The sequence below is a fragment of the Cordyceps militaris genome (genome assembly GCF_000225605.1).
Source record: "Cordyceps militaris CM01 unplaced genomic scaffold CCM_S00001, whole genome shotgun sequence".
In the NCBI taxonomy this organism is placed as follows: domain Eukaryota; kingdom Fungi; phylum Ascomycota; class Sordariomycetes; order Hypocreales; family Cordycipitaceae; genus Cordyceps; species Cordyceps militaris.
This window is the reverse complement of record NW_006271969.1, coordinates 5,505,278-5,617,789: the sequence shown is the minus strand read 5'-3', so window position 1 is coordinate 5,617,789 and position 112,512 is coordinate 5,505,278. Positions and strand designations below refer to the sequence as shown.

Genomic DNA, 112,512 nt, shown 5'->3' with positions numbered 1-112,512 from the left:
TAAAATAGTAATAAGCTATAAGGGGAGCCTTAGTAGCTATAAGACTTATAGAGCTTTATAACTTATAGCTATAAAAGGCTTACTATAATACCTTTAAAGGGTAATACCCTAAAGGCTTAGTATTAATTAGCCTATAATAGTCTTAAAAGTAAAAAGATAGTAGTAAATAGAAAGCTTACTAGCCTTTAAAAGGTAATACCCTAAAGGCTAGTACTAATAAGTATATTAATAGAGAGCTAGCTAGCTTTTAGTAGGTAATACCTTAAAGGCTAGTATTAATAAAGGTATTAATAAAGAGCTAACTAGCTTATAATAGGTAATACCTTAGAGGCTAGTACTAATAGTATTAATAAAGAGCCTACTATAATACCTATAGAGGGTAATACCTTAGAGGTATAGAACTAATTAACTATAATACTTATAGAATAACTCTAGTAGGTAATACCTTAAAGACTAGAGGCCTTAGAAGTATAATACTTCTAGAATAGACCCCTAGAAAATTATAGCTTAGAAGGTACTTAGTATAGTCCTAGATAATACCTATACTTATAAAAGGCTAGCTTTAATAATAGTTTAGTTATAATATTAATAATATTTTTAGTATTTAGAATTTAACTAAAGCTTAATTAATATAGTATATTTTTATTATATAACTAATAGTATTAAATATCTATATACTTTATATAAGGGTATTCTTAGATATTAAAAGCTTAGGTAATAGTATTAGAGTTATTAGCCTAGATAGTAATCTTAGTATAGGTAGGCTTTTCTTTAAGGGTTTTTATAATAATATAATAAAGCTATTAAATCTAGATAGCTTCCTAGGCTATATTATACTAAAAGATATACTTTACTTTAGTAGTTAAGTATATAATAATATTCTATAGCTTTAAGTACTAGAATATAATACTACTCTTTAAGGTAATAATAAAGCTATTAATAGATTTATATATTTATTAATAACTAATATAATTAATATTATAATAAACTTAAGGTTCTTTATTAGGTTTTATAAAAATAAGTTTATAGTTAATAGTATTTTTAATATATTATAAAAGCTATTTTAGGCTAGTAATATATTCTACTAATAAGGTAGCTATAAATTTATAGTAATAGCTAATAGTAAAGTAAATAATAAGCTTAAAGTAGTTAGAAAAATAAATTAGGCCTTTATAGGTCTTAGTATACTAGCTATTTTTAATAGTTAGCTATTATTTAATACTTTTAGTAGTAGGACTTATTAATAGGTTATAAGGTTTATAGTTAAAAAGACTAGCTTTTTTTAAAAAGGCTTTAATATATTTACTTTAAAAAAGTATAAAGGTTCTTATATATTAGTCTTAGTAAATATTAATACTAAGATAGTAGTTAATAAGGCCTATATCTATTATCTTATAAGTATTTAATAAGGCTTTCTTAATCTTTATAATAGTAACCTTATTCTTATTAATAATAAGAAGATTATTAATATAAACTATAATAATTAGGCTATCTTTATAAATAAATAGGGAATAATTAAGCTATATAGGCTTAAAGCTAAAACTTTAAAGTATTTTATAAAAGGTTATATACTAGATCTATAGGGCTTATTTTAGCCTATATAAGGATTTTAGTAGCTTCTATACTTTCCTAAAGTATTCTTCTTAATATCCTTTAAGTATTTTAATATAGACTTTAGTATTTATAAGACTATAAAGAAAAGTAGTCTTAATATCTATTTACTTAACCTTAAGGTCTAAGGTAGCTATAATTACTAGTAATAAGTATAATATTAAAATTTTTAGTATACTTATAAATATTTTATAGTAATTAAGTCTTTTATATTAATTAAAACCTTTTACTATATACTAGGATTTCTAGTAAATAACCTTATTATTAGTACCTCTTTTAAGTTTATATACTTACTTACTTAAGAAGATAATCTTATTTTTAAGCCTATTAACTATAATTATAATATAGTTCTTTACTAGAGAGTTATACTTATTTACTATTAAGCCTTTTTACTTTTATAAGTTAAGGTAGAGAATAGCTTACTTATATATTATAGGTTCTTTATTATAGATAAGGTTATTAAATATAGTAAGGTTTATTATATTATTAAGATTAAAGTAAAATATATATTAATAGTTTTAAGATATTAAGACTAATCTAATTAGAATTTTAATCTATATTATAGGTCTTTCTTCTTACTTAATAATACTACTTAAAGTTAAGGATAAGGGTATTTTAAAGAGGTTAAATAATATCTTATTAATATTAATAGTAAAGATAGAATATAAGGTTAATTAAATATCTAATAGTATTAATTTAAATTTATTATTACTTAATATATATAGATAGCTAATAAAGTTATTATTATTAGCTAGGTTATAAATATTATTATCTTTATTAGTAATTCCTAGTATAACTAATATAGAGGATATAGAAGGTATTATTTACTTAGGCCTTATAGTTAAGGTAGTAGGTATACTATAGTACTTTACTATAGAGCTCCTACTAGTAGGTAAGTTATAAGTAATTAGAGTAATTTCTATATACTCTTATTTCCTATTAATTACCTATTAACCTAAAGAGTAGTATATAGTTTTACTCTTATAGCTTAAGGTAAGGTTATTTTACTAAAGAAGGTTATATTTAAAATCTTTAAATAGCTAGTTAGGCTATTTTTAAAAGATAATATTATTAATAACTATTAGTTTATTAAGTTTATTAGTATTTAAGATAATATAGTTAGTTTAGCCTTTATATCTAATTAAAATATATAGAATAGTTTTAAGAACTATTCTTAAAATATAATAAAAGGTCTTTTACTACTTATAACTATTTATAATTTATAAATAACTAAGGTTAGGTTTATCTCTAAACTATAGTTTATAAGGAGTTATTAGTTTATTATTCTTTATTATAAAGGTATACTATTAAAGAGTAATATAGGCCTATACTATAATTAGCTAAAATTTAATTAGTACTTTTAATTAATATATAGTAAGAAAAAGCTTATCTTATAGTATTCTATTCCTAACCTTAGTAATACTATTTTATTAATACTAATTAGTAGTAAAATACTATAGGTATATACTTAAAGAAATATAAGAGTTCTTAAACTAGGTTATAATATTCTCCCCTCCCTAATCTAGTTAAATAAAGTAGTATTTATATTCTAGATATTCTTATATCTTTAGGAAATTTAGTATTATATTAGGTAGTTAAGATTTCTTTTTAATAAGGAATAACTAGTATATTCTAATATAATTATTAATAATAATAACCTAATATTAATCCTTCTTTTAGAAAGTAGGTAGGGTACTAATAATATTAGTATAAAGACTCTTAAGAGGATATATTCCTTTCTAGAATAGATAAATATAAGGACTTTCTTTTTATCTTCTTATAAAATAGCTAATATAATATTTATACTAACTAATAGGCTTTATACTAGTAGAAATAAAGATAAGTTTAGTAATATTCTATTCCCCTAGATATTTAAGTTAATTATATTATAGCTTATACCTTAGGTTATTTATTATATAAGCTAATATACTAATACTTAGAGTAATATAGTTAATTATATAGACTTTAATAGTCTATTAGGTAGTAAAAATAACCTCTTAATTCTTTATTATAACTACTTTTTCTTTATTAAAGACTACTATAATATTCTTTACTACTAAGTAGCTAATAGAGAGTAGGCTTATTAGGGTACCTTTTTATAGAATACTATTATATAATTCTAAGGTAGTCTTAAGGCTTTTTATAATAATAATAGTTATTTTATAAGTAGTAGGTTTTAAGATAATACTAGTAAGACCTTAAATACTAAGGCCTAAGTAGGGGGATAGGTCCCTTATAAGTTCTTTATAGCCTAAGATATAGCTAGATATACTAGAATTAAGTAATATTAGTTTCTAATATAATAATATAGAAAGACTAAAATCTTATCTAGGTTTAATATCTATAAAAATACTATTTACTTTAAGTTAATTAAAGTATTATAGGCTTTAAAAGATAATAAAAGTAAGTTAAGCTAGCTTAAAGTCTATAAAAGGACTTATATACTATTTAAAGCTAACCTTCTTATATTTATATTTATTATTATATTTTTTAGTTAGGTATTAGTACTTTTTATTTTATTAAAATAAAGAAAGTAGGTTTACTAGATAGAGTTTAGAGTATAGCTTTTAGTATTACTTATTAAAGTAACCTAGAAGCTTATAAGAAGAATAAAAGTACCTAATAGTATTAGGTTTTATTATATTATAAAGAGGATACTTTTTAATAGCTATTATAGTAATTAAAGTAGCTTACTATTTAAACTTTTTATTATTCTATTATTTAAACTTAATAAGGTTAGTTATAACTATAACTACCTATATAAGTATAGTTATAAAAACTATAATAATATTATTAGTTTACTTTAGAATAAGATAAAGGGCTATCTTAATAATATAGGAGTTAAACTCTTTATTAAGACTATTAATAAAAAGATATACTATTAAAGCCTTAAAGACTTTAAAGTCTTTATTAAGAGATTACTACTTAGCCTATATATTAATAAGTACTATAGTAAGTTTCTTAATAAATCTATATTAAGTAAGGGTTAATATTAAAAGATAGTTAGCTATAGTTTAAAAGATAATAATACCTTTTAGTTTAAAGTATTTCTTAAAAGCTATAATTATATTTAATATTATAACCTTATTTTTAATAAGGTTATAAATATATTCTTTAAGGCTTATATTAATAAGAGTAATAGTATAAACCTAGTTCTATATTTATTTCTAAATAAGATCTTTTATAGTTTTACTATTATAAGTCTTAGTTAGGATAGAGCTATTTCTTTAGCCTTCTAATAGTAATCTATTAAGATTATTAAGTCCTAGTATATTAATTATTTTTAGCTTCTATTTAACCTAGCTATTTTTAGATTTAAGCTTTAAGATATTTAGTACCTCTTTTAATATTAAAGATATAGTATTAAATAATAAAGTAAGTAATAAGGCTATAAAAAGATCTTAGTTTATATATAAAAGTTAAGTTACTAATAGTACTACCTACTAAGAGAGTAGAACTCTAAGATAATAAAAAGGATAATAGGCTAAGTATATAGTCTCTCTTTTTAAACTAAATACCTTATATTTATTTAAAGGTAAAAAGTATTTAAATAAATAATAAGGAATTCTTCTTACTAAGTAAATAGTTATTATATACCTTTTATAGTAGTTAAGACTATAGATTATAATAAGTAATCTAGTAAGTATATTTAGGACTATAGATTATAGTAAGTAATCTAATAAGTATATTTATTTAAAGGCTATAACTATATTAAGTAAATTTATATTATAATATATATAAAATAAGTATATAAAGTTTATATATAAATTACTAAGTAGGGTATAATAGTAGAATTTCTTTTTCTTTATATAGAATTTTTATAGTAAATAGACTTATTAAATATACTCTAGATTAGCTAGAGTTTAAAGTCTTTCCTCTTTCTATATATAAGGAGTTATAAATTTCTTAAGTTTTATAGTAAATATTAGCTTATATAAATAGTAAGTAAATTTAGTAAGAAATTAATACTTTCCTTTATTTTATTAATAGCTTTTATAATATAAGCACTACTAGGCTTATAACCTATTATAACTAATAGGGTATATATAAGGTAAGAGGTAAAGTTATTATATTATATAACTTCTATCTAGTTATATAGTATAGGTAAGTACTAGATATACTAGGTAATAGGAGATTGTTCTTCTGGCTTTAGAGCTACCTATTATTAAATACTAGTATATACCTAGTTTATTCTTATCTTACTATATACCTATATTATTACTATACTATACCTAACCTAACCTTAGTTTAATACTAACCTAGGTAAGGTTTAGATATATATTAGTTAACCCTATAAATATAACTACTTAATAATAGTTACTAAATCCCTTAAGTAGTTTAATACTAATAGTATATTCTACCTATCTTAAAGCTACCCCTTTAGTAGCCTAGGCTTAGTTTAATATACTATATAACTTAGTAGAATATAGTAAATATTTTCTAGCCTTTCTTTATAATAGTATAGGCCTAACTTATAACTAGGAATATATTATTTATAAAGGAAGGTATTAAGCCTAATCTTTTCTATATATATCTATATAATAATAGAACTAATATACCTAGGTATAAATAGGAATAAAACTACCTAGGTAAGGTACTAGAGTTATAATAGCTTATAGGTAGGGTAGATTATAACCTATCTAGTATAGTATTATTTAGCTAACTTATCTACCTCTTACCTTACTACTAATCTATTTTATAACTACTTATTAAGTATCTTCTAGTCCTACTTTAAGGCCCCCTTAGACTTACCTAAAAGGCCTTTATATAGATTAGCTAATAATAGTCTTATTTATTATTATAGTTATTACTACCTATATTATTACTATTACCTTAGCCTTTTTATTACTACTAGGACTACTCTAGTTATCTAAGTAGATATATACTAGAGCTAGACTATTACCTTACTTACCTCCTACCTTATTAGTATTTAGTACTTCTTAGTTATTAAGTAAAGGTTAATTAAAGGGACTTTTAAAGCTTCTTTAATATAATAAGTTAAGGTAGCTTTAAATACCCTTATAACTAGTTATAAGTATTATACTTAAAGGTTATATAAGGTCTAAGCTAGGCTTACTACTTTATCCTTCTTTAGTATATACTAGCTAATTAGACTAAATATTATAATAAGCCTAATATCTTAAAGGTATAGCTCTTATATATTCTTAACCTTAAGCCTTTAGGCTTTCTTAATAGTTATACTTAAGGCCTAGGCTATTCTTACTACTTAGTTCTTAACTACTTAAAGTTATTTCTTCTACCTTAGGCCTAGTATTAGTTAGACTTTAAAGAGTTAGGTTTCTTATTTTAAATAAACTAATATATTATTAAACTAGATTAGGCCTAGGTCTAGGCCTTAGCTATACTAAAAGTATATAAAACTAAACTTTAGTATAAAGAACTATAAGTTATTAACTTTTAACTACTCTCTATATATTTCCTATCCCTATTCTAACTATAAGATTACTATATTTATATTTAGTCTAATACTAAGTAGGTTAGTATTATTTATAAACCTAACTATTATTAGGCTTAATACTATTTTAAAGGTAATATATAGTAAACTAATAAAAAGAATAAAAAGAATTAGTAAGAGTAGTAATTCTTAAGGTACCCCTTAAGGAACTAACCTAGCCTATATTAGGTTATTATTAAGCCTTAACTAGGCTAACTTATTAGCTAAAAAAAACTATATTAAGCCTAATACCTTAGCTAGAAAACCCTATTATTAAAGTATTTAGATAAGGAGGTTATAATTAATATTATTAAAGGTACTAGTAATATCTAGCTATAGTAATAATATAGTACTACCTTAGGCCTATACTAATCTAACTATTTTTAAAATTATAATAATAATAATCTTAATTAACCTTCTTTACTTATTCCTTATTTAGCTATTAGGTAGGAATTAGTTTAACTTTATTATAATTATAATCTTATTTATTATAATCTTCTTAAGAAGTTTACTTATAATATTAAGAAAGATAATAGGTTACTATCCCCTAGCTATATAAAGGTCCTTTAGTTATTTATCTAGCTTTTATAAAACTATAATAATACTAGCTTTATATTAGGATAGAAAGTAACTAGCTTTAAGTAAGGTATTATAAAGTAAAGCTAAGACTTAATAAAGTAGTAGTCTTAAGGCCTATAAGAACCTATAAAGAACCCTATCTAGCCTTAAGGTATTCTAGGTTATATACCCCCTAAGTATTATTATAACCTCTTCTTTAATAATTAGCTTAAGGATCTTAGTTATATCCTAGCTTACCTTTTATAGCTTTACCTTAAACCTAGGCTATTTTTAATTAGATAGTATAATATTTAAAAAGAACTTCTAACTAAGTATATTAGCTTTCTCTTCTTATATAATAGTTATCTTACTATCTAGTCTAGTTAAGACTAATATTATATTAAAAGTATATTTAGCTATATATCTTTTTACTTAGTAAAAGTACCTTTAAAGCCTAGATATATCCTCTAGGGAATCTAAGTACTCTCTTTAGCTTTATAGCCTAGCCCTATATAAGGTCCTTACCTAAGCTATCTTTATCTTAATTATATATCCCTAATCTACTAATACTCTTATATACTATATTATTTACTATATCTTCTTTATATTATTAATAGTATTTATTACCTTTTAATTTTATTATAATAATTATTATAACTAGGCTAAAGCTATAATAGAAATAGCTAGTTAGACTATATTTTAAATAGTTATTATTAACTATTTATATACTATTTTAATTTTAAAGGGGTTATAAAGTATTACCCTATTTAAAAGCTAAAGCTAGGCTACTATCTTAGTAGTAGCTATATTCTTATCTATCTTCTTCTAATTTCTAGTTTATAGGGGTTTTACTCCCTTATATATATTTAATATTAATAGTTAGGAGATATAGTTAAACCTAGCTAGGCTTTATAATATAATACTATATTACCTTTTTAAGAAGGGAGAAGCCTAAAGTAAGTTAATTATACTTAAATACTTATCCTTTTTATACTATATACTTATCTTAAAAAGTATAACTAGCCTAGTCTTAAGCTTATTTATATACTTTATTATAGGTTTAGTAGTATTAAACTCTTATTTATAGAAGTCTTATATTAAATAGTAAATATTAAAGTCTCTTACTATAGCTTTTAGTATAGGCTTACCTATTTTTACTCTAAGTAAGAAAGTAACTAGGTTTAACCTAGGTTTAATATAGATATTTATAATAACTAATAGTAAAAAGAGGAATTAAATATAATAAATATCTTTTAATAAAGTAATATTCTAAAGATCTTTTAATAATCTTTTATATATATAAGTTATAATATAACCTCTTTTTTAAAGCCTTTAGTATAATATTAAGGCTAAGGTAAAGGGGGGCTAGCCTAGTATTACTTCTTAAAAGGCTAGAATATCTAGACTATTAAGAAGGTATAAAGCTACCTAGATATTATTATTATTTTTATAAATATTCTATAAAAGGATCTTTATTCTATTATCTAGGCTAGGCTAGTTTAAGAGTAGTTAGTATTAAGATTAGTATTATTATTATTATTATTATAGGTTATTTAGTTAAGGTTTATAGTAATAAAGGGGGGGGTAATATACTATTACCCTTAGTTAGGGGAAACTATATTATATTTAACTATAATATATTTAGTCTCTTTACTAAGCTTTACCTAGTCTTAAAGGGTCTTCTTTATAACTATAAGCTATTAATAACTTATTTAAGTAATAAAGAGGCTTTTAAGCTTTAAAGCCTATACTTAGTTAGTTAATAGGTTTTAAACTAAATAGGCTAAAAGCAATAAGCTTCCTAAGCCTAGATCTAGTACTCCTACTATATAGAGTAGTTTCTAAATTATACTAGGTATTTTCTTTTATAGTTAGTATATAATTCCTTTAATATATTAATAATAACTAAGTATACCTTTATATTAATATAGGCTTAGCCTATATACTAGCTATACCTATCTATCTTTACTATATAGAACTATATAATATATTTAAACCTATAATATTTATAGTATTAAGTAGTTTAGACTAATTCTATATAAGGTTTATATTTAAATACCTATAAATTAAAATAAATACCTTATTAATATAGTTAATTAGTTATAATTATATTATAAATACTAATAATTAATAATATTTTTATACTAGATTTAACCTAGAGGTAGTATACCTTAGCTATAATTATATTAGCCTTATTAAATATTATTAGTATAATAATAAAATTAATAGTATTATTTAGTATTTTAGCTAAAGGTATACCTTTTATTATTATTAAGTATATATAGTAAAATAGCTATACTTTTAGCCTAAATATATTCTTAACCTAGTATATATTATTTATAAATACCTTTATATCTTAATAGAATAAAAGTACTATATCTCTAGATAGGAGCTAGTAGGTAGCTACTATAATATCCTTCTAAAGGGATTAGTTTACTACTATAACTACCTTTACTAGCTTTATAACCTATACCTTAGCCTAGTAGTCCTTAGTATTAATAATTAGTTCTTTATTATACTAAGCTAGGATTAGCTTTACTTAGATATCTCCTTAGGTTCCTTCTTATACTATATCTATATAGGTCCCCTTTAATATAAGGCCTAGCTATATAATTATCTTCTTTATAATATTCTAGATTACTTTAGTAATTATAAATAGTCTTAGCTTAAGGTTAATATATATTTATAACTATTTTAAAAGGGCTTTTATCTAAGGCTTATTATCTTTATTTATTAAGAAGAGGAGCTTTTTTATAATAATTAACTAGGTTTTAGGTTTCTTCTAGGTAGGTATTACCTTAGGTTTAGTTAGTTAAGTCTTATTAGTCTTAATATATTTAGATATATCTTTAGTAGTCTTTTTACTACTATTTACCTTAACTATAGTATAGCTTTTATTTAGTATTATTTCTAAGCTAGGCCTAATATTATTTTACTTTTTACTTACTTTTTATTAATTTTATTAATATTATAGGCTTATTATAAGTATATACTAATTCTAGGTGTATAATAATAATATTATTAAATAGTACCTTAAAGTATTATTTTATATATTAAAAAGAAGGCTATTAATTAATAAACTATATTAAAAAGGAATAGAAAGGTATTTATAATATTTAAGATATTTATAAGATTTACTAAAAGCCTTTAAATAATAAAAAGTACTAGGCTTTCTTAGTAGTCTTTAAGGAAACCTTAAAAAAGATATTATTAGTTTAGAATAAGGTTAATACCTATATTACTACCTTATTCTTTAATAAAGATAACTTTTTAGTAAATAAATAAGAAGATATATAAGTATTCTTCTTAAAAGCTATTAAAGTATTTATTATAATAAAGAACTAATCTCCTAAAAAGATTATATATTTTTTTATTAATACCTTTATTAAATATATTATTTATATTAAAGATTTATTTTAAAGTATTTTTAATATCTTTAGCTATAAAGAATAGTATATAAAGAATATTTTTAAAGGAATCTTTCTTAATATAAGTATTATTAATACTTTTAATATTAGTATAATATAAATAAAGGTACTAATAAAACTAATTCTAAGCCTTTAAGTTATAAAATTAGCTTTTATTATAATAGTATACTTTAATATTAACTTTATAATCTTTATTAATAAGATTATAATACTTATAATACTTAAGGTAATTATATTCTAGATATTACTAATTACTATATTATTCTTACTTTCTATTAAGAATATAAATACTTTAAGGATTTAGCTAAATAATATTAATAATATACTTTATTAAGAATAGCTAAAGGTCCTTATTATAAGATATTAAGGATACTCTTAGTAAATACTATATACTACTAAAGTTACTACTTTCTATTTAATAAAAAGAAAGCTTTAGTACTTATATTACTACTTTAAGTACTTTTTAATAGCCTACCTTAGCTAGATATTAGAATATATAGAAAAGGAATTTAATAAAGAAGTATTAAACTATTTAATAGCTACTTATAAATAGTACTAGTTATATACTAAGTCCCTTAGAAGATTCTAATTTACTTTAAAGAATAAGTATAAATTTAACTATAAAACACTAGTTAATATAATATATCTTAATAATTAATAACCTATTCTATATATATTAAATATTATTACCTTCTTCTAAATAGCTTAATTCCTTTATAGAAGTATAAAAAACCTTTTAAAAAATACTAAAAGCCTTTAAGATATACTTTAGTACTACTAGATTAATATATACCTTAAACCCCCTAAATAGATTATTTATAATACTAAAAGTAATTTTTTATCTACTAAATTCTATAAATATACTAAAAAGCTAGATATTTAAGTATATTTAGTACTTATAAAAGCCTATAATATAATTAATAAACTAGAATACTACTATACCCCTTTTTAATATACTTATAATATTATTTATAAAGAGTTATAAAGTACTTTAAGTATTAATAAATACTTATAACTTATTATTAAGACTATAAATAACTTTACTAGCCTTAATAGCCTAATACCTACCTTATTAGTCTTTAATACCTACTTTTATCTCTTAGAAAGCTTCTTATTATACCTTTTAGTAGCTTAATATATTAAAACCCTTTAAAAAATAACTAATACTATCTAGAAAGCCCTCTCCTTATAATAGGTATATAAGGTATTAGCTATATATAATAGCCTTAATATAAGCCCTTTATACTACTTACTATTATAATTAAATATCTATATTTAGTATAAAGATAGTAGCTAGACTAGCCTTTATAAGCTAATAGGTATAGATATTAGAAAATATACTATAAAAATATTATTTAGCCTTATTAGCTTTTATATATTTACTATATACTTATTCTTTATTAAGAAGGACTTAAATATAGACTTAGAAATACTATAAGCCTTTAAAAATAATACTAATAGTAAATATAACTCTAATAATAACCTAGATTATAATTATTAAGCCTTTAGGATTACTAAAGCCTTTTTAAAGCTTATTAAGATTACTTTAGAACTTATTAAAACTATTTTAAAGCCTTTTAAGGCTACTTTAAAGCCTATTAAATAGATTTAAGTTATTATCCCTTATAAGCCTAGGTATTTATAAGTAATTCTTAGTATAAAGATAAAATATTAGCCTATAAAGTATTAAATTCTATTAAAAGTAATTAAAAATAAAATATTCCTTTTTATTAAAAAGAAGAATAATATAAAATACTATTTAAAGTTTTAAAAGAATAATATACTTTTTAATAATAAGCCTTTATTTTTTACTTTTATTAAAAAAGAATTATAAAGTTTTTTAAAATATTAAGTTTTTTAATTTATTAAATTTAACTTTACTATTTACTATAAATACCTATTTAAATTCTAAATAGTTAATAAGATTAAGTTTAATACTACTAAAAAGCCTATAAAGAAAATATATATAATTCTATATAGTTATTAAGATTATAATAAAAATATACTATTTACTTAATTATTAACTATCTAGAGAATAAGCTAATATTTAATTTTAAGCCTTATATTAACTTAAATCTAATAAGGATAGCTATTATAGCTTTAGGATATTACCTAGGCTTATATATAGGTTAGAACCTATTTTTAATAGTATATTTTTACCTAAATTCCCTTAAAACTCTACTATCTTTATTTTAAGAGTACTATTATTTAGGTTATTCTATTACTATATAGTATTTCTAAGTTTAATACTTATTAATAAGTAATATACTTTACTTACTATTTTAAAAAGCTTAGAATATTACTATTTACTTATAATTAGTACTTTTTACTAGCTTTAAGCCTTAATCTAGGTATTATTAGTATATAGATTAATAATATAATTAGCTTTAATATTATTATTTTTAGTAAATAAAAAGTTAATACCTTTATTATTACTAGATTCTAGGCTAAGCTAAAGAAGATACTTATAATAAAAAACCTATTAATATTTAATAAATACTATATCTCTTTAAGTATTAATAGTACTATTTTAATAGTTTTAAAAGAATAATTAAAGAAGCTTTAGCTACTAACTAACCTAAAAGGATATATTAAATAATAAGCTTAAAGTACCTACCTAGTCTTAATTTACTAATTAAAAGCTATATTTAACCTATTTATTATTATATAATTTAAAAAGCCTAAAAAAGATAATTTTAAATATCTAAATACCTATATTTAGTAATAAATTAAGAATACTACTTAAGGCCTTTAGTATTTCTTAATTTAATTAAGAATAACTAAGCTATTTATTTTTATTAATAGTTTCTTTATTAATATATAATACTCTAAGTATATAATTTAAATTAAAGCTAATTTAGTATCTATAAAAATAAAGAGTTTAAATACTTAGAAAGCTATATATAGTATACTATAAGTACTAGATATATAGTAGCTAAAGATTTATAATAAGTATAAATTATATAGAATAACTAATTTATTATAAGGTAGAAAGGGCTAGAGTTACTTTAAAAAAGAATTAGTTATAAAATTAGTAAGACTTATAAATAAGTTAAGTCTAAATTAAGACCTTAAGTAAACCTATAGGAATAGGATTAGTTTATATAAGTTTTAATTAGTATTTAAATAGTATTTAAACTCTAATTAAAAAAATAGGTTATCTTCCTTTTAGTTATTATAAAATAAAAGGGATATTTCTTAAAAAGAAAAAGGGGATAAGCTTTAGTCTTAATAAGTAATATAACCTACCTTTTACCTTCCTATCTTTCTACCTAATCTTATCTTACTATTATAATTTTAAAGCTTTTAAAAAAAGGATTATTTAGAAAGAAAATAAAAGACTTTATTAAAAATAAAACTAAATTATAAAAAGAAAGAGGTATTTTAACTTCTTTATCTTTTTAACCTTTTTTAAAATATCCTTTTATTATATTAATAAAGAATAATATAATTTAAGAAATTAATAATTTTCTTAAAAAGGCTAAAAATAATATATCCCTTTTATTAAATAAAGAAGAAAAAGAGATTTAATAATAGATTTATAAAGTTAAATAAAAAAGTACTTTAAAAGAAAAGCTTTAACTTCTAAAGACTAAGTTAAATAAAGAAAGCTATTTATTATAAAAAGAAAATAATAAAAATAGTTACCTTTCTTAAGGTATTTAGATTTAAAATATTATTAAACTACTAAATTAATATAACTTTTAAGTTTATAATTAATAAAAAAGGGATTTATAAAAAGCCTTTATAGTTAATTTAAAGAAATTTTATAAAGAATCTTTAAAAATTATCTATACTTAAGAATATATAGACTTAGCTTACTAAGCTAGATAGAATTAATACCTAAATAAACTATTATTAAGTAAATAAAAAAAATATAGTAAAGATTAAGATTATTTTATAAAATAGAATAAAGTCTTACTAAAAAACTTTATTAACTTAAAAATAAATATAGCTATTACCTTTAAGTTTATTAGATAAAGGCTAAGCTAGTATCTTATAGATTTCTATCTTTACCTAGATTTACTAAAAAAAAAGATACTAATACTTTTAAAAATTAAAAGAGTTTAATAATACCTTATAAAACTATAAAAGTAGCTATAAAAAAAGATTATTAACTATATAAATAAGAACCTAAAAATAAAAGAAAAGGTAATCTTAATTATAACTTAATATTAAGAAAGTAATACTTTAAAATAAAAACCTTTAGACTAAAGATTATAAAAAGGTATAAATAAGAAGTATAAACTAAACTATAAGAATAACTATTAAGATTAAGATAAATTAAAACTAGATTATTAAAGAAAATTATATATACTTTATTAAAAAAATAAATATTCTTTATTTTAAAGAAAGAAAAAAATTATTTACTATAAATATAATAAACCTAGGTATATTATACTAAAATATCCTAAGAATAAAAATACTAATAAGCTAGACTTAGGAAAAGGAAACTAGATAATATAATTAGTTTCTTTATTATTCTAGTTTATACTAATTTTTTAAAACTAAAAATATAAAGTTTAGAAAATAAGCCTTAATTAAAGCCTAAAATAGGCTTAATATAAAAAGAACCTATATAAAAAGGAATAATAACTAAACCTTTTTATATAATAGGTATTTTAATTAATTAGATAAATACTATTTAAGTTATTTTAAATATAGAGGTAGCTATAAATCTAATTAATATTAAGTTAGTTTTATAACTTAATATTTAAAAATTAAAAAAGAAACTATTAAGAATTAAGATAATAAAAGGGGCTTAACTCTAAGTAAGTAATCTTTATAAAGTACTAATTACTTTAATAGATTTTAAAAATAATATAAAAACTATTATAATTTAATATTCTTTATCTTAAGATTTAGATTAAAGAAATTACTAACTTTTAATTAGAATATTAGGTTTAAAAAACTATAATATTTTTATTAATCTAGACTAATAACTATAGTTCTTTAAAACCTAAAGTATATAAATTATATTAAATAAGCCTTAATAGTTTAAGAAATAACTATAGATTATAATAGTAGTTTTTATAGTAATTAACTTATTAGAATTATTATTACTTTTAAAAAATAAAAAAGAATTAAAGCTAATATTTTATATAATTCCTTTTAAACTATAAGATTATTTTAATATATTTAATAACTTTAAAGCTAGAATTATCCTTAAGTTTAAAAATTCTAACTATACTATTAATATAGTAAAGGGATAAATACTATTTTATAATCTTATTTACTTTCTCTTTTTAAAAGAACTTAAGACCTTATAGGAGTTTATTAATAAGGCTTTAAAGAAAAAGTAGATTTACCTTTTAGTAAGCCTTATTAGATCTTTTATACTATTTATTTTTAAAAAAATAAAAGTTTTTAATTTTATATTAATTATTAAGATTTAAATAAGGTTATTTAAAAGAATTAATACTTATTACTTTTAATTACTAAGATTCTAGATTAAATCTTTAAAGCTAAATACTTCTTAAAAATTAATATAAAAGATATATACTATTAAATCTATATTAAAAAAGATAATAAATAGAAAATAGTATTTAATAGTTATTATAAGTATTATAAGTTCTTAATAATACTATTTAGTTTAATTAATATACTAGTAATATTCTAAAGCTATATTTATTAAGTAGTAAGTAAACTATTAGACTATATTTATATTATTTACTTTAATAATATCTTAATTTTTTTATAAATTAAAAAAGAATATATTAAATATTTAAAATTAGTTTTAAAAAAACTATATACTATAAAACTATATATTAAACTTTTAAAATATAAGTTTTATTAATTAGAAGTTAAGTTCTTAAGATTCTTACTCTTAGAATAAGGAATCTAAATAGATCCTATAAAAGTAAAGATAATATAAAAATAGCTTAAAATAAAGATATTTTAAGAAATTTAAGTATTTTTAAGATTTTATAATTTCTATTAATAATTTATTAACTAATACTTAGCTATAATTCTCCTACTTATAAGTTACCTAAAGAGTATAATAAATAAGAAAAAGCCTAAAAAAGTAAATATAAATAAAGTTAATTAGAAGGTATTTTAATAACTTAAAAAAGTATTTTAAAGTATATTATTATTAAAGAATTATAAGGTTAAAAAACTAGTTTAACTTAAGATTAATATATTTAAAGATATAATATTAAGAATAATATTTTAAATAAATAAAAAAGGGAAATACTATTCTTTTACTTTCTAGTTTTAAAAACTAATAAATATAGAATAAAATTATACTATTAAAGACTAAAAAATACTAGTAATTATAAAGAGTTTTAAGTATTAATAATAATATCTTAATAAGACTAATATATTAATAAAAGTCTTAATAAACTATTTAAATCTTTAAATATTTATAAATACTTTATAACTTAATAGTAAATAAGCTAAATAGTATATATTTTTAATACTATTTAGTTTTATAGTAAAATATTATATAGAGAAAGGTAATCTAGCTAATACCTTAAGTTACTAACTTAACTATATTTTAAAAAATAGCTTAAATATAGGTCTAATAAATAATCTTAAAAAGAAAATAATATTTATTATTATAATTAATATTTAAACTATAAAAAGCTAAATAAAACTAGTCTAACTTAAAAGTAAAGAGAATATAAAAGACCTAGGTAGTATATTAATACTAGGTAATATACCTATAGGTTAAATATAGAGTATAACCTTATAAGACTTAAACCTAACTTAATAGAAATTTAGTAGGCTAGGTATAGAAGTATTTACTATAGTTATAGATATATATTACTATAAAATAGAGAAAATAGATTTAAAGATATCTATTCTTAAAGCCTAAAAAGTAAACTAAATATATTAATAATATTTTTAAGAGACTTAGTAAGTAAAAGGCTAGTAAGTTAAGATAGATTTATTATTATACTATAAAGGTAGAATCTATATTCTTAAAAATATAGAGCTTATTAATAGGCTTTTATAATTATATTATAATAATTTATTTATAGGATATTTTAGTATAAATAGAATAAGTAATATTCTTTAATAAAACTTTTTTTAAAAGTATATAAATTATAGTATAGGAGAATATATTATTATATATACTACTTATTAGCTAGTAGTAATAAAGTAATATAAGCTATATAGTATATTTATATTATTATTAATACTAAGTTAATTATAAATAAAGCTAAATATAGATTTTATTACTAATTTACTATTAGTCTATTTTAAGAATAAAGAAAAGGACTTTATTTTTATTATTATTAACTATTATATAAAGTATTTACTCTTTTTTATAATCTTTTATATAATAAAGGCTACTAACCTAGTAGATTTATTTTATATATAAGTAGGGTTAATATTTAGTACTCTAAATAGTATTATTTTAAATTATAGTATACTATTTACTAGTAATTTCTAGGTAGAACTATACTATATAATATATATTTATTAATAATTATTTACTGCTTTCTACCTTTAAATAGATAAATAAATAGAATAAATAAATTAAATATTAAAATACTATTTATACTACTTCTTAATAAAGATATAATATAATTAGTTAAGGCTATTATATATAGTTTAATATATATATAATAATATTATAAATATTATAATTAAGAATAGCCTAGCTTTTTTACTTATAGGTTTTTATTTTAAAATATATATATAAGTTAAGGTTAATTTACTTAAAAAAGAACTACTAGAACTTAAAACCTAGGTCTAGAAACTATAAGAAGTATAAAATAAAATAACTTAATATTAAAAAGTAATAATAATATACTAGAACTAATATTATAATATAAAGTACTAGCTACTAGAACTTAAAAAAAGAAATTTAATTATACTTTCTATAAAGAACTTTTAAGTTAAGGTAACCTAAAGAAAGCTAGCTTTATACTAAATTAAACTACTATATATATTAAATAAGATAGGTTTATAAACTTACTAGCTTATAATACTTAAATAATATAAATATCTATATAATATATTCTATATTAGCTTATTAAAGCCTTAGAAAGAAGGTAATATTAAATTATTATTAATATTAAACTTTAAAGATTTTAAAGATAAGTAAAAAGTAAAGAATATTATAAATAACTATAAGTAAAGAAAGATCTAATTATTCCTAATTAAGTAGAAAGACTAGCCTACTAAATATAATAAATAGGTATAAAAAGAAAATATAGTTAATATATAGGTAAGTATTAAAGAATATAAGACTTAAAATAGTCTTAAGAATATACCTAAAAGGAGAGAATATTTAAAGAAAAGGTTATATTAATAACTATTAAAGGGATAAAGAATTCTTATAAAATAATACTAATTATATAATAAAATAGAAAAATAAAAAATAAATAAAGGTTTTAAATTATATCTTATTTATTATAAAGGAATATTATAAATACTAGGTATATTCTTCTTAAACTCCTAGGCTTACTTAGGAAAAGAGAGTAATAAAATATATAAGTAATAACTTTAAAAAATAATCTTTATACTTAATTAAAGGTTATAACTATTATTAGTTAAGATTAACCTTAATAAAAAGAGTTTATTATTAACTTAAATTATAACTATATTATATATATTTATTAAATTATTATACTTAATATAGGAATCCTACTAATAAAAAGGATAATTAGCTATAAGCCTAAAAAGGTTATAAAAGAAAGTATATACTTATAAAAACTTCTTTATTATTATTAAATTATATAAGTTATATTAATTTTTAACTATATTAAAAGTATATACTAAATTAAAACTAAGCTAAGCTAAAGCCTAATATATTTTAAGGGATAAAAGATATTTATTATTATTATTTACTACTTTATACTAATATTAGTCTAGGTTTAAGAAATAGATAAACTAGGTATAATCTACTAGTATCTTATAGGGATTCTAAGAAAAAGAAAAGATATTAGTATTAAAATAGATTTAAATACTAAACTACTAATATATAAGTTAATAACTAATATATATAATACTATAGTATATATATTAAGATATTTTAGCTATAAACTAGTAGTATCTTATAATAGTTTAAAATAAGCTTATATTAATACTTTATTAAAGAATAAGGAATATAATATATATAGAAAGTATTAGTTATATAAGTATTAAGTATAATATTAATTATTTTATTAAGTAAATTAAGTATACCTTTTTTATTATCTATATTATCTACTTATTCTTTTTTAAAAAATTAATTATAAGTATTAATATAGTCTATATTATTATTATTATTATTACTAATAGTATTTTTAATATTTATATCTAATTTATTAAGATTAATAATAAAGATAGTTAAAGTAATTAGTTAAAAGAGTTATAAATAAAGTATAAAGTTATAATTATTAAGAAAGATATAATATAACTTTATAACTATAAGGTTTATTACTTTAAATAATATAATAAAATAAGTTAAAAAAGATATAAGTATAAGAGTTTATAGAATATAGCTAAGAGTAAAAGCTTAAGGAATAATACTAAGGGTAATATAGCTAAAGCCTTAACTATAAGTTAAAACTAAACCTTAAATAAACTAAATATAATATTCTTTTTAAATATTAAAGTATAGAATATAGCCTATTCTAAGAGTATATATAGGAAAAATAGAAAAGTTAGTATTATTACTTTATTTTATAATATATATAGCCTTATTATAAAGCTAAAATACCTTCCTATTTTATTTAAGTTAGTAAGCTACTACCTAAGCTATACTTACTTTAAAAGCTAGACTTAGGGTAGGTAGTACTAATTAAAAGCTTAGAAAATCTTTTATAAAATAAACTTATAGTATAGTCTTAAAGTTTTTAGGCTAAAAAAAAAAAGATAGGTTAATAATATTTATTAAGATAAGAAAATAAATAAAGATTAAACTATTATAGTAATATAAAGCTATACCTATATACTTTAATATATAGTATTATTCTAAGCTATATAGTTTATAAGGTTTTTAAATTAACTAAATAATAAACTTAATTAAAGTAGGATTAAGAATATTTAGTTTAATAAAGTAACTACTATATTAACTTAACTTAATAGTAATAAAAATATTAACTAATATACTATCTAAGCTAAAGTAGTTAGCTTAACTATAGTAACTTATTATAGGCTTTATAATACTTAATAAAGGCTTACTAATAATTTAAAAGAAATAAAAGACTAGTATTATTATTTAATTATAACTATAGGAGATATTATATAGTTTAAGAATACCTTATTCTATATATATTTATTTTAAAAAGAAAATATAATAAGTTAAGAGGAATATATAAATAAAGATAATATAAGTAAAAAATATAGAAAATAATAAGAAAAGAACTTATTTTAAAAATAACTTAAGGAATATTTATATTATTCTATTAATTATTTATTAGCTAGTAATTACTAGCTAATAACTATAATACCTATATAAATTAAATATATTATATTTATAAAATAAATCTATTACTAGGATATAAATATAATTTATAATAAATAAGAAAATAATATAAAGGTTAAAGAAAATAGTATCTAGAGAAGTACCTTTTAGAAGGAAAGGTAATTATAATACTCTAAGTATATAATTTAAATTAAAGCTAATTTAGTATCTATAAAGGTAAAAAGTCTAAATACTTAAAAAGCTATATATAGTATATTATAAGTACTAAATATATAGTAACTAAGGATTTATAGTAAGTATAAATTATATAGGATAACTAATCTACTATTAGGTAAGAGGGGCTAGAGTTACTTTAAAGAAGAATTAGTTATAAGATTAGTAAGACCTATAGGTAAGTTAAGCCTAAATTAAGACTCTAAGTAGACTTATAAGAATAGGATTAGTTTATATAAGTTTTAACTAGTATTTAAATAGTATTTAAACTCTAATTAAAAGGATAGGTTATCTTCCTTTTAATTATTATAAAATAAGGGGGATATTTCCTAGAAGGAAAAAGGGGATAAGCTTTAGTCTTAATAAGTAATATAACCTACCTTTTACCTTCCTATCTTTCTACCTAATCCTACCCTACTATTATATAATAATAAAGATTTAAGTTCTTAACTAAGATATATAATTATTCTAAATAATAAAGAACCTATTAACTATACTAAAATTACTATTTAAGGTAATATTATTACCTAGAGCTTAATAAAAAGTAAGTATATTATTTAAAGTATATTAATATTAAAGCTATATAATATAATTCTAAATACTAATATAGGCTATACTTTTTTTATTATTTTAAATAAAATTATAGAGTTAATAGGCTTAATAATAGTTCTAATAATAGTTTATATAGATTTATTTTTATTATATAAATACCTAATAAAGCTTAGAATTACTAAAAAAAAGTACCTAATAATTAATATTATAATACTATACTAGTCTTATAAGTATTATAAACTTATTAAGGTTTACTAGATTAATAATAATAATAACCTTATAAATATACTAATAAAAGCTACTTTAAATAAAGTATTATAAAAGCTAGTTAATAACTAATTAATATTATATATTTAAAACTAAGCTAACTATACTATAAAAGTTATAAAAAAGCCTAAAAGCTATATAACTTAACTAAAAGAAAAAACTATTAGTATTATATTAATAAGTACTATAATAAATATAGTTAGCTAAGTATAGTAAATATTTAATAAGATATATTATATATAAAGGTATATAGTAAATAGATTTATATTATATATAATTATATATAATAACTAGTTATATTATATAATATATATATATAGTAATTATATTATATAATAATATATAAAAAAAGTCTTAATACTTATAGCCTTAATATAAAATATTATAAAGATTATTATAATAAATAATTAAACTAATAAAGCTAGACTATTATAAAAATATTATTACTTTTTATAAATAAATAAAGTAACTACCTATAAGTTATTAACTACTAATATATATAATTATTAATTATTCTTTTATTCCTATAATTTCCTAGTAGTACCTAAGGTACTACCTATTTATATATTTAACTATAGCCTTTCCCTTCTATAGTTTATTTTATTAGTTAATTAAGAATTATTATTATATAACTATTCCTATAGAGCACCTCTATAGGCACTCCGTGCCTGTGATCTTATAACTGTTACCTGCTTGGGATAGCGATCCCAACATTTTGCTCGCCGGCAAGCGTGGCCAGAGTCCCAACCATGCCGGACCCGTGGATGCCGGGCCTCCGCCCGGCGCTAACTAGACCGCGGCCTCCGAAGAGGGCCCCCTTGATAAATATTTACTCCGGCTCGGGTCCACCCACATGGCGCTTGGCAACATACTTTGGAAAAGGATTTATCCCATGAATGACTCGACATCTCGATAGCATTTGGCGCATAATTTTTTATGCTCCGATAGCATGGGATGAATGCGAGGGGAAACTTAGAAAGAAAGAAAAAACCCCAGCCCTACCAGCCAATGGCTAAATACGCGTATTTCTTCGGCAACGGGGTGGTGGTCCTTGACGTCGTTTCATGGGTGCTTCACGGCACTTTTTTTACCCACCTATGGCTCATCAATCGCCAGGGATGGCAATTCTACTAAGCCCTACTTAATTAATACGGCGTATGAATACGAGCAGCTGAGGCGATCTGCGCCCGGCCCCGGGTTGCAAGTCGCTAGTTGCCAAACTGTCTTTTTTCGTGCTCCGTTGTAAACAACAAGAGTTGCGCGGTTCGTATATGCAGTCTCGGCACTGGAGAGTAATATTGTTTTTCGAAATGAGCCAAGAGAAGAGGAATTATCGCACATCTGTATATCGCAGACCGCTATACCTGCATTGCGTTGGAAGTAATCAAGGCCCAACATTCCCCCGCGTCTTTGAGATGTGATTTGCCACGATGCAGCAGCGATTCGTGCGACGTCGCATGTAACTCTAAATCGATTCAGAAGAAACAGACAAAAGACAGATGCGTATTCGAATCAAATGTCTCAGTTCCCCAGTACCACCAGTAGCGGGTACAGACGGCTGTGCCCGAGACGGTTTGACATGCGAGCTGGCTTGGAAGCGGGGCCTTTGACGCTAGGTCATATTCTGTTGAAGGGTGGTGGAGTCAAATACGCGATGAGTGGAGTGGATGTGGTGCCCGAAGCACCAAGAACACGAGCCCTAATAGGGTACCTAAATTCCCACATAAATTGCACTATAAAAGAGGTACCCCTGCAGGGCAGAGTTTTCCCTCCTTTCCAGTTAGAACATGCAGAATATCAAGTTGCCTTTCCTCCAACCTCTTCCGGCTGTGATCAACTGCGCACACGTGCAACGCCTCTACAAATCGTAAGCACAGACAACACTATAACGTGACATATTCCCTCCTAATTTACTACGGATAATATCAAGTCATTCATTGTGACTGCCTAGTAATGAAGTCAATTGCCTGATAAAGCTGTCACATTTTTTCCCTCTTTTTTTTCTGACACGTCGGGAATTGACACGTCTTTTTTTTTCCTTGTAAAGCCCGAGATGCACGAGCAGCTTCTCCTGGCCCACGTCCCGATTGACCCTACTTGCACGAGCTGCAGCATCTCTGCGGCAAGGCCCCTTTCCGAGAGTCATGTTTCCTCAGATCCTGCGGCGACAGATGGCGGATCCCCGTTGCGAGCACAAGTCTTGGCCAGGCCTCCTACAGTGGTTAGCGTCACCGCAAACGTCTCTACCGAGTACTCGATGCTGCGTCTCCTCCTGCAGACGCTGGGTTCCCGCGGCGCCTCGCCGTGCACCATCCATATATATAGATATATCCTTGCCTTGGGACCGCTTGTATTGGAGCCTGCGAGGCAAGACTGCCAAGTTGTTTCCTAACGCACCGACATCCCGAGGCCCGTCCAGGTCCTTCATGTTCCACGCTACGCTGGTCGCCGACCAACTCGACCTGCGTCTTGGTCCTTCTCGATATGCCAAATCTATTCAAACTTGTCCATGTGACCTCTCCACCGCGGCTGAATCGCTCTACACAGGTAAGAAACACGGCCGACACAGCGCCGTCTCTAATCTCAGTCTACTCTCAGGCACGTCTCGTGCAGTGCAGTGCATGACAAGAGAGAGAGAGTAACCTTGTCATCAGGAGCCAAGGGCTCCAAGATGCTTCGCCAACAGATGAGTTGGCTCGGCCCCAGAGGGTCTCGGCTCAGCAGACCCTGCGCCGGATAATGCGGCAAGTCGCGCGCTATCTGCAGGTAGCTTGAATGCCTATCCGACGTATTCTGTGTCATGGTTCGTCTTCATCTTTGCATTGTTCACGTAATCGTCAACTTGCACACCTGGTAGCGTGAGGCGGGACTTGCGCGAGTCGTTGCCCAAGTCACAAGACGGCTCGATAATAAGGGAATGCTGACTGGTCTGAAACATGAGGCATGAAAGACGAGTACTCTACCCGAATCTGGAAATAGTACAGAATCTTCGTTATTTCCTCGACGGCGGGGATATCATTTTCTGACAATGGCATAGAATTTTCCATTCTTATTTTTTACCTTGTTGACCTGCATTGTCATCATACAAACGCTGTACAATCTTCTATTTGTTTTACCAGGGCCAGCATTGACATCATTCTCGGAGAGCGGTGTAGAATATTGTATTTGTTTTAACCTTGGCTAGCATGTCTATCACTTCTATGACTGGAATACCTTGCTGATGTGTGCTTCACAAGCAGCGAGGCTCTCGCTGACAAAAGCAATGTACATATCCGGTCTCACCACAACGTAGAAAGCATCGTCTGCCGCTACCCAGTCCCCGGTAAATGTCTTATCCGAGCGTGCATCTACGGTTGCGCCCTCTGCAAGAATAGAGTACTTGGTGACGGGATGCCCTGACTCCTTGGCAGCCTCGGTCTTGCCAATCGATAGCAGCAGATACTTTCCATAGCGCACATCCGAGTACAGCCGTCTCGTCTCCCCTCCCGAAAGAGGCTTGATCACCATGTCAGGGCATCTAAAACCGGCCTTCCAGATGCCATGCTCAGACGGCTGGATCAGGGGCGAGCCGCAGGCTTCGTATGAGACGCCCATGCCGGTGATGTAGCCCGCATTCTTCTCAATCGTACCCACGTACGTCTTGGCCTCACGCACCGTGTCACGCACAAGCGCAGCGGCCACGTCAATCACACCCTGCGCCGTGCTGCGCCTTTCCGTGTCGTAGCTGACCAATAGCGTGCGGGCCGCCTCTTTGCCCAGGCTTGGCTCGTTGATGACCATGGCGAGTCGCCATGCAAGGTTGAAGGCGTCCGCGATGCCCGTGTTCAGCCCTTGGCCACCGTTGACCGAGTGCACGTGCGCCGCATCGCCGCCTAGGAAGATGCGACCAGCGCCGTCCTTGGACTGAAACGTCGAGGCGATTCTTTCCTTGACTATCCAGGGAGAGTGCATTGTGTTAGTCAATGATGTAAGGACCCGGGGCAAGCTTTGTAGGCAAAACACATACCATCAAACGTGCTGTACCACACTGTTTCGGTAAACTCAACCTTGTGGGGAGCCATGTGGTCCTTGATAGACTGCTGTGCCAGCTCACACGACACCTGGCCCTCGAGCAGCACGTAGAAGCGGCACAGGCCGCGCTCCCGCGGGATCCACGAGACGCGAGACTGGCCGTCGAGCTGAAACGTGATAATCTCTGGGCATCTCGGGAAGTCGGTGTCAATGTACGTGTCCAGGACCGCCCACAGCATCTCGGGCTTGGTGCCGGAAAAGGTGGCGCCGATGGCCTTGCGTACCATGGAGCGCGCTCCGTCGGCGCCGAGCGCGTACTTGCTGCGCACCTGGCGACCGGTGCTCGTCACGATGCTGACACCGCTCTCATCCTCGCTGATGGACGCAACCTGCTCGCCGTAGTGGACGTCGCTGCCCAGCTTGTCGGCCAGCATCTTCTCCACGACGGGCTGGCCGAGCATGAGAAAATTCTTGTTCAGCGTGTGCTCGAGGCTCACCCACCACTGGTTCTGCCGCGAGATGAACTCGCCATTGCCAAATGTCGAGCTCGCTGGTCCAAGGGGAGGCCTCATGTTAGCTTTCTTGTGCAGTCTTTGCCTCTCGAGGCTGGCTTGTATGTGTGCGGTAGTACCCACTGTTGCATGTAATGCCTTGGGGAATCAATTCGCCGAGGAGATCGGCAAGCTCTAGGTACTGCTGGGTTCTCGCATTCAGGGCGTCTGCACGGCCGAGCTCGAGACTGGCAGGCTTGGCGTCTGAAGTCTTGTTAGCCAACCCTCCTTTTCAGACTCGGCGTTTTCCCAGTCACGGCAACATACCAATGACACAGACCGAGACTCCCAGCCTCTTCATGAGCAATGCGGTTGCAAGGCCAGTTGGTCCACCTGATTCAAGTTAGATGGGGGTCACTAAACAGAGATTCAAATAGAGCATACCGCCGCAGATGGCAACGTCGACGACTGTAGAAGAGCGTTCCTCGGTGACAGAGGGCATTGTGAAGAGATGTGTATGTAGAATTGTGCGTACTGTTGTTGTAGTGTTGTTGAAGGTTGTTGAAAGTTGTTGAAAGTTGCTGAAGTTGTTGAAAGTTGTTACAAGTTGTTAGAGGTTTGTTAATCAACTTGGTCGAATGGAACGAGCAAGTATAAATGTGAATGGCACAGGAGTTGGCGAGAGTCATGCCAAGTGTCATGAAAACTGTTCTCTCGACACTGTATAAGCCGACTCTCCAGTCCTAAACAGCGTCGCAATAGCAATTTCGAAGGCAGTGTCCACTCCCCGCTGGGTTTTGTCATGCAACTCAAAGCTTGGCTGGCCTCTTGACACTGCCTACGGCCATCCCACCATATTAGTGCCAGGCATCGAGAAACTGGGGCAGCGAGCAAGTCAGTTCACCACATGCACATGCAGGGATTGACCAAAGATCCTTGATCTGCACCCACAATGGCCCCGGAAATTAAACATGGCATGTTATTGGTGGCACCTGGTACGTTTTCGCCCCGTCGCTGGCAGACTCAGAAAAGAAGCTTACACGCAATCGGGCGCATCGAATGCCGTGCATTATTCATGCCCCCTGGCCAGATCAGAGTCCCAAGACATGAGGCATGCCAGCGCAGCCTCGCCGACAGGTCATTGTAAACAGGACCCGCGTGCATGAGGGACTGACCTCGACCGATCCGACCTGGCCTGTCAGGAGACGGAACCAGGAGGCAAGGCAAGCCTTATTTGTTCGCTGTATTCCGTAGCCCGGGAAATTCAGACTAGTAGGGCAAGTAGCTCAGTCTTTGTTTCTCATGTTCAAGGGGGGTCCAGTTTTGCCGGCGAATCTAGAGACCGCGCATCGTTGCGACCAAGTACACTCAAGTCGTAGTCTCTCGTCCAAGGCTTTAGCGCATAGAGACGACGCAGAATCAGGGCAGAAACGTGCTAAAACGATGGCGCCGACGACCAAATCCTTCTAGTCCGTCCTTCTCCCACGTAGATGTCGTCAACCCGACTACGAATTGTCCACTCGACTGATGTCTGAAACGACGAGTGGCTCCCGCGTTGGGCGTGTAACTGGTCGAGGCCATTCCGGAAAAAAATAACTGAGGAGCTATAATCCCATCCTTTCCGATACAAGACTCGAACATCGGCTGTTGATGAGAAATCCAACGCTTTTCTCGCTCGGCAACGCGAGTCGAGTTGCTGGCCAAGAGGCGTAACCGTGTGGATAGTTGGCATACCGTCTGCTCCTTCTTGACATGACCCAGTTCCAATCCCACACCACGCGGAGTGGCATCCACCAAGATTTATCAGTCAGGAAACGTTTGTCCATCTAGTTATACTCAAGGATCAATAGCCAGATGCGTCAGCTCGGGGCTTGGTGCTGCTTCCGCGTGGGGACATACCCGCCAGACTGTCCCCTGCGGCCATCCCGCCTGCCTATTCTGAACAGTGGAATGTCTTCTGAGGCACACAGCTGACTCTGCCGTTGACCAGTCCTGCGTCCTTCACAGAGCCCGTACCGTTGCAGTTTTTCTTCAGGGTCTCTTGACGACACCTCAACGAAGCCATATATATGTCTGCTGGTCCCGAGCTAGCCTGTTGCCGCTTGGATCGTTGTTGAACAAGCAGTCAAGTGTTTCAGTCTTCAAATCTTACCATAAACTTTCTTCCAAATGGCATCACTTATTAGCCCCTCGGACGCAGCTTTCCACGTCCCAAGCTCTCCTCCCCAGACCCCCCCCCAAGATGCCCATGGACGACAACGGAGTGACGCCGCTGGCGGCCAAGTTCTCCGTCTTTTCCTCGGCCTCGCCCATCAGCGCAGAACTTGATGTGGCCTCGCTCGAGATTGCGGCAAAGGTTCTTGGAATCATTGATCGCTATCGCTTGCGCAGAGCCTCTGATGCCACTACCAAGGCCGACGAAGGCGCGCTCAAGTTCCTCGCCCTCATTTACACCCACGTCAAGGCCAGAGAGGTGATTCCCATGTGCCTTCCGGCCTTTCCCTTCAAATCCCCCAACTCAGTCTCCAAAGTTCTTGGAAAACTACCCGACCGTGCCGAGGATCTAGCACTGTCCCACCTGAACGGCCTTTGCTCTTCTATTGAGCGAGTTTATGCTCCTGGTGCGAAGCTCACAATCATCTCAGACGGCCTGGTATATAATGGTATGTATATCCAGAACCTGTACCTGTACCGGAGTCGTAAATACTAACCGTATACTCAGACTTGTTGGGAGTGGCGGACAAAGATGTCTGGGCATACGGAGAGGGCTTGCGCCAACTCGCTCTGAGCCAGGAGTACACCAACATTACGTTTTGTCGGTTGCGTGATCTCGTTTCTCTCGATCTCCCAGATGAGCTTGATGAAATCACCTACGTGTCAAACGCCACCAACTTCCGTCGCGCGTTGCTAAACAGATTCAGTCGCCCTGACTGGAACTGGAAAGAGGTCAGCCAGAGTGAGGACGTTTGCCTGACATATCGAGGGTACATCAAGTTCCTCGAAACCGATTTGGCACACGTTTATCCTGTTGGCGAGTCCCGCTCCAAGACCAAGTTCAAGCGTGGTATCGAGACCATCGCTCGGGAGATGATGGCTCGTGGCGAGGTAAGTAATCTTGGAAGACGAGAATCAACAGCGTACTAACATACCTCAGGCCTTCGCCAATGCGGTTCGCAAACGGTACAGCGATTATGTCCGCCTGTCTATTCACCCCTCCACCGGCGCTACCAAGCTCTCCATCAGCCTTCTGCCGACGACCTCCATGTACACCACGCCCTGGCATTGCAGTGTTGCGTACAAGATTGACGGAACTATCGAGACCGGAATGCGCTCCGAGTTGGAAAAGGACGACAAGCTTGAATTGGTATACGAGGATGGCCGACCAAGCTATTTCAGAGAAAAGTCGCCTCTCTTTTCTTGGGGAGAGGACAAGGGCGGGATTGACTGCAAGCCCATATATCCTTCGGGCTGGTTGATCACGCCCAAGAAAGGGAAAAAGGCGCTCACCATCCGTGATGTCGACGCCAGCAAGGTTCGATCACTTGCCGAGCACAACTCGCCAATCGTCATTCGAGGCTTCGCACAGACCATCGACCGCGAAAGATATGTTGAAAAGGCCCATGAGTTCGGCACACCGCTCCCGTGGAAGTTTGGGTTGATCCTCGAGGTCAAGGACCAGGGCACCAACACGGCTGGCCTGAACAACGTTTTGTCGGCCGAGTGGATGCCCTTCCACTACGACGGACTCTTCAAGACTGTCAAGCAGACCAACGAGCAGGGCGAGGAGGTGCTGGTTTCGACTCCGCCAAAGTTCCAGTTCTTCATCGGCGCAAGCGCTTCGCCGAAAGATACTGGATTCACACTCTTCTCCTCGTCTACCCAGTTCTTCAAGTACCTACCCTCGTGGGTCGATGTCGAGGACCTGAAGAAGAGGACCTGGTCCGTGTCGACGTCGTCCTTTGATCAGACCATCATGAAGGGAATCCCGTTGATTACCTCACATCCCTCGACAGGCAAGCCATGCTTGCGATACCACGAGCCGTGGCCCGAGACCAAGACCAAGTTTGACGCGACCAGCGTGACCATTGAGGGTATGACTGCGGAGGAAAGCGCAAAGCTGTGCGAGGCGATTGACGAGACTCTGCATGACCGCCGCGTTGCCCTATATCACTCGTGGGAGAAGGGCGACATGGTCATCAGCGACAACATCTTGATGATGCACACTCGCAGTGACTTTACGGCTGGCTGCGATCGTGAATTGTGGCGCATCCACTTTGACTAGGAGAAGGGAATGCCTGCGGATATTCAGGGGCGGAGATTTGCAGTGTGTAGAAACCAATATGCATGTTATATAGAAAGCCATTGATTGAATATTGAATTGTGTATCCGCAGAGTTCACAATAATCACACGTTGTGTTTGTCAAGCAAGTGGGGGTAACGGGGCACTTGCTTGCACCAGCTGCCAAGCTGCCAAGCTCATCTAATGAACCTAGCTTCTCCATCTTCGACACCAAACGGGCAAGTCATGATGATTTCCATTACCAATTACATCCAAATGAGGCGCTGAATTCTACCACCTCCCATTATTCTTATCGTACATGGACCCGAACCATGTCCACGTTTGGGGGCATCGTGTCCGAATTCCCAGAAATTCGAAGTGAGCCCGTTCAAAGGTCCCTGATTGCTCCCCAGCGCGCCCGTTGACACTGCTTGTCAAGTTGATTTTTTTCGCCGCGTCGAGGGGTATTTGCCCCCTCTGGCATGCTTCCTCAGTCACGTCCATAGCGATCATCTCGCTGGCCTAGACACGCTGCGCTCACCATTGTAAGGAGCCGTTCTAGCGAACTTCGCCGTGAAGCTAATGGTGTCTAGCGTCTACTGTTCTGCCGCGACGCGCGAGATATTGCTGCGGCTGGAGCGATACCCATGTCGCCTCAACTATGCCAAAGGGCTGTTGGAAGCGAGGCAGCAAACATACAAGCACTTGAGCAGCCTGCTGGTGGGTTGTCTGCGCCCAGGTCAAAACACATCTAATCATCGTGGCAGAAGCCGATACCGTTGGAAACGCCTACGACGCTGGAGTTGGCACCTAATCTTGAATTGCAAGTGACCCTGTTCGATGCGAATCACTGCCCTGGGGCAGTCATGTTCTGTGAGTAGATGCCAACCTACAAAGTATGCTATTTTGCTTCGAGAATCTGACCCGTCTCTACATGGTAGTGATTGAGCGCAATGACACGGCAATCCTGTATACCGGCGACATACGAAGTGAGCCTTGGTTTGTTAATTCGATTTCCAGGCATCCAGTTTTGATTGAGTATACTTCGGGCATCCGTACACTGGACAAAATCTACCTCGACACGTCCTTTACAAAAGATGTCCCGTTTCAGACCAAGAGCCAGGGCATCTCCGAGTTGCTGCGAAAAGTAGCATTGTATCCGGCGGATACGGTATTCTATTTCCAAGCCTGGACCTATGGCTACGAGGAAGTTTGGCTCGCCCTCTCCAAGGCCTTGAAATCGCCAGTTGTTTTCACACTTTGCCCCCACTTTGTTACCACCAAAGCTAATTAGTGTACAGATCCACGTGGACGAGTATAAAATGAGAATATATGCGTCCCTTTCAAGCAAAATTGGTGATCACCGCTTCGCGTCACTGGCCGGTTACATGTGCGGAAACGCACGGCACCCGGGCTGCCTGACAGTGCACGAGAGTGTGCGCCTGCACAGCTGCGAAAAGGGCAATCTGTGCTCCGTCGCGGACCAACCAAACGTTGTCAAGATACAACCGATTGTGGCGCATCTGGTGGATGGAACTGATATTGCTGAGGTTGGCATAGGTGGAGGAGGAAATGATTTTCAGCGGGATGCTGAGCTGGGGGCCTTGTCACCCAAAGATATCCAGACGCTCCAGGAACTGTATGACTCTATACTCCCCCATCACATCATGCAAGTATGCACTCGCTAATTCAGTTTTCTTAGGATGAAGAAAACTGGTCAAGTCGACGATAGTTTCTTCAAGTCTCTGCTTCAGAGCATGACACCAGGACGCGATATGCCACTAGGATTAACCATGGACCTGTTCGGAGACCAGCTCACTACGAGCATAAACAAGCTGAATAGTATGCTGGCACACAAGCGCAGCTCCAGCTCTGGGGTCACAACCCCGACAGCCACGAGACTGCCGCGCGTGATTCACTTCCCATATGCCCGCCACTCCTCGTACGAGGAGCTTTGCCACCTTGTCGACGCATTCAAGCCACGCGATGTGTGGCCATGCACAGAAAACGCCGAGCACTGGTGGCGCAAAGGTAGGACCCAACAAGAAACCCGTCATGTGACGCTCAAATGTTGATTACGGCAGGCTATTCCATTGCCTCGTATTTTGGGGACTTTTGTTCCGGGGCCGATTTCACCTACGACAAGATGGTGCAGGCGACGTATCCAGACCCCCCACCGCAGGACAAAGAAGATAGGCCCGATACGCAGACGTCTGTGCAGGTCTCCGAAGACGCTGAAGAGCCACCCTCGTTGTCGCCTGCACACAGATTACTCACCGAGAGCAGCGGCCCGAAGGACCGCGGCGACGAGCTGCCAGGTCCGCCTTCAAAAAGGGCGCGGGGCGAGGCCGACGATCAGGACGAGTCACAACGGAGTTTGGCTTCACACATCACGGACACGGACTCTGCGATCCGCTGGGGGGTATATAATCGCACTGTCGACAGGCTCTACGAGGGCGACTGGGGCTCCTTGCCTTTGCTTTCGACCACCGACCATCATAGCAACACAGAACAAGAACTGTAGGTGGTTCTCGGATTCCCTTGCAGGACGCAAAACAACTGCTCTAGTTGGCGTGAATATATATATACATCTAGAAGTACCTTGTATATTCCCCCTAGTATCACATCTACAACTTTATGCCAAACCCCAGCCCAAACGAGTCGTCGCCGCCCAGGAAAAGCCCGCCCACCGTCACCTTTTCCTTTTCCTTGAGCAGCTTGGCCATGTCCACACGGCCACCCGCAATGTAGCGCTCACTCACGCCCAGGTTGACGCGGCGGGCCAGGTCTTCGCGCAGCTGCGCGCGCAGCGCGCCCATCTCGGCCTTGCTCATGCCCGCGGCCAATTTGTCCTTGCGCTTGCGGCCACCGCCGCGGCCGCCGCGAAAGCCGGCGGTCGCCGTCGTCTCAAACTCTTCCGAGTCGTACTCGACGCCGAGCTCGTCGGCCGCGCCGCGCAGCCACGTGTCCTCGCTGTGCGCCTTTTCCTTGGCCAGCACCGCGTCCGCGAGCTTCTTGGCCATGTCGGCGCGCGGCTTGAGGCGCGCGGCGACTTTTTTATCCAGCGGTAGCGTCTCGATCATGTGCTCCCGCTTGCTGCTGCTCCCACCACCGTAGCGAGCGTCGCGCCGGGCGTGCACTTTGCTCGCGAGGCGTCGCGTGGGCAGCACCTCGTCGGGGGCGCAGAGCATGACGCTGACGCCGACGCGCGTGCCGCGCGCGGTACGCCCGGAGCGGTGCACGTAGGCGTCGGCGGTGCGCGGCACGTGGTAGTGCACGACGAGGTCGACCTCGTTGATGTCGAGGCCGCGGGCGGCGACGTCGGTGGCGACGAGGACGGAGTTGCGGGTGGCGGTGAAGCGCTCGAGGGAGCGCAGGCGCGCCTTTTGCGCCATTTGCGAGTGCAGCGGCTGCGCGGTGATGTTGAGGTTTTGCAGAAACGGCGCGACGCGGCGGACGGCGGCAATGGAGTTTGCAAAGACGAGTGTTCGTCGGCCAGGATTCAGGAGCAGCACAGAGTAGAGGTATAGATCCTGCAGAAGTGTTAGTATAGATGATGATGCGATTGGTGCACAATTTTGGCTTGGGCTCACCTTTTCCATCGCACCGCACTCAATAAGACCCTCCCGTAGGCCCTCGGCCATCTGACTAACAGGATTGACGTCGATAAACGTGGGCTGCCCGCGGAATTTCAAGCACCTCATCAGATCCGCCATCTTTTCCTCGTCTGTCCCCTGCGCACTCGGCCGTTTCTTGCCTGCCAGCTTCATCTGCAAGTCCTTGTCAAACGTGGCTGAAAAGACGAGCGTCTGCCTCGACCAGCTCCCCTCGTCTCCCTCGTCCACCTCCTCCTCGTCCTCCTCATCATCACTCTCCGACCCCCCCGCTCGTCGGTCCAGCGCGCCGATAATCAGCTCCGCCTCCTTGAACTGGCCGACCTTGAAGAGCCGGTCCGCCTCGTCGACGACGAGGAAGCGCAGACGGCTGCGGAACGCGGCCTGCAGCGCGGCGTCGCCGTCGAGCACCTCCCACAGACGTCCCGGCGTGCCCACCACCACGTCGGCCGTGCGCAGCTGGCGCTGCTGCTTGTGCACGCTCAGCCCACCCGTCACCACGCAGACGCGCGGCGACGCCGCCGGCAAGCCCGCGCACAGCGCCCGGAGGTGGTCTCCAATCTGCTTAGCCAGCTCGCGCGTCGGGCTCAGGATGACGGCGGTGGGACCTTTGCGGCTGCTGGCCCCGTCCTGCTCTGCTTCTTCTTCGTCGCCGTCTTCGTCGTCGGTGCCGTCCTTGTCGGCGTGCAGCTCCAGCCAGCGCTCGACAATCGGGATGCCAAAGGCCAGCGTCTTTCCGGAACCGGTCTGCGCCTTGCCAATGACGTCGGCGCCAGCGTTGATGGGCGGGATCGACTCCGCCTGGATCGCGGTCGGGCTGGTGAAGCCGAGCTTGCCAATGGCCGAGACAATGGCCGGCGAGAGGTTCAGAGCGACCCAGTCCTCGAGATTCGCCTCGTTCTCGTCGTCCTGAGCGTCCATCAGCACGTCAAAGGGATTGACCTGTGCACCACCCTTTTGCTTCTTGATTGTGTCTGCTGCTGCTGCCTCTAGCTTGCGATCATGCGCATTCGGCGGCACCGTCTTTTTGGTCTTCTTTTCCTTCTTTTTCTTCCCCTCCTGTGTTTTTAATGTCGTTTTTGTGGTATTTGCCTCGCTTGTCTCGGTATTGGGTTCGTTCTCATCGTCGTCGTCGCCAAAGCCTTCGAAAACATCACCGTCGTCGGCGCCGCCGTCCTCTTGGTCCTTGGTCACCGCAGCCTTGCCCGCCAAGGGTGGGTTCGCTACCATAAAGGACACGCGGTCGCCGTCCCTGATGACCTCGACGCCTTCAATGACTTCCAGACCGCCAAACTCCTCGCCAAGAGTCTGCCATGCGAGTGAGCCGGTGTCTTCGACACAGTGCCTGGGAGGCCTGATAATCTTGCCGCGCTTCGCAGCAGGCCCGGCGGCCGACTGTTGCTTGCGCTTTTTGTTCAGCGGAGCCATGCCTTTGTATGTTGAAATTAAAGCACCAGACCAGCTGCAATATGTGTATCGTGCCGCGCGCGGTTGTTGTGCGCCCAAGTCCTTTCTGTTGGCTTTTTTGGTCGTCTGGACACAGGCAAAAAGTTCGTTGAAGGCGGGCCACATTTTTTTTTTACAGAGCTGTCGGCGCCACTGACGCCGATCCACCGATATTTATACGAATCACGACAAGAGCCAAACTAACTAACGCGGAAAAATTGACGTCAGCTCAATTCAGCGACTCAAGTATCTGATCTGCTACGTATTATCAAACGATGTCATCGCAATCACCAAGTGTGAAGATGGAGTACCAACAAAGAAAATTAAAGTGTAAATTTCACATCTGAATTGTACAAATATGCCGCGCCTTTCAGGTTTCAAAGCAACCAAGCAATTTTCCCCAGGCAAGAATACATCAACAAAATACAAATTTCCAGCTACATCCGTTATTCCCCTTATCTAATTCCTCCCAAATCCGGTTACACCTAGCGAGAGGCGAGCTCTCTTCTAATGGGGGCCGCCGCCTCTGGCTCTCTTGGCACCAGCGCCGGCTTCGGAATCCCCTCTTGGTCGCTTCATCCCAGGCTGGAAGTCTGAGACGCCGGGATTCAGATGACCTCGCCCACCGCGAGCACCACCGCGCCCGCGACCTCCCGCTGCGCCACCCTCTTGGTTACCGCTAGCATTACGCTGGCCGGGATGCACATATGGTCCTCCGCGTCCACGACCACCGCCACGCGCCATGGGGATACCAGACCGTTGAGGTCCCTGGTTCGGCAGTGGCTGTGGAAGGCCGCTAGGAGCGGTGGCGTAGGCTGTGGCAGCTGGTGCGGCCGTTGTGGCTGCTGCGGGAGGAGCTGCAGGGGGCGCCGCAGGAGCTGCCTTGTCACTCTCCGTCTTAACAGCGAATGGGTTAGCTGCTGGTGGTGCTGCTGCATTGCTGGTGGTGGATGCTGCAAACGGGTTGGCGGCAGGTGCTGGTGCATTTCCCGTGGGAGTCGATGGCGTCGCCTCCGGCTTCGCCGCCGCCGGAGGTTTCGCGGGGGTGCCCTTTGGCGTTGCAACATTCGCCGCCGGTGGCGGGGGAGGTAGTGTAGTCTTAGCAATTTCCCAAACTTGGATGACCGGCTTCTGAGGAGTTTCTTTTGCAGCTGCCTCGACCACCCCGAGCTTGGCATTTGCACTGCGAAGCTTATTTTCAGCCATGTTGATGCGCAAGGTCGATTTTTTCGACTCCATGAGCTGAGCTTGCTCACGTGCAGCGGCGATCTTCCCTTCAACCTCGTTCTTCATCTTGCTCTCAAATTCCGATTTGAGCTTGACGTTCTCGTTGTCAACGCGCTTTCGGATGTTCATCGCAATGATGTTCTTAGCCGTAGCATTGGTGGACAGGAACTGGCGGATGCCTGCATCGTCGAGTTGTGAAAGATCCGAAGAGTTGCCATTCGCGCTTGGAGTGGCAGGTACAGAGGAAACCACGGCCTTGGCGGGGGTCGCAGGTGGTTCCGCAGTAGTGCTGGAGTCGCCGGCTGGCTTGCTATTCTCGGCCTGCCAAATGAGTTTCTCCTGCTCAAAGCGAAGGCGAAGGTCTTCGTCCTTTTTCTTATACTCTGCCTCCATCTGAGCGCGAGAATCCTTCAGCTTGGTGTTGAGGGTGTTCTTCATCCTATCGCTGCGTTCGCGGATAGTCTGCTGTATTGTTGCCTCAACCTCATTGGCCTTGGCTTCAAATTCCGAAGCCTTGGTCTCCGCAGCCGTGATCTTGGCCTGCAAAGTCTTTCTCTCCTCGTCTGATAAGCCCCTCGCGGCAGCCGCTGGATCCACAGAGCCTCCAGTGGCTTCCTCGGCCTCTTCTGGCTTCTTGCGGGCGTCTCTTTCCGTAATAGCAGCCTGAAGCTCAGAACGTAGCTCGCTCAATTGTTGCTCAGCACTGAGCTTCTGAGCGTTGACAGACTCTAACTCCTTTCGAACGTCAGCGAGGCTTTGCTCAAGCTTTGCAACCACTTCTGCGGAAGCTGCAGCATCGCCACCGAGCTCAACTGAGGCAGTTCCTCCCTGACTGCCATCAGCTTGTGACCTTTGGCGCAATTGCTCCAGTTGTTGTTGTGAGTCCTCGAGTTGCTTCTCGAGCGCGGTCCGCTGTGATTTGCTCTCCTCCGCCTGATTCTTAGCAGCTTCCAGATCCGCAGTGGCAGAGCTAAGTTCCTCCTGAAGACTTATCGCTCGCTGAACAGCTTCATTCTTCTCGCCGGTAATTCTCTTAGATCTATCTTTGAACTGCTCGGCGATCTTAGAGCGCGTAGTTTGCCAATTACTTCGTTCGGCTTCAAGAGCAGCCTCCAAGTCGACGACCTTGGCCTCCAGGGGCTGTGTGCCTTCCTTCAGAGTATTGCACTCGGTCTGCAGATCGGATATTGTGCTCTTCAGCTGTTCCATTTCTGCCGGGTCGACGCGGCCATACTTGGTCAAGATGCCCTCAGTGCGCTTCTGCCATCTATCGCGGTCTTCGTGGATCTGCTTGATCTCGTCCTCGAGGAAAGACTTCTGAGTGTTGAGATTGTCGATTTCAGCTTCAAGAGGTTGGACCTTTGTTTCCATCATTTGAATCTTGGCGTTGCGTTCAGAAATCTGATCCTTGAGGTGACTATTCTCGCTTCGAAGGGCCATGCTGCTCTCGCGGTAGAGGTTCAACTCATTGAGTTTCTCCATTAGGCTTTGGTGGGTCATGGAGGTCCGGTCGCTCTGAGTAGCCTGCGAACGCTCTTGATCGAGCCTCAAGCGCGTTTCATCGAGTTGGCTCTGCGTGTACTCAACCTGCTGGTGCAGACGCTTTGATTCCTGCGTCTTCAAATCGTATTGTACCTCGAGAATCTCCTTTTCACGACGAAGGTAGCTGTTCAATTCTCTGAGGCCCTCCATAGCATCCGTTGTGCTGGATACACCAGCGTCGTCATCAATTCCACTTCCTCCACGACTCTGCTGCAAAGCGTTAACCTGTGTAGTCAGACCCTCCAGTTGCTGATGCAGGAGTTTGTTCTGCGCATTGACATCTTCGCGTCTGGTCTTGAGCTCAGCCATCTCCTGCTCGAGTTGGAGTCGTCTATCCTCCCAAGACGACTCACTCTGCGCGAGGGTAACCTTTGCTGAATCGGCTTCAGCGCGCAATGTTGCTGACTCGCTCTTGAGCTCGTGGTAATCGCTACGCAGCTGCTGGACAAGCTTGGCAGCATCGGCATGTTTGACCAGTTCTTGCTCATAGTCCTGCTGGGCGCGCGTCGCAATGTCAGCTTGGGCACGAAGATCCTGTTGATGAAAGCGCGCGGCTTCGAGGTGTCTAGCGCTATCCTCCTTGAGGCGAGAAATCTCTTCTTCAAGAATTGCCTTCTCATCCTCAAACTTCCGGGCTACTTCGCCCTGTGAGTCGCGCAAGGACGAGAGCTCGGTATTCGATCGCGACAGCTCACTAGACATGTCGTCAACGCGTTGTCCGAGCTCTTTGATTCTGGTTTCCTTCTCCCCGATCAGTAGCTCCATCTCCAGTCTGTACTGATCTTGGGAGGCCCTCAAATCTTCCAGAGCATCTTCATTGCTCTGGCTCAATTCCCGATACTGTTCAGCCAGAACTTTAGCATTCTCAAGCTGAGTATTAGCCAGGGCCAGATCACGACGCAGTTCCGCAATATCGTTTGTGAGCGTTTGAACCTGCGTTTCGAGCTCTTGTTGATATTCTGACGATTCAGGAACACCAGGTCGGGGAGTTGGGCGAGGCGCTAGGCGGCCGCCACGCTCCTCCGCGTTACGGAGTTCCACTGTGAGCTCGTTCACACGAGCCTGCAGGTGGTCCTTCGTAGTCTTCACACTAATATGCTCTTCGCGAATCTGGCTGAGACTGGTCATGAGCTCATCGATGCGCTTTTGAGCCTCACGGGATTCGTATTCTTTGCGCTGCTGGAGACTTTTACTCTCTTCCGCAGCCTGGGAAAGCTTGCGCTGAACATCGCTGAGCTCTTGCTCCTGCCGCTCAATCTTGGCCTGCGCTTTTCTACGCGACTCTGATTCTGAGATGTTGCGTTCGTTCTCAAGGGACTGCTGAGTTGCGAGCAAATTTCCAAGGCGATTCTTCTCCTCGATCAGGATCTCATTGTCTTTGCTCATGCGATCTTGGATATCCTTCCAGAGCTTCTTCTCGGCCTTCAAGTTGGCAGTTTCGTTGCGGACGCTATCAAGAAGGCCCTTAGCATCGATTAGCTCCTCCGCAACCTGCTGTGTCCGGATATCCTGCTTGGCTGCTGTTTCGGAAAGAATTCGGCTACGCTTTTGTAGTTCTTGGTTTTCGGTCTGGAGGGCCGCATAGTTGCCCTGGAGCATCTCGCGACGCTCAGACTCTAGGCGAGCCTCACCTTGCAATTTGATCCGCTCAGACTGTAGGCCGTTGCGTTCAGCGGAGAGAGCCTCAATTTGGTTGCGAAGGTCCTTGCGTACACTGTCATGGGCCTCGCGGAAGCTATCATACTCGGCTTGGAGCTTTCGCAGGGCCTCGCTGAGTGTCTCAGTCTGCTCCCCAGACTCAATACTAGCGAGTGGCAGGCGGCCATCCAAGGAGCTGCGCATCACCGAGGCATCATCTGCGCCGGAGGATCTCTGTTGAAGCAAGCGACGGAACATGTCTCGCTCAGCCTTGTAGCTCTCCAGAGTCGTCTTTATCGACTTGGATTCCTCTGTCATATGAGTGAGCTCGTGTTCCAGCTTCTCAACCTTGTCATGGTCATCCTTTGCTTGGTGCTTCGCAGCCAGTGCCTCCTCACTCTCGATCTGCTCAGCCAATTCGCGAGTGATGCGAAGCAAATCTTCGTTCTTGGCTTGTAGAGATTGGATGTCCTTGAAAACAACCAGCTTCTGTGTGATGAATTGGTGGGTATCAGACAAGTCGGTCAAAGCTTCCTGGGTTACTTCGCCCTTCTCCAGCTGCTTCAGCCTGAAAACCTCATCATCATTGAGCTGATCCACACCATTCTCAAGAGCATAGATATTGAAAACCAACATTTGGATCTGCGTGCCGAGGTCACGAAGCTGTGTACGGAGGATCTTGTTTTCTGACAGAGTAGTATTCAACGAACTATCTGCCTTTCTCGCAGCCTTTCTGGCCGCATCGCGCTCTTCAAAGCTCTGCTGCGAGAGCTCGGACATGCGAGCGATCTCAGAGCGCAGCATGTCAGACTCAGATTGCAGCTCCTGAATTTCGGGAGCCTTGGCCTCAAGAGCTGCGAGCATGCCATCAAGCTCCTCAGTCAGTTGGTGAGTCCGGCGGCGTTCACCAGCAAGTTGGCCCTTGACATGAAACAGCTGTTCAATAGCTTGCGTGGCGGTGATGGTGCCCTTGTTGCGAATTGATCCTGGTGTTGCAAACGGCGATGCTGCGCGAGCGAACGCACCGCCATTGGCGCGGGGTGTCTGAGGAGCAGATCCAGGAGGAGGTGCATGCTCCAGACGGACTTGGGTTTCGTCAAGCTCGCCTTCAAGTTGGCGAATACGGTCTTCCAAATCAGCGCCAGCCTGCTTTTCTTGCTCAAGTTCGGTGCGTACGCGGCGCAATTCGTTCTCGTAATTGTCTTTGAGGCGTTCCTTCTCGGCATCGAGTTCACGTACACGATTCTGATGCTTTTGGCTGAGTTGTTCAGACATGTCGACTAGGCGGCGTTGATCCTCCAGCTCGGACTTGTAGCTGCCGACCGTCGCTGCAAAGGATTCTTCCTGCTTCTGAATCCTGACCAACGTATCATCAAGCTTGGTTTGCAAGTTGGTGAGGCGGTCTCGAAGCTGCTTTTCAGTGCGCTTGAGAGAATCAACCTGAGACAGTGCATCGTCGCCCTGGCGTTGGAGCTCGGCGATGCGAGCGCCCTTTTCCTTGCGGTACTTGAGGGCTTCCTCGCTCTTGGTCTTGAGTTCATTCTCTAGCCATTCGCTAGTGCTCCGAGCATGCTTAATCTGCTGTTGGAGCGATTCTTCGCGGTACTTGGCACTGCTGAGCTGGCCTTTTGCATTTTGCTCCGATTGCTGCAATGAGGTGATTTCCCGCGAGAGTTCGACGTTCCGCTGATGTTGGTTCGTGAGCTCTTCCGTCAATGTCGTATCTCGCTTGTTGTTGGCCTCGATAATAGCGAGGTTGGCACGATTGGATGACTGGAGCGTTTCAATCTTGTCGTTGAGTGCCTTGATGTCCGCGTCGTGATCAGAATTTTTGGATTTCAAGACTTGGAGCTCGTTCTCGGCGGCTTGTCGCTTCGTCTCTGAGAAAAAAAATTGGTAAGCCGATGATGCATAGTAAAGAAGATGCTTCCATATTCAAGCTTACCCTCTTCTTGGACCTTCTGTCTGGCTTGTTGCACATCCTTCAAAGCCTGTTCCGCGGTAGATTTCGACGCTTGTGATCTCGATTCGGCGCTTCGAACCGCGTTTTCGAGCTCGATGTCGGTCTGCAGCTTGTCGGCGTAGAGATTATCATATTCCTGTGCCTTCTTCGTCACCGCCTGCAGTAGAATCGCGATGAGATCCACGGTCGGCTCAGTCGTCAAAGTTGTGAGGACAGGTTGATCGATGCCGAGATGACCGGCGAGATAGCCGACATCAACAGCGGCGGCCGCCATGTCGTCGTCCCTTGATGGTGAACTAGGCGGAGCTGTTCATCACCGGGCAGGTATGCAGTGTTTGCTAGCTACAAACAAGGTGGAGGAGGCTCGCACAGTCGGTTGAAAAAGTCAACAGTGCAATAAAAACGAGTGTATGCGACTGCGATGAAGGGGTGCTCGAGCGTTACAAAGCAAATGCGGCGCAACAGTTTGGTGAGCAAGTGAAAAGGACGGATTTATAGCAGAAGTCGAGCCTGGCCGCGCCTTGGGGAGCTTGTTACAATAACTATGAGATGGTGCTCCACCAAGAAACACAACACCACAAACAATTGGGGGCACAGGAACAGCAGCGCACGGACCAGCTTCATGGTGTGGCCGAGGATTAGCCGATGCGGCCGCCGTGAATGGTGCTGCTAACACGCATTTGCTCACAAGCACAACAAGGCGTTTACTGAATTGACGAAGTAATACATGTGTAATCCAATAACGGTGAAAATCGCGAAATATTGTTTTGATGGTCACAGAATACGGTAGGAACGAGATAGTGGAGCATAAGGAATCATGTGACTCCGCTCTTGATTAGGAATATAGATGTTGGCGCAAGATGTTCTGGCCTTTCCGGTGCCTTTTCTGCGTACAGGGGGGTATAAAACAAATCCGATAACTGCTTGAGCACTTCAAGCTTCTTGAAACAATAATGACGCTTCGCTATGCTACCAATTCAGTGAGCGCCTCGCATAAATATCAGCAGCCAACCGAGTGCCGGCAAAAATGAAACAAAGAAATGCATCCAAGACGACAAAAGGAAATGCAATAATGACGATGATATGATGATGATGATATCGTTAGATCGTGAAAGAACGGCGACTCATGTAGAGCCGCGTAGTTGTGCGGGCGACTTCTCATAGAAGGCACCAAAGGTCTTCTTGACAGCCGAGACGCAGCTTTGTGAGATGACGCGGGGGATCGTGGCCGAAAGAGAGTCGTTGCGCTTGCGAGTCTGGCTTGTAGCAGTCATGAAGCTTTTGTCGCAAGGTGAGCTGCTGAGTGAAGAGAATGCGGTGTAATCGCGGTCGAAGGAGAATGGGCTGGCGGTGACAGAGCCGCGTGAGGCGAGACTGGAGTGAGAGGTTTCTTGAGAGCCACGGCGAAAAGAGTGGTCGAGGGGCACATGCCACCAGATATCGGTAGCGTCGATCGAAGTTTGCTCAATCGTGATGGGTACTGCGCCATCTAGAGGTTGCCTTTGTTGGGCGGCAGCCTTGAGAGTCTGCCAGAGCAGATGGCCGACTTCGTCCCATACTACAACAGCCTTGAAGAGACGGCGGCAGTTGCGAGTGCCTTCTTTTTCGTCGAGCTCGCCATAAGAGTCAAGTTCCTCCATGGAGGGGACGGAGTCCCAAACGATGGTGATTTGGTCGAGCTGGTCGGTCCAAGGAGAGCTGTGGAGGAAGGTGGAGAGGTAGTTGCAGGCGCGGGCTCTGGATTCCATCTCCAGCTCGCGGGCGGCTCTATCGCGCTCTTCTTGCTGCAAAATATGGCTATTTATTCGGCGGCGTCTCCATTTCTTGTGTGGTAGTTCGAAAAAGCCGGGGCATTGCCGCGGCGATAGAGGTTGGGCCAACATGGCCATGACGGCAGTGAGCTGGCGTAGAGAGGTAGGTATGTCGGTGTACCAGTATCGTCTTTGTGTTGTTTGTACCAGTAAACGTCGGTATGCGGTGGTTGAAGTTGGAGGTTGAGAGTCAACCGGCGTATCAAGGATGGTAACTAGGTAGTTTGGGATGCGGGCTGGAGACGGGGCGAGGACACGGGCGGCGTTGGGATCTTATATGTAGCAGCAATAATAAGGCGGACAACAAGATCTGAGTCTGGGTTGGTGGCGTCGGACCCGTATCCGACACCCCTGCCCTTTGACCAGAGTTGTTAGGTGAGTCGAACTAGTAGAGACGGTGAGATGGGCTGGGGGGTGTGATGAGGCGTGTGGATGAATGAGCTGGAGTGGGTGTGGGAGTAAGCTACTCCGTAGTGATTGACCGAGAGGAACCCGGGCTTATTTGCCAGTTTGTGTCTGGTTGTCTGGTTGTCGAGTTACCGAGCCGCCGTCAGACTCACAGCTGAGGCGTAATATTCTCGCGAGTACTGTCAGCGCTCAGAGGTCTCTTGAAGCGAGTATTACGGAACATCGCCGCGATTGCATTATCCCGAACATGTGTCTTTCTGCCGAAGCTCGCTCGAAGAGCTTCCTCTGGTAACTGACTACCCACACATATGTCTATTCTCTGCCCCGAGGTAGTGTCCCATACTTTTGAGTAGTGCAACGCATCAGCTCTCTCGCCTCGCGGAGGGCGGCCGACGACGGAACACTGGGGCAGGACCCAGGTGTCACGCTGGACACTTGCTGGATCTAGGCAACGACGACGAAAGGGTAGGGTGGTAGGAGGAAACCGGAGCAAAGAACGGGCGATGAGGCAAAAGAAAAAAATACACCGCCAACAGGCACGGGAGATAGACGGCAAGACGGGAGGACGGCGCCCAATCGGTGCCCGTTGAGGATTTTGACATAGGAGCGTGACCTGGGCATGTTGGCAGAGGAGGCGGAGCGGGATAATAATTGGCGCTGGTGTTCAGAGTGGCTGGTGGATGACCAAGTTGATGACCTGGCAATGATAAGCTGGCAGTGGGGGATCACCGGGGGGGGTTACAGCGGGGTTTATGCCTGAGCCTGTGGCAAATGTACCTCATACAGCGGTCTGCAGACACGCGTAAACGCTGTATTAGCTGGCTGTTCTGGGCATCCACTGTACGCCGCGGCAGCCTGCTGAACGCCGTACGTGCGACCCCCGTAAAACGTGGTATACCGCCTGTATTCCAGGCAGGCTGAGTGTCCTGCAAGTCGGTGTCAGCAGACGAGTTCCTGTGCTCCACCGCCAGACAGCAGCTATCATGAAACCGCAGCGCTATTTGTCAACCAGGCAGGCAGGCAGGCAGGCAGGCAATCAGATTCACATTTCAGTCAAATACTATTTGCGATGCCGAATCGTCATGGCATGGTCATCAGCTGTTCGATGCAGACGAGCAAACATCTACTCCGGACATTGCACCGTATATGTACTTGCTGTCTGCACCGACAAGGGCACGAGTGTCAGGTACCTCTCCATTATTAATAAGTATTCTGCACGGATACTCCCCCATCTTTCCCCAGACTCCGACATAATTTTAATCGACAAACACCCATCATCACGCTCCCCCACGCCAGCCTACATCATAAGCTTGCCACCGCTCTTCGTTTAGCCCATCCGTCGGCGCATGTAACAAAAGCTGGCCGAGAAGGCTCAGCGGCCTTGCAGTCCCTTGCGGAATGGACGGTTACATCCAATCATCAGTCGCCTCCGGAAGCCTCCATCACACCACAGCCCCCTGTCGCCAGCTACCTCCGACTCTCGTCGGGTCCTATTTTGCGCCTGAAGACATATATTTCTTCGTGTGACTGATTCACCTTGCTGGCCTTGGCGGGAAAGTCTTGCCGGGTCGGCTAGCTGCCTAATGTGATAGTCCTCGGCACGACCACTGACGGACGCCACGGAGGTAACAGGGCAGCAGCAGCAACAACCTGGCTCGTGATTACGATCGCCTTCTGACATCGCCGGCGATATGCCCTACCGACGCCAACGCAAATCAACGGGTGGTCTTTGCGCTGACGCCATGCCGGCCGCCCTGTGCGCTGCATCACCCGCATTCTGACCACGATACGGATATACTTTGCCTGTATCCGTAATCCAGCGACACCCGCGCCTAATAAAAGCACTCAAAAGATGACTCGAGTTTCATGATGAACAGTTTGCCAAATTTCGTTTACTCTCCAAGGACTAGTGCGTATCTTGACACACACCATCACCACACGACCAGCACCTATGTATTCTTCCGTGCGAGGGAAAAATCCCGCGACAACACATCCATCACATTACACACCCACACCGCATGTCTCTCGATTGGACACCGACAAATGTGCAACTTGCACTGCGTTGGTACACGTAACAACAAGTCGACCCAGCGCCTCAGCGATGCCCAACACATGGCACTGCCACGGCTATCATCACAATCACAATCACACTTGATTCGCTCTTATTTCCTTTATGCGGCGTCTCACAAATATCCATCATCCCGCCAATGGCAGTATAGGACTAGCCGATGACTGCGCTTTGCCTCTTGCTGCAACCTGGCGAACCAACATTCGCCAGCGTCATCTTTCAATCACGGCCGCCAAACGCTTCGCTTGGGCGTACATAAAACACCGTCCAACGTTGCAAACAAGTCAAAGCCGGCTGCAAACAGAAAAACGTTGTAGACAGACAGGGGTTGGCCCCGTCATGTGGAATGGCCTGTCTGCCCAACAATGGTGATGGCCTAGTGAAGAGTTGAAAGCAGCACAAATGTGCTCTATTTTTACTTTGCTAAGCTTTCATGTTGCTTGTTCCAGGCCCGTCAGGTGCTCTCGGATGGCAACTCCTTGATCAGTAACTCATATGGACACAAACTACTAACTACGCCCGCAGTAATATGATGTATCGATGCGTTGTCCGCCCCATGTCGTATTCGTCGCAAGCGATAGCCGGCCAATTTGTACCGAAAAACACACGCCCTCAATCCTCGGTTTTCCCCATCATACTGGCGGTAAAAGGAGAGCGTGGAACAAAAGCAAAACATGGAGCAAAAAAGGGGTTCACTATTTTCTTATTTGTGTAATAAGAGTTGTTGCCAACTTCCTTTTTGAAAAGACCACTCGGCGGATACCAGTAAGTGAGGTCTCGGCTCGATGGCTTAACGTTACCTTCATACTGGTAATCAGAATGACCAACCAGACAAAATATGAATAGGAAGGACACTGCTAATTTTGACCAGTTACAAATAGACAACAAATCCTAACCAGCTGGTAGCCCCATCCCATGTTGTGGAGGAGGGGAAGCCAAGAAAAAAAACTCTGTCCTTATTAACTTAATTTTACAGGGAATCCCGGACCCTCCTCACCGACGATGGAGTATGCAAGGCCGATGCCGTTTCAAATCTCCCGCACGCGATAAACAGACCTCTGGTTGGCCATCGCGCCGTCGTCGCCTCGGCCTCACTAGTTAGGTAGTTAGTGGGCAAACCATTAGTTACTTGACCTTGTTCAGGCAGGCTCATGCCGAATGGTTCCCAACCAACCCTTGGCGGCGGCAGCGTGGCTTGGCCCCGAACGCGATCAATTTTCGTCCATCAAGTTGCACTCCCAACTAGAATGTTAGCTGATGAAAACGGGACAATAGAAGCGGCGGCAACGATGCATCCAACTACTCAACTACTGGTACTGCTACCGAGCTACCAACAAGAGGCATCTAAAACGGCATGCCGAGCCCTCGGGAACTAACTAATAACTCAGCTCAAGATTGCGACGGCTTGATGGCTGGGGGGCCCGTTTGTGTGCCGCCCTTGAGCCTTTACCGCGGTGCGCCCGCACCATTCCGAAAATATCAACAACAATGTCTCGCAGGGGTGGGCATTCGTCGCCACAGAAATTACTGGTATTTTTCTAATAATATGCTCCCTGGCGGCGAATAATGTCTTGTTTCAAAAAGGACACTTTTTGATTTGCGCACCGAGGAGATTGACGTACAAATCTCGACAATTCTTTTGCAAATCCGCCATTCGATAACATTGTTAGTTGCTTGTGCTTGTCGTGGCCAAGACGCTTCCATCACCGACCCCCTACCATTCCCCGTCCTTTTCCGATCCGAGGGGGCCGAAGTACGGAGTACGGATGGCCTACCTATGTAGCTCTGGCAGGCGAAAATCCTCGCGCTCCCTGTAAGCCTCGTCTTTCATCAGCTAGGGGGAGGGGTGTGGGGAAACGAGGGGTTTTGAACTAACGCCATGAACTGACGGTATGTTCCCTTGTTGTAGCAAGCGCGGCAACATCCCTTGGCGGAGTAACATTCAAAGTACGTTCAATATTTTCATCTCTCTTATTAACACTGTTTCGGCCCTACTTGGGCGCTTCATTGGATGCACAAAAGTGCCCAGCTGGCAACGGCGCACGGCAACGTCACGGAGCGCAAGAATGGCTCCGAGCAAAACTCGTCACCGGAGGAGAAGCCACCCGAGCCGGTGCAGCTGCGTGCCTTTTGTCCGCAGCCTCTCTCTCTCTCTCGTTTCTGTATAAACGCGCCGCCCACGTCCCCGTAAAGTCCGTACTTTTGTCATGATCCGACCTGCTGCGCGAGTGAGCTGCGGCCGATGACAAGGCTTATGCAGCAACGATGCAACACACACACACACACCACCACCACCAAGCTTTTCCTGTCTGAGGCTTGTCCAACCCTTCCCGCGCAGCCTTGTTTTATTTATTTTTTTTCCAAGAAAAATTCGCTCGTGGCCGGCTCGGCGAGCAACTGGAGCCCGGCCGTTTTCGATAAACGAGCCCCCTAGCTAAAAATAAAAGATTGAGCCCGGCGCCTAAAAGAGGGTGCGGCGAGACAAGAGGACGGCACAGACGGCAGATCGTCAGTTTGGGGGCTGAAGCTGGTGGATGCTCAGCTGCTTTCTCCTGTAAGGTGACAAAGGAAGACGGGCATGAATGCGGGATTGTTTTGTTTTCTTGTGTTGTATTTGTATGGCATGTCGCAAAGACGGTTGGGCAGCAAAAGATGCACCGCTTTGTAAGATACGTTTTGGTAAAGGCAAAGGCAAATCCGTATAGGGTAAGAGGCCAAACGTTGTGAATCAGTCATTCTTTTGCCAGGTTGTTCACATTCACTAGCTGGTTTGTTGCATTGCTCTTCTTTTCAAAGAAACCTTGCACATCTCAACGCTCGCTATCGAAAGCTTCATCGTGATAAATTGGTGCCAATGTCCTGGACATCTACGTTTAGGAGCAGTACTATCCAACTCAACCCTCAAAAGATCGCCTCGCTAACAAGTCAACCCCCAACCCCTCAGGCAAACGAGCCGTCATGATGCCCATCAGAATATCCTTCACGCTCAGCTCCCTCCCCGCCGCCAGTGCCATCATCGCTGCAGCCGCCCAGCTCCCTTGTGTGACGGCCTTTAGCGCCCGCTCCCTACCTCGGAGCCCGTCCCCCGACGACCGGCACTCGCGGCCACGCGTGTCCAACGAGATGCGCGCGGCGCGGAGCAGGAACCGGGCCCTTCGTGCACAGCTGCGAGAGGCTAGGGCTGAGGTTCAATCGCTGCGCCAGAGACTGGTGGCGTCGGACGACGTCGCCGAGGCCAAGCTGCGGTCAGCCGTCGCGGCCAAGGACCTGGAGCTCAGAGGCACGCGCAATGCTCTTCAAGGGCTGCGTGAGGCACATGTCGAACTGATTAGGGTGATGATGGACTATGGAAGTAAGAGGGGCCCAATTGCTTCTTGATATTGGTAGCCAGAAAAGGCCTATAGACGTAATTTTTTTCTTTCTGACGAATGAGCTTGTTCAAAGTAGCCGTTGGACAGGCACGCCGAATGGTAGGTAGCCCTTTTGTTCCTATCAAAGTACCTGAATACGAGCCGGTTTTCAAATCGCACATCGTCTGTGTAGTTCGCACACGCCATACCCGGCAACCAAACCTGTCTTCGGCGTTTTGTGTAGCGAGGTACATATACGCCACGGCTGCTAAAATGGGCGCAAATCAACGAATGGCTTGAAGTTCCGGGCTCTCGCTATCTTTGGCTTGATTGCACCTTTGTGCTTCGTCCTTTTGTTGCTGAATTCTTTGTCGTTGTTCCTTTGTTGGTGGCTTGTCGGGTGGCTGATACTAGCGCAATGAGGTGACGTTACCGATTCCCACTTGCCCAACAACGCCCCTCACTTTGTTGCGAGGGGCCGAAGACGCGCAAAGTCGGATGAGGTGGCCGAGAATAGAAGCCAGCGGTACCAACAGGGTTGGCTCATTTCAGAAGACTACACTTGCACCCTAATTGCCATGCTACGAACTGCTTTTTCTGCGATAGGGACGACAGGTTGTAGGGAACTCTAAGCGACGGATGCCAAGCGGGGAGCTCTCCCATCGGTTTAATGAGGGGTAGCTAGAAACTACTGAAAACAGCTCATGGGAGCAACAAAGAGTCGCTGTATATTTTTCCTCTCGAAACTTGCAATACTTTCGTTTGCATTTAATCTGAATTCTCAAAGATGTTGGTCAATCAAGACCCGGCTACTGTTGGCCTTGATCCTCTAGCACTCTCCAGAGGCGGCGACGACGATCTTCTTGGAGGTCTTTCCAGATTCGCTTCCGTACGTCTCAACCTTCTGGACGACATCCATGCCCTCGACAACCTTGCCGAAGACAACGTGCTTTCCGTCCAACCAGCCGGTGGTAGCGGTGCACAGGAAGAACTGGGAGCCGTTGCTGGTGACAAGAGTTAGCGGCCATCATGTAACGTAGTCGGGGCGAGACGAACGTGTTGGGACCAGCGTTGGCCATGGAAAGGATACCAGGTCCGGTGTGCTTCAGAGTGAAGTTTTCGTCGGCAAAAGTCTCGCCGTAGATGGACTTGCCGCCAGTGCCCTGTTGACGAGTCAGTATAGAGCGAGAGCTTCGTTGGGGTGCACATCTAGACTTGCGTTGCCCTTGGTGAAATCACCGCCCTGGCACATGAAGCCGGGGATGACGCGGTGGAAGCTAGAGCCCTGGAATCCGAATCCCTTTTCGCCGGTGCAGAGCGCGCGGAAGTTCTCGGCCGTTTTGGGGGCAGCGTCCTTGCGCAGCTCCATGACGATCTTGCCGAGGGGGTCTGGAAAAGTACAAGTCAGCAATTTGGTGCCATTGAGAATGAGAAACAGAGCGTTAACGTACTGCCGTCGGCAGTGATATCGAAGAAGACCTTGGGGTTCGACATTGTGATTGAAGTTGAAGAGTAATTGACAGTGCGGGGTAATGTGTTGCAGGTGGGATGAGCTGGTGTAGCTACGAGATTGCATGGGGTGCGCGAGCTTGGCCTTTTATTCGTTGCAAAACTCTGTTTTGCTTCTGGCTCCAGAAAGAGCGACCAGCTTCGCGGCGCTAGCCAATAGCTGTCCGTAATAATAGAATAACAAGAGGGACAGCTCTCCAGTACTTATTATTACCAAGCTGTCATCGGCCAGTGAACGGTCCTCGAGTTACTCCGTACCTTACCAACCTTTGAGCCAGTTCGTTTGCAGATCAACAAGGTCAAGGAAGCTTGCTACATCCCCTGCATAGGCACCTTTTTGCAAAGCATCTCGTCATGACACATTTCCTGCTCGTTCATCGCTTTGTTTTGATATCATCTTACATCATAGACTGACTGTTGGCAAGCCTGCAGCGCATCCGTCGTCGTGACCACGCAGTCTGTGCAGGCTGTGCAGGCTGTGCAGGCTGTGCTGGCAAGCCGGCCAAGTCCCTTTTATTCATTCCAGTACTTTTTACTCTGTTCTATTTTCAGGACTCGGGTCCTCCTTGTGGATGGCAAAGAGAATTATGTGTAGCACAGCCACTGGAAATGTGTGCCACAGTTCTGACCTCATACCCTGATGAAGAAGTGGGAATATGGCGGCTGGAGACAGCAGCGGGGTCACTAGCAGGGTCACTCACTAGCAGGGTCAGAATAGCGGCACCTCGGGCCTTGGTCCTAAAATCAACCAGGAAGTACTTCTGCATTTCGACATGTTACAATGTTACAATGTCGCAAAAAGAGCTGCCAGGCGAGCATTCTCACAACGGCGGTGTGGGCGTTGTCTTGCCCCCTCCTCTCTGCAACTCGTCACGAGTCAAAACAGTTTTTACCGCCCGCCCAGCTTCACTTGCTATCTCTGGCAAGAGGCGGTCGGTGGACTAAGTGGGAGCGATCAACGATTTTTTTTCATGGCACCAGTCATCAATCAAAGTGACCCGCATGCTGTCTTGCATAGGTACGAATAGAGAGACCGAGACGGACATGTCTACCGCCTCATCCAGCAGCTTGAGTGCGTTGGCGGACGGGGACAGAGGCATGTAATAAATAATAAATCTAGACGATCCCCAGCCTCCGGAGCGCGCGGTAAAATAAGGCCTATCAGTCCTTTGATAATCAGCCCTTGTCTCGTAGCATCAGCCAATGTCTACCCCCGCACCGTCATTGGCACGCCCGGCAAATGATGGAAAATTTTCTAACGGGTGATCGTGGAGGGTCCGGAGAACAGGCGGGGAGGGTCGGGCGGCAGAGTCCAGCCTTGGAAGAGGGTTTACTACCTAGGGGTAGGTAGGTAGGTACCTACCAACTGGTCAATGATAGTTACTGTTCTTGAGATTTACGGCTATTTATGAAATTCCATTGGGTGGGACTTGTTCATATTATCGTATCCTCTGAATCGTTGTTGTTTTTCACATTGGCTTCTCTTTACAGCAGATTTATAGTAAACCCAGCCTACCTACTAACATATCTAGGTACCTAGTTAGTAGGTTAGTAGGAGGTAGGGATAAGTACTTTTACTACCGTCGCTAGGCGGCCGGGCGGCCAGAAATACTGTCCGTCGCATGACGAAACCTTGACGGATTACCACCAAACACCTGGTAATAAGGAGTACGGCAGCCCACTAACAAGGCCGGGTCCGTTATATAAGACTGGGCAGCGTAACAGCAGTGGAAGAACCCGGCAGACCGAAAGGCACAAGATTGAAGATAGCGACCAAAGACATACCGAAACCAGAACTGACCTGGTAGGACCGCGTAGCCAAAGAAACGAGCCGTGGCAATTGCCTACAAAGTCGAGACTTTCCATCTTGACTTGTCAGTTAGTAGCTGGAGGAGTGGCCGACTCTCGCCGCCTGCCGCCTCCTCGCCATGAAATGATCAATGGAACCCTTGGCTATTCAAGTTCAGCTCGGCCCCGGAGCCATGACGCAGTGTGTTTCCACACCACGGAAAGAGGCGTCCTGCCTGAGACGAACAGAGGTATGGCCGACGCTCAATACGCGCGCCTGCCAAGCTAAAACAAATCAAAAACCGAGCAGACAAATGTCGGTGCCTAGACGAACTGCACACCAACTTCCCCCGCTAATGTAGTTTTTTCGCTTTGCGCCCAGACGTGAGTGCCCGAGGGGTGTCGCCGAATTCCCTACCAGTACAAACATCCATACAACGGTCAGCCTCAGTTGGAACCACCACCTCTTGATTTATGCAAGCCACACCGGCCAGTGACGGCGCCGAAAACAACGCGACAACCACACCCCCCGGACCGACTTTGTTATTTGAGCTTTTCCCATCCATGACTATTTTATGACTGTTCAATCAAAAAAGTCCAACCCTCTCTCGCCTTCACCGTGTCGTATTTCTTTGCGGCTTGTCTTCTCCGTTGCTGCGTTTCTGTTCACAAGCTCACTTAGACGATCGATATCCCTAGTGCCTAGCCAAAGATCACCGCCGCCTACCAAAGACGCTGAAGTTATTCCTTGATTTTAGCAGACGTTGGAGCAGTGAAGCCTTGCTTTTCTTTCTCGCCGTTTCGACAGTTGCCTGCCGCTGCAGTACGCTCCAGTGACGTGCAGCTTTGGACGAACTGCACCCCCTGTCCAGACGAGGTTCTAGTTAGTTTGGGTTATCAATCCGTATTGCGATTGCGACGCACTCCTTCCGGAGTATCCAACCAACAAAATACATTCTTCAATCACCATACTCGGCCTCGCCCATGAAAAACGGTACACAATGACAACGGACTCGCAGCGGAATCCCCTCCGCAAGTTCGTGGGCCGGCTGCGTGCTGGCAGCATGAGTCTCATCTCCCCACGATCTTCTTCCCACAGCAGCCACGACTCTGGCCACAACAGTCACAGCTTCTCACCGCGGCGAAGGACAAACTCTCCACGCAACTCCCTGTCTAGTCTCGCGGCCGCAGCGGCCCGCGAAGCTGGCCTCTCCCTCGACCTCTGGAACGCGGCGTACGACAGTCTCCGCGACGGGCCGTCCACCTCGGGACTTGTCCTGACGTACGAGTCCATCGTATCGCAGGAGCTGCCGAGTCACATGAAGACTGGCGGAATGACGATGAATTTTCGCGGGCGTTCCGACGAGGACCGTCTACGGCTTTTACAGGAGATTATGGGCGCTGGTCTCGGAAAGAGGAGGGGCTCGCGGACAAACCAGGGCGAGTCGCAGGCGCGTACGACGATTGATGCTGCTAAAGCAGCTATTGACGCTGTGGTACCGTTATATATGTCGTCGGCAGTTGCGTGGGCCGGAATATGCACTATGACACCGGTGAGCATAACTCTTGGCCTTTATTCCTTGCATACCGTTCGGCCGTACAGTATGCTAATCACATGAGGTCTTTTTATCGATGTAGCTCCTCTTGGATCCTATTTTACGACTTGATTACATGTACGCTGGGTTTTCTCATGTACTCGGTCGCATAGACTTTTACATGACACTCGCATCCCTGCTAGTCCCGGGGAGTTGGCGCGACGAAGCCAAGTTTCGATCGCAGCAAGACGCCGTACGCGACCAGATATCACGACAATATCGGAAAATCCTGGAATTTGAGATGAATTGCGTGTGTGCGGCCGGTAGCGCTTGGAACCCGGCGGCAAAGAACGTGGTGGACTGGAACGGCCTGGCGGAGATGATCAAGCGAATCGAGGAAGCCGACGAAGAACTCGTGGATCGAATCAAAGTTAACACGACAGCTGTGGCGAGGCACAGGCTACTAAAGAGTTACAAAGATTTGGAGCCACTGGCGATGTCGGCAGACTCGATGAACCATCATCACATGGCCGCCATTGCGACGGCGGTGGCTGCTTGAGTGATGGTTTGGTGGCCCGCAAGGGCTTCAATTTTGAATGTTCGGACTTGGACACAAAAGCTTTGCACGATATCACGACTATTTCAGGAAGTGTTTCTTTTTCTGAGGATTATTCGTTCGCAGCGGCGCTTGGAGCCTTTTGGTTATGCATGGATGGTTGATTTGGTGGCGCAGAGAATATGGCATTCCATTGAGGACTTGAAAATTTACAGGAAAAAAATATGCCCAAGAATATATTACGTTTTGGCTAGACTTTCGCTGCTAATGCTTGAGTTTGTATATGGTTAACTCATGGGCTTGCTCTAGAAGCATACCTCGCCACTTAGCGACCAGATAAATTCGTCTCTAAATCACGATTTTGTGCGATCAAGGAATACGAAAGAACAGTTAAAGGACACATTATTACAGCATTGCCTCTCTAGCCTTATCATCTCTTGCAACCTTGAGGATAAGTTCACTGCTAAATCGGGACAGCACGCGCATCAAGGTTAATCCGCTTTCTTGACAGTTAGCTGCCGGGGTCTAATGAGCTCGCCGCAGCCACAAAAGCAGACACGCTGGAAGGGCAGTCTAACGCGCCCGCGCGTCGCCAGACCAGCACCAGGAGACGAACCAACCAAGCTCAAACAAATCCCCCCCCCTTCAACACCATCAATCTTCTCGCCCTTTCGCCATCGAACAAAAAAAGACCACGCATCATAGCTCATGCGGGAACACCCCTGTTAGCATGCTCCTCATTAAGCCGTCATGGCTGAGCCACAGCGGCGAGCAAAAGGACTTTGAAGTCTACAGCTGCCATGTCTCGCCCGATGGCAAGCGTCTCGCGACGGCTGGCGGCGACGGCCACGTCCGCATCTGGTCCACCGAGGCCATCTACAACTCGCGCGACCCGTCGTACACGAAGCCGCGACAGCTCTGCCATATGAGCCACCACCTCGGCACCATCCATTCAGTGCGCTTCAGCCCCAACGGCAAGTACCTAGCCAGCGGTGCCGACGATAAGCTCATCTGCGTCTACCACCTCGACAAGGGCCCACCGCCTGCGACCTTTGGCTCCGATGAGGCGCCCCCTGTCGAGAACTGGAAGACGTACAAGCGATTGATTGGCCACGAGAATGATGTTCAGGACCTGGCTTGGTCGTACGACTCGTCCATTCTCGTCTCCGTGGGCCTGGATTCCAAAGTCGTCGTCTGGTCGGGCTACACCTTTGAAAAGCTCAAATCGCTGCCTGCGCATCAGTCGCACGTCAAGGGAATCACATTCGATCCCGCCAACAAGTTCTTTGCGACCGCCAGCGACGATCGAACTATCAAGATTTTCCGCTTCACATCCCCTGGCCCCAATTCGACCCAGCACGACATGATTAACAATTTTGTCCTCGAAACTACAATTAGCTCCCCCTTCAAGAGCTCGCCGCTTACAACCTACTTCCGACGTTGCTCCTGGTCACCGGACGGAAACCATATCGCGGCTGCTAACGCCGTCAATGGACCTGTTAGCTCTGTCGCAATCATCGAGCGTACGCGATGGGATAGCGAAATCAACTTAATCGGCCACGAAGCACCGACGGAAGTGTGTCTGTTTTCTCCCCGACTGTTTCATACTGTGAAGCCCGGCGACGACGACGCCAATGGAGATCAGCCTCCGCAGCTCGTTACGGTCATTGCATCCGCCGGACAAGATAAAACGCTCAGCATTTGGAATACAAATACATCCCGTCCTGTTGTCATCCTGCAAGATCTCGCTGGAAAATCTATTTCAGACTTGGCGTGGACACCTGACGGTGAGACCCTATATGCTGCGAGCTTGGATGGAAGCATCGTCATAGTCCGATTTGAAGATGGTGAGCTCGGCTGGGTTGCCAGAGAGGAAGAAAATGACCGCGCGCTGCAAAAATATGGCGTCTCGCGAAAGGGTATGGGAATCTCAGAGGATATCGACAGCCTGATGCTAGAGGACCAGAGCAGGGCTGGCGAATCAAAGGCGTTGCAATCACGAATGGGCGCATTGATGGGAGATGCCCCTGGAAGCAAGCCATCTGCTGCTACTAATGGCACCGATACTGGCGCCTCTACACCCAAACCCGCAGCCAATGGCAGTGACTCGACTGAAAAACCTGAGGAAGACAAGATTGCAGAACGAGTCAAAGAGCTCAAGTCTAGAGTAACTGTCGGCAAGGACGGCAAAAAACGTGTGGCGCCTCTGTTGGTATCCTCATCTGGTACCGGCCAATCCTCGTTGCCTCAATCGCAGTTGATCGGTTCTACGTCGGCGAGAGCATCACAGCAGGATGCGCCGCTGACAGTTCTAGATCTCAGCAAACCTTTTGACGGACTTCCAAAGGGGGGCATCGCATCCATGCTACTGGGCAACAAGCGCAAAAGTGTGGTCGCCGAGGGAGATGAAGAGGAACATCTCGCCAAGCGACCGACCGGCGGCCCAACGACCATCATGACCAACGGCGCAGATGGTATTGAACCGGCAGTGCTCACAAACATTGAAAATGGCGTCCTTCCTACGCCAGAGTATTTGCGACCCGCCGTCCTGAACCCAGCCATATCTGTTGCGGCGGTGAGGCTTGCAGTGCCCCGCGTGCGAGCGCATATCCTGCGACCCCTCCAGCATGGAATTCTTGGTGCTGAAGAGTCGGCAGCTAAGACGTCCGAAGCTATTCTGCTCGAAGCCAAGAATGACGTCAACCCTCGTGATCCGTCTCAAGTCATCGTTTCGAAACGGGGCGTTGTCGTCTGGCACGAATTCTTGCCCCGCGCCATTATATTAGTCACTGCAAACAGGAACTTCTGGGTCGTTGCCTGTGAAGATGGCTCTATTCACATATGGTCGCCTGCAGGACGTCGACTTCTGAACCCCATAATCCTTGAATCACAACCCGTCATTCTCGAGTGCCGCGACCATTGGTTACTGTGCATTACGGCGGTGGGAATGGTCCATGTATGGGACATTAGTATGCAGTCTTCACCACACCCGCCCGTGTCACTTGGACCAATTCTTGACATTGCGACGTCATCATTCGACCAACACACCGCCTCCCCTGGCCCAGGTGTTACGTCAGCTCATCTCAATTCGACCGGGCATGTTGTTGTTACTTTGACGAACGGCGATGGATTTTATTACGCTCGCGAGATGTACACGTGGCAGCGGTTAAGCGAGGCCTGGTGGGCTGTTGGATCTCAATACTGGAACTCGAATGATTCATCTATTTCTGCTTTACAATCTACTGCAGTGGGACCAAAGTCAAAGACGAGGTCGAGCAGGAGAAGGAGCAGGAGAAAACAAGAGGAGGAAGAACGGGAGGAGCCAGCGGTGGACGTTTCGTCTGGCATCATCCCATTCTTGGAGCGTCATACCACCAACGAGTTTCTGCTCAAAGGCCGAGCATACGCGCTGCAACGCATCATCAAGACACTTATTCAACGCAAGGAAGCGGAAGACTTGGAGAGCGTGGTCAGCATCGCGCATCTCGAGAATCGCATCGCTGGAGCAATGCAGCTTGGAGCTCGCGACGAGTTTCGATTGTATCTGTTTATGTATGCAAAGCGGTTGGGAGCCGAAGGTGCACACGGGAAAGTCGAAGAATTGTTGAACACCCTTATCGGCGGTATTCTCCAGGGCGGTGAAGTGGATGCAGAGGGTGGAAAGGGCTGGTTCAGCAAGTCAGATGAATTGTGTGGTTGGGATCGAAAGGAGTTATTAAAGGGCGTAGTACTGATTCTCGGTAAGCAAAGACATCGCAAGCGATGTTTCCAAACACAATGCTAACCATGTTGCAGGAAAGTTCCGTGAACTGCAGCGACTTACCGGCCAGTACGCCCGACTGTTGGACCTCGATCTGGGTAGTAGTGGAAGGGATGTCGATTCCATGGAAATTGAAAATTAGCTCCTCGCGGCTGATATGTGAAATAGGCTGGAATGCCTTGTATTATCAAGTTAGAAGGAGTTGTTCGAGCGTGTTTTGCGGTGGTCATGGTTGCTATGAAACTCGGGCGTTTGACGGCGTTTGTAGCTTGGTACTGCCACGTTTGCTTGAAGATGGCTAGGTAGAGAGCCGCCGACTTGGCTGCAATAATGACTTTTTTGTTCTCTTTAGCTGCCGGCTCGACCTGTAGCCGTAGCATTCACTAGAGGCCATTCAGTGGCCTGAAAGTTGGTTGTTCACATGCAAACCGCCCGAGGGAGGCGTGCCCAGGCAGGCAGCTGTCAACGTGCCGGACCGGCAACTGCCAACAGTCAGACGAGGGCCAGATGTTTTGGGAATTTTTCTCGTAGTTCGCCACTCGCACGCTCTTCTTGATTCTTCTCTTTGCATTGTACTTTTTGTCCCGTCCTTTGGTTCCTGCTTCCACCTCTTGGTTCACGTCAGCAGACTTGCCCCCTGCCGAGCTCTGTTTAACTCCGTTCCTGTTTTTCTTCACAGGATATCCTTGATGGGTTCTTGCTCTCCTGCACCAACTTACGCTCATTTCCGATCTTGACTCTCCCCAGCGACGGACCGACAACCAACCAAGCCAACACGGGACGGGTATCACCTTTCGTGGCTGAACATGGAGCTCTTGATCCCACCTGTCCGAGGCCTCAGGGACGGCGCAGAGTTCTGGAAGCTGGTCTTTGCATTCCTTGCACTTATTCCAGCGTGGAAATGGCTCGTAAGCGAAAACTCGGCTGAACCGACTCAAAACTGCGGGCAAGTTCAAACATCTTGTGGCTACTGTCACGATATCTGGTCTAGCAATAAAATCACGTCCCAGGGTGCTGCTGCAGGCGATGTATACGTGCCAGAGTCATATCTTCAGCATGTTACCTTGATGATGCCGAATGCCAGCTGCCCTTGGCCGGTTCTCTACACCGACTCGATGCAACAATACCCTGTCGAAGCGAAGTCGACTGAGTATCAACAAGGTGCTGCTATCGCTTTCGTCAAATGCACTGAGCTTGCCAGGGGCGCAGGTTCACTGCCGTCGCACACCAAAGAGGCAGAAATCTTCGATTCTGTGGTTGGTGTGTGTGAGATAGAGGTTGCTGATGCGAGTGTAAGTTTGAAAGCTCACCCAAGCTCGTTCGTGCCGAGACTGATGTATCAACCACAGACCCAGAAACGCCGCAAGTATCTCGTTGAATTACCTGAAGATTTCATCCACCGGCAACAGACCCCGAGCAGACATCCGATTGTTAATGCCACCTGCCCAGGCTTTGCGGAATGCTGTGAGGGATTTGCGAATAGCTCTGTGAGACTTCCACGACTGCACCAACCCATCTCCGCAAGCAGTGCGTATTTACTTTCTCTATTCGAAGTTGATTTGCAACAGGAAACGTGTGCTTCCGTTCAGAAATTTGCAGCTCTTACGACCAATTTTTTGGAAATCAGCCTCGATGCTATGTGGCGTCTGATCCAAACCGTTGACACGATGATGGGTCTCCGGCTCTATTACCAACGAGGTTTTCTCGACCATCTCAACAACCTTGGGAACTTCTGTCGTCTGACAACTCGATCTATTTCGGTTCCAACAACAAGCGCCAACAAGCTTCTGCCGCAGAGGAGGGTTTGGAGCTTCCGAAGGCGGGCGGCGACTTCCGACACAGCCAGCCCGGCTGAATACACACCGAAACCGGCGGTGAATCTCTTGCAAGGATCTCGTCAAGCATTAGACTAGCATTCTCTAGATGCTTCCGGGAACCAGGAAGATAGTTCAGCCAGCATGTTTTGGCAGCTGAAGCTTTGGGAGCATCTCGCCCAGGACATTGGTCAGCAAAGTACAATGCCCGGTCTTCGGTCAGGAAACACGGTTATTGATGAGCGCAACTTTGCCTTGGGAAGAGGCTGGTAACGGTGCCACATGGTTGGCTTTGTTGCCTGATCTGAACACTAACGAATTTGCTAGATTGACAATGAGATTGAGGAAGTGTACGGTAGGCATCTACCCATCTATAGACTGAGATAGCTTTTAGCAATATCATGTTTTTGAACACGAGTTAAATTTTAGCTGACATGACCTCCTGATATGACGTGCGTCGCCACTCTCGCGCCAAGATGGATAGTTGCTGGCATTACATTAACTTGTGACAACTCGCTGCACGGGGGGGGGGGGGGTTGGAAGGCGCGGAGAGTTTAGGCAAAGGAAGCGAAAGTGAATGACTGCCAAAGACACACTCGAGCCTGCATGTTGTCGATCGGGTGGCGTGGCGGTTACTGAGAGCGCGGCGCAGGAGTAAGACCCAACCACGATTTAAAAAAGGGCTGAAATTTGAGGCATGGAATGTATTCGACTGAGGGTTATGCGCAAAACTCCCATTGAGGATTTGTAGTAAAGCCGTTGCATTTTTGCCTAGTCATGGTTGTAAGCCATGATGATGCCAACGGGGTCTGCATGCCTACCTACTAGGTACCTAGGTAGGTATTTAGTATGACGAAGACTACTACAGCGTTGTATGACTCTACTTGGGCTACATAGTGTCCGCTTCTTTTCAAACATCGTTTTAAAGCGACATCGTTTTAAAGCGACAGCGTTTTTAGCATCTTTCCGATACAGCTTGAGACATCCCTGACGCGGCTCCGGTGTGGTTCCAGGCCCACCAGCACTGGATGGCCCTGTAGATGGAGCTAGGGGTGTAGATCGACGGCCAGGACTTGGCGAGTTGCGAGCTGGCCACGGGCCTTTTCCTCAGTACGGAGTAGTCCTTGTTCATAAAAGAAGGGTGGATGAATAAGAAAACGGAACAAGAATGAATCAAAACTAAAACTAGCTAGAAAGAGACTGATGATGTGACATTAATGGCCGAAGAATTCAATCATGTCGGCGGTCAAGAGTCGGTGCCTGACCGCTGCAGGCGCGCCTGGTCGCAGATTTCAGCGGGGCCTGCGCTGCTGGCATGCAGGCTGCAGGTAGCTTCATGCACCCCATTTGCCTGTCACTGACTGGTGGCTGCAGAGACTCGGCAAGCTGGACAAGGGGAGAAACCTTGCTCCGGCAGCTCAATGGATCATGGATGACGACGCTGGACATTCAAAAAGCCCTTCGCCCCCATTCCACGGCTATGTAGATGTTGCTCGAAATCCCATTCTATCTTGCTTCCTTTCGAGTTTCTTCTCTGCGTAGCTATTTGTCCCTCGCACCGACCCTCCTCCTCGTCGCCCGACTACCCACTAGGTACAAGTCAAGTCACAGGTACTGTACGTGCACCCAGCACGCGACACCTGCATTGGCGATTGATTGGGCGACGCAGCCTCCTTTCACGCCTCCCGCCTCGTCCCCACTGGCCCTGCGTCTGTCCCTCGCGACAGGCCTGCCTTAGGAGAGCTTCACAACTTTCTTTTCTTGCGCTTTCTCCTTTCTGCATATCAAGCCTCCCAATAGCTGCCGACTAGTCGACTCGACCCAAAGATTTCACTTAATCCTCCTATTTTCTTCACTCCTTTACTACTAGCCTTGTTCGGCTTGAACTCTTGTTCTGGTATAGCTCCGACGCTTTGGTCACGGTTTGACATTCCACTCCTTTCTTCCCAGCAGCTGGCCGACTACGACTACAAGCTCATCTACATCCTGTTCGCCTGTCTGTCTACTTCAATACCGCGACACAGTCGTGCTGTTCGAATCCCAATTCCTTTCCCGACGAGCCATCGATTTGCCGACTGGAAACCAACGAGCCCAGCAACAGCCGCGACTGGCTAGGCGAGGTCGCACCAATTCTGCGCTTTGAACGCCTTGGACTTCGGAGCCATTGCGTCATACATCTCTCCAGCAGCTGTTAAGCGCTTTCCTACCCGACATCCTACAACAACTGAAATCCGCCGCTTTGCCAAAGAGCTCCAAGCATGGGATTTCTAGCACGAGGTGGCACTGCTGCCACCAAGCCGGGATCGATCCCTATGCACATCTCCCTCATCACGGTACGCTTGGCACGCTTAGCTGTCGCGAGACGTATCGCAGGCTCGCAAACCTAACTTGGCCAACAGTTGACGTTTCAAAACTCTGCGCTGATCCTCGTATGTTCCCATGAGCTACAAGGCCGCTGCTCCTCCCACTAACATGGTACCCAGCTCATGCATTACTCCCGAATCATGCCTCCGTCTGGTGATCACCGGTACTTTACCTCGACAGCCGTACTGATACACGAAGTCATCAAGTTTGCCATCTCTCTCACCGTGGCCATTTACGAAGCCTCCAAGACACTTGCGCCGAGCACACCCGCCACTGTCCTGTTTGAACAAATTTCCAATGGAGTCTTCTCTGGCGACGGCTGGAAGCTGGCTCTGCCAGCCGTCTTTTATACGCTACAAAACTTGCTGCAATACGTCGCTCTTGGCAACTTGGACCCTGTTCATTTCCAGGTCTTGTACCAGCTAAAAGTATGTTTTTTCTGGCTGAGCCTATCTGACCTACGGTGCTGACCGCATTCTTAGATCCTCACTACAGCAGTCTTTAGCGTTTGTCTTTTAAACCGTTATCTGGGCGCTACGCGCTGGGTTTCTCTCATAATTCTCACAGCCGGCGTCTCGGTGGTTTCACTTCCTTCTGCGGGCGACTCCCTCGAATCTCTATTCATCCACAACGTCGCGGACCACTTCTTCCCTCGATCGCAACACGAGCTTGGATTCCAACCCAACATGGACAACAGCGAATCACCTGCGCACCTTAGCCGCCGATCGGCTAGCTACGAGGGAATCAACAGCGACCAGTTTCCTTCAGATCCCGTCATGAACTACTCGGTCGGTCTCACGGCAGTTCTCATTGCTGCGATCGTGTCCGGCTTCGCAGGTGTGTACTTTGAGAAGATTCTCAAGGAGTCTCCCTGCCACAATAGCGTCTGGATCCGAAACCTGCAGCTTGGCGTCTACTCGATCCTTGCTGCTTTCTTTGGCGGCGTTGTCTGGCAGGACGGTGCCGGAATCATGGAGCACGGCTTCTTCGAGGGTTACAACTGGGTTGTGTGGGTCACCATTGTGCTGCAGGCCGTTGGAGGTGTGATTGCCAGCATCGTCATTAGAGATGCCGATAACATCGTCAAGAATTTTGCCACGAGCATCAGCATCGTGGTCAGCTTCTTTGTCAGTGTCTGGCTATTCGACTTTCCAGTGACCCTCACGTTTCTCCTTGGTACCTCGCTGGTCCTGGCTGCTGTCTGGCTCTACAGTGCCCCCGACCGCGGCCGATCTCGCCCATCGCCCCTCCACATCGCCAGCTTCGAAAAGCCTGCGATTGAGCGAACGTTGACCCCAGGCTCGACTCCGCGAACTGTTGATCCTAGGCGACTCAACATGGACCCCTTTGACGCCAAGGGTCTCTCGTCGAGCCGTCCGAGCAGCCCGGCACCAACGCCGCGCCAAGTCAGCCGTACCAACTTGGCAAAGCAGCTGTAAATGCAATGATATGGGGAATTGGGCGGGGTATATTTTGTTATTACAAAGATTCAAATGTGCGCTGTACGATATGGCCGTACAACGCCAGGCATGTTGAGTCCCGTCTGTGAGTAGAGGGACTGACTGTGAGACGGGAGGCATTAGAGCTTGATTTGTTCCGTCCTTTTTTTTTCTGGAAAGAGTTTATAAGCAGCACACGTCACGGATTGATACCATGAGGAAGGGGCATTTATTTAGAGTATAGAAGAACGAGTAAAACGGGTTGGGCATCTAAAGAGCATTACTATTCGGACGGAAACATTTGGATAGTCGCCCGGGTTTAGAAGCTACTATGTACCTATAGGTAGGCTATAAATGAACAAGTTTGATGGTATTTTCAATCTACCAAGTATTTTAGAGTTGTAACCATGGTGCGATCTTGTCTTGTTTGCTTGCTGTTGCAGGTGTGAGGCTCAGACTATGGGGGACGCCTGCTTTAATTATTTTGCTAAAGATTTGTACAACTTGATATAGTTCTTGAACGATCGCCTCTTGCTCTTGATAGCATGTTGAGATCTCGCTGTGCTGTCCGATCCCGCTATGCGTGATCAGCCACAGCCCACAGCCACAGCCCACAGCCACGGGCCGCTCCCGCCAGGCAACAAAAAGTTTCTTCCCCAGCAAAAGGCGGCCCACCTCCCAGCCACCTCGTTAAACCCCTGAGCTGGATGCATCTCGTGCTCAACTCCAGCCGACAATAATCTCTGTTAGCACAGCAACACCTTAGCTGTGTCCGTACCCTCGATTTATTCTAAATCAGGCTTCAACTGAGTTTTCAATATCGAATCATCGTTGTTATTGCAATTGGGTATCGAATCTGAGGGTTGAGCAAAATCTACTGCCGCTGTGGCCCGGCTCTTGGAAGTGCGTCTATCGTGTTTTATCAGGGCCGGGAGAGGCCACAGAGTACGCCATCGCGATTCTCTCCCAGGGTTTTGCGACGCGCAATTCTTCCCACAACATCCTCAAATTGATCAACAGTACGCCGTACGAAGTACCTTTTACTGTAGTCTTTCTTATTTCTGGAATCGCGACAATTTACTCTATCACGTTGCTGAGAGAGAGCAGTCTTGTGTGCCTCGCCCCTGCTCCTCTAGCCGCATCTCCTCTCTTACACACGCATACATACCCCCAAGTTTTGAGTCGCGACGCTGCTGCTTATACGCCATCTCAGCAATGCTTCGATGTTAGGCTTTGTACATTTAAGCACCAAAATTATTCAGAGCAATTGTCACCATGCCGTCCGCTGCCAATACTGTCCATCGCAGCCGCACACGCGGCATCAAAAGAGAGCGCGAGTCGCTCAACTCACTTCCGTCTGACAATGAAGTGACCTCAGAAGCCAACCGGGCCAGCTCACGGGAGCCAAGCACAAATCATTCACTTGGTTCTGCCACAGATACCCCCGGTATGGCGCCGCCGCTCTCCTACCGTCACAGCCGGTCTGATGCTCGTAAGTTGTCACTTTCACAGCCCCCATCCCACCAAAAGCAGAACATTTCTCCAAACGCGTGAGCTGTCAACATTCACCACTCCCACAAGTGCCGTGCCACATCTTCTTTCTGACACGAATTTCTAGCTACGGCAAGCGAACGCGCAGAGGATACCGAGCCTCTGTTTCGCGAGGTGCGAGTGATCCCCAGGATGCCGGTACCGAGCGCGTGCCCCCAAGAAGAGGGCAGCTTCTTCCAAGAATCTTTCAAAGACATTGCCAAGAGGCTGAAAGCCTTCAACGATGCTCTCGGTGAGCTACAGCAGCTGGGCGTCTCTCACGACGTCCAGCTACCCGAGCTCGTTATGGTCGGAGACCAGAGTGCAGGCAAGTCCAGTCTCATGTCTGGTCTTGCTCAACTGGACCTACCCCGAAGTGAAGGGACCTGCACCCGCTGCCCGCTTCATATACGCGTCTCTATGAGCCCAGAATGGTCGTGTAGAGTGTGGCTTCGCAAAGACTACACCTACTGCCCTCCCGCCGACGGCAACATCTTGGAGTCTGATGTCACGGCGGCAGACCCCTTTTTTCCGTGGAAAAAGCAGCCGACGACGGGTGTTGTCGAGTTTAAGACCATGCGCGACAACTCTGAAATTGAAGAAGTCCTTCGCTGGGCACAAATCGCCATCCTCAACGACAACAAAAACCCTGCCCTGTACGTGCCCGGCTCGGGATCCATCGCTTCCAACACGCCCATCTCTCAGGAGGCAGATCGGACCTTGGCTAAATTTTCCCCTAATATTGTTGCTCTGGAAATCAAGGGTCCTGATCTGCCCAACATCTCATTTTACGACATGCCAGGCATTTTTCAGAACCCCGCTGATGCCCGCGATGACTATCTTGTCTCCGTTGTCACCAACTTGTCAAAAGCCTATATCCAGCATCCATCGGCGATTATCATGTGCAGCATGCCCATGAACTCGGATGCCGAGAACTCGTCCACCTTTGGCTTGACCAGAAAGCTCGGGGCCTCGGACCGAACCATCGGTGTTCTCACCAAAGCTGATTTGCTAGCCCCTGGAGAGAACCACGACCAATGGCTCTCCATCATGAAAGGAGAGGCTCACAAAACTGGTCTCGGGTACTTCATCACATCCCGCCCTCAAAGCAAGTCGTTGGAGGAGCTAGGAAGATGGGAGGAAGCCATGTTTGTTGAGCATAGCGTGGAATCATGGCCAAGCGACTTTCATCAATTCAACAATCGCTGCGGTGTGGAGAAGCTCAAGACGTTTTTGTCAGAGAAATTGGCGGACGCGTTTGCAAGCAGGTACGAAAACCCCCCCCCCTGCTTTGGCCCATTCTAACATGCATGCAGTCTCCCAACCATTAAACGCAAAGTCGCCGGCCATCTGCAAAAGGTCAACAAACATCTCGCAGCTCTTCCAGAACTGCCTGACAATATTGAGCTAGAGGTGGAGTCAAGCTTGATGCAGTTCTCCGAGAGCTGCCGCCAAGGCATCGACGAGCTAATTCGATATGGCGGCGTTCTCCCGACGGCCTTTCGCGATTGTCTGCTACATATAAAACCGAAATTCATTCTGAAAGACAGGAGCGATGTTCCTTTGGTGGAGATCTCTGACGACGATTCAGATGCACCTCCACCACCAGCAACAACTCCGAAGCGACGACTGGGCGTAGGTCAAATGACTCCATCATCCAAACGTGTTCGGCTTGAAAATAGCGTGAACATTTCTAATGGCCACGTTGCAAACATAAAACGAGAAGACACAACGAGTCCATCCTCAGTAGCTGCGGCAGCCGTACGCGCTAAAAAGGCTAAGCTCCTTCCGCCGTTTGCAGACTTTAGCTCTCTGGGGAGTGGCTTCCGGACTCTTGCTCAAGTCAGGGCCGAGATAACCGGCAAGATGCAAGCTGGTACTCCCGACGTCATCCCGCCGGATGTTTATCAGGGCATGGCGATAGAGTCTCTCCGCGTATGGGAACAGCCGCTTCAGAGATACTTATCAGCAACCATGATTCAATTGCATGGAAAGCTTGGAGAGAAACTGGATTCATCGCTTAATGGTCTGCGGAAACGTCTGATCTTCCGCGAAACTGCAGAGCATTTAACATGCTTTCTCAAAGAGCAGCTGAAGCAGACCGAAGAATTAGCTGCCCTAGTATATAAGCACGAGACTCAGCAGCTTATTACATTCCAGGAGGAGACTTTCAAGCTTTACCAGGGGTATGAAGAGCAGGAGATCGAGTGGTTTCGACACAAGATGCGGTGCCAAGCTCGCTGTCCAGAGATGCTGCGCCGACCTGTTGTCTGGACCAAATTGAACGAGGAGCAGAGACAGCAGGAGTTAAAGGAGCAGGAGAAGGAGAAGGAGAAGCTCAAACTCGGACCTGATGCCTTCGCAGACGAGGTCAAGGTAATAGCGTATGTTAGGGGATATTACCGACTCGCCGCGCATAGGTTCGTGGACCGCATGGCACAGCTCACACTCTGCGGTATGCTGCCAGAGGTTCGCAAGCGTCTCGATTTCGAGTTGCGAACTCGTCTGGGCATCCGCGGCGGCAACGCCAGTGCCGCCTACCAGCGCTTGATGGAGGAGGATGCGGCCACGGCGCAGAAACGGGAACGCCTCAAGGCCGAGCAGGAAAAGTTTGTCCGGGCCCTAGAGACAATACAAGCCCTAGAGGGTAACACGGGCCTCGATGAGAGCATTTACGACACAGCCAGCGCGTCCATGTCCTTTCTGGGACGAGATAGGGACGTTGTTATGGAAGACTCGCAAACCACAAGCGAGTTCGCTAGCGGCGAAGCCTAGAAATCCCGTACGTCTTCGACTTTAGCTTTTGATGTTGAGATACGAACGAAGGAGGAATCATCATCGCTTGCTTGAGCATGACAGCTCATGTTGAGGACGATGTTCCGCCGACAAAACAAGTATTTGTTTGACTTTTTTGAGATTTTATGTTTTGAGAATCTTGATGGCGTTGAGGAACTGGTGGGAGGACCATGGAAGACAGCCAATCAATGTATACTAAGATGAGAAACACACACTTGCTATAGACCACTCAATTTGTATGAGAAACGAAGAATCAATTTCCTACATGCGAAGCACATGGTTGTCGGTGCCCCAGTAGAATCCAAGGCCTCCTGCCCTTCTCCCCTACTCCAACTGGTGGAGCCGGGGCGGCGCCCAAACTCAATTCCGGCGGACCGGTGGCCGGAGTGCGTAGTCATTACACACTAGTTGGAAAAAGAAAAAAAGAGGCTACGGCTCCGGTGTGGCTGGCGGCGCCGATGGTCGCTATCCAAGGATAAAATAGCTCAAAATTGGGTGGTGGGAACGTTGCATGTCCCCAGACTCTGTAGACGGCTCCGCCACTTCTTGTATTTAATGTTTTGTTCTGGCCTCCTACATGCAACTTTGTATTCACAACAAAAACAACAGAAAAAGATTGTAAATCAAGATATCAAAAATGTCACAGAAAGTCTGGAAGAGAAACTTTGCAGCTGGCCACGGCCTCGAAAAGGTGCTCGCCGCGACCAAGAATCCGGCGCCGGAGGTTGCGATCCCGTACCCCCCGGCCACTGTACGTTTGACCACGACTCCCCCCCCCTCCCCCTCCCCCCGCGCCCCTCCTCTCTTTATGCCTCACCATCCCTTGCTCCACGCTGACGCAACCCTCGCGTATGTAGCTGGACGAGCTGGCCTCGACCGACTTTGGCGGCAAGGGCTTCACGCTAGCGGCCTTTACGGCCGAGGACGCCTGGGAGCTGGGCCACCTGCTGCACGCGCGGCTGCTCGACCACGCGGCGTCAGCCGGCCGGCCGGCGCTCATCAACATTGCGCTCGCGGCGGCGGGCGGGCCGACGCTGTACCAGAGCGTGACGGGCAGCGGGCTGCTGCCGGACCACGAGGCGTGGGTGCGGCGCAAGCGCGCGGCGGTGCTCCGCTGGGGCACGAGCTCGTACATGGTCGGGCGCAAGCACGGAAACGGCGACGAGGCGCTGTTTGCGGCCAAGAACGGGCTCGGGCCCGAGGGCGCGGGCGAGTACGCGATTCATGGCGGCGGCGTGCCGATTCGCGTCCAGGGCGCCGAGGGTATCGTGGCTATCGTCGTGGTGAGCGGCTTGAAGCAGGAGGAGGACCATGGTGTCATTGCGGATGTCATTCGCGCCAACTGGGCTTAGATGGATGAGTGGTGCTGTGAAATGGCATTGGAATGCATGAATGGCAACCTGTATCAAGAGTCCTATCCATGAGGTGTTGTATCATCGAAACTTCGCATCAATAAAAGCTCGTACAATAACAAGCCGAATCAAAATGGAAAAGTAAACAAGATTGCATTTGTATTGGTTTAATCTATCGACATAGTGGACAGGCATGTAGGTATAGTATATGTCACATGTTCCATGAGTTCATCGAGCAAGTGGACGCGCCGAGCTATACGCTCGGTTCTTACATTTGTAAAAGTGAAGGGGTATAATGAAACAGAGCACAAGAGAAACAAGAATGGACGTTGTTGCTCACGAGAGCCGCCGCCTACCATCGCCGGCGTATGGGAGCGGGGCGGACGATGACTGGTTGTGTAGACATCGGCGCCGTTCCCATGAATCTCGTCGCGTTTTGGCTACTAGGTGAGCTGACGGTGACCAGGACAGTGTTGACAACGGTGGCCGTGCTGATCGAGTCGGGAGGGCACGGGTCGGTGAAGTCAACAGTGGGAATCGTCTTGAAGACTTGATTGGTTTGGACGGTAACAGCCGCGGGCTTCTCGAGACGAGAGGGGCTTCCAGCGGACACAGGCTGGACCGTAAGGGTGATGACGGGACCCTCATCCGAGGCTAGAGTGCTGCCCGCCTGGGAAACAGTGACTGCCCCTGGCTGCTGGAACTTCTGGGCAGCAATGACGACAGTCTTGGTAACGACAACTTGGTGAGACTGCTCAGGATGGATAGGGGTGTCGACTGGCTCCTCGCAAGGGTCAGGCGCAGGCTGGACGGTGCTATCCTCGGCAACAGTGTACAGCCGCTGAGGAGGAGACAGCGTATGGGTGACAGTGACGGTGACGGTGGCAATGGTGACCGGGGCAGGCTGGACGAATGTAACCGTGACAGGGTCACAGGTTGATGCTGGTTGAGTGACGGTAACTGTCGTGCTGTTGCCGAACTTGGGACAGGGACAGCATTCGTCGCTGCGGGCGCGAAGAGGCTGGAGGGTGAACCGGGCAGAGGCCAAAGAGGCCGCTGCCAGTAGCACCCAGGAAATGATGGTGGAGTGCATAACGTCAAAGACTGTAAGTTATCAAATAGAGTATGCGCTGCGGTCAGAGACACATGCGGCGAATGGAAGACTGAGGAGGCGTAACTCGAATGGAAACTATTCAAGGTCAGTGAACAGGAAGATGACTTATATCATTTCCCTGGCCTAGTAGAGCCACGATGGAGGTTGAGCTTATTCCACACTAGTTAGTCAATAGAGCAAGGCGACTGAGAATGCAATGGCAATATCAAGGAGGGTTGTCTCGAGGGCGTGGGCGCCCGCGCAACGGTCCCATCGAGCGCGGCAGGCGTGGCTGTCGAACGTTCTACACCGTCCATGTGCTAGACAAACATGATAAATTGGTGGGCTGCTGTTGAGATTTTTCGTTCCCGAGCAATAGTCGCAGTCCCTTGACGACCCCTTGGCCAGGGTCTCGGGTTCTAATTGGTGCTAGCGGGTGAAAGGGAGACGCCCCAGCAAGAATTATTGGAAAGGGGTAGCGAGCGGTGAAATGCATGAACGGGTAGCTGTGGAGAGAACCGTGCGTAGGAAACATGAACACAAGTTGTTTTGGAGGATTCAAGTGTCTGAACCCGAGGGCGGGTTCCAAAGTAATAGGTAGAGTGCAAGTTGTAACTAGATGGGATGCGTTGGGTGTGGTTTGTGGCTGGCAGCTGGCGGGCCGCCAACCGAGCTTCTTCGCTGAACCCGGACCGCACATTTTTCCGGTGCCGGGCTTTGTAGTGTCCATTGGCGCCAATTGCTCGGCCATCATCATGGAAGGCATTCTTTGTGAAACACCGAGGCAAAATTATTCCACGACGGTCCCTTCATCAAACGGCTACCTGGGATGAAGTAGCACCTCTCTGAACCGACCCGGCGTTCGAATCTGTGCCGCGACTGCGTCGTCGGCCTCTGCGCCAAACCAGTCACTATGGGTGCCTGTCATTCATGTCTTGGGCAGCGGGACAAGGACACCTACGACGAGGTATGGCCGACATGACTACGGACGAATTGTTTTTGCGCAGTTGGCTTACCGTGAAACACCCAAAAATAGCAGGAGGAGAATAGATTATTATACGACGACGACAATGCCATGCAATACGGTAGCTTCGCGGAAGGCCACGGCGGTGACGACTCGGTCGAGGCTCAACGCGAGAATGAGGCTCTGCAGCAAGTAGTTGCGAAAACGTCGAGGTAAGGATGCGTGAAGAACTGGCACTGTTTAGGGAGATAGTTATGGGCCTGGATGGACCTGAGCAATGGCTCGAAACGTCCGTTTGTCGTTGAGACGCATGGCTAACATGCGGTGCCCAGTAACATGGTTGATATTTTCGAGATTGCGCCGCAACAGCCCAACGGCGGGCAGTCGACCGGATTCGGCTACGCTGGACAAGGCGCGCGAGTTGCACGTTACCAACACCTTGTATCAAAACTATCATCAGAAGATGTCGACCAGGCAGCCGGCATCAAAATCGACTGGTACACCGAAGACGACTCGCAAAACGAACGGCCCATGAGCCTGAAGACGTTGGATCATGACGACGGTGCGCTTGTCGGAACCTTTGCCGATGCAGCCGCGGCAATGAAGTAAGACGCAACCGCCGCGCATTTGCGACTATATTACATTTCCTGTACAATATTTATACCTTCCGTCAGGGAAAGATGGCGCGACGACACGATTCTCAAGCTTTTTTTTCTCTCGTCTTCATATTCGTTGTATACCACACAATTCAGTATTTATTCAAGCAGCAAAAATCCCAGCCTCGCGGCAAATCGCATCGATAGATTCACCGGGCCGACATCATCCTGCTCGTAGTACGCTTCAAGATTTTTTTCATGGCAAGCATCAATCGATTCATCGGACCGCAGCATTCAGCCTATAGTAGATTTCAAGACTCCTTCAAGCTTCAAGATTTTTTTCATGACAAGCATCGATCGATTCATCGGACCGCAGCATTCAGCCTGTAGTAGACTTGCAGCAACTGATTCAGCCTCGCGGCAAGCCATCGATACATTCATCGGACTCAACCTCGTGTCATCTCCTCGTAGCGGGCAACTTCAGCTTATGCCTTGAGTTTCGCTCCAGAAAACCACAAGAAACGAAGAATTTCCGGTACAAAGGCATAGCTGTTTAACAAAGAAAGGAATGTTAGATCCAGCTCCAATGATGAAACAAGCGATGGACGCGATCGGCGGCATGAAGACACCATCAGCGCTTGAAACGCATGACATCAAGACAACGACAGCAAGTGTTCAGTGTTCAGAACATCGATAATACATTAGGCGATTCGGCATTTCTTCACCGCAACATCATTTGCTACTTCAACTGCCGGACACGTGCGCAACAACGTCGGCGGAGCCGTTTAGTCTACTAGGATAGGCTCAAATCTCCAGTCACTAGCCCTGTTTCTTACGAAGCGGGCGACGGCTCGCACCGCTCATTAGTCGCACAAGTGGAATGGGGCCGCTCTATGGTTCGGACAAGGGGTGGACGGAGCCTCCCGCGCATCAACCAACCCCTCGGGCAGCATACCAGACAACCAGGACCAAATTGTCGGGATCGAGCCAGATTGGTGCCAGGTTGTCGGGACCGGACGCCGGTCGAGGTCAGCTCTGGATCACCGACCGAGATGAGAAGCGCTCCCGCATCTGGGACAAGGGCTTGGCGTGTCAGTTCTTCCCGCCTGGCCCCCGTCCCGCCGTTCTACGCCATCCCGTCAGCGGGGCAGCCCTTGTCCACCAAAGTCAACTCGTGGTGGCCTCCGTCTTTGGGCAGCACTGCCGCAGCAGTCATGCCACCAGTCGCCGAGGCGAAGCTTGACCAAGGACCTCTGGAACATCATTCTCCACCATGCGAACGAGCGGGTAGGGCAGCAGGGCGCGTCTTGGATGAATCACGGGGCGTCGAGCCGACGCACTGGGCTCTCAGTCACCGGGTGATGGCGGCGACAATTACGGAGTTTTGATGGGCGCAAAAAGCTTATTACTAGAACGGCGAGCGCGGTAACCTGTGCGCATTCAGCTCCCCATCACGGGTGAGTGCCGGCACCCTGCCTGCAGGCCAGACGTATGTCTGCGCAGCTGCTAGTACCGTAGTGGTATTACGGCGACCTTTTCAGGCAGGACAAGCGAGCAGGTCAGGCCCATGGGGGCTCGCTTGCGCATTCCAATGCTCGAAGCGGACAGTAGGATTGCTCACTGGGGCTGCTAAGCCCTATCAGAATTGCGTTCGGCTTCTCATGGACACTGTACGGTCACATTCATGCAGCGGCTGACTGCTCTTGAGACGACTCGACTCGCATATGCGGGCCTGCAACTAATTTGTCGACTATCCCTTTGCCCCAGACGAAACTTTTTAGCACCCGTGTGCGCATATGCAGCCTCCGCGTCTCCCAATTCACAATTCACAGCGCTTGGCATCGCACACAGACTGTGACAACTGGGGACACCACTGCTCGGCTGCCCTATTTTCCGGACCCAAGTGTGAATTATGCAGTCTGTGATTTGATTGTTGGTGCTACTGATATGAAATAACCTCGAGTACAAAGAAAACTCTTCGTCCAATTCGTCTCCCAATAACAAGATGCTTCGCGGTCTCGGCAGATGACTGGTCCATTTCGCCGACAACCCGCAACAAATCTGACCTGCTGGCAGAGCGTGCTCGGTTCCGCCGCCTTTGCCCGCTTATGCCACACATTTAGGTCGATCAATTTGGTCGGCTGGTGAGGGGTCACCACAACTTTTGTGAATTTTGTCCGTTACACAACTCGCATGCCGCGTCACTTGAGGAGAAATTTTGTCAGCCGCCCTGATCACTCGTGTACGTATGCAACCACGCAACATGAGATCGCTTGTCAGGCAAGGGTATTCTGGTGCGTACCTGTCCAAGGGAGGATGTTCTCTGATAATGCTCCTCTCTCATGCGGTAAATTTGATCCGCCACCTCTCGCATTTCTCCACATGTTCTCTCAATGGTTGCCCTGCGGTTGCCCTCGCGCTGCCAGCGCTCGACGTCGCGGGCCATCTTGTCGTGGCGTCGCTGCTTCTTCTCTATATCGTGGCAGAGCTTGCAGACGTCGGCCTCGCGTTTCGTATCATAGACGAGCTTGAGGCCGCAAGTCTCCCCCATGCGGTATTCCTTGTTGCATTGTTGACGAAAGTGGCCCCAGCGCCAGTAGCCACAGCTCCAGAGCGTCATCTCAAAGTAACACATGGTGAGGCAAGTATCGGCCGAAAGCGCAGCAAAGGCAAATCGAAGCGAGGAGAGGTACGGGAGGAGGAGGAGGGTGACGACTAAAAGCCGGCGAGTGGTTTAGCATGTCAGCCAGTCAACTTACCAGCAGAACCCACCCAGCGATCCTAGAGACGGGCAAGCACTTTTCAGGGTCCGCCTCCCAGGCAACTCTTGGGAAGGACGAAAAGGTACGAATCACTTACCGGTTGACAGGGGCAACAGAGAAAACACCAGGCTCTGGCCTAGAGTATGACAATATGCAGCGGACCGAACAATCTCTCGAGTCGAATTCGATAAAGCGTTGCAGTGCAGCGAAGCTTGAAGATATAGAACGACCGGTAGACAACGAAACAAGCTTGGGTATCCGAGCTAACTTATACTTGATCGAACAAAAGGCCACTTCAGCAGGCCCTCGCTCGTCCGCGTCTGGCTTGCATTGACTTAAGGCCCAACCCGCAGTGGGACTTCCGAGACCAACAATGACGGTTTCCTTTACTGGCCAACAATCGTCATCATTTGGGTATAGATTTTGCAAAAATAGAAAAAGAAAAAGGTCAAAGAGGCTTGTATACTTGCATTGGGTATCCGTACTTTCTGCCCCATGCTCTCTCTCTCCTGTCAACATCTTGCCCTGATGCACACACCCCCCTCCCCCCACTGAAGAACAACACGCACATGCGGCCACCTACACGACACGTTCCTGGGTAATGCTGCGGGTGTATAGTGTTGACCCAAGTTGGTGTCCAGGTCTTTAGCCCAAGACGCTGCAACAGCGTCCTTGGCCAGTCGTGCTAAGAGGTTGAGTGTGGTGCGGCTTGGGCAGACATCCACAAGGGGGCCGACGCCCCTCTGGTCGTTGCAATGACTCCCCGAAGTTCTGACTAGGAATCGACTCGTATGCTGCAAACTCGGACACAGATTCAGACGAGATGCGAATTCAACCATCTATATGAGATACGACGTTATGTCTGCATGTAGACATCATTGCAGCATGCAGAGAGATGCTTTCTCTGCACACCAATGCAAGGTTGCGCCCCAAGTAAACCCGGAAGAATTGTCAGAAGAGACAGGCACACACACGCACTCATACACAGGTACGCATACAGGCACACACACACAATCATTAGCAGGGGCGTGTTCCTTACGACAACATAGACGTGGCAGCGGGTCGTGGGTGCGCCTTTGTACAGATCCGGAATGCACACCACCACCTAGGCTTGTATTGCATGCACAATGCAGCTCAGCAAAGCAGCTGTGTTATTACCAGGGCTTGCTAGTGGCGCTGGCGTCCTACCCCTCTTGCTAGCATCCTCACTCTTCCACGGCAGCGCCGCCCAACTTCACCATACCGCAACGCGGATGGTCGAGCAGGCGGCCAGATCTGCGGCCCAGTGGGTCGTCGTGGTTCGTCTTGGGGCAAGAGGGAGGGAAGTGAGGGGGCTGTTATTTTTTTTAACCGCTGATGACGGGCATGTCTACCATGGCAATCTCGGTGAGAGCCGGGGCTGCAGTTTGGCTCTTGGCCCCCGAGCTGGTGGATATAATATCAAGGTGGCCTGAGACAGCACCGAACTCTGAGAGCGCCGAGCCCATCCCTCGCACCGCGCGGTACAACCACACACACACGCAGACACACACACACACATACGCAGACACACACTCTCTCACACACACACACACTCATACTGACAGATACTAACACCCTCGGAAACGTTGCGCCCGCACTCAAGAACTTGCAGCAGACTGAGGCGTCTTTTGTTTGTCCTTTCATCATTCTTGTTGCCATTTGCCTCTTCCATCTCGCAGCGCGGTTGCAGTGACACAAGACAGGGAATCATGGCATGGGTAGCGCAGCTCTTCGGCCGGACTCGAAATCCGCCCTCATATCCATTGGTCCAGACGGCGGCTCAGGCACTTCGGTAGCGAGCCGGGACCGTTGCGGCCCCCATCTCTCCGCCGTCGGTTGTTAGTTATTACAGTTTGTCTACGGATACCAGATTGCGATGCCGTGGTGCGCGGTACGCCTTGGTTGCCAACTTGGCTCGTTCTACCATCTACAACTCTAAAAAAGGACACGAGAAGGCTCTTGACTGTATTGCTGAGACAGGGTTGCCTTAAGTCCATTTCTACTACTGCCTATAACGGAAAGTCTCGCGGTACGCCGTACTATCAGCCCTGGAGCGCGACACAGAGGGGTGGCAACAGAAGCCTGACAGCGGCCGTCAGTGAGCCAGAGTCTATGGGGACCTTGTTTTGCAGAGCATAGAGCAAATGTGCATGCCTGATGCCTCACATGAAGGCACCGGAGGTACCGAGATGAGGATCCCTTGCCCACCTGATGTCCTCAGCAGAGGACTCGCCCCCGCCGGTACATCACTTTAATAGGAATGGGCCCCGACAAAGTGAGGCGGAAGACGTGGCACGAGCGGTGGAATTACTTGCTGTCATTCTACTGTCATGACGGCCGGCAAGCATCGGCCACGGTCTCACTGCATTCGTCCCCGGAAAGCCACAACGGGTTGAGAGGCTGCTGTGCTGCTCCCCGCCCCCTTGGTTGCCTTTTACTCCCTGCCTGCAACCTGGGTCGCGAACCCAGGGCTGCTGGAGCGACGGTCAAGTTCCCGGATGCTACTCCTTTACTCGGTGGCTCTGCAGCCATCCTGGTGGTTGTGGAACACCCTCCAAAAACGAAAAAATGATTTTACGTTGGAGCACCCCTCAGCCACTACGATCCTCCTGGACAAAAAGGAGTCCCAGCTGTTTCACACGACGCTTGACCCGGGAATTGAAAGAGGAAGGCGTGACTGCGACTGACAGCGGCACGTATCAAGATGTCCCGGTTGCACCGCATGAGGTGACCTGTTGAACGGTTGAAGGTGTGTGCCTATTCACGACTAGGTTTGCGCTTTCACTCTTCCCTTTTACCAACTTGGACGCTCGGCTACTTACTGAATCTGACTCCGCGAGGCTTTCTTGAGCATCCGCTATCATCTGAGACTAATCCTAACAGAGCAGCAAGACAGGTTCGGCAACGGCTGAAGACATTCCCCAGCGGGGAATGCACCCGCTTGGTCCGACAACTCGTCCCACACCTTCTAGCCTCCCTTTTTCCCATTTGGAGAACATTTTCATGCTCACACTCGATCCCCACTACGAATTTTTGTCTTGTTCCTCAACTCCGAGCCGCAGTAGTCCGCTTGGCAGATGTGCGGCTTGCATTCTGTCCCCGAACCTGAAACTAGGCGTCTTGTAGCCTGCGGCCGCTTCCATCACCGTGACCATTTGATTTTCGACAACGACAACAACATGCTTGGAAAATTTAGCCTTTTCATGGGCTTTGGGGAAGCGAACGAGTTGTCAGTTTGGGCCAAGGCTTCCGAGGAAGATACTGTTACGTGGCGATATCGGTCACAGGAACGGGCCGACCCGGAGTGTCGGTGTAATGCGACTTGGGAAGCGACTCCACGATTTGAGGATGGGAAGATTGAGCAATGCAATGACTGGGATCAGTAACCCCGTAATTTGGGGCTTTGCAGGGCGCTACATCTGTGAATCACGAATGGATTGCGCAAGAAGGCAAGGGTGTATGGGTCGCAGGGCTCTTCGCTTTCGATTGGTGGCTGACGACGGACGAGTCGCTGGAATTATGGCAGTTAACCCTGTCGTAGGCAGGCATTTTCTGACAGCCGCTGCAACGGTGTCTCTGATGACAATGGCGCATGCAGGAGTGGTGTATATCGATATGTACGATCGCCGAGACAATTCCATGGTACGGGCTTCACCAATCGTAACTCCTAGAGATTCAAGGTGACAGATTTCTATGCCGGCTTTCGAGTCACAGCACCAGCATACCACTGCCGACACAAATCGTACGGTAGAGTAACGCAGCGGGCCGCCGCGAGAATCGCCACCAAGTAGATCACAGTATTTTTCCGCTCATGCTTGGGGGCGGAACATGGGTACTATTGCTGCTGCAGATATACCCAATTGACAACGATGCAATAGTTACGTTTTCGATATTCTTAAGCGACGCCGGTACGTCGACTTCCGTACTGGGTTTAATTTACCAGTGAGACAGCGATTCGCCCAACTGCACTGCCTTTTTCTTTGTGCCAAAGCGGATCAGCGTGTCGGTCCCCCCTCCACAGTGAGGTGTCCAAGATATCACTGGCCGGCAATAATCTGGAACTGTGACAAGGCAAAGGATGGCCGCATGAAGAGAGACCGAGAAGTGGGAAGGGGGGGTGGGTGTGGTATTTGATCAGGTTTGGAGTTGCTCTCATGGGTCGCGTAAACAGGCCTCGTGTGCGTGGCGGCCGGGCGTAGAACACCGCTCGTTCGGGAAAGGAGCCAAGACAAGGCTCCAACCTAATGCCCAAGAACACGAGGCTGGGTATGACTGGATATTTTTCTCTTCTAGCCTCTCCTAGCCTTGTTGTTTGTTATTGTAAGTTGCGGTCAAGCTATCTGGGGAATATCGAAGCCCAAAGATGCGCCGGAGAGGAGCGTTCTGCAGACTGGGGCATACAAAGTGGAATATCTGATTTTGGCATCTTGGAGAATTGAATACATTGCTTCTCACCACATGACCTCTGAGACGGGCCGCTATGCAAGCACTTTGGCTGTGGGGGCGTGCATGCTGCCATGTAAGATGGGGAGCAAGTGATGTAGCAGCCTTGGTAAAGAGAGGTCTTTTCCGAAGTGATATTTCTACTCACATGGTAGACAGGCAACCTTTCTAGAATACACTTTATGTTTCTGGTGGGAAGATGATTATATGGAGGCCAGGGCAAGCCAGGGCTGGTGTGATGGCTTCCAGACAAAGGATCAAGTGTACACCATGGCAATAACAGTGAGAAGGTTGGGGGTTCAAAAGGCAGCAAAGGCGGTTTGGATATGGCCCAGCTCTATAGGCCGTTCATCATTGGACGTGTTCTTGGTCGCGACCCTCCTGGCGTCGGACATGCATATCCGACTTACAAGCGGAGAACATGGGCTTGGTTACGGAGAGTGAGTTGTCTTATTGCGCCCACCGGCGAACACTAGACGTATGGTTTGGACACGGTCTGTGAGATGATTTTGAACGTTGAAACTTGTTGCTCTGCTTCTACATGCTCTGTAGGAGTCACGGAACGTCAGTCTTCAAAACTGCAATACGGTACAGGGTAGGCCAACACATTGACGGTCCCGGCCGATCGCTTCTGATCGGGTTGGTGCCCCATTAGCGCCTAGCGTGATATTGCAGGCCGGCCGGCCCGCCTTTTGGCCGTATCTCGTAGCCTCTGCTCCTCCCCGCACACAATGCCAGATTTTCTCGCTCATGTATTCCTTGTCGCTGCAGGGCCTTTTTTACAGTGCTGCCTGACAAGAAAACCTTTCCTCTCCACTGGGACTTGGACGGTTGCGGTGCTGCGCTGCGCAGCGAGGCGCAGGTACCAGCGTTTGGCGGGCTGCGCCGCAAAGATGGCGAGCTAGCTGGGACTACACCTACTTAGGTAGTTACTAGTAATAACTTTACTAGTAATAACTTTACTAGTAATAACTAATCATTAAACTGGCTGGCGCGCCTCTCGGTTTCCCTCTTGGGCTTGCCAGCTGTCAACGGGCAGAACAAACGGACAAGCGAAAAAGGCCCGCATTGGCCGTTTGCTCATCGCTCGTCCCGTCTACATACAACATTTGGCCCTTTGATCTTGACCACCATGACGGCTTCATCCTCCGCGGCTGCAATCTAATCCGGCCTATCAAAACGATCGCTGCCGGCATCGTCCCAGGGCACATCAGACAACCGCAGGTTTCAGCGTCTCGGGCGACCCCACTCTCGGACGTGCGTCTTGCATCACTCTCCTCAAGCCCTGCGCCGTGAAACCTGGGGCCGATTCAGCGACATCTTGCCTACTCTTGCCCATGCCGAACCTCTTTTCTCTTTGCCCACCTGCACAATTCTTGCAGCTGCATCCCACTCGGACGTCTTCACAGCCTACAGCGTCCCTGTTTCTTTGTTCATCCCTTTTTCTCCTGGTCAACGCCGCGCTCCGCCAGGCGGCGCACACGGTGTTTGTGGCGGCCGCAGTCCCACTCCAAGGCATGGCCGCCCGGAACGGTTGCCTCAAAACCACCTTGGACAACCCGCGACCTCATACGACGACCGCCTTCTTGTCGTCGTTTGGTCGACTCGCCCAGGCCGAAACTGGAAAAAAACAAGACCCCGACTGTCCCGAAAAGGACCGTTAGAGCGACACTAGAAAAGGTAACAATTACACACCCAAAACGCCCGGTTCCCACCCGGTCGCTGCATCGGGCCTCACCAGTATCGGCTCCCGTGAATACCACAAATGGTCCGCAGCGTGCAGCCATCCATTGCCATGGATTCCGACAGTCTACCACCACTGCAGCCTTCCAACTCTCTTCCGACCGCCTTTAGCGACGAACAGCTCATGGACCAGCCCCGCAGCCTTGCTGTCTCTAATTGCCGTCGCGCTCACGCCCCCGCGGCCACGTCTCGACCGCAGCCAGAGCGTACGCCTCGCGACGATGTCGTTGCGACAGGGACCAGCACGCCGACATCAAAAGGTACCTGCCGCTCTTCTGATGCCCAACCTCCCTTGCCAGTCCACGGAGACTACCATGACGCCTCGGGCAGTGCATTTGGCCCCCGAGGTCTGGCTTACACCCCAGTGCCTCTATCACGTAACTTGGGTCCATCGGTTCGTGACCTTTCGCTGCAAACATTGCCAGCAGAGATAGTGATCCATATCTTGGGCTATCTTGACGTGTGCGACCTGCTGCCTACGTCTCGGGTGAGTCTTCAACGCACATCTCCGCGGTGCCCAAGAAGCGCCAGCAGCCCAATGCCACAGTTTCCATTTCGGTCGACTTGACACCATCCTCGTCTTGCGCCCCCCACACACAGACCGTGAATGTACGCATATACACGTTACTGACTCGGGCATCCGGCTGCAGGCATGTCGCTACCTGCGCTCTCTCTGCGCGGACCCAGTCCTCCACCAATACCGCCTCAGGCGCACTCGGTTCACCCTCCCCCCTCTTCTGGCCATGCACAACCGCCTCTCTCTGGAAGATCTCATAACCCGCTCCATATTCCTCACGCATACGTCAGTGGTGTCTCGAAAGCTGGCCCGGTCCCTAGTCTCCATACGCCTATCCCGTCGCCTCGCTGCTCGCCCCTCCCCGGAGGCACTAGTCCAGCGTGCAGTCCTACCCCCGGAATGCGTCCCCGGCATGGCCACTGTACACGTTGTCCCTGGTCTGGTGGCGAAGCGCAGGGCTATTGAAAAGGAAAGGGTCAAGGATGGTCTTCGAAGGTGGATAGCTGCCAAGTGGCGCGGGGAGGTACAAGTGCGAGAGGAGAGGGCTCGCTGCCGGGACGAAGTACGTGGCGTGGGCCGAGTTTGGCGACTTACTCGATTTTGGGAGCAGGTCGGCCGTGAAGAGCAACGTCTAGCAATGCGTTAGGCACCAATAATCTGTTTTTAGTTTGCCTCGACGAGCCTTTTCTACTTACACCTGGGTCTAGAACACGGGTGGTGTCTCGATGGAGTCGAACCGGATGGTTTCTTTCCCGAGTTTGAACATGCGGCGTCATGCCTTGACGATTAATGACTTTGAATACGAGTTTGCGAATACTATCTATTATATACACGGAGAGTAGAACTGCTCCTTCATTTGTACAATACAGCGACTCGCCCTCATTGCGATGTTTTCCCAATTGTAAATTCCAAACATAACTCCAAAATGTGTCAAAAATCCGGCCACCACCGTCTGTGAACAAGTCTATTCGGCGACGGCTGCTAAGAAGTAAACCGAAGGATCAATTTGCAGAAAGCAAAAACTCCATTATTTGCGGAACCGAAAGCCGTCCCAATCATCCTCCTCATCGTCGTCGTCGTCGTCATCCTCTCCCTCCTCATCCTCTACAATCGCCTCGGCCCCGTTTTCTGCAGCGGGACTCTTGTCGTCCCCATCAGGTAAATGACTCTGCAGCCTTGCAGGCGCGTTAGTCTGCCCTACACTCGACGCCCGTCGGCGCAGCTCCTCACGCTTCTCCTTGAGGCGCCTGACGCGCGCCTCCAGCTGCTGCATGTCGTCAAACTCGTCCTCGCGCGCGCGCGCGGCATCTTCGCGCTCACCCTCAATGTCGAGATCAGCACGGCTCTTGCGCGAGCCGCCGCCGTCACCCTCGCCGTCAGCGAGGGCGGCGGCGGCGGCGGCAGACTCCTCGGCGTTCATGGCGGGCGCGGAGATGACGGCGTCGTCGGCGTACGGGGCGGCGGTGGCGGCCATTTCGGCCTCAAACGCTGCCCACTCGTCCTCGTCGACCTGAGCGCCGCCGCCGCTTGAGAGCTTCTCGGTGGCGATGCTGCTGCTACTGCTCCCGTTGGGGGCCAAGGCTGCGGTACTGCTGGCGTGCGTGATGGCGGCGGTGAGCCCGGCGAGGGCTGAGACGCCGGGCGTCGTCGACGAGGACGAGTCGCGGTGGGCTGGCGTGGCTGGGCGGGAGGGTATTTGCAGCTCGACGCCGCGGGACGGTGTGGACGACATGCGTCGTGCCAGTGTCGGCGGCGTGCGGTTGGCTTCCTGGCGTCCTGGCAGATTCGTTGTCGAGGCGTCCTTGTCCTTGTCCATCGCACTACCCTGGCGGTGGTTGGCTGCTGAAACATCAATGGAAATGTCACCACGGTTGCGTTTTCTTCGCACAGCGTCGTCTATATCCATGGCGACGTCGCTGCCGTCTTCGATGTCGCTAATTTTTCGTTTGTGCGCGTGTGTCCGCGTCTCGGTGCCATCAGTGGCGTTGAGTGTCTTGTCATCCTCGTCGTCCTCGCGCTCCTCCTCCTCCGCCGGGCCCTCGGGGGCGTCGGCGTCATGTGTTTGTGCAACACCCGTCCCCCTTTCTGTCGCCGTCTCTGCGGTCTCCGACGGAGATGGCTCTGCAGCGGTCCTCGTGGCGGAAGCGAGAGCCCGTTGCTTGTGGGCTGTACTCCGGGTGTGCGACTCCCACTGGCTCTCAGCTCGTATTTGCTCGCGGCAAAGGGTGCACAGCAGCTTGCCTGCGTCAGAGTAGGCGGCGTGTGGGTGGTCAATGCGACGTAATTGTCGCTGCTGGCGTAGCAGCGCTCGCACGTCGGCCATTTTGAAGCGTGATTTGGTTGGAGGCGAGAAGAAGCGTCGAGGAGCACAGAGTCGTGGAGCTTCGTCTGTACTGCCACTAATGCATCCATGTGTGCACCCAAGTATACGAAGCATTTGCACCTCGACCCCGTTGGGTTCCTCGCACCAAGAAAAAAAGTATAAAAGGTCAAAGGTTAGACTCAATTCCATGCACTGTAAATTTTCAACGCAAAAAGTCGAGGGCCGAAAAGTAGAGAGGTTGGATAGTTAATCATCGACTTGCAAGGATGGAGAGCTCTCACCGCCGCAATTTAACCGGAGTGTTGCACACACCATCTCCAGGCTCCCAGGACCCAGACAGCCCACTTCCCATTCCCATCATCTTGAACCCGACTCTCGACTACCACCCATCTGGATCGTCAATCTCAGATGACGATGCGAGTCGTCTGTTCGACACTCTTCTAGCGGATATCATGGAGGAACAGGAGGCCGTCTCGTTGTCGTCAACATTTCCAAATCCGCCGCCGTTTTGGAGAGACTTTACGCCTGACAAGATAGCTCGCTACGAGCAAGTTCGAGCAGAGCACGATGAGGATGACAACGAAAAAAATACGAATGGCGAAGGCTACAGACCACCGACCAGAATCAATAACCTTCCAGAGGAGTTGACCTACCTGCAACCGCCCGCAGAACCCACCGATGGGCGATGGCGCGTATTTGGCGACCAGTACATGGTACGAAGCTAGGAATCGTCAACTCTCTGCGCTCAATCAAACTAACCAGGATCTCCCACTCTTCAGCTTAACGACCAGTTACCGACGCTCGAAGAGCAAGGCATTGCGAATCTTCCAGCCTCTGGCCAGTCGAGCGCCAAAGATGCCAAACACTACGATCGCGCGTTCGAGCTCAAGCGTCTGTCCAAGTCGCTGCTACTCAACTTTCTCGAGCTTACCGGCGCACTGGCGCGGAGCCCTACACATGCCGAGGCCAAAGTGCAAGACCTCCGCACGCTCTTCATTAACTTGCACCATATTCTCAACGAGTATCGTCCGCACCAGGCTCGCGAGTCGGCGATTGAGATGATGCAGGACCACCTGGACCGCACGCGCACCGAGACTCTCGCCATACGAACACAAGTCGACAAGGCGAAACGCCTCCTGGAGGGCTTGGGCAGCCTTAGTCTGGTTGATGGCGCGACTACGGGGGCTGCTGGGGCCGTCGCGCAGCAAGCGGCCGAACAGAAACACGGCACCGAAGCTACCAACATCATAGACGTCGACTGGGAAACAGAAAGACAAACATGGGCCTGTGTGGACGACTTGTTTTCCTGAGCCTGATTCGGAAGAGACAGGGTAAAACAACTCGCAAAATCATGGGCTGCGTCTGTACTACGGAATGACCAAGCACCTGAGCGCCACGCCCGCCGCGACGGCAGCACAGAGCTGGTCATACCATAATGTCGCATAATTGCGCGAATATTCACGCATTTTACCAGCCCCGAATTACATCCATGTCACAGAAGATAAACAGGTGACTGCGCAAGTAGCACAGCCAGTGCCAGAGGCAACACGCAGGCTCCACGGCAAATGAACACCCGAATTGACAGATGATCTAGTGCTACCATGATTAGCAATATATTCGCTACGCTGAGGAGGCTACAGAGGCCCCCAGCGCTGTAGGCTGGAATGCTTAAATATAAGATATATTAGTACCATTTGACTGACGCCACCTAACTTGTCTCGGAATATGACTCTCCCGCAGGCGAGCAGCGCTCATTAGTTTGAGGAGCCTGCCCGTTGTCCAAGCCCGCCGCCATACATCCACAACAGTACCGTCAGTGACACGCAAATGACCAAATAACCGTGTGTTTGACCACCCATACCCTAGCACACGATACACCGACGGCGCGAAGAGTGGGAAATGAAAGGCTGTGAGACTCTTGGAAAACTGCGTCGCGCCCATGGCACTGCGCACTGCTTATACGGTCTCCGCATGAGCCGATGAGATAAGCACTGACCGATCTCTACCGACTGGCCGTACTGGCGCATCTAGAGCTCAGAAACGTCCATAGCACAACGTAAAGGATGCCGTAGTTGACGATGCCCTTGACCGACACGGCCTGGATGATTGAGTGGCACACAAGCAGCCGCGTTGGACGACTGACGGTGAGCCAGACGAGTGCCAGTCGGACCGCACGTCAATGAAGCCAGCAATGATGGGGCCTGCGATTCCTCTCGTCAGCATTCCAAGAACTATTCATATATCCTTCATCCTTGCGCGCGTACCGACACCTGCGCCGAGCAGCGGAGTCATCAGGTAGACGCTGAGCGGGCGCCTACGTTGCTCCAGCAAGGACGCCCGCGCCGAGTGCTTAGATGGTGCTGGCGCGCCAAACCCCGCGAGGAAGCGCGCCGCGATGAGCGCTCCTTCGTGCGCGCGAAGCTACGCCGACATGCTTAGAGCAGCCTCGGCCCGCCCCATGCGGAGCTCGCACGCAATGCCGGGCAGCGCGGGCGGACACCATGATGCGGTTGAAGCCAGTCGCGAACAGCACGTCCGTCACCACCCACTTCTTCCCGGCGCGCCAGTTGAGTGGGTTGGCGGCGTCGTACGCCAGGTCAAAGGCGACTACTGCTGCTGCTGCCCGCTGGTCGTCGTCCGTGCTGCTGTGCGCGAGTACGCCACTGTGGGGGCCATCGGCGGCGGCCCAGGCGCGGGGGCCGGACATGATGGCAGCTTCGATCCGGTCCTCATCGCAAAGGGCCATACTGTGCGAGAACATTGTAGTTTTCGATACAAGGCTGAAGTTTTGAGATGATGAAAAGATTTTCGGGGAAAAAAACCCTCGCAGAACTGGAGGGGGTGGAAAAGAGAACCTGGAAATTCTATAAAGATCATGGATCGTTGAACGCAACGAGGCTGCGTTGGCCATGGGTGTGATTGGACGCCGCAATGCGTAGTGGCAGGATCAGATAATCAGATAATAATTATCAGATCCTAGCTTCTCACCAGTCGAGTGCCGAGCGCCGTCAACTTTTACGGAAGAGGGCGACGCTGGAGCAACAGCATCCCACTGCTTCCAGAATTACAAACCGAGAACGAGAAATGACGTGCTTTTGCCTGGTCCAGAGACTTTTTATCAACGAGATGGACTACAACATTTCACGGCGTGAACCAGATTTGATCGAGTCAGCACAAGACTAGACACAACTGAGAATGATAAACACGTAATTTTTTTTTTTTAGAATGAAGCCCCTTAAACCAGAAACCCTTCCCTTCCCTGCTAACGCCAAGAAAAAAGACGAGCAGTATCCTGTTCGAGTCCTCGCCGTTGAAGCACTAGGTCAGCAAATAATAATAATAATACACTACAAGGCAGACGCTTATACATCTCGACACGAAAAGACCCTGACAGAAAAGAGGAGTTAATCCACCAGATGAGCTCAAAAGGCTACAGTGTCGCTCTCATCGACAGGTTCGAGCTAAAGCCTTTACTCAACCCTCAGAAACAAATCTCAAAAAGTCGATATTAGGGCTGCTTCGGTCCTCCTTCCTTTTCCAGCAACACGCTCAAGTACTGCAGATCATCGCGCGCCCTGGGCTCCCGCTCGTAGACGGACTTGATAATCTCCCACTCGCGGCGTGCCATCTGGTGCGCCTGGGGCAGCAGAAACTGCACCGTGGGTACCTTGACAAAGGCGCCAAGGACCTCGCGAGCCGTTTGCTCGGCGGCCTGCTGCGCCTGGACCTTTTGGGCCTCGGTCATCTGAGCAAACGGCGGCGGGGGGCTGGTCAGGTTCGAGGCATTGGGCGGCGTTGGCGCGGGCGGCAGCGGGGCGGCCGCCAGGTGCGACGGGATCGGCGTGGCGAACTGGCTGGGCGTGGTACCATTGTTGGAAGGGGAGCCGGCGAAGCCGCCGCGCGGCGTGGCGGGGGAGAAGCCGGGGCCGGGTATGGAGTTGCTCCGCTGCGCGTATCCCTCCGTATTGGGCGCTGAGGCTATGGCAGGCGTCGAGGGGGAAACGACTTGTTCGTCCTGGGGCGCCAGGGTCTCGGAGGGCTCGTTGCGGTACACAAAGACGGCCAGCAACAGGGGTTCGGTGCGCGTCTGAGGGATGAAATTGTCGACCAGGTTCAGCATGAACTCTGGGTGATTGTTCTCCCCAGGCGGGACGGGCACGAGATATGTATCACGAACATTGCCTGCCGCCTTGTTGCCGACGACGCCATAGCGCTTCTTGCTCACAAAGTAGTCAACCAACGCGTTGTATTCCGGCTGCGCTTCTGGAGAGGTTGGGGCCAGACCGACAACGACAATATCCGTCAGGTTGCTGTACCGAAGGCTGCAGAGATACTCGATGGCACTCTGCTCCGTAATGCGACCGGCCACAGTCATGCGCTTCGGTATCAGCTTGGACCAGTGCCCCAGGTTGGCAAAGTTGGCGCCACCCACATGCTTTCCCGTGGCTTGAAAGTCGGCGATGGAGCTCATGGCCAGCGATCCTCTCCAGACAATGTCGGGGTCTGTTGAGTCTTCGGTGGGCGAGTACGGCGGTGAGTCGTTCTCGTCTTCCAGCATCCGGTCGACGTCGGGGTCGAAGCCGGGGCCGGATGTGTTGAGGACAGGCGCTGATGGACGGCGACGCTGCGCTTGTGTCGGTGACTTGACTTGTGAAAAAACCTCAGAGATGTCAAATTTAGACTGGCTAGGCGAACGTTGATCGTCCTGTTGCTTGGGGGACTGAGCCATGTCGTAGTCGGTGCTCAAGGACTCTCGCTTGATCGCTTGGCTTGGGTCCGTGGCGGCACCGCGTCGAGCACCTCCTCCACGAGGTATCGGAAGCTCATTCGTAATCGCGAGACTCTCATCTTCCACCACTTCCTCACCCTTGTGCGTTCGTCGAACGCGGGGTCCCGTATCCGCTGTGTAGAGGATGGACTGCTTCTCTGCCTTGGCCTTCATCTCCGCGGTCTGCTTCTGCATCTCTGCAGAGGCAAGTTGTTCCGATGTCATCACGGCCAGCCCGGCCGGAGAATGGGTCTTTTGAACCAAGCCTTCAACAAGTTCTGGATTATTCTTGAGGTTAAATGTGAGCGACTTGATCTGCTGATTATATTCCTTTTGGCCTTTGGTGGCTGGGTGGGTGTCAAACACGGCGCGTTCGATCTGGAGGGCATTTGTCTCTGACATGCTCTCTGCGGAGCTATCTTTGGGAATCTTGACAGTCTTGTTCTTCTCCATTGACGACAAAACGTGTAAAATTGACTTTCTCAAGGCCCTGGCTGGACCGGCTCTGGTAGCTGGCAACTCCGATATGGCGGTGGCTAAGTCGGCCGGGGGTGTATATTCAACGCCACCTGCGGATGATTCGTTTGCTGGCACGCGTCGCAACTTGGAGTTCTGCGCCTCGATTAGTAGACAGTTCAAAGGGAGAGAAATTTCGGTACTACATGCCTTGGGCTCGCCGTCCTGCGAGTCGTCCCGCGACTTCCGTTTGCCTGGCCGTCCTCCAGATTCGCGTCTCTCTTTTGCTGAAGCATCTGGCGCTGGTGATGCCTTGGCCTTGCTGCGACCGTCTTTTTCAATATCGTCCTTTGGATCACTTGCACGCTTCGCCTTGGGCTTTCTACCGCCCCTCCTCTTTCTGCTTGCCACCTCTTCCTCATGGGCCTTGCGCCGGGCGATCCATGGCTGCTCTCCCTTAGCAATGCCGTCCAGTAGCACTTTGTGCTCCTGCGGGCGGCACTGCTCGCACCAGTAGTACTCCGGGATCTCATCCTCGTATGAGCTCACGCCGACGCAGACATTGTGCTGCCACGCGTAGCATGTCTCGCACGAGATCCAGGCCTCGCCCGAGTCCTCGTCCTGCTCCGTAGCACCACAGACGCATCGGATGATCTCCTCTGGTTCTTGGGACTGCTCCTCCTCGTCCAGGGCCTTCCTGGACTTCTTCGTTTGGCGTCGTTTCGGGACAGCGAGCTGCTCGAGTTCGTCGAAGGACTTTGTATGTTGGCCCTTGGTCGCGCGCACTGAGCGCCTCGGTTCGGGTTCGCCTGGGGAGCAAGAGTTAGCATGAGTTGCAAGAAGAGGCGAACCAGGTTGCATGATGTCGCGCGACACACCGCGCCCGCGTGCCATCTCGGCGCGCGACGTCGCGCAGCGGACTGGGGTATTGGGATGATTTATGGCTTACCAGACATGGCTACTGTCCAGCGCAGCGCGATGTGCTGTTGCAGGAAGCGCGCCTGCGATGATATTCTACTGTTTATAGGTACCTGGTCCAACAGGTATGGGTCGGTTTACGGAGTAGGCAGACTTTAAACAGAACTAGACGCGCGAAACTCTCCCCACGCCACGAAGTGCAACGGTCCGTGTCTATCTTGAGGCTTGCAGTAGAGGGATCGCGTGGGCCGGCGCAAAAACAACCAAGGTCGCGTTTGTGGCGAGCGCGCAGCTCTTTGGAGCGGTCCCCCTTTGATTTTTTGTGCGTGGGCTAGGAAAGGCTGCCCCCGTCTGCGTGGTTATTAGGCCTGGAGATGGTCACGCCGCAATTGAAAGCCCACTTTTCGTATAAAAAAAAAAGAGGATGGAGAGGGGGGAAATGGGGAGTGTGTAAGAAAAGGTAGAGGGCGAGGGGGCAAATCAACAGGAAAACTCCCGTGATGGTCGATGAGTATGTAGATGTGATGATGATGAGGGTGGCGAGGGGGAGAAAAGCTGGCAAGGTAGGAATTCGAGCGATGGCAACATATGTCAGGTTTTGGGGTGGAGGCTCCAGCAAAGTAAATTCTGATTTGGCAGGTGCCAGCCGGCAGCTAAACAAGAGGTGAACGCGCAGGAAATGGAAACTTCTGGCTGCCTAACAGATCAGGTTAGATTTTGTGTAGCACAAGTAATAAGCTCCGTTTGCTTAACTTAGTAGTGCACTAGTGCAAGCTTGCTGGCTGACTAACGCCGGCAAATTATCGGCTAGACTGTGTACAAGCTGTACTAGTTACCTCTGCCAGCAGTCCTCACAACGAGCTACGCGGCGGCCGTGCCTGGAGCTTGTAATCAGCCGTCCCATCACCCTGAGCTTCGAGGTCCTACCGATTGGCCCTTTGCAACACATCACCATCATCATCGTCCTTGACATTGGTTCGGTCGCGCTATACCTTCCCGATCCACGCCTAGCTGCATCTATTCGTAGTCGCTGCGCCCCCGAGACGCCATCACCATGTCTCGTCGCTACGATTCAAGAGTAGGTCGCCTGCCTCATGTCACGGCTGTATCAAAGCTTCACTAGCCTGACCACTATCCTCCAGACGACTATTTTTTCGCCCGAGGGCCGACTCTACCAGGTTGAATATGCACTCGAGGCCATCTCCCATGCCGGTACCGCCATTGGTATCCTGGCAAAGGACGGCATCGTGCTCGCTGCCGAGCGCAAGGTCACATCCAAGCTTCTCGAGCAGGACACCTCTGCCGAAAAGCTTTATGTTCTCAACGAGTACGTTCTCATGAAGCCTCAGCCGCGCTATTCCAAGTTTCCCCAACCATTGACACCCCGTTTGTAGTAATATGATCTGCGCCGTCGCTGGCATGACCGCCGATGCCAACATCCTCATCAACTACGCCCGCCAAGCCGCCCAGCGCTATCTACTCACCTACAACGAAGACATTCCCTGCGAACAGCTCGTCCGCCGACTTTGCGATCTCAAGCAGGGCTACACCCAGCACGGTGGTCTCCGACCTTTCGGCGTCTCCTTCATTTACGCCGGTTACGACCCTCGCAGAGAATTTCAGCTGTACCTAAGCAATCCTTCAGGCAACTACGGTGGATGGAAGGCCACCAGCGCCGGAGCCAACAATGCCAGCGCTCAGAGTCTGCTGAAGCAGGATTATAAGGAAGACTGCACACTGCAGGAGGCTTGCGCCATGGCCGTCAAGGTCCTGAGCAAAACCATGGACTCCACAAAGCTGAGCAGCGAAAAGAGTGAGCATCCCCAGCGCTAGTCATTGTGTTACTCTCCATGCTAATATGCTACTAGTCGAGTTTGCCACAGTAGGCAAGTCTGAGGACGGCAAGGTGTACCACAGATTATGGAGCGCAGATGAAATTACTGCTCTTCTCAAGGAGCATGATCTGGCCAAGAACGAGGAGGCCGAGGAAAAATAAATACACATTGGAGGGATTGGGCTGATAGATATGAGGCAAGACATCCTTGAACTATGTATAACAAACATGACACAAAGGCCTCTAAATGATTACATCGTGATAATGAGCTAGCTCCGGCTACTACCCCCCAATTGGTCCATTTCAAATGCTGCGTCCTCGGTCCCAGCCTCCTCATCGCGGACCCGTTGCCAGGCTTGATTATCAGTGCCGGGCGGTGGATATGGTTGTGCGCAAAGAGGACTGGTCAGTCGAGGCCAGTGCCTGCGGTAACTCCAGTAGGCAACGGAGAAGCCGAGGATCGACCCGACGCAGACATCGTACACATCGTGGCGATAATCCTCGCATCGTGAAATAGCAATGAGGGCCGCTCCGACGAGCGGGGTGATGCAGAAGAGGGCGCGGCTGAGATCGCGGCCGCCCGTGGCCGTCCGAAAGATTTGAAACTGGCCCGCAAAGTACAGGCTCACAAAACCGAGTCCCGCAAAGGAAAAGGACGAGTGACCAGAAGGGAACGATCGCCACCCATCCTGCAGCTTGTGTCCATCAGCAGTGGTGCATACATCAATGGTGACTAGCGTGTGAGGTTTGGTTCCGGCCCTGGGGTGGCATCGGTCCAGCAGGTCGGGCCGCGGTCGACCGACCGCATTCTTGATGACATCTGTCAAGAAGAGGGTCAATGCGACTGAGATGAAGAAGGAAAGATATGTGACTTCGTGCTTTGCGGCGGGCGACCGCATGATGACGTTGTAGGCAATAAGCACGCCAAGTGGAATGAAGAATGCGTAAACAAAGTTCATCACTAATACGACCTGTTAGGAGAACACAAATGACAGCATCAAGGGTACATTCTGACCAACGGTTACACGCTCATGTTCAGCGTGCGGAAACGAGATTTGCAAATCATCAACACTAAACATGCGATGAAATGGTGTCACGAACAGGACGAGCTGGTAGGGTTAGAGTCGCGTGCCCAGAGAGATGGGTCGGAGAGCAGCTTACACATATCCAACCGGCCAGCAGCAGAACAAACCCAACATACTCAGGCGCATGCGATGTCTAGATATTAATTCGGTCAGCGTTGGTCAGGCGTGATACCGTGACATGGCCATCTTACCATCCACAGCCTGGCAAAGGGCGTTGACGGGATCCGGACTGGACTGGACGTGCTGCGCAAAGCCATTCTTCTGAATATCCTGGGAGGATTCTGGTAGTCATCAAATTTGGATCCGCCCTCTACACCAAGAAGCTCGCACTCTGTCGCTGAGCCGGCTCCTCCGGATCGTGTTGAGGCAGAGACGTGTCAAGTCAGGGTGAAGTACAAATTAGCAGCGCAGAGCTCAGGTGTGTTGTCGCAAGACAGTGGCGCACCAACCCCACAGACGTTTTGCGAGGTAGGTAGGGAGGTAGCCAACGGATTGCGCTCAGACAACTAAATAAGTCGATGCTATTTGTGGCTACGAAATCCCGAATTGTATATTTTTAGTATTATTTACACATATAGTATCAATGGTAGTCGCGCTGGTTGGTCCGTCTATGAGCAACACCACCGATGAGTGATGCTCTGGCTCCACCCGAAACCCGCCCAACCAGAAGCTTGCATTTTATTTCGTACGAGGTACCTCATCTTCATCTGCGCCTGCCATTCAAGCCCACCACACTTCTTTATCTAGCAGCGGCTACGCCAAGCACGGCCGACAGGGAGGGAAAGGAGTCACACTTCGCTTGCGATGCTCAAATCAACATACGTGCCGTCGGCGGCAGCGGCAGCAAGCAGCGCGCCATTGCCGCCGGGCTGGACAGAGCACACGGCGCCGACGGGACATAGCTATTACTACAATGCCGAGACGAAAGAGTCGACATACAAGCGTCCAGGTGCCCCTCCTGTTCCCGATCCGGTACCGCAACATCAGCAGCCATATGCGCCATACGCGGGAATGCCGTCGCTTGCCGACCCCAGAGTTGCCAATGCGTTTCTCGCCCAGCACAACCGATCAACACAGCAGCAGCAGCAGCGCCAAGACCCTGCCAAAGGTGCAGCACGACCGCGCCCACAGCCAATAGACAAGCCCCGGAGAAAGGTTCCCATTCCGGGCCACGAGCCGTGGATCGTCGTGTACACCAAGTACTCGCGGCGCTTCGTCTACAACTCTGCAAAGAAGGAGAGCTTCTGGCGCATTCCTGAGAAGCTAATGCCTGCCATTCTTGAAATGGACAAGAAGCGCATACAGGAAAAGGCCGCGGGCGACGAGGATGCGGCTGAGGAGAAGGACGGTGATGCTGGTCATGGCTCCGAGTACGAGGAAGTGGAAGTGACAGATGACGAGGGCCAAGGAGATGACAGCGTCGCAACACATCCCAACAAACGACTACGAACTGACGACGAAGCCGACGTTGACGAGCACCAAGAAGTAGAAGATGAGGCAGAGAAGGAAGCTGGCCCACTCGAATTCACAGAGGACGACATTGCGATGCAGCTACAAATGATGGGTGAGGACTATGGGCTTGAACCGGGCGAATACGACGATGGGAACACGCAAGACTGGCCCGAAGGCGCCGAGGGTCTCGAATTTTCGCAAGAGGACGCCGAGCTTCTCTTCACCGACCTGCTCGACGATTTGCGCATCAACCCGTACAGCCCCTGGGAGAAGCTGCTTGAGGACGGCCACATCACCGAAGACCCGCGCTACACGGCGCTACGCACGACCAAGGCGCGCAAGGCGTGCCACGACACGTGGTCGCGCTCGCGCATCGCCCAGCGGCAGGCGCAGCGCGCTCGCCAGATCAAGCAGGATCCGCGCGTGGCGTACCTCGCCCTGCTGCAAGACAAGGCCACGCCCAAGCTGTACTGGCCCGAGTTCAAACGCAAGTACAAAAAACATGACGCGATGCGCGACGCGGCCCTGCCGGACAAGGACAGGGAGAAGCTGTATCGCGAGCACGTGCATCGCCTCGCCATGTCGGCGGCAGCGCGCACGGCGGACCTGACCGCGCTGCTCAAGGCGCAGCCCGTCGCGCGACTCAACAACACCTCGACGCACGACCTGCCAAGCGCCGTCCTCGCCGACCTGCGGTACATTTCGCTGCCGCCCAGCGTGCGGGATCCTCTGGTTGAGGCCTTTGTGCAGAGTCTGCCGCCGCCGCCCTCGGAAGACGGCGAAGCGGGCGGACAGGAGCAGGAGGCAAACGAAGAGCGCAAGCAGGCGCGGGAGAAGCGCGAAAGGGCGCTACTGGAGCATAACCGTGCCGTGGATGAGCAGCGCCAGCGGCGCGCGCGCGACGTCGCGGCGAGTAAGGCCAGACTGCGTGACGGCGAGGAGCGCTTGGATCGGGCCATGAAGGTGGACAAGAGGGGCCTTCAGGGCCAGCTGGCGGCCATGAAGGTGGACGGGACGCGGCCGCCAGAGGAGGAGAGCTAGATTTTGATACCAATATACCATAGAGAGGAATGAGTTCCGGACCAACAATGGTAATTCTGCATATGTGACTGTAGCAGCGGAAAGGATCGTCCTATATAAAGTCGGGGTGGGACTTTTTCTTCCCAGTAAATTGTCCTCGCTGGAGCTACCCTGTGTTTGTGTTGGAGCGTTTTCGCAGCCAATTCTACGCTTTCCATGCCATTACAGGGTGAAACTGCCTTGGGAGAAGCATGCAGTTCAAAACGGAAGAGTCAGAGAAGGAAAAAATTTAGAGAGTTTATTTGGAATGCGTTTTGCTGTATGACAATATTGTTCGCGGCAAGGATCTTCGTCAGTTTCCGCCCATCTGATCTACCCTATTGATTTTCATGAGCGCGCCGGCGCCTTGCACAAACTGATAGATTGAATTCCCCTGCAATGCGTTGGATTTATACTAGCGCCAACCAAGCGCCCAATTTTGTACCCAAAACAAGTTGCAACTGCTCCTACCTACTGCATCTCTCATAAACGTGCATACGAGACGAGGACATCTCTGACTGACCAAGAAGAATAAAGAAACAAAATGCTCACTACACAACTATATATATAAATGTTGTACTGTTAGGGGGGAATCGACTATAGCAAAGCAGATAACAATAGAGAAAAGAAAAGAGTCGGGTTGGAGACGTTTAGCGGCTGGATGCGGCGTCGTCTCTCGGCCCTCCTAGCGAATATATGCACCGCGGATCCATGCTCTTTGCAGCCCCCTTTGTAAGTGTGTAAATATGTAAAATATTCGAATCATGTATCCCAAAGAAAACACCTAAGAAACAGCCTCAAGTCGTCATCGCATGCGTTAATCGGCTCTTTCGTCCATGTATGTGCCGTACATGAACCAGTCATCGTCCATCCAATTGACAAGCTCGTTATACAGCGCCGGTTCTGATTCGATAGGCATCGGCGGCGGCTGGGGTTGGGGGAAGCTGTTGGTTAATCCCAGTGCCGTTAGGTGGGGATTGTTAATTTGGGGATTGATGTGGACAGGAGTGGTTAGTCTTGCCACCAGCATCTGCAGGTCCTGTAGTGTCTCGGTGCATGATTTGTCTGCTGGATCGCTCTTCAAGCGCTCGCAGCCTTGCAAGACTTGGAGAGCGAATTGAATATCGGCGCTCCTGCTGACACTCTGCTCCGAAGACACACTTTGCTGCGGGTAAACCAGGGTTTCCAGTATCAGACACACGGCGGCGGTGAAGCAATAGTGCAGCATGGCATGGAGGGGCTTCGGATGGCGGTTAATGGTCATGAAGTGACGGGCAAGCTTAATGTTATTGCGCGCAGCGTCAATACACAGCCTGAGATGGGCAAGTTGTATATTGTACTCCTTTGAGCTGCCCTGGGGTATGAGGCGCTCCGCAACTGACTTCTTGACCGCGATGAAGAAAAGCGGACGCGTAGCGATAATGATGAGTTGGTTGTATCGCATGTGCAACATGGCGCAAGCTGGGTCATTGCTCAAGCCGTCTGGCGACAGCTGCAGGCGCAAGGGCAGGGTGCTTTTCCACTGCTCCAGCATCCACATGACTTTTCCAGGGCTCTGTGAAGAGTCGCCGGAGCCGTTGATAGAGTCCCAAGGAGCTATTCGATAGGTGTTGCAAACGACGTAACCGGAGATGCGTGAGAGTTCGACGTGGGCGCGCAACCCGGCGGCTGGTGGCATGCCACTACGGGGGGTTAGTTGGTTTCTTGACGGCGGTTGGTGGATTCAACTTACGCGGCATCAGAGGGTAGCGGGATGCGAATAGCGTCGTCGGCGATGACGGGCGGACGGCCCATCAGGCAACTGAGCCATCTGTCCAAAATATAAACAGTCCAGAAAATGCGCTTGCCTTTTTCGTCTACCCAGCCACGGTGTGCTCCGAGCATGATGCATAGGTGGGAGGCAGCTGCAATGTGCATGTAAGCGGAATCTCGCTTGCAAACCTCGACGAGATGATATGCCATGAGTGCAAATGCAGAGACGTCCTGGATAGAACAGCGGCCTATATCGAGTGGGTTCCGCAGCAGGACGGATGCTCTCGCAAAGAATGAGTCGCTAAATTTGATGTCTTCTGACTCGTCGATTGGGGGCCAAGGGCCGGTGCTATGGGCGGCAATAGCGAAGGCAGCATGAGGGAAAGCCAGCAATCGACATGCGTCCAGATCCACGGGCGGTTGATTCTGAGGGATAACCGGGGGTGTTGGCGGTTGGCTCAGGTCGCCAAACCAGTAAATACCACCGCTAGGCCAGGTGCCATTGCCATCCTGGACGACATACCTGACTTCTGAAAGCATAGAGACCATGGAGCTTGGGGGTGGAAGTAATAGCGGATTTACATCCTTTTCATCGAGCGGACGAGAGTCATCCGTCGCACACTTGCCGAGAGTGGACAAGAAGGCGCTTCCATCGTGGGGAGCAGGTTGTTGATGGTGTGCAAGTGGCAGCACGGCGCCAATGAGCTCTTTGAGATGATCTAGGAAGGTGGCGCCACTGGTCTCGCCATGGAATCGGGCGGTGCCGGAGGCGTCATGGAGGAGCCGGCCGGTCGTGTGGTCGTCATCTATAGGTTCGGATTTGATGATGGTGCTCTGGCCGGAGACGCTCGGGGCAAAATGATTGCTGGCGGAGAATGGGCTATGGACTGGCGAAGTGGTCGAGGGAGGGCTCCCGGCAGCTTGCTGCAGTAGCTCGTGTCGTTGGGCGGGGTCTGGAAGGGCATCCTGTAAGGCTTTTTCGTAAAGCTCGACCTTTTTCTTGAGGTCATCGAGTTCCGACTTGGAGACGGAGACTTTCTCAACAGGCGAAGGGTATATACAATCGCGGTTGGCGGAGGCGCACGAGGCGCATGGTCTCTCGCCGGAGCACTTGATGCGCCGGACATTGCAGCTATTGCATCTGGAGACGGGGACAATCAGGCATTAGGAAATTGACTTGGAAGGAAAGACCAACGCGTTTAGTGGAAGGAAATTGACGTACGCTTTGGCCACGCGTTTGCGTTGCTCGGGAGCTACTTTGTGGCGTCGAGGGTTGACGGGAAGCCTCTGAGAGGGCCGTCGCTCACCGTCGATCTGCATGGATGGACAGAGGCAAAGACGATGCAAGAGCCAAAACTGAGGCCCCAAGAATCACTTTTGCGAAAGAAGACAAGGATGGCTTCACGAATCGGCAGAGCAGCGGTGGTCGAGGCGGAGGAAGGGCGCGCGGCGGGGTCCGCGATGAGTGAGACGGGGGAACTGATTCGAAATTTACCAAGGCGCAGGGGCAATGTACATGCTGTCAAGGGATTGAGGGAATGAAATCGTCCATCATGAGCCTACCTAGAGCAAGGCTGGTGTTGAAGAGGGCGAGGGAGCGGCTAAGACCGAGGGCGGCCGAGCAGGTGTGCGGTACAAGTAGTGCAACGGTGAAGCGAGGTGTGGCGTGCGCGGGACCGATGAGAAGACTTCAGGCAGACAGTAGAGATTGGGCGTCGAGTCGAGCCTTGCTGTCGGCAGTGATGATCTGGTAGGGCTGGGGTATCTGCAGAGTGCAGATTGGATTCGCAAGAGGCTTGCGAATGGCTGCGGGTTGACGTTGACGTTGACAAGAAAAAGTGCGGGAGGAGTTTGGGAACCAAGCGGTCGGGGGTGGAGACGGCAACGACGGCTTGGCTACCTACGTCGACTTGGGCTGAGACAAGTGGATGGAGATGGAGGGATGGGGGGATGAAGAAGGCTGAAGAGGAGGGCAAGACGGATGCAACATGGGGTTGCGGGCAGGGCGTTATGCGAGGAGGAGGATGACGCCTCGTTGGAGAAGAAGAGGGAAGAGGTTGAGAGGCAGTAACTAGACATGGAGAATGAGAGACGGGAGAGGATATGTACAAGGGACCAGGTACAAAAGGCCCGGAGCATGGCAACAAGGGCATGGTTGGGGGATGTGCCATGAACAAGTGGGTTTGACTGGGGTATTTTTGATGTTGATATGGAGACTCATAATACTGATAATAGCGATAGTGATGGGGGTCTGGATTTGTCTGGATTGAGCCATGGGAGGGATGATGAATGGCGCGAACAGGTACGTTTGTAAGCAAAAGTACGGACACAAGGAGCTAACCCGAGGGGGGCGGCCGACGATATCGCGGCAGGCAGTTGAGTGTGTCGGCCAACAAGAGATGTTAGCTTATTAGTACTAACCTATTATATTAGCAGGCACGGTGCTGGAACTTCGACTGTTATGCCATTGTGGTTATGTGGGATGATGATGATGTATTGTGGAGGTTGTGTGGGCTCTAGAGGGGTCTCATGTACCCTACATCGACTGGATTCAAGCTTGTGTGGACGCTGGAATAAATGCCAAAAACGCGCGTGGCTGTGCGGCCAGCCACTGGCCCGCCCAATGTCAGCCTTTTTCCTGGTACCTCGTTCATGTTTCATTTTGGTGCTTATCGGCTTACACAGGTACCTACCTCCGCGCGCTATCGTCAGTTTCTTGGGTGGTTTAGCAAGCCAGCGGGGCAAAGGCGTTGCTGTTGCCGTTGTACTGGCTGAACGCCTGAAGGCTGGCTTGAATAGTGCTGGCGTCGGCGTTTTTTGCGTGGCTACACATCAAACGAGGTTGGGGAGGATACCTTATCCAAGTGTAGGGTACACTATATTAGTACATAATAGACTAATAAGGGATTAGTAAGTATTTATACCTAAATACACTTTTTTCTACCTAAAAGTAATATTTTCTTTCTTTCTATTATTAAAATATAATAATAATTTAATAAAATAATATATTTAACCTTATTAATTAATATTTATAATATATTACTAATAGATTCTTTTATTTTTTTTATTAATAATATAATTCCTTTTTAATAAAAAAATATTATATTAGTATTATCTTTTTAGGTAAGATATATATAATATATTATATATATTATATTAACTTTTTATTTTAATAGGATAATATTATTAGTTCTTTTAAAAAGGATAGTAATTCTATCTTTACTATTATTATTAAAGATAATTTTAAGGTATTTATATATTATTTTCTTATTATAATTAAGATATTAACTATTTATAAACCTTTTTTACTTTATTCTTTATAATATCTTATTAACCTTATATTAATAATATTTACCTAAATACTATATATACCTTTAAGGTTATATATAGTAATAATATCTTAGCCTAGTTAAAGACTTTAAATAAATAATAATAATTCTTATATACTAATTAGGCTAAATAACCTATCTAATACTTCTACTAATTATAAGGTAAGGAAAAACTAGAGTACCTAGGGGAAAACCTTATCTATATTTATAGGATCCTTTATAGTCTTATTCTAGAGTATATAGGGGTTTAGTAAGACCCCTCTTAATACTATATACTAGGTTTTTATCTATATCTTAGCTTATATCTAGCCTATACTACTCTAGCTAGCTAAGCCTATTAACTACCTCCCCTCCCTCTAGGTTTTTATCTATATTAAAGGGGTTATATTTAATTCTATATATCTCTAGACTAGTTAAGCCTATTATCCTTTTATCCTCTTAACCTTTTAATTCCTCCCCCTCCCCTCTATTTTTATTTATATTAAAGGGAGCTATATCTAGCCTTATAAGTCTTTAGGCTAGTTAAGCTTAACTACTACTATAGCCTCCTAGCTTTTATAATACCTTTACCTCCCCTCTCCCTTAAGAGTTTCTAGCTCCTATCCCTACTTACTATCTTCTTTTACCCTTAATACCCTATACTTTATCTATATAAGTCTAAGGCGTACCCTATAGAGGATATTATAGTAGTACTTTTAAGGTTACCCCTAATTCTTATTATTATTAGTTTATATTATATAATAAGACTTAATAAATAAATAAATATATTTTCTTTATAACTATTAACTCTTAGTAAAGGCTAAGTAGTAATTTTAACTATACTCTATTTAAATACTTATAGTTATTATTATTTTTTATTAGCTAGTATATAGTTAATAAGTTATTATTTTAATTCTATTTATAGTTAATAAGACTTTATATAAATAAGTAATTTAAAGCCTTACTAGCTACTAGTTAGTAGCTAGTAAAGAATAAAAGGCGCTTTTTCTCTTCCTTTTCCTTTTCCTTTTCTTTCTTCTTTATTATTAATATTATCTTCTTTATCTTTATTAGTATATCTTTCTCCTCTTCCTTTTCTACCTCTTTCTCCCCTTCTATATCCTCTTCTCTTATACCTATAGTCTTTCTTTATTAAATCCTACTATTCCTTATTAATTAACTTTATATAGCTACTTTATAATATCTTATTTATTAACTCTTATTTCTATACTTAACTAAGAAAGGGCTTTTAGTCCCTTTACTAGTCCTTCTAGTTCCTTAGTTATTAGTATTATAGCTTCTATTTACTTTTATATATACTCTTCTTTACTCCCTAAGCTTTTTATACCTATTAATATACCTTACCTAATAATTAAGAACTTATAAGGTATTATATTTCCCTCTATATTAAAGCTTCTATATAAGTCTAAGTATATAGTTTTAAAATACCTTATAAGGAGTATTCTTAATTAGATTTACCTTATTATAGCTTATTAGTTTATTACCTAGTTTTCTTAGTCTATTCTAGATAGCCTAATTACTCTTATAAGTCTTTATTAGCCTTTACTTTACTTTTTACTCTTACTTCTTTCCCTTTTACTCCTTATTAACCTCTTATCCTTTTTCTAGTTTCCTTATAACTTTTAATATTATATTATTACCTTTAAGGTTCTCTCTTTTTCTCTTATTAATCCTATAAAGGCTATAAAGACTATATTACCTACTTTATCCTCTTTAATCTAAAAACCTAAAAAGAAGAAAAGAAAAGTAGATAAGAGTTTAGAAAAAAAGCTAGTAAAAAGAATATATTACCTTACTCCTATAAGTATTAATCCTATATAGGTTCCCTATATAAATTATCTACTCTTTATAGATAAAAGGTAGTTAGTTTACTATAAGCTAAAAGGTAGGTCTTTTTACTTTATTTTCCTATTTAAAAGCTAACTAGTATAGCTTTAAACTTAAACTCTTATCCTTAATATATAAAAAAAAAGCTTTCCTATCTTTATATCTATATATTTATTATTAAGTCTATTATTACTATTTAGTCTTAGCTAGTTACTTAATCTATTCTTAAGGCTTTAACTTAGCTTTTTAATATAACTAATAATTTCTTTAATAAAGAAGATAAAGAATATACCTAGCTATATAATATAGCTATTTATTAATACTATACTATAAGTAGTATAACTAAGAAGTATACTTATAGTATAGCTACTCTTATTATACCTTCTAGCCTAATTCTAATATATAAGGTATACCTATCTCTAGGTATATTTATAGTTTAAAGTAAACTAGTAAGTATTTTTAAGGGACTTATTAGTAATATATATATAATATACTCTTTACTTATAGCTTTAATTAATTATCTTAGGCCTTAATATAATACTCTTATACTCCTTAATAGGTTTAATCCTATTACTTATAATAAGGTTATTAGTAGTAATAAGCTAGGGTTATTTAAGTTACCTTAGACTCTTCTTAATTATACTACTATTATAAGTCTATTCTTAGTATAATAAATCTTAAGGGAGAGGGCTAAAGAAGCCCTTATTAATAGAAAAGGAAAGGGCCTAGCTAAAGAAGGTATTAAGAATAAGAGAAAAGAGAAAGGGCCCCTTCTAAATAAGGGTAAAAAGCCTAAAAAGACTATTAAGAAGGTAGTTAAAAAGGATATTATTAAGAAAAAGGTTAAAGTAGTTAAAATAGTCCTAACTACCCTTACCCCTAAGTCTAATAAGAAGTACTTTAGTTTTATTTTTTTTAATTTTTAATAAATATTATTATATTAGTAAATAAAAATTTATAAGAATCTCTAGTTAAATAATAAAATATTATATTTTAAACCTACCTCTACCTATATTATTATTAAAACCTAACTAAGACTTAGCCTAGTTTATTATTCCCTATTACCTATTTATATTTAAAGATATTATAGTTATTATTATCTATAGAACTATATTATAATAGTTATTATATACTTTAAGTAGTTAAGAGCTAAGAGAATATCTCTCTAGTTTTAAAGGGGGGTTATATCTAGGCCTAGGTATAATAATAGATAGGAAAGAATAATATAGATAGGATCTTTAGGTCCCTCCTTATATTAGTATATTAGTAAAGAGAATCTAAAGACTCTCTTATTATAAAGAAAGGCTACTAGCCTAATCTTACTTATATAGAGCTATATAATTAGTAAACTAATATAGTATAAAGGGAATTATAAAGTATCTCCCTTCTTTTTATATTAAACCTATAATAAGTAATAGGCTAAGTAAATCTATAGCTAACTAACTTACTTCTAGTAATATATATCTATATCCTCCTAGTAATTATTTTATATAACTTAAAGCTACTCTCTTAGTTTTTTCTTATTACCTTTTACTATCTAGTTAGTATCTATTAAAAACCCCTTTATAAGGTATATAAAAGGTAATCCTTATTAATAAATCTTATAGTATTATACTATTAAGATTAAGATCTATAATATAACCTAGGTAGTTATATATTAGAGCTAAGCTATTACTTTATTCTCTTTCTATCTTATTAAAGTCTAAGCCTTATAGGTAGTAAGGTAGAGGTAGATAAGGGGGATATTAAGTTTAATCTTAATATAGTAGGTAGTTATAGCCTAGAAGGCTTCTACTACTATATAAAGGTATATTACCTAAAAGGTATTAAAGGTAGTAGCTAGGCCTACTAGTCTATCTCTTAAGGTATACTAAGTAATAAGGCTATAAGCTATAATTAGTTAGATAGTATAAAGGTAAAGTTCTTTTATATATCTTAGTTAAAGGCCTTAGGCTATCCTAATAAAAGCTTTTAAAGCCTATTAAATAAAGAGAATCTTTACCTTAACTTTAACTATATATACTATCTATACTAGTAATAGTATAAGCTAGACTCCTAAGAGTTAAATTACTACTTATAGTATAAGCTAGTAGTTCTTAAGCTAGAGGCTCCCTAGGACTATAGATTAACCCTATTAGAAGTAAAGAAGCTAGAATTTTAGAATAAAGAATATTAAAGTATAGGTTACTAACTACTTAGAATAAATAGTCTATACTTATTAAAGCTAAGCTATAACCTAATCCTAAAATACTATTATACTAAGAAGGTTTATATTATTAATAAACCTTATAGTTATTATCCTTTAAACCTTTATTAAGGCCTAGTATAAAGATAATAAAAAAAAAATAAATAGAATTAGTAATAGGGGGGAGCCCTATAGGACTCCTTATTAAATCTAGAAGGTATCTAATAAGGATCTATCTAAATAGATCTATATTATCCTATTTTAAAGGTAAGTCTTTAGTAGGGAAAGGATAATAGGAGGGAACTTTAAGTACTAAAGAGTAGCTATTACTACTAAGTAAACTATATTATTAAAGGCATCTATAATATTAAGTTAAAGTATTAAGGTAAAGCTACCTTAGTACTAGGTAATTTAGATAAGTTTAATTACTAAGGTAATTACTATCTTTATTAACTATTATTATTAATTACCTATCTAGCTATTTAGAAGGAGCCTATAAGATTTTATTACTCTAGCTACCTAGTCTATTATAATCTTTTTAAAGAGCTTTCTTATAGTATTTAAAAAGGTAATTAGTCTCTATCCTCTAGCTATTCTATATTCCTATTCTATCTTACCTAACTTCTATATAATAATTATTATTCCTACCTAATACCTCTTTAGAAAATATCCTATCTATATATAAGCTATATAGAGTATTATAAAGTAGAGGTATAGTAGTTCTCCTAATATCTTAAGGAACCTATAGGGAATTCTATTAAGGCCTAGGGTATTCTATAATATATACCTTACTAGTATAAACCTTACCTAGTCTATAGTAATATCTTTTAATACTATACTTATATCTTAGTCTAGAGCCTTATTTACTAGTAGTTAAGAATTATAAAAGCCTATTAGGGGGTTAAAGAAGAACTTTTTTATTAAGACCTTAACCTTTTCTTATTTTATCTTAACTACTAAGAGGTCTTTTCCTCTTTTAAATAATAAGACTATATTAAAGCCTATACCTTTAATATACTTTTTTACCTATTAGTAATACCTCTAAAGCCTACCTAGTATCTAGGCAACTATATCTAGGTAAACTCTCTATACCTAGTTCCTTATTTTCTAGACTATTTTATTCTAGGTAGTAGCTACCTAGTATACTCTTTTCTAGTCTCCTTTTATTCTAACCCTTTAAGCTTATCTATAGAGCTCTTAGGCCTTCTTTATTACTATTATAACTTTAGGTATCTACTAGGGGGCTACCTAGCCTTATAAAGGTGCCTAAAAAGGAATACTTATTAATAAGATCCTTTTTAAAATTCTATCTAAGTTCTTAAATATAATATTAATCTTTATTAAAATAGATAGCTAATATAGTTTATTAAGATCTAAGGGAAACCTAATTATAGCCTTTATTTATACTAGGTTTATATTTATCTTATATTAAGATAGGTATATAGCTATAGGGGGGGGAATAAAGGAGCTAACCTTTACTAGCTAAAGGTAGTAGTTAGACCTTACTAGGTCCTTTAAAGAATCTAGTATCTAGCCTTTAAGGTTTAAAGAGTATTAAACTAAGTTTAATATACTTAATCTCTTATTAAACTTTTCTCTTATAACTATTCTTTAAAGAGTAATTAATATTATCTTAAGTTATTTTAAGGTAGATAAGGTTCTTTTTAATATTAGTAAGGTCCTCTTATAGATATTCTAGAGGGGGTAGTAGATATTAAAATCCCTTACTATAATATATATTAACTCCTTATTTAAAGGGGGAAGGAGTTATACTAAATCTATACTAGGTTTAGAGTAAATATTAAAGAAATAGACTAATAAGTTAAAGAAGATAATATAGTAGCTATCCTTTTTAAAGGAGACTATATAGTTCTTTATATTTATCCTCTTATATATATATATTACTATCCTCTTATTTCTTTAAAGATATTAGTATAAGACTAATATTAAGGCTAGAGGTAATCTATTATTTAATATTTCTTATATAGTAATAATATCTAGCTTAGATTTATTATAAAGTATTAGCTATATCTAAGTACTACTTTTATTAATATTTTATAATAGTATTTTTATTAATAGTTATAGTATTAATATTCTTTATTACCTTAGTAAGCTTCTAGATAGCTACTTATAAGGTCTTACTAGGTCCTATTAGGAGGTTAAGTATAATAAGTATAGTAGATATAGTAGCTAGAGTAGCTACTTATAGATCCTTAGCTAGTTAGTTATTAGTTAGTTAGTTTACTACTATTAGTAATAGCTTACTTTAAATACTTAATTCTAATAAAGGGGGTATTATATTAATATCTATTTATAAAGAGTTTAAAGAGGAGCTTATAACTAGGGCTATATTAGCTTTTAGTAAGAAAAGAGTTAAAATTATAAAGAAGGAGTTTACTTATACTTTTTTAATAAAGTTATCTATACTTTAAGCTTAATTTATTAGTATAACCTATTAAAAGGGGAAGGGTAACCTACTTACTATTATATTTAGCCTATTAAGCTTAAAAGTAATATTAATTCTATTTAGTAAGCTAGGGGGTCTCCCTCTTAGCCTTTAGTAAGGAGTCTAGGGGGAAGGCCTTTTTAAGACTAGGGGGGGGGCTTATTAGCCTAATAGGTTTAGTAAGATATTATTTACTAACTAGCTTACCTAGCCTACTAAGCCTCTTTTATTTAATAAAAAGGCTTAAAAAGAGTATAGTAAATACTAGATTTTTTATAGTTAGGTAAAAACTATTAGTTATTAGTAGTATTCTATATTAATAGCCCTTTAGTATTTTACCTAGACTAGATAGGCTTAGGCCTAGGCTAGGTATTAATCTTTATAGTTTAAATACCTTTCTTTACTTAGGTTAGCTACTACTAAATAAGCCTTCCTTTTTAAGTAAGTACTACTAGAGTATTAGCTATACCTAGCCTTCTTATTATAATAGTAAGTAATATATTCTATAGTATAGTAATTATAATATTAATAAGGCTAAATAGACTTTAAAAAGGGTTTATAAATAAAAGCCTATACTTAGAAGAATACTCTAGTATTATAAAGGTAGTTAGTAATACTTATCTTATAGACTCTAATAATAAAAGTAGTTTTTAATCTAGCTTCTAGATAGGCTTAAATAGCCTTAACTAATATAATATTTACTTTATTAGTAGCTAAGAGCTTTATAGTAAGGTTAAAGGTATTCTATAAGATCTTTAAGATAGGTACTTCTTTAATTACTATAAAGTATTCTTACTAAGTAAGGTATACTTCCCTAGTATAAGCTACCTTAACCTATTTATTATTCTTAGTATAATCCTTTACCTCTTTATAGAAGGAAAGGATTATATCTCTAAAGGGAAGTTAATAGGTAGTTATAATAATATCTACCTTTAAGGCCTTATTAGCCTTAATAATAAGCTCCTATAGGTAGAGAGATTAAATCTCTTCTAGGTAGGAATAGTAGTTAACTAGTAGCTTAGTATTATAATAGGCTAGAACTAGCTTTACCTAGAGGCCTAGGGGCTTCTAGGCTGCCTCTATATAAGAGGTAGGCTAAGGATTACTTACTAGGTATTCCTAAAAGGCCTTTACTATAATATATTAAATAGCCCTAAGGGGGATAAGCTTTATATCTATAATAGCTATCTCTTTCTATATAGTATAGATAGAGTTTATAAGCTTTTATACCTTATTAAGACTCTCCTATAGTATTAAAAGGAGTATTTTTTTTAAGTCTTCTTTAAAGATTCCTAATAAAAGCTAGGCTAGGCATATACTATCTATATATAAGTATTACCCCTAGATAGGTTCTATAACTATATTTTTAATATTTCTACTTATAATTACTATGCCTATAAGCTAGGTACTTTCTAGATTTATAGACTAACTAGTTATTAAGTTAACTTACTTACTAAACTTATTTTTTATATTTTAGCCTATAGGTAGGTATAGGGTAAGTTAGGCCTAGTATCTACTTATAAAGATAAGACTTTAAATAAAGGTATTACTTATATAATTAATATAGATATTATTAATAAAGAAACTATAATAAATCCTTAGTATAAGTATATATAATATTATATTAATATAAAATATATAAAAACTAATAAATATATTAAATCTAATATTATATCTAGTAGGTATATTCTTTTTTTAAGATAACTTCTACCTTTTTTAATAATATACCTATTAAATTATATACTTTTTATTATTCTAGTATAATATATTATTAATACCTTTATAATAACTTAAGTAATTATTATTATAATAAAGTTACTAAATAGTATTAGTAGAAATAGAAAGATATAAAAAGTAGGCTATTTAATAATTTAATTAAATAAAAAGTAATAAAGTATATTATTTATTATATCTTATTATTATTTTACTAATATATTTAACTAAACTTAGGCTATTATTTAAGATTATACTATAAAATAAGCCTATTTAAAAGCTAGTTATTTAAAGACCTATTACTTATAATTTATATAAGGTATTAGTATAGTATATACTATTTATACCTAATATATTATATATTACTTACTAATTTAGTAAATAATCTCTAGAAATATTATATACTATATTTAATATTATTATTAGTAATATTAGAATTAGTACTAAACCTCTACTATACTAAGTAGCTATAAAGACTTTATAAGTAATATAAAATTACTTATAGAGAACTTTAAGTCTATAAGTAGATAGTTAGAGTCTACCTATACTTATATTAACTATTTAATAAGATAGAAAATAACTTATAGTATTTATAATATATATTTAACTTTATATATATTAATTACTAATTCCTTATAAATACTATATATATTCTTAAAAGTTAAGCTAGTTTAGTTTAAAAAGAGTATAGTATTATATATTATATTATTATTCCTATAGAATTAGTAATACCTTATATAGCTATTATCTCTTTAAATACTTATAGCTATCTACTATTACTACTAACTAAAATCCCTAGTAAGATTAAGAAGCTATTAATAACTACTTTACTATATAATAACTTAATACTATAGTATTTAAGTAAGTTATTAACTATATAATATTAAGCTTATATTAATATTCTATAAATAAATAGATTTAATCTTCTTAGCTTAGTAATCTTTTAAGAGAGCTAAATAAGTTATTTTTTTTAAATATCTACTTAAGCCTAGTAAATATAAGCTAGTTAGGGTATCTTCTTAAGAAGAACTACCTAATATATTACCTACTTAAGTCTAGAAGGCTAGCTATATATTTTAAATAGTTCTTATACTATAAAAATAGTATAAATCTAGTATATTATTACTTTATTATTATAAGGATATTACTAATATATTATAATATATTTAGATATATTTTAATAACTAATAAGACTATTTTATTATAATATTTTATAAAGAATAAGTAAAGCTATTTAAAAGCTTTAATTTAAAGACTTTTATATTAGACTTAAATTATAAATATATTAAAAGCCTTAAGAACTATAAGGTTATTTAAGGCTATTATAATAAATAAGTAAAAAAAGGTAAGTAAGAGTTTTATAATATATTTACTATCTTTTATTAATAGCTTAGCTCTCTTATTACTATAAGCTATTATAAGCTTTTAAATAAGGTCTATATACCTTAATATATTTTAAACTACTTTTTAATACCTTAAGGATTAATATAATATTAAACTAAAGTAGTATTATCTTTATAATAATAAAGGTATTCTTAGTATTATATTTAATTAAGATTTAGCTTATATTTAAAGTAAGTTATTTAAAAGTCTTCTTTAATATATATAATATATTATACTAATATATTATAGCTTTTAGGGACTATCTATCTACTATTAATCTTTAAGAATAGTTATAAGAGTAATAAGTATAAAGTACTATATAATTATATATTATATACTTTAAAAGAAGAATTAGTAAGTTATATTTATACTATTATAAATACTTTACTAATATACTATATTATAGTAATATAATTATAAAAAATAAGGCTTTTAAAAGATAAGAGATTAAAATAATATATATATAGTCTTCTTAAAACCCCTTTTTATAAAGAATATTAATATATTTATATTATAATAAAATAAAGTAAGTTATTATTATTTTATACTAAATATATTTACTAATCTTTATAAATAGATTAGCCTACTATTAGCTACTAGGTTTAATATAAAGAAATTCTATATATTACTTTTAGCTTATATAATATATATTCTTTAATACCTATTTAAAATTAGTCTATAATATCTTTTACCTTAAATAATATAAAGTAGTTATATACTACCTTTTATAAGAGTAGTAGAAGGTATTTAACCTTATTATTTACTATAAAAGGGTAAGTTATTTATAATTTTATAAAGATATATAACTAATACTTTAATAGTAATATAAGATAAGACTAAAGTCTTATAGACTAATATAAAGCTACTTTATAGTCTAATACCTTTCTAAGCTATTAAGATATATCTTTTAAAGGCTATTTTAAATATAGAAATTAATATTCTTATAAGTTATTACCTATATTATATATATTTATTACTAATAATATATAGGTATTATATAAGGTACTAAGCCTTTATAGGTAGAAAGCTATAATATATTAGCTATTAGTAGCTAGGCTTTATTTATTATACCTTCTTTACCTATTATTTAGCTATTTTAAAG

The 112,512-nt window shown here is 43.9% G+C and overlaps 23 protein-coding genes across 23 annotated transcripts; 12 read left to right on the top strand and 11 right to left on the bottom strand.

Moving 5' to 3' along the window:
* Positions 1-25,648: 25,648 nt before the first annotated feature.
* Positions 25,649-27,454, bottom strand: CCM_01729 (monooxygenase, putative; the record flags this gene model as incomplete). The annotated part of the gene is made up of 5 exons (XM_006666884.1): positions 25,649-26,382; positions 26,457-27,011; positions 27,097-27,216; positions 27,280-27,345; positions 27,397-27,454. 5 exons carry the CDS (start codon positions 27,452-27,454, stop codon positions 25,649-25,651), a joined length of 1,533 nt encoding a protein of 510 aa, XP_006666947.1.
* Positions 27,455-29,194: 1,740 nt separating this feature from the next.
* On the top strand, positions 29,195-31,234 carry CCM_01728 (pyoverdine/dityrosine biosynthesis protein, putative; the record flags this gene model as incomplete). The annotated part of the gene is made up of 3 exons (XM_006666883.1): positions 29,195-29,615; positions 29,675-30,057; positions 30,107-31,234. The coding sequence occupies 3 exons, from the start codon at positions 29,195-29,197 to the stop codon at positions 31,232-31,234; spliced, it is 1,932 nt and encodes a 643-aa protein (XP_006666946.1).
* Positions 31,235-31,563: 329 nt separating this feature from the next.
* Positions 31,564-33,755, top strand: CCM_01727 (DNA repair protein, putative; the record flags this gene model as incomplete). Its single annotated transcript, XM_006666882.1, has 7 exons — positions 31,564-31,609; positions 31,794-31,951; positions 31,999-32,104; positions 32,173-32,477; positions 32,533-32,904; positions 32,941-33,262; positions 33,316-33,755. 7 exons carry the CDS (start codon positions 31,564-31,566, stop codon positions 33,753-33,755), a joined length of 1,749 nt encoding a protein of 582 aa, XP_006666945.1.
* Positions 33,756-33,858: 103 nt separating this feature from the next.
* Positions 33,859-36,417, bottom strand: CCM_01726 (ATP dependent RNA helicase, putative; the record flags this gene model as incomplete). The annotated part of the gene is made up of 1 exon (XM_006666881.1): positions 33,859-36,417. The coding sequence occupies one exon, from the start codon at positions 36,415-36,417 to the stop codon at positions 33,859-33,861; it is 2,559 nt and encodes an 852-aa protein (XP_006666944.1).
* A 381-nt stretch (positions 36,418-36,798) lies between these two features.
* Positions 36,799-42,935, bottom strand: CCM_01725 (filament-forming protein, putative; the record flags this gene model as incomplete). Its single annotated transcript, XM_006666880.1, has 2 exons — positions 36,799-42,578; positions 42,644-42,935. The coding sequence occupies 2 exons, from the start codon at positions 42,933-42,935 to the stop codon at positions 36,799-36,801; spliced, it is 6,072 nt and encodes a 2,023-aa protein (XP_006666943.1).
* Positions 42,936-43,785: 850 nt separating this feature from the next.
* Positions 43,786-44,550, bottom strand: CCM_01724 (uncharacterized protein; the record flags this gene model as incomplete). Its single annotated transcript, XM_006666879.1, has 1 exon — positions 43,786-44,550. One exon carries the CDS (start codon positions 44,548-44,550, stop codon positions 43,786-43,788), a length of 765 nt encoding a protein of 254 aa, XP_006666942.1.
* Positions 44,551-46,252: 1,702 nt separating this feature from the next.
* Positions 46,253-47,164, bottom strand: CCM_01723 (uncharacterized protein; the record flags this gene model as incomplete). The annotated part of the gene is made up of 5 exons (XM_006666878.1): positions 46,253-46,460; positions 46,493-46,683; positions 46,810-46,829; positions 46,890-47,007; positions 47,150-47,164. 5 exons carry the CDS (start codon positions 47,162-47,164, stop codon positions 46,253-46,255), a joined length of 552 nt encoding a protein of 183 aa, XP_006666941.1.
* Positions 47,165-51,127: 3,963 nt separating this feature from the next.
* Positions 51,128-51,792, bottom strand: CCM_01722 (cyclophilin; the record flags this gene model as incomplete). The annotated part of the gene is made up of 4 exons (XM_006666877.1): positions 51,128-51,302; positions 51,355-51,461; positions 51,506-51,687; positions 51,750-51,792. The coding sequence occupies 4 exons, from the start codon at positions 51,790-51,792 to the stop codon at positions 51,128-51,130; spliced, it is 507 nt and encodes a 168-aa protein (XP_006666940.1).
* Positions 51,793-53,747: 1,955 nt separating this feature from the next.
* On the top strand, positions 53,748-55,689 carry CCM_01721 (ankyrin repeat domain protein, putative; the record flags this gene model as incomplete). Its single annotated transcript, XM_006666876.1, has 4 exons — positions 53,748-53,846; positions 54,295-54,418; positions 54,484-55,148; positions 55,234-55,689. The coding sequence occupies 4 exons, from the start codon at positions 53,748-53,750 to the stop codon at positions 55,687-55,689; spliced, it is 1,344 nt and encodes a 447-aa protein (XP_006666939.1).
* A 727-nt stretch (positions 55,690-56,416) lies between these two features.
* On the top strand, positions 56,417-59,588 carry CCM_01720 (TUP1-like enhancer of split; the record flags this gene model as incomplete). Its single annotated transcript, XM_006666875.1, has 2 exons — positions 56,417-59,426; positions 59,482-59,588. 2 exons carry the CDS (start codon positions 56,417-56,419, stop codon positions 59,586-59,588), a joined length of 3,117 nt encoding a protein of 1,038 aa, XP_006666938.1.
* Positions 59,589-63,518: 3,930 nt separating this feature from the next.
* Positions 63,519-65,063, top strand: CCM_01719 (UDP-galactose transporter, putative; the record flags this gene model as incomplete). Its single annotated transcript, XM_006666874.1, has 4 exons — positions 63,519-63,593; positions 63,660-63,689; positions 63,744-64,052; positions 64,107-65,063. 4 exons carry the CDS (start codon positions 63,519-63,521, stop codon positions 65,061-65,063), a joined length of 1,371 nt encoding a protein of 456 aa, XP_006666937.1.
* Positions 65,064-66,338: 1,275 nt separating this feature from the next.
* On the top strand, positions 66,339-69,368 carry CCM_01718 (Dynamin family protein; the record flags this gene model as incomplete). The annotated part of the gene is made up of 3 exons (XM_006666873.1): positions 66,339-66,555; positions 66,682-67,861; positions 67,910-69,368. 3 exons carry the CDS (start codon positions 66,339-66,341, stop codon positions 69,366-69,368), a joined length of 2,856 nt encoding a protein of 951 aa, XP_006666936.1.
* A 658-nt stretch (positions 69,369-70,026) lies between these two features.
* CCM_01717 (DUF967 domain protein) lies at positions 70,027-70,741 on the top strand (the record flags this gene model as incomplete). Its single annotated transcript, XM_006666872.1, has 2 exons — positions 70,027-70,140; positions 70,247-70,741. The coding sequence occupies 2 exons, from the start codon at positions 70,027-70,029 to the stop codon at positions 70,739-70,741; spliced, it is 609 nt and encodes a 202-aa protein (XP_006666935.1).
* Positions 70,742-72,367: 1,626 nt separating this feature from the next.
* Positions 72,368-75,005, top strand: CCM_01716 (uncharacterized protein; the record flags this gene model as incomplete). The annotated part of the gene is made up of 9 exons (XM_006666871.1): positions 72,368-72,637; positions 72,673-72,801; positions 72,871-72,990; positions 73,011-73,087; positions 73,131-73,403; positions 74,100-74,153; positions 74,218-74,752; positions 74,807-74,851; positions 74,913-75,005. 9 exons carry the CDS (start codon positions 72,368-72,370, stop codon positions 75,003-75,005), a joined length of 1,596 nt encoding a protein of 531 aa, XP_006666934.1.
* Positions 75,006-75,615: 610 nt separating this feature from the next.
* Positions 75,616-76,675, bottom strand: CCM_01715 (uncharacterized protein; the record flags this gene model as incomplete). Its single annotated transcript, XM_006666870.1, has 5 exons — positions 75,616-75,624; positions 75,697-76,109; positions 76,254-76,367; positions 76,441-76,545; positions 76,642-76,675. The coding sequence occupies 5 exons, from the start codon at positions 76,673-76,675 to the stop codon at positions 75,616-75,618; spliced, it is 675 nt and encodes a 224-aa protein (XP_006666933.1).
* Positions 76,676-77,041: 366 nt separating this feature from the next.
* On the top strand, positions 77,042-83,526 carry CCM_01714 (F-box domain-containing protein; the record flags this gene model as incomplete). Its single annotated transcript, XM_006666869.1, has 22 exons — positions 77,042-77,144; positions 77,206-77,220; positions 77,318-77,584; positions 77,743-77,866; positions 77,900-78,015; positions 78,048-78,275; positions 78,436-78,713; positions 79,061-79,256; positions 79,304-79,483; positions 79,587-79,819; positions 79,849-79,964; positions 80,056-80,294; positions 80,377-80,443; positions 80,503-80,674; positions 80,780-81,060; positions 81,173-81,259; positions 81,646-81,877; positions 81,904-82,279; positions 82,301-82,397; positions 82,430-82,823; positions 82,856-82,972; positions 83,014-83,526. 22 exons carry the CDS (start codon positions 77,042-77,044, stop codon positions 83,524-83,526), a joined length of 4,431 nt encoding a protein of 1,476 aa, XP_006666932.1.
* Positions 83,527-83,907: 381 nt separating this feature from the next.
* CCM_01713 (uncharacterized protein) lies at positions 83,908-85,203 on the bottom strand (the record flags this gene model as incomplete). Its single annotated transcript, XM_006666868.1, has 1 exon — positions 83,908-85,203. One exon carries the CDS (start codon positions 85,201-85,203, stop codon positions 83,908-83,910), a length of 1,296 nt encoding a protein of 431 aa, XP_006666931.1.
* A 266-nt stretch (positions 85,204-85,469) lies between these two features.
* On the top strand, positions 85,470-86,513 carry CCM_01712 (Mediator complex, subunit Med7; the record flags this gene model as incomplete). The annotated part of the gene is made up of 2 exons (XM_006666867.1): positions 85,470-85,916; positions 85,983-86,513. 2 exons carry the CDS (start codon positions 85,470-85,472, stop codon positions 86,511-86,513), a joined length of 978 nt encoding a protein of 325 aa, XP_006666930.1.
* A 692-nt stretch (positions 86,514-87,205) lies between these two features.
* Positions 87,206-87,964, bottom strand: CCM_01711 (uncharacterized protein; the record flags this gene model as incomplete). The annotated part of the gene is made up of 4 exons (XM_006666866.1): positions 87,206-87,301; positions 87,379-87,404; positions 87,468-87,624; positions 87,677-87,964. The coding sequence occupies 4 exons, from the start codon at positions 87,962-87,964 to the stop codon at positions 87,206-87,208; spliced, it is 567 nt and encodes a 188-aa protein (XP_006666929.1).
* Positions 87,965-88,711: 747 nt separating this feature from the next.
* CCM_01710 (PHD finger domain protein, putative) lies at positions 88,712-91,383 on the bottom strand (the record flags this gene model as incomplete). Its single annotated transcript, XM_006666865.1, has 2 exons — positions 88,712-91,347; positions 91,377-91,383. The coding sequence occupies 2 exons, from the start codon at positions 91,381-91,383 to the stop codon at positions 88,712-88,714; spliced, it is 2,643 nt and encodes an 880-aa protein (XP_006666928.1).
* Positions 91,384-92,399: 1,016 nt separating this feature from the next.
* On the top strand, positions 92,400-93,341 carry CCM_01709 (proteasome component Y13; the record flags this gene model as incomplete). Its single annotated transcript, XM_006666864.1, has 4 exons — positions 92,400-92,423; positions 92,488-92,672; positions 92,740-93,158; positions 93,214-93,341. The coding sequence occupies 4 exons, from the start codon at positions 92,400-92,402 to the stop codon at positions 93,339-93,341; spliced, it is 756 nt and encodes a 251-aa protein (XP_006666927.1).
* A 107-nt stretch (positions 93,342-93,448) lies between these two features.
* Positions 93,449-94,521, bottom strand: CCM_01708 (PAP2 domain protein; the record flags this gene model as incomplete). Its single annotated transcript, XM_006666863.1, has 4 exons — positions 93,449-94,140; positions 94,195-94,288; positions 94,341-94,397; positions 94,456-94,521. 4 exons carry the CDS (start codon positions 94,519-94,521, stop codon positions 93,449-93,451), a joined length of 909 nt encoding a protein of 302 aa, XP_006666926.1.
* Positions 94,522-95,068: 547 nt separating this feature from the next.
* On the top strand, positions 95,069-96,757 carry CCM_01707 (FF domain protein; the record flags this gene model as incomplete). The annotated part of the gene is made up of 1 exon (XM_006666862.1): positions 95,069-96,757. The coding sequence occupies one exon, from the start codon at positions 95,069-95,071 to the stop codon at positions 96,755-96,757; it is 1,689 nt and encodes a 562-aa protein (XP_006666925.1).
* Positions 96,758-112,512: the final 15,755 nt, after the last annotated feature.